Genomic DNA, 144,179 nt, shown 5'->3' with positions numbered 1-144,179 from the left:
CAAGTTTTATATTTAATTCAAAGGTCACAACATGCTGATTTGAATGCTTGAGGATTCAAGGATAACATCTCTAATTTTGAGTTCATGTTGCTTGGACTAATTCTAGAAAATCATGTGGCCAATCTCTAGAACACATAAAGTTTGTCATGGTAGTTAGTTATGTAGATTAGAGGTAGTTTCACTTTCCTGAATTCATGGCACTTCAATGGTCATCTTTAGTATGATTGCTATGATTGGATCATACGAGTTCTAGATGAATTTTTGGTTCAGAATAGGGGTAACATATTGATAAATTAAGCCTAGAAGTATTATAAACTTTGAGAGTTCAAACCTCTATTCCATAAAATGGTAAATGTGAAATGTGCATATCATTGAATGGTTGATATTCACTGAGCATCTCTAATTGAAAACAAGAGATTTATTGGCTAATATGTGGAAGTCCTAAATCAAGACTCAAATGACTATCTGCATCCCTCCCCCCTCCCATGAGGATTCTAGGGCATTAAAAAAAAAAGATGAGTCAGCTCATTCTCATTGCTAAGGTTTATTCATATGGAAGTAGGTGGCTGTGAATACAGATCACTAATGAATGCTATCTACAGAGATGGAGATTTCTACATTTGAAAGAAGATATCATGTGAGGCTAACAATGATAGTAGCTCCATGAATCTTTGTTGGATCCAAACCATGTTTAGTTACTTGGGGATGTGGAAGTCCATATGTATATTATTTGATGGATTGACTAATGCTTTGGAGGTGGAAGTCATTCATTTGAAAATATTGTTGGAAGAAACTGCTATAATTTCTATGACCATGAATTTGTAGGAATCTAGAAAATTAGTCTCAGTGTGGGGGGTATAAATCCCAATCTAACCATTGGATAAATCCCATTTTAGGTATGCTTGAAGAAAGCTAGTTATCTAAATCTCCTCCAAGCATTTTGAAAATATTCCTAACGGATAGAAAGTTACAGAATGTTTTAATGCAGCACTATCAAAATGATCCATGACACCCAGAAAATAATGCTAGAAAAAATAGATCCTATTTCGGGGGCCATAACTCCCAACTCCACTATTGGATCTTTCCAAAATTGAAATATGTTGGGGATATCCTAGTTACCTAAATTTTCACTAGAGCGATCTTCCAAATTATTTATAGTTTTTGAGATATGGATGACTATGTCAGGTCTATCAAAATTACCCAAAACAATCACAAAATGTAGAGCACATTAAAATAGTCATGTTGCAGGGGTTGTATCTCACAATCCAACCATTGGATTGATCTAAAATTTGGATATATTTCTAAAAAATTTATTCAAATATATTTTCCACATTCATAATGGATCAAAAGTTATGGGTTTCTGAGTGCAACATTGACAAAAATATCAATGACAGTAACAAATGTTGTCAACACTTTATCTCCAGCAAAGTGCCACCTATCCCAATTTAATTAGATTTTTTGGGACTTTGGAGAGTTGTATTTCCAAGTTGTTCATTTTAAAAAGTTATAAAGTATGTGGAGATTAAGTAAGAGATAAATTCATTGGAGCAAAGGAAGAGATATAAGATAATTTAAATGGGTAATATTTTCAAGAATTGGTTACATAACAAAAAATTCAGCAAGAATGTTATTTATTGTAATAAAAGAGACATATAAGGGGTTCCACTTTTATTTCTCAAGGAGAGACTATGTGCTATAGTAGGAGGGAAGATTTTTCCATTTTTTCAATTCTTTTCTTTTTTGAGAAAGTAGACTTTGGGGCTGTAGAAGACCAAAGCTTTCATTTTTCTGAACTATGTGTTGGAAAAAGAAGGACAATTTTGAGTTTTAAATGTAATGTAGGGGAGGGATTTATGTTTCTTTTAGATTATTATTTTGATGCAATGTGTAGTAAGATCTTTTTTATCTTTTATGCTCTACTGCAGGGAGATCTGGAAGATAACTGTACATCAAAACTCGGCATTTGGATAGTTTTCTTCCCACTGATTGTGATCTTTGTATGGCTTTCAATTTTCTCTAAATGAATTTAAATATGGAAGTTTCCTAAATACATTTGATTTCAAGATATCTTTGAAGATCTAATCTTTGATTTCCTCAGGAGGATGGAAGATACATTTTTTGTTGTCATTCTCTTAATAATGTAGCATTTAGGCAAATGAACTTTGGGTCATTTTCTATTCATTTTCTTTCAGTTACTTAGTCTTTCCACATCTATTTCATGTTTACATATAGATGTTTGTAAACCATTCTTTCTTTTAGGTTAAAATCATTATCAATTGTAGCATAGTTGACTCATTGTATATCCTACACAGGGAGCTATACCCGATATAATTTAGAGGAAGGTTATCAATTCAATGATAACCTATCCAACTATTAATTTTGATTTAGTCTTTTTATCTAGGCATTTAGATTTAATTTGTACATATTTTCTTGGAAGACAATCTGTTCATTAATAGATTTTTGGCGAATCTACAGGGGATTTGGAAATTAAGATTTAGTGTTTATAATTGTTTCCTTAGTTTTATGATTATCTCTGTGTGTAGGAGATTGTTGACTCTATTGCAAATATCATGCCAACTATAAAGGTTATGAGAAGATCAAGGCCAAACCCTTCTCTCCCAGAACTTTATCAAATGGATGATAAAGTATTGCATGATTTTGTGGATAACTTCAATGAAAGTATTTTTCAAGTTGTCTAGAATAATACAAGTCTTGAAGATGATGCCTCATCTTGGTTACTATGGAAAAGCCTATGTATGAGATTTCACTAGTTGAAAGACTTGCAAGATCTTGAGGAGAAAGCATTTTGATTGAAGAAACATTTGGAGGTGGATGATGATGAGGCCTCAGTTATGTCTTCACATTTCATCTCATGTAGTTATTTAGTGTTGGGTGAGAAAGGAATCCAAACAGCCATAATTCATCCACAAGAAAGCCAGACATGGGAAAACAAGAACACTCAGGCTAAGAGAAAGTATTGTAGCAACTAGGACAACCAAGAGAAGGAAAGAATTAACACTAACTTTTAGCATGTAGATAATCTATTGGAAAAATTTAATGTTGCCCTTCTTAATAAAGAAGAAGAAAGGTTTTGTGATCAAAATAATCTCTATGTGCATGTTTCAACTATTGATCCTAATCCGGCTGAAAGTAGAGAACTAAAATCTTTTCTACCATGCATAGAAGATAAGAAAGGAGAAGACTCTTCCACTATTTTTGAGAAGATAAATTTACTGGTTGAATTTAGAAATGATATGTTTCAGCATGAGACTTTCTTTCAGAATGATAAGAATGCTGAAACAAAGATAGATCTACAAACCTTTGAGTTGGGCACCTTTCAAGAAGATGATCATGTTGCAATTCAAGTGGAGGAAATTTGGCTTCAACCAAATTTAGCAAAAATGAGAAAAAGTGAAGAAAAGTATGAAAATTTGGGAGATAAAGTCACCTAGAGTGAACTCAATCCACTTTTCTTCCCAATGGGGTTTTATGAGAATGCTACTATCAGAGAAAATCCTCTATTTCAGCCTCAAGATTCATCATTAAATGATGAATTTTTTTTTTTTCACTTCTTCCATATTAGCAAATTATGATATTCTAATGGAAGGAGGAAAGGTTGGAGTTAGTCCCCAGCTAGTTGGCAACTCCGCTAAAACACTGAGTGAAATTCTCATCTATGAGGAAGAAGAAGACATCATATGCAGATTTTTATCATCTCTTGGGCATGAAAATCTCTCTTTGGATAGCCAAGGTATGAATACAAAACAAATAGGCTAGAAAGGTTTTTTGTGTGAATCATTTCATTCTTTTGGATGTGATTCTATTGAAGATAATATTGTAAAATCCAAAGATGCATTGGGAGAGACAAAAGATCAAATTTATTACATATTTGATGATGCCCCATTTCAAGGATTGGAGAAATTTTTTATGATAAATTTGATCCCATGTTAGATGAATTCTCTCTGTTTGGCAATGTGAAACATGATTCTCATGGTTATGATAATAAGTCGAGCATTATAGACAATAGTCAGGAAGCTAATGAAAAATTTCCTAAATACTGTTCTCCTCAATTTGAGATCTTTCTTGATTTGATAAATGATGTAGAAAAGCCACTTGAAGATGAAGAATATTACAATGTGCTTTGTCTATTCAGGATAGAATGTTGGGTTGGTAAAATTTTGCATGCTATGAGCTTGAGTTTCAGCATAGAAGAGGTTGCCATTAATAAATGGTATGGAGCTACTTTATTAAGAAATGGTCTGTTGATGCAGAAAGGCTCCTACTTCTCCCAGCCAATAAATGGATTCACATGATTCTTTCCTTATTGCTAGTTTTGTGCTAGGTTTTGCTTCCTACCTATATATATATTTTAAATACATTTTTGGTGTTCATAGTGTTAGTTTGAATAATATGCAAACTTCATGCTTGCTAGTAATTTAGGTATTTTGGTTGGTTGGCGTTGCCTTGCTCCCATCCACCCTCTTTGCGAGCAACTCCCAGTTTCCTCTTCTCAGTGACTCTATTGGCTTAATAGATAAGACACTTTTATTTTTGCTAAATATTGTTGGAGTTCTTTGTTTTTGTAGTGAAAATCAGTCCCATAGTTAGAGCCCCTATTGGTACCCAATATGGACCCAGTTTTCAAAATTTTTATTTTATGGTTTTGAACCTCTTTGAACTAAGGTTCAAATTAGTTCAAAGTGGTTTGATGGTTCAAAGTAGTTTGAAATGTAGATTTGTTGATTCAAAAAAGTTTAGAATCCATGTTTAGTTTAATACCCAAATTCAATCTTAGTTCATAATTTAGGTTCAGATTCTATCAGTTCAACAATTTGAAGAAAGTGCACAAGTGCAGATCAAGATTGTGGAGATTTTCTCCAGTTCAAGTCCAATATTGTGAGAGCTCTAGTGACTTCATTCCACATTCAAGTTTGAGATTCAATTCAAAGGTCACAACGTACTGATTTAGATGCTTGAGGATTGAAGGATAGCATCTCTAATTTTGAGTTCATATTGCTTGGAATAATTGTAGGAAAACATGTGGCCAACCTCTATAACACATAAAGCTTGTAATGGTGGTCAGTCATATAGATCAGAGGCACTTTCACTTTCTTGAATTCATGGCACTTCAATGGTCATCTTTAGTATGATTTCTATGATTGGCTCATATGAGTTCTAGATGACTTTTTGGTTTAGAATAGGGGTCACATATTGATAAATTAAGCCCAATAGTATTAGAAACTTTGAGAGTTCAAACCTTTGATCCATAGAATGGTAAATGTGAAATGTGCATATCATCAAATGGTTTATACGTGCTAAGCATCTCCAATTGAAAACAAGAGATTTATCAGGTGATATGTGGAAGTCTTAAATCAAGATTTAAATGACTATCGACGCCCCCCCCAATAGGATTCCAAGGCATAAAAAAGAAAGGATGAGTTAGCTCATTCTCATTTATGAGGTTTATTCATATGGAAGCACATGGCTATGAATACATATCACTAACAAATGTTATCTATAGAGATGGAGATTTCAACATTTGAAAGAAGATATCATGTGAGGTTGACAATGATAGCAGCTCCATGAATCCTCATTGGATTCAAACCATGCTCAGTTACTTGGAGATGTGGAAGTCCATATGCATGTTGTTCTATGGATTGACTAAGGCTTTGGTGGTGGAAGTCATGCATTTGAAAATATTGTTGGAAGAAACTGCTGTAATTTCTATGACCAAAAATTTGTAGGAATCCATAAAATTAGTCTAGTGCAGGGGTATAAATCCAAATCCAATAGTTGGATCAATCCCATTTTTAAATATGTTTGAAGAAAACTAGTTATCTAAACCTCCTCCAAGTAGTTTGAAAATATTCCTTATAGATAGAAAGTTACACATGTTTTAATGTAGTACTGCCAAAATGATCCATGACACCCAAAAAATCATGCCAGAAAAAATAGATCCTATTTTGGGGGCCATAACTCCCAACTCCATTGTTGGACCTTTCCAAAATTGAAATATGTTTGGAATATCCTAGTTACCTAAATTCACACTAGAGTGATCTTTCAAATTATGTTTAGTTTGTGAGATATGGATGACTGTGTGTGGGTCTATCACAATTACCCATAACAATCACAAAATGTAGAGCACAGTAAAATAATCATGTTGTAGGGGTTGTTTCTCACAATCTAATTATTGGATTAACATAAATTTTGGATATATTTTTTAAACAATAGTTCTAAAAATTCTATTCAAATGGATTTTCTATATTCATAATGGATCAAAAGTTATGGGTTTTTGAGTGCAACATTGTCAAAAATGTCAATGATAGTTACAAATGCTGTCAACACTTCATCTCCAACAAAGTGCCACCTATCCCAATTTAATTAGATTTTTTGGTGTTAGGATTAAACCACGAAAAAAAAATAACAATTACATGCAAATATAATTGATAATAGAAAATAATAAATCACACAGAAAAGAACACAAGACACCAAGATTTAACATGGTTCACCCAATCCTTGGGCTATGTCTACCAAACAACAAGTCTTATATTATTATGATACAGTGATTATAACCTAATTACAATCTGTAATCCCTTATAGCTCAATACTGCTACAAGAACCAATTTTGCATCACAACTATGAAACAATCCCTAACCCTAAGCTCTTTTATACAAGTATTTTTACCACTTTAGGGTTATAATTAATAATTACATGTCGGCATAAAATCTTGATAAAATAGGGTCCAATTTTTTTTTTATGTATAGTACTTTCCTGATTAGTCACCACAATCTAACAATCTCCCACTTGGGGACTAATTAGGCTCCACACTAAATAGTAATCTCCCACTTGGAGACTGATCCTATATCTATGCCACTACACCATGAGGCTCCAATTGGATCAAATCACCTTAGACTATGCTATTCTTTTATTCATGTTCAGTCTAGAAGACCAACCGAAGCTAAAGAGGAGTTCAGATTCTCCCTTGTTACTACCTTTTTAACATATCTGCTAGATTGTCATTTGTATGTATCTTCTCTGGCTTTAATTGTCCATCCTCCAAAACTGACCAAATGAAATGGTACTGCAACTGTATGTGTTTGGTCTTTAAATGCAGAGCTGAATTCTTTGCAAGATGAATGTCACATTGACTATCTATGAACAAATAATTATCCTTCTAAGGATGTCCCAATTCTTCTAAGAAGAACTGAAACCATATCATCTCCTTGGCTACATTTTTAGTAGCTACATACTCTACCTCTATAGTGGATAAAGAATTAACCTTTTGCAACCTAGAAATCTAGCTCATGACTACCCCACCAATAGTAAAGACATAACTTGTAGTACTCTGCCTGGTATCAATATTCCCTACCAAATCTGAGTCAACATAGACCTATAAATTAGTATTAGAGCCCCCAAAGTGTAAACACTTATTAGATGTTCCTCTCAAATATTTGAGAATCCATTTGACTGCATTCTAATGCTCAATTCTTGGATGACTCATATAGCCGCTAACAACTCCCACTGATGTGCAATATCTTGCCTAGTACATACCATAGCATACATCAAACTTCCTACAGCTAAAGTATAGGTTACATTGGACATTTTATCCTCTTCTTCTTTTGTCTTGGGACACATCTCCTTAGTCAACTTCAAATGACTAGGTAAAGGTGTGCTGACAGCTTTAGCATTCTCCATAGAGAAATGTTGCAACACCTTCTCCACATAATCAGCTTAAGATAGCATAAATGTTTTGTTCTTCCTATCTCTACAAATCTTCATACCAAGGATTTGTCTTGCTGCCCCCAAATCCTTCATAGCAAATGCATGTGCAAACTTATGTTTCAAACCCTTAATGTGATCCATGTTAGACCTAGCTACAAGCATATCATCAACATATAAACACAAAATAATGTAGCTTTCATCTTCCAACCTCTTAAAATAAACACAATGATTTGAATGACACCTATTGTATCCATGCTCATGCATAAAACTATCAAATTTCAAATACCATATCCTAGGTGCTTTCTTCAAGTCACATAAATTTTTCTTCAATTTGCACACTAAGTTCTCTTTACCTTTGACCTCAAAACCCTATGGCTGAGCCATATATATCTCTTCATCCAAATCACCATGAAGGAAGGCCATTTTAACATCAAGCTACTCTAAATGCAAATCTTTAGTAGCCGCAAGGTTAGTTGTTAGAGTGACAAGGAGAAGACAAAAAAAGGCAAGAGTCCAGTGGGACAAGGCTTGACAGGTTAGCCAAGTGAGCATTTGTGAAGGTTGGAAACATGGTATGGGATGTGTAGATTCATGCTTGTTCACATGGATTTCTCGGTTGTGGCTATGGCTTTGAAGGCTTCCATAATTGTGTGGAAATGATTATATTCTTTGTTGCCAAGTTTTCTTACAAGTGCTTTGATACCACTTGTAAGAAAACTTAGCAACAAATAATATAATTGTTTCCACACAACTACGGAAGCTTTCAAAGCCATAGCCACAATCGAGCAATCCATCTGAACAAGCATGAATCCACACATCCCATGCCATACTTCCAACCTTCACAAATGCTCCCTAAGTTTTATTTTTCAAAAAAGAGTCCATTTCATCTTTTATTACAGACTCCCACTGAATCTTAGTATCCACCTATATAGCCTCATCATAACTTTAAGGTTCACCAGCATCAGTAAGTTAAATAGAATACAAAGAGGGAGAAAATATTTGTCGAGTTCTAATTTGCCTTGTTGATAATCTAACATTCACTGGTGTGTGGGTATTTTTTGTTGTGGTTGTTGCACATCATGAGGAATGGCTGGAACATTAGCTTTTGGATTATCATCTAGCACTACATAATCATCTTCTTTCTTCTCATGTTGCTGCAACATATCTTTGTACAACACTTTCTCATTGAATATGACATCCATGCTTCTTAAAATTTTATTATTTTCAAAATCCAAAAGCCTATAACCAAATTCATTAATGCCATACCCAAAAAAACACATTTCTTTGACTTAGCTTCAAGCTTGGTTCTATTTTCAGAATCTATGTAAGCAAATGCTTCAAAACCAAAGGTTCTGAGAAAAGAATAACTCAACTTCTTTCTAGTCCATGCTTCCTCTAGACTACCACAACCAAAAGGAGTAGAGAGACCTTTGCTAATCAAATATATAGCAGTATTGATAGCCTCTGCCCACATGTGTAAGGGCAATCCAACATGCAACCTCATCCTCCTTACACACTCCATTATAGTCCTGTTCATGTGTTCAACCACTCCATTTTCTTGTGGAGTCCTTGGAATAGTTTTTTGTCTATGAATACCATTAGTGGAGAAATAGTCTTCAAATTCATGATTGCAATACTCACCAAAACTATAAAATCTGAGACATTTTAATTTCTTACTAGTCTCATTTTCAACCAAGCATTTCCATTTCTTATAAGTTTGAAATACATCAGATTTTTGCCTAAGGAAATAAACCTATACTTTTCTAGTTGTGTCATCAATAAATGTAACATAATAATGAAAGCCACCAAGGGAAGATACCTGAGCTGGTCCTCATACATCAGTATGCACAAGCTCTAATTCTCCTTTTTGTTTTCCTTCCTAGTCTTTACAAAACTCACTCTCTTTTGTTTTCCATACACGCAACTTTCACAAAAATTCATATTAACACTTTTTAGACCTGGTAGAACTTTCTTTGAATGAAGTAATTTCATACCTTTCTCACTCATATGCCCAAGTTTGTGGTGCAACAATGCTATATTAGAATCTATAACAGCTATTTGTTCTCCCTACTCAACTGCAACAATTGTTCTTGAATATTCATTTTTCTATGAAACAATTAAAGTAGAAGGAGTAATATGACTTGTACAAAGTTATAAGGTGCCTACTTTCACACCTTTTGCTACTAAAGGAAACCTTTTGAAATCTTCTAATTTTTATCATTAAAAGTAACTACACAACCCTCATCACCGAGTTTCCCTGTTAAAATTAAATTCCTATCCAGCCTTGGAACATGTCTTACCTCATGTAGTAGCCAATGATTCCCATTTTGCAACTTAATCTTAACTTTTCCCTTTCCAAAAATTTGACAGGGTTCATTATCCCCCAAATAAACAACTCCAAAATCCTCTTGGACATAATCAATGAAACAACCTCTATGAGGTGTAGCATGAAATGAAGCACCAGAATCTAAAACCCAGGAATCATCAACACTTTCTAAAGATAGAAGCAAAGCATCCTCTTTAGATTTGTTACTTACCACATTTTTCTCCTTGTCTCCATTTGGTTTATCTCCATTTTTCTTTCGATTCTGGCAATCTTCATTTTTATGACCTAGTTTCCCATAGTACCAACATTCATTCGGTTCTCTTGATTGAGACCTCCTCCCTTTTGACTTTCCTCTTGATTTCTCATGATTTCTAGAGTTACTTCCTCTCTTAGTCATTCTGCCCCTGCTTTGTACATTCAAAGCACTTCCTGATGTAGATCCACTTGAGGTTTTCCTACAAGTTTTCTCACTAAAAACAACATTGATCACATCTTCACATTTTAGTGTACTAGATCCTTGAATAGAATTACTTGGAGCCATTACCAAGCCATTCCAACTTTCAGGCAAAGAACACAAATTCAAGAGATCCCTAATTTCTTCATCAAAATTGATACCCACAGAGGATAATTGACTATTAATAGTATTAAACTCATTTAAATGATCTGTAAAATATCCACCTTCTGCCATTTTCATATCAAATAAATGCTTCATAAGAAATACCTTGTTTGAAGTAGAGAGCTTTTCATATAGTTTCACTAGGGTTTGCATCAATTCTTCTGTTGTCTTCACTTTTGTAATATTAAATGCCACTAATGGTGTCAAGCATAATCAAATGCTTCCAAGTGCCTTTCTATCTACAAGATCACATTCATCATTTGACATAGATACCTAATTCTTGGCTTTGCGTTCTAACAACTTCCATAAATCCTTCTAATAAAGATAGTCTTCCATTTGCATCTTCCATAACTAGAAGTTCTGCCCATTAAACCTATCAACTCTCAGCTTATCCTTATCTACCATCACTCCCACTCAACCATGAGAGTCCCACTCAACCATGAGACTTTTTTGTAGAGGATAACTAAAAAGAACAACTTTGATCTGATACCACTTGTTAGGATTAAACCATGGACAAAAATAACAATTACATACAAATATAACCAATAAAAGAAAATAATAGATTACACATAAAAGAGCACAAGACACCAAGATTTAACATGGTTTACCCAATCCTTAGACTACATGCACCAAATAGAAAGTAAGATATTATTACGATCCAGTGATTATAACTTGATTATAATTTGTAATCCCTTACAACTCAATACTGCTGTAAGAACCAATTTCGCATCACAACTATGAAACAATCCCTAAACCTAAGCTCTTTTATAGAAGTATTTTGACTACTTTAGGTTATAATTAATAATTACATGTCGGCCCAAAATCTTGATAAAATAGGGCCTAATTTTTTTCATGGCAATGCCCCCAACCCTAAAGAATTTATGAAGTATGTACAGTACTTTCCTGATCAGTCACCACAATCTAACATTTGGGACTTCGAAGAGTTATATTTCCAAGTCATTCATTTTAAAAAGTTATAAAGTATGTGGAGATTAAGTAAGAGATAAAGTCATTAGAGGAAAGGAAGAGATATAAGATAATTTAAATGGGTAATATTTTCAAGAATCAGTTACATAACAAAAAAAATCAGCAAGAATGCTATTTACTGTAATCAAAGAGACATAGAAGGGGTTCCACTTTTCTTTCTCAAGGAAAGACAATGTGCTATAGTAGGAGGGAAGAGTTCTCCAATTTTTTAGTTCTTCTTTTCTGAGAAGGAAGACTTTGGGGCTATAGAAGACCAAAACTTTCATTTTTTTGAACTATGTGTTGGAAAAAGAAGGGAAATTTTGAGTTTTAAATGTAATGTAGGGGAGGGATTTATGTTTCTTTTAGATTGTGATTTTGATGTAATGAGTAGTAAGATTTTTGTTATCTTTTATGCTCTAGAGAAGGGAGATTCGGAAGATAATTTTACATCAAAACTTGGGGTTTGGACAATTTTCTTCCCATTGATTGTGATCTTTGTATAACTTTTAGTTTTCTCTAAATGCATTTAAATGTTGTTGTTTCTTGAATACATTTGATTTCAAGATATCTTTGAATCTCTAATCCTTCATTTTCTCAAGAGGATGGAAGATACATACTTTTTTGTTATTATTTTCATAACGTAGTATTTGGGCAAATGAACTTTGTGTCATTTTCTATTTATTTTCTTTCAGTTACTTAGCCTTTCCACATCTATTTCATGTTTACATATAGATGTTTGTAAATCTTTCTTGCTTTTAGGTTAAAAGCAATATCTGTTGTAGTGTAGTTGATTCATTGTATATCCTGCATGAGGAGCTGTACTCGATAGAATTTAGAGGAATCTTATCAATAAAATGATAACCTATCCAACTATTAGTGCTGATTTATTCTTCTTATTTGGGCATTTAGAGTTAATTTGTACATATTTTCTTGGAAGACAATCTGTTCACTAACACACCTAAAGGAAAACTAAAACTAGCTAAATATGTAATGAAACACCACTCAACCTATTGGTCTTAGATGGTTTTGATATTAGATGGTACTAGGGATTTTTTTAGTGGCGATTATTCATTAATTGGTGAATATGCCCCGATCGAGTTATAGAAATTGGCAAAAAAAAACATTGTATACTAGTCGACCGGTTCACCCAGATTTTATAAAATACTCATATAGTGGTCAAAACATTTGCCACTATTATTATGTAATTTTAGTTTGGTAGTCAAGCTCTTTGCCCATATTTCTCTTTAATGTTTACTCTTATTCGCCACGAAATGAATTAAGTGTCTCTTTCGACGATCATCATTCGCCAAATTCTCATTTTCCTATGTGAAATTTTTATTTTTCCTAGGACCCAATTCACCATGCATCACACACAATGGGGTCTCAAATTTCTGCCCTATTCGCCCACTTGATTACTTGAAATTATGCAGGGTTCACCAAATATTAGTTCTTATCATATATAATGGTCGACCCATTCACCAAAATAAAAATGGTTTATTTGTAGTTGTCTATTTAAGATATATGAGTTTCATTATTGAAACATGCTGAAAGAAGGAGCCTTCTTCATAGTATTGCGATCAATACGTGCTAGAAAGGCCAATTGTATTTAAACACTAACACCATCCATTGTCATGTAATGCGTGTGAAGCCGCTTAACCAATGGAAAAGGCCAATTGTAATTAAGACTAATAGTACTACTACTAGTGGACTATGGCATGTCCTGTAATGTGTGCGAAGCCACTTAACCGATGGAAAAGGCCAATTATAAATTGTAATTAACAGTGACAAGACATCAATATACTATCTCTTGCAACTTAAGTGATACATGCTACATAGAAAGGTGTCACCATTCCGGACACCTAAACAAGGTCAAGGCTTCATTCCAGATGTTTGGTCCCGAAATAAACCTTCAACCATTGATATATTATCATTGAACGGTAGTTTGAATCATGTAATTAATAATCTATATGTAATTAATGTTTATCATTTAAATAATTTGAGCTTTATTCATTTTTATTTTTTATTTTTTGTCTATAGTCTACATGTAATTAATGTTTATCATTTTAATCATCTGAGCTTTCTTCATTTTGTATTGGTAATAATAATAAGATATATTTTGGCTTATTATATATAGTTATAGATGAACTAAATTGCAACGGTATTGGTAACTGTCGATAAAAAATTGTCAAAAATTGGTTGTACAATTTGGGAAGTGGTGTGTGGTTAGTGGTAGTGTACTAGTGACAGAATGTCGCTATCATTGACATGGCATTTAATTCTTTCTGGGTACACTGTACTCCATAGATAACTTACCTTGATACGTGTCAACATTCTAGTGACTACTTTGAAAATTCTTCTTCCTTCAAGAAATGTTGTCTGAAATTAAACCTCAGCCATTGATCTTGGATCATCAGATAGTCCGAGTTCTCAAATAATACCTTTAACATAATTATAGTGGTAGTGGCAAAGATTATGTTTCCATAATGTATGGTCAAACAACCATGTCTTTAAACCATCACTTGCAACTTGCCACTTGCCAATAATTTATGTAAGTTGGTATGTTAGGTTAGGCTACTTATTTCCCATCTTTTGAAAATAGCCATACCAACTATAACTTTCTAAGAACCATTCACCATAACAAATAAATTAATTCAATTATTTGGAAAATAATTTTGCCATTTTTTTATAAAAAAGGTATTGGTTATTAAAATAGTCACCAACCAATATCCATATTTCAAAACATAATTCACCATCAATATTAATAATTTTATTAAAAAAAAAAATTATAATGGCCATTATTTTATAAAAATTGTTTAAACTATTAAAAAATTTGCCACCAAATATCCATCCATTGATGCATAATTCACCAACACTATTAAATTTTTTTCACCCAAATGACATGTGATTCACCGCAATTTTATAAATTTTGGGAGGGGGGTTCCTTAAAGTTATCCCTACAATACACAACCAATTTCTACATTGAAGCTGAGTACACTATGTATGCTGAGCCACAGCGTGTGCCGAGTTAGATTTTCAATAGGTGTCGAATGACTTCAGGTGCCAAGCATTATATAAGTGCCAAGTGATATGTAAGTGCTGAGTCATAGTTGATGCCAAGAAAGTCAAAATGCTTCATATGCCCAATGAGTTAGAACTATACATATGTCGAACAAGATAGAATGTAATAGGTGCGAAGCAAACCAAGATAGTGTATGTGACAAGCATTAGTAGTCCAGTATGTGTCGAGTAACATAGAATCAATATATGGGTTTGTACCCTCACAAACTCAGATGTAAACCATTTATGGAGTTGACATAGAAGGACTTTGAAGGATAAAAAGGATAAGAATGAATCTTTTACATTTCTTATGTGATCAGCATGCATCCAATCAGAAACAATGAAGAAGGCATGCAACCAATGAGAAAAATGCAAGGAATGAGCGAGAACTTAAGATTCAATATGGATCATAGATCCATAGCTAACCCTAAATCTTCACAATCTTTAAAAGAAGGTCAAAAAACCCCATTGCATGTATGGAAGAAATAGTGTATGGGGAAACTAGAGCAAAATTCAATGTGAAGTGTGAAAGACTTAGAGGAATAGAGTAGTAATTACATATCTAGTTGATCAGAATAGTACAAGGGACATGATTAGATATCAAATCTCAGAGGATCAAGACTAGAAGGAGCAGATCAAGTGCCTAAAATCAACAATTTAAGATTGTAAGAAATTAGGTCAAAGGTTTATAATACTTTCTTTCCATTGTAGTGGATATTGAAAACCCTATGTTGATAGGTTAGCTTAACAACTATTTTGTAAATCCTTTGAAGAGATGACTAAATGCTTTAATAGGGTGACACTTCATGTAAAGTGTTTGTAAATCCTCTAACCAGGTCACTATTGACATAGTGTAAAGCCTTTAACAGGGAAGAAAATTAGAAGTGGTTAGACAATTATTCTTGCAATAATTTTTGTGGGTATCATCCCCATCCCAGATTTACCTTTTTATTCCTAGAGGGTTTTTGGTTACCAAATTTGGTGTTATGTGTGTTATGTGTATGTATTTGCTTTATGTTTACTTAATATGTTTGCATGCATGCATCTTATTTTCACTTATTTGATTTAAAGGATTAGAAAAGGTTAAAGGTGAGGTACTTTTGATTCACCCCCCCCCCCCCCCTCTTAGAAGTACTCTTCCCATTTTGGACATTCCAACAATTGGTATCAGAGCCCTGGTTCTCACAAGGAGAAGCATAACAAATTAGAGAAAAAGTCTGAAGATGGAAGTCTTCAAACTTGGGAAGATCATAAACAATAAGGTCATTGATGTACACCTCACTTTACACAAATTGGAAGAAGCTAGACAAGAATTGACAAAGTCCTTAAAAAGAAGGAATGATATAGCCATAGCTAAAAATGGCATACACTACAAGGAGATTGATACCACACAAGTATTTTTAAATGGAGCTTCCAAGAAATTTGATGTAGCAATAGCAAAATTGATTGAGAAAAATAGAGTACAAGTTGAAGAAATCAGAATACTCAAGCTTGAACAAGAGTCACAAGCCATAATGCTTTGTGCAGTGACTAAACAAAAGAAGAGAGCCCTTGAAGACAAGGCCATGATAGAAGATGACAAGAGAAATCTCACCAATAGATTAGAGGATAGGACAATTGAGTTTGAAAGAATCTCAAACATGTAGCTAGACACCTTAAGCCAGACGATGAATGCTCGTCATGAGATAAACATGAAGGGCATTGAGATTTCTACCTTGAGAATGCAAAATGAGCTATTGAAGAATGAATTAAAAAGAGAGAAGGAGATAGTAGAAAGATTTGACAAACCCAATAAGGCTATCAAGTACTTTGAACAACTACTAAAATCACCAAGGGCTAGTAATCATACTTCAGAACTTGGTTACACCATCAATGAACAAGGAGAATCATCCAAGATTGTAGAAGAAAGGAGTAACAAAGATAAGAACACTAAACCTACTTGTCATTTCTATGGTGAAAAGGGACATACCTCTATTTTATACAAGAGCAATAATAGTCATCAACATGATAAGCCTACCAATGCAAGCTTTTGTCACAAGTGCAAAAAGCAAGGACATCAAACACATGAATGCAAAACCAAGACCATGAGGACACCAAGATTTGAAGGTTGCTGCTACAAATACAAAAAAATGGACATAGAGAATTTGAATGAAGTTCAAAGCCTATGTGGACACCTAATCAATCTACAAGAGGAAACAACCATGGTCATCACTACAATTGGGATTACAACACCAAGTATAGCTGTCACTATTATTAGGAGTATGGAAACATTCCTAAAAATTGCATAAGGACACATTTTAGAGGGAATTAGAGTAGATGGTTAAGTCAAACTACATGTTTCTATTGCTTGAAGACTAGAAATATCATCAAGAACTACCCAAAAAGTTCAAAAGCACCCAAAATAAAAGTCAACAAAGGAAAAGAGAAGTTTGATGTTGAACAGATACGATGGCAAATGAACAAGACTTGGAAGAAGAAAGATGAGTGCAACACATCAAGTGGAGAGATCACTTCATCCAAAAGGTCAAGTGATCACACTTCATCCAACTAAGCAAAAGAAAGATGTATGGGACTGGTCTGCAAATCTGTATCCTACATCAATCCTAAAGAACAAAGGAGTATTGCAAAGAAGAAATCAACGTGAGAAAAGATTCCAAGTCAAAATTTCATAGAAATTTCCAAGTTACCCTTGGATGCTAAGTAAAGCTCCAATGGATGTCGAGTTTCCAAAAATGATCGAGTTAATGGTTGACCCTGAGTTGAGATATTTCAATTGAAGCCAAGTGAAGTAGAAATCTAGTTGAAGCCAAGTAAATGAAATACAATGGGAGCTAAGTCATGGTGAAACCTTCAAGTGCTAAGTTTACAACTGTATGCACTAAGAATTTAATGCTAGGTTTTGACAAGTATAAGGCTGAATTTTGACCATTTTCACACCATCCAAATGAAGAGAAAAGACCAGAAAAGAGTAGGAGCGATCATACAGCAACCTTGAATCCATTTGCATCAATCTCAATAGCAATTCAACATACATTTCAGCCATCTATGGTATTTATCAAGTGCCAAGTTATGCAGAGTTAAACTTTTTAATACATTTAAACCCTAGTTTGGTATAATGGATTCTACTTCAAGAAATTCCAAAGGAAAGGAGGGTCATGAGGTTCAATTAGTTAGCAATGAGGTTAAACAACCCAAGTTCAAACCCATTCCTGAGGTTGTGTATAAAAATGATCTAGATGGTGCTTTATCTATTATCCCATCCAAAGTAGTCATGGTGCAAGATGTGAGAAAGTGTTATAACTACAAAATTGGCACCATAGGTAATCTTGAAATATTCTAAGCTTATGAAAAACTATGCAAGAACAAGATTCTGAAGGACAAATCAAAAATAGTTGAGAAAAAGGGTTTGACCAATACCCTAGTTTACCCTACAAAATTCAAAATTGAATGGATACATTTTTTTTCAGTAGAATTCACAATGGATGTTTATGGCTGGAAATAGGACCAATAAAGATCACAAAAAGGATAGTGCATAGGGTTACATGTTTCCCAACCCTAGATCAGCCTAAGACCTTGCGTAGTGATTCCAAAGAAATTATTGAAAGGAATACTGGACCCAAATGGAATAAGAGGGAAATGACTATTGACATTGTAACTGATCCTCTTCTAGATTTTGCTGTGAGAATAATATTCCACAAAATCTATCAATCTAGTAAATTGAACAGTGTGCCACGTATAGTAGTTGATGTAGCCTACAAATTGGTAAAGAAATACCACAAATATAATTTGTCAGAACTTATGTTGCAGCAAATTAATGAAAACCTAAGAGCAATAAGTAGATCAAAAGGTGCTTAATGCAAATTTTGGTCACTTCTTATGTGTATATCCTTTTATGTTATGGAAGAGTTTTCTTCTATAGGAAAGGTGAATTGGAACCCTAAAAAATCTACAATTACACAAATCAATGAGTTTATTGATCAAATGGGTGATAATTTTGAGGCACAAATAACAAGTTACATTGAATATTTTAATAAATCCATAATGAAAAGGTTTAGAATACCAATTTCCCTAGTGGAAAAGCACATAAATGACATATTCTTCTTGGTTGACATTGACAAAACCTACATCTAGGTAGTCATACCAAGAGTAAGATGGCTATGGTTGTTTGGATATGAGCTTGATATAGATGAAGCCTCAGCAAAAATCACAACGTTTCTTGCAAAAGAGATAGAAAATAAGGCTCCTCACTTTGGAACATATGATGTTGTCAAATCAAAGGTTGAAACTAAATTAAAGACAACTTCTATTATCAAGAAGAAAGATAAATTATTAAAGAAGATAAAGAATAAATTTGGAGCAAGTATTTAAGGAGAAGCAAGTGGTAAAGAAGAAGAAGAAGAAGTAGAAGGAGAAAGTGAAGAAGAAGAAGAGAAAGGGCAAGGCCTAATAGAGTTGACCTAGGGTTTAGGAGAAGACAAGGAGGAAAGTGCCAAGGAAGAAGAAGTTGACGAAGCACCTACACCTACTGAGAAAAAGAAGAGAAAGGCTAAAACTCAACCTCTAGCTTAGCCCAAACCCAAGAAGGTCACTAAGCCTGCATAAGCCAAGCCAACTCCAACAACAAAGGCACCCACACAAAAGGCCAAGTAAAAATCAAAAGACAAGAAGAAGTCTAGTGAATAGCTTGCTAAAGATCCAAAGAGGAGAAGAAAGTATGTGACACAACTGGATACAAATGATGAAGAAAGAATAGAATCAAAGGATATCAACCAATTCATAGTGGTAAGTCATCCTCCTAAGTCTAAAATTGACAAACTTTGTGAAAAGATAAGGGATGCAGATTTAAATGATTTAAAGACTCTTGATTTTAATAAGCTCATTAGAGAAGAGAAAAATAAAGTATAGGAATCTATGTATGCCATGATGGCATAATTCAAAAACACACCTCTAGAACTTGACAATACCATGCCCAAGGAACTGTATGAGATAGTTGAAAATAAATGGCATTATTGTCTAAAAATGGAAAAGGAGATTAGCAAATCTACCTTAGATCAAGTAAAGAGTAACATAACAAAGGGTCAAATAACAAAGGCAAATAAGAAACATGGTGGAAAATTTGCACCTAAGTATAAAGCCTTCAACATCCTACAAAAAAAAATTGAGGATGTAGTGAATAAATCCACACAATTGTGGAGAACAATTTACAAAACAACTGATAACAAAGAAGAGGAAGTAAATAAGGTAGAAACTAGTACCAAGGAAAAGAAAGTAGAAGAAAAGAAAGTAGAGGAACAGAAGCAAGAGGAAAAGAAGGAGAAGGAAGCCACAACAAGAGCAGATAAAGAAAAAGGTGAGGAGGAAGAAACACAAAAGGAAGAAACTATGGCAATAGCTGAACAGTAGCAAGAAGAGGAACAAAGTGTGCAAGAAACAAAAATGCCACCTCCTAGCCCTCCTCATACAACCATCACACCTGTAGACACAAAAATTATTAAGGATGTTCTTAACAATTCAACTTAGAACATTAATCCCCTAACTGCAAAAGATCTCTCCAAGATCCTTCACCAATCCACTCTACAGGTTCAATTATGCACAAGCCCTGTATTGGTGAGTGTAGATGAACTACAAAAGGCAATAGCACAACCAAAAAGAGAAAAGGTGAAACCAAAGGAACCACCTTTCACCTACATAGCTACTAGGACTAGAATTTTGATGCTTCCACCACCTATAATACTAGGTGACATCATATATAAGCCAAGTATAGTGGAAGGAAAGTCAGATGAGAAGGAGTATACCTCAAAAGAAAAGGAGTAGGCCACCATTCAAAAATTGGTAGAACTACCAAAAATTGGCACTCCCACAAAGACCCTTCAAAAGCTGAGCCCTAAAGCCATACCCTTGCAAATCTCAAATCCAGGCTCAAGCTCAACTAGAGTAGCCAGGGTACTTCACTATGGTGACCTTGAATTAGATGAAGACATAGTAATTCCTTCCTATGACTCCAAGATCATCACCATGGATCAGATCATAGAAATGGAAAATTCTCTAGATGGAAGGAAGAGGCAAGAAATACTCAAAAAAGAGTACAAACACAAGAAAGTATTACATGAGATTAAGGACATCTTTATGGATGCCTTCAGCTTGTAGTCACCAGATGAAGCAAAACCCATAATAGAGAGACTATATGACATAGTTGACTAGGTGACTAATGAAGACCAAGACACCAATGTTAAACTTATGGAATGGTCTGAAAGAAAATTTTAGGGGAAAGTAAATGAGAAGATATCAAGTGGTATAGCACTTGAATAGGTAGAGTTGGTCAAGAAATTTGTTAAGGTCAAAGCTGTACTTGAGAAGATTTTCTCATTGTACAAGAAGTTGTGTGATTTTTCCAACTTCACGCATGAAAGGAGTTAGAGAATAATGAGCTTGGAAATAAATTTGAAAATTTCTAGCATGCAACTACCAAAGGATCCAGCTCAAAGTGAGAAGCATTTTGTACAATTGCTTCACACTCAAAGGGAGTTAGCTGTACTCATAGTAGGAAAAGCCAATATAAAGGCTAAATTAATGCAAATTCAATCCTCTATCACCCCACATTTGGAAGTCCTTCACAAGGGGGAAATATATACACAAATAGTTTTAAAGAAAGATCCTAATCTTTCTAAACTTGATGGACTTTTACACCTTGTTGCAAAGACTGCCATCTAGCACAAGTCACTTGACATTGCTTTGGAGAATTGGGATATAACTCTAAAAATAATAATGGAGGAAAATAGTAATTTTTTTTGGCTAAGTATGGTATTAATCCTTAGACATAAGTTTCAAAAAAGGGGTAGATAATAAGGAAGATAGGGGGAGAAATAATGAGAAATAATGGGATATAAATACTAAATTTTGATTACATTCTTTCATGGGGAGAAATAATGTTTTGGGGGAGATATGAATAAAATAGCACATAGGTATAGATTACATATACAGGGCAAAGGAAAAAGAGTATTAGGCACATTCAACATATAATTTTGGTTGCAATAATGTCAAGGCACAACTCAGGGAGAGTTATAAGGTATTTTGAACAAATTTTGAAATTTTGTGGATAAGGTACTCATAAGGACAAATTAGTAATGTTTAGTTAAGTGTTTTTGACACTCATGTCAAAGGGGGAGATTGTTGGTTTTAGATGGTTTTGACATTTGAGTATCAACACACTTAACCACTTTATACATTGAAGCCAAGTACACTATGTATGCCAAGCCATAGTGTGTGCTAAGTCAAATTTCCAACAGGTGTTGAGCATTATATAAGTGCTGAGTGATATGTAAGTACTGAGTCATAGTTGGTGCCAAGAAGGATAGAATGCTTCATATGCCAAGTGAATTAGAACTATACATATGCTGAGCAAGACAAAATGTAATAGGTGTCGAGAAAACTAGGATAGTGTATGTGCCAAGCACCAATATTCCAGTATGTGTCGAGTAACACAAAATCAACATATGAGTTTGTGCCCTCACAAACTCAGATGTAAACCATTTTTTGAGCTGACATAGAAGGATTTCAAAGGAGAAAAAGGACAAGAATGAATCTTTTACATTTCCTATGTGATCAACATGCAACCAATCTAAAAAAATGGAGAAGGCATGCAACCAATGAGAAAAATTCAAGGAATGAGTGGGAACTTAAGATTCAATATGGATCATAGATCCACACCTAACCCTAAATCTTCACAATCTAAGGAGGTCAAAAAACCCCATTGCATGTGTGGAAGAAATAATGTATGGGGAAACTATAGTGAAATTCAGTGTGAAGTGTGAAAGACTTAGAGGAATAGAGCAACAATTACATATCTAGTTGATCAGAACAATATAAGGGACATGATCATATATCAGATCTTAGAGGATCAAGACTAGAAGGAGTAGATGAAGTGTTTAAAATCAACAATTTAAGATTGTAAGCAATTAGGTCAGAGGTTTCTAATACTTTCTTTCCATTGTATTGGATAGTGAAAACCCTATGTTGATAGGTTAGCTTAACAACTATTTTGTAGATCCTTTGAAGAGCTGACTAAATCATTTAATAGGGTGACACTTCATGTAAAGTGTTTGTAAATACTCTAACTAGGTCACTATTGACATAGTGTAAAGCCATTAACAGGGTAGACCATCATAAGTGGTCAAAAAATTGTTGTTGTAGTAATTTTTGTGGGTATCATCCCCACCCCAATTTTACCTTCTTATTCCTAGAGGGTTTATGGGTTACCAAATCTCGTGTTATGTGTATGCATTTTTTTTATGTTTACTTAATATGTTTACATGCATGCATCTTATTTTTAGTTATTTTATTTAAAGGATTAGAAAAGGTTAAAGGTGAGGTACTTCTGATTCAACCCCCCCCCCCCCCCCCCCCCCCCCCCTCAGAAGTACTCTTCCCATTTTGAATATTCCAACACAACTGACCAAATAATTGCATAAAAATATGTTGGAGTGATGAAGTAGAGAAAGGTGACAGAGTTAGCATATCTACTCTCAAACATGGAACCCAAAGATACAAGGAAAATACTCAAAGATGAAGAATAGAGAAAGGCCATGAAAGAAAAGAATGATCAAATAACTAAGAATGACACATGGACTTGCTGACATGACTAAAACATAAGAATATTATTGCCATCAAGTTGTTGTTATGATTAAACCACATATAGAAATAACAATTACATGCAAATATAAATAATAAAAAATAATAATAGATCACACAAAAAAGAACACAAGATACCAAGATTTAACTTAGTTCACCCAATCCCTAGGCTACGTCCACCAAACAACAAGTCTGATTATTATGATCCAATGAATACAACCTAATTACAATCCACAATCCATTACAACTCAATACCACTGCAAGAATCAATTTTCACATCACAACAATAAAACAATTCCTAACCCTAAGCCATTTTATACAATTATTTTTATTGCTTTAGGTTATAATTAATAATTACATGCTGCAATAGATCTTTGCACAACACTTTTTCATTGAATATGACATCCTCGGTTCTCGCAATTTTATGATTTTCAAAATCCCAAAGCCCATAACTAAATTCATTAATGACATATCCAAATAATACACATTTTTTTGACTTAGCTTCTAGCTTGGTTCTATTTTTAGATTCTATATGAGAAAATGCTTCACAACCGAAGGTTTTGAGAAAAGAATAACCTTTCTATGGAATACCACAACCCAAAGGAGTAGAGGGACATCTATTAATCAAATATATAGTAGTATTTATAACCTCCAACACATGTGTAAGGGAAACCCAACTTGCAACCTCATGTTCCTTCTATGCTCCATTACAATCCTATTCATGTGTTTAGCCACTCCATTTTCTTGTGCAATCCTTGGAACAATTTTCAGTTTACAAATGCCATTAGTGGAGAAATAATCTTCAAATTCATGACGAAAATACACATGACTATTATCAGTTCAGAGACATTTTAATTTCTTACCAGTCCCATTTTCAACCAAGCATTTATGTTTCTTAAAAGTTTGAAATACAGTAGATTTTTGTCTAAGGAAATGAATCCATGATTTTCTAGCTACATCATTAATAAAGGTAACATAATAATGAGAACCACCAAGGGAAGATACCCAAGTCAGTCCCCATACATCGGTATGCACAAGCTCTAATTTTTCTTTTTTATTTTCCTTCCTTGTCTTCACAAAACTCACTCTCTTTTATTTTCCATACATACAACTTTCATAGAAATCAATATTAACACATTTCTGACCTGGTAAAAATTTCTCTAAATGAAGTACTTTCATACCTTTCTCACTCATATGCCCAAGTCTCTTGTGCCACAATGTTGTATCATAATTTATAGCAACTATTTGTTCTCCCTACTCAACTCTAGCAACTGTTCCTGAACATCCATTTTTCTTTGAAACAATTAAAGTAGAAGGAACAATATGACCTGTACAAAGATATAAGGTGCCTACTTTCACACATTTTGCTACAATAAGGGAACCTTTTGAAACCTTCCAATTTTTATCATTAAAAGTAACTACACAACCCTCATCACTGAGTTGCCTTGCTGAAATTAAATTCCTACTCAGCCTTGGAACATGTCTTACCTCATGCAGTAGCCAATGATTCTGATTCTGCAACTTAATCTTAAATTTTTCCTTTCCAACAATCTAACAGGGTTCATTAGCACCCAAATAAACAATTCCAAAATCCCCTTGGACATAATCAATAAAATAACCTCTATGAGGTGTAGCATGAAATGAAGAACTAGAATCTAAAACCCATGAATCATCAACACTTTCTAAAGAAAGAAGCAAAGCATCCTCTTCAAATTTGTTACTTACCACATTTTCCTCCATGTTTCCATCTAGTTTATCTCTTTTGTTTTTCTTATGAGTCCAACAATCTTTTATTTTATACCTTGGTTTCCCATAGAACCAACAGTCATTCGGTCCTCTCAATTGAGACCTCTCCCTTTTGATTTTCCTCTTGATTTCCCATGATTTATAGAATTACTCCTTCTCTCAATCATTCTACCTCTGCTTTGTGTATTCAAAGTACTTCTTGATGTAGATCCACCTAAGGATTTCCTACAAGTTTCCTCACTCAAAATAACATCAATCACATCATCATATTTTATGGTACTAGATCCAAGAATAGTATTACTCACAACCATTACTAAGCCATTCTAACTTTTAGGCAAAGAACATAAAATCAAGACAGCCCTAATTTATTCATCAAAATTAATACTCGTAGAAGATAACTGACTAGTAATAGTGTTAAACTCATTTAAATGATCCACAATGGATCCACCTTCTATCATTTTAATATTAAATAAATGCTTCATGAGAAATAACTTCTTTGAAGTGGAGGGTTTTTCATACAATTTCACTAGGGTTTGCATCAACTCTTCTATTGTCTTCACTTTTGTAGTATTAAATTCCACTGATGGTGCCAGGCATAACTAAATGCTTCCAAGTGCCTTTCTATAAAAAGATCCCAAACATCATTTGACATATATCCCTAATTCTTGGTTTTGGCTTCCAATGGCTTTCATAAATCCTTCTCATAAAAAATAGTCTTCCATTTGTATCTTCCATAATTGAAAGTTCTACCCATTAAACTTCTCAACCTTCATCTTTCCCTCATCTACCATCATTCCCACTCAACTGTGAGACCTCCACTCAACTATGAGACTCCCACTGAACTGTGAGACATTCCTACAGAGGATAACTGAAAGAAAAACCTTGCTTTGATACCACTTGTTAGGATTAAACCATAGAAAAAAATAAGAATTACATACAAATATAAACAATATTAGAAAATAAAATAACACAAAAAATAACAAGACACCAAGATTTAATGCGGTTCACCTAATCCCTAGGCTATGTCCACCAAATAGCATGTCTGATATTATTACGATCTAGAGATTACAACCCGATTACAATCGTAATCCCTTATAGCTCAATAACACCACAAGGACCAATTTTCACATCACAACACTGAGACAATCCCTAACACTGGGCCCTTTTATAAAAGTATTTTTACTGCTTTAGGGTTATCATTAATAATTACATGTCAGCCTAAAATTATGATAAAATAGGGGCCAAATTTATTTTTGGGGCAATGCCCTGAGCCCCAAAGAATTTATGAAGTATGTATAGTACTTTCCTAATCAGTCACCACAAACTAATAGTTGCTTATTAGAAACAAGATGAATGAACATGATGAAGTGTTCAAAAATAAGGATAGACTTATTTTTAAAGGATGTGTGCAGGAAGAAGGCGTATAGCATGGAGAAAATTCTACACTAATGGCCAGACTAGAAGGAGTTGGGATTCTCCTAAGGGTAAGTGCACCAAGTTGTGGTGCTAAAAGTGGGATATAAGTAGACACCTTTTTCTTGCTATCAGCAATTTCTAAACTTCAACAATAATTTGAAGATAGTTACGCTCAAAGTTTTAAGATATGACAAAAACAAAAGTTGTAGTCCTTTGAATCTAGTTTCTAAACTACTAAATTTTTTTCAAAATGGTTTAGATTTAGGTCCTCAAAAAAAGGGGCCACAAAAAGTGCTACTGTTTATTCCAAAAAAACATAACATAGTACACAGTGTGGCCCCCCAAAAATTTTAACTTTTTTTTTGAAATTCTTTAATTGCTCTAGTCAAAAGTTACTTGACACTATGTAGTTTATTCTAGATTTTTTGGGTAATTTTATAATGTGTATTTTTTTTTAATGAATTTTATAACTAGACACATCCAAAAAACATGAAATATCTATGTGCTCCCCCTAGAAATAATTGAAAATTAATCTAAAATCAATTTTTTTTTTTTTCAAAGTGTGTAGAATGGAGTCTAGTTTCTAAAAAACTAAGTTGTTGCAAAATTTGATGAACAAGCTAAAATCTATAACCCAATTAGTACATGGTGGTTTTTGACAAAAAATGAAGATACATTGAAAAGAAATTATAGATGAAAGGCTTGAAATAGTTCAAATTAAAAATAAATTATATGGTTAGATAGCTAACACAGAGACCTATAATGCCATGTAACTTGATCTTATCGATACCCAACCACAAGGAATCTTGAAGGAGAACACACAAGAAAAATTAATCACTTATTGTATGTTTGGTGGAAAACACGTCTCAAAACCTATTTATAAACTCCAAACCTTTGGGTTGGATCTCCAAGGCATAACCAAGCCTTAGGCTTGGTTTTAATGCATAGCTTTCAATAGCATGTGCACCCTATAGCATGCACACGCTATTAGAACCCTTTGAATTCTTAGTAGCGCATGCATGCTATAGGGAAGATGCCCTATTGAGGCCTAAATTGTAACACAAGAGCAAGAGAGAATTGGGGGGGTAGGGGAATGGCTATGTGTGTGTGTGTGTGTGTGTGTGTGTGTGTGTGTGTGTGAGAGAGAGAGAGAGAGAGAGAGGGAGAGAGAGAGAGAGAGAGAGAGAGAGAGAGAGAGAGAGAGAGAGTAGGGGATGCAAAAGGGGAGAGAGTACGAGATGGGAGAGAGGGATTGAGAAAGAGTAGGGATGACAGAGAGAGTACGGGATGGGAGAGAGAGGAAGTGTGAGAGAGTAGGGGTGGTAGAGAGAGTACAGGATGGGAGAGAGAGGAAGTGTGAGAGAGAGTAGGGGTGGCAAAGAGAGAGTATAGGATGGGGGAGAGATATTGAAAGTAGGGGATGGGAGAGAGAGGAAGTGTGAGAGAGAGTACATGTTGGGAGAGAGAGATTGAGAGTATGGGATGGGGGAGAGAGAGAGTAGGTGATGGGAGACAGAGTGGGAGAGGTAGAGCGAGAGAGAGGAGGATGCGAGTGCATGTGTGTGAAAGAGAGAAATTAGGGAATGGGAGAGGGGGGAGATAGAGTAGCTCAAGAGAGAGTAGGGGATGGGAGAGAGAGAGAGAGTAGGTGATGGGAGAGGGAATGGGAGAGGGAGAGAGAGGGGGGAAGGAAATGTTGTAAGAGAGAAAGAGAGATAGAGTAGGGGGTAGTAGAGAGAGAGTAGAGAGGGAGAGAGTGAGAGTGAGAGAGAGTGTGAGAGTGAGAGTGAGAGAGAGAGAGAGAGTAGATAGTTGAGAGGGAGTGGGAGAGGGAGAGTGAGTGAGAGAAAAAATAGGGGATGGGAGAGGAGAGAGGGGGGACAGGTGTGTGTGTTAAAGAGAGAGTAGGAAATGAGAGAGGGGAGAGATAGATAGAGAGAGAGTAGGGGATGGGAGAGAGTAGGCAATGAGAGAGGGAGTGAGAGAGAGAGAGGGAATGGGAATGTGTATAAGAGAGATAGAGTAGGGGATGGGAGAGAGTATGAGAGAGAGTAGGGGGTGGTAGAGAGAGCTTGTACAGGATGGGGGTGAGAGAGAGAGAGTAGGGGTTGGGAGAGAGTGTGAGAGAGTAGGGGATGGAAGAGAGAGAGAGAGTGAGAGTAGGGGATGGGAGAGAGAGGGAAAGAGTGAGAGAGAGATAGTGGGTGGTGGGAGAGGGAGTGGGAGGGAGAGAGAGGGGGAATGTAAGTGTGTAAGAGAGATAGAATCAGGGATGGGAGAGAGTAGGCAGTGAGAGAGGGAGTGAGAGAGAGAGAGGGAATGGGAATGTGTATAAGAGAGATAGAGTAGGGGATGGGAGAGAGTATGAGAGTTTAAGAGAGAGTAGGGGGTGGTAGAGAGAGCTTGTACAGGATGGGGGTGAGAGAGAGAGAGAGTAGGGGTTGGGAGAGAGTGTGAGAGAGTAGGGGATGGAAGAGAGAGAGTGAGAGTAGAATATGGGAGAGAGAGTACTTGAGAGAGAGATAGTAGGTGGTGCAAGAGGGAGTGGGAGAGGGAGAGAGAGGGGGGATGGGAGAATCAGGGATGGGAGAGAGTAGGCAGTGAGAGAGGGAGTGAGAGAGAGAGAGGGAATGGGAATGTGTATAAGAGAGATAGAGTAGGGGATGAGAGAGAGTATGTGAGTTTGAGAGAGAGTAGGGGGTGGTAGAGAGAGCTTGTACAGGATGGGGGTGAGAGAGAGAGAGAGTAGGGGTTGGGCGAGAGTGTGAGAGAGTAGGGGATGGAAGAGAGAGTGAGAGTAGAATATGGGAGAGAGAAAATAGAGAGGGAGAGAGAGTACTTGAGAGAGAGATAGTAGGTGGTGCAAGAGGGAGTGGGAGAGGGAGAGAGAGGGGGGATGGGAGTGTGTGTGACAAATCTAGATAGCAGGGAATGGGAGAGGAGAGAGAGGGGGGATGAGAGAGTGTGAGTGTGTGTCTATGAAAGAGAGAGAGTAGGGGATGGGAGAGGGGAGAAAGAGAGTAGGGGATAGGGGAGAAAGAGTAGGTAGTGGGAGAGGGAGTGGGAGAGGGAGAGAGAGAGAGTGGGAATGAGAATGTGTGTAAGAGAGATAGAGTAGGAGATGAGAGAGAGTGTGAAAGTGTGAGAGAGAGTAGGTGGTGGCAGAGAGAGCTCATACAAGATGGGAGAGAGAGAGTAAGATTAGGGGATGGGAGAGTGAGAGAGAGAGTAGGGGATGGGAGAGAGATAGAGTGAGAGTAAGGGATGGGGGAGAGAGAGAGAGAGAGAGAGAGAGAGAGAGAGAGAGAGAGAGAACTTGAGAGAGAGATAGTAGGTGGTAGGAGAGGGAGTGGGAGAGGGATAGGGAGAGAGATAGGGGGATGGGAGTGTGTGTGATAGATCTAGAGAGTAGGGGATTGGAGAGAAGAGAGTTGGGGGATAAGAGTGTGTGTGTCTGTGAAAGAGAGAGAAGGTCATGTGAGAGGGGAGAGAGAGAGTAGGGGATGGAGGATAGAGAGTAGGCAGTGGGAGAGGGACAAAGTGAGTAAAGGATGGGAGAGAGTGTGTCAGAGAGAGTAGGGGTGGGAGAGAGTGAGAGAGAGAGTAGGGAGAGGGAGAGAGAAAGAGGGGGATGTGAGTGTGTGTGATAGATCTAGAGAGTAGGGGATGAGAGTGTGTGTGTGTCTGTGAAAGAGAGAGTAGGCGATGGGAGAGAGTGTGAGAGAGAGTAGGGGGTGGCAGAGAGAGAGAGAGAGTATGGGATGGGAGAGATAGAGTGAAATTATGGGAGAGAGTGAGAGAGAGAGTAGGGGGTGGTAGAGAGAGAGAGTACGAGATGAGAGAGATAGAGTGAAAGGATGGGAGAGAGTGAGAGAGAGTAGGGGGTCATTGAGAGAGAGTACAAGATGGGAGAGACAGAGTGAAAGGATGGGAGAGAGTGTGAGAGAGAGTAGGGGATGGGAGAGAGTGTGAGAGAGAGTAGGGAGAGGGAGATAAAGAGAGGGGGATGGGAGTGTGTGTGAAAAATCTTGACAGTAGGGGATGGGAGAGAAGAGAGAGGGGGATGGGAGTGTGGGTGTGTGTCTATGAAAGAGAGAGAGTAGGGCATGGGAGAGAGTATGAGAGTGAGAGAGAGAGAGTAGGGGGTGGTAGAGAGAGAGTACGGGATGGGAGAGATAGAGTGAAAGGATGGGAAAGAGTGTGAGAGAGAGTAGGAGGTAGTAGAGAGAGAGTACAGGATGAGAGAGATAGAGTGAAAGGATGGGATAGAGTGTGAGAGAGAGTTGGGGATTGGAGAGAGAGAGTAAGAGTAGGGGATGGGGGAGAGAGAGAGAGAGAGAGAGAGAGAGAGAGAGAGAGAGTAGAGAGGGAGAGAGAACTTGAGAGAGAGATAGTAGGTGATGGGAGAGGGAGTGGGAGAGGGGGAGAGAGAGGGGGATGGGAGTGTGTGAGAGATCTAGAGAGTAGGGGATGGGAGAGGAGAGAGAGAGGGGGATGGGACTGTGTATCTATAAAAGAGAGAGTTTAGGGGATGGGAGAGGGGAGAGAGAGAGTAGCAGATGTGAGAGAGTGTGAGAGAGAGTAGGGGATGGGAGAGAGTAGGGGGATGGGGGAGAGAGAGATAGTAGGAAGTGGGAGAGGGAGGATGAGAGTTTGTGTGATAGATCTAAAGAGTAGGGGATGGGAGAGGAGAGAGGGTGAGAGAGGGAGAGAGAGTAGGTGGTGGGAGAGGGAGAGCAAGAGAGAGAGAGAGTAGGGGATGGGAGAGGAGAGAGAGTGCAGGGGATGGGAGAGAGAGTAGGAAGAGAGAGAGTAGGGGATGGGAGAGGGGAGGGAAAGTAGGGAGGATGGAGAGTCATGTGTTTTCACATAGATAGTGTGTATGTGCTTTATAGTGCATACTCACTATGTGAAATCACCTAAAAATGGTCAAAAGGCAACTTTGGGGCCCATTTCATCCATTCTCTACTTTTAGTCTATTGTGCACTCTTCTATTCTGACAGAAATCATGGGTTTCAACATAGCAAACACTATTTCAACAGTTTTGAAGCTAGCAAACACAAATTCAATCATTGGATATGTGATTTGAAGACTTTTTGAATATTCCTTGTATAGAAAATGTTAGTGCAATCCATTTTAAATATTTTTTGTTGATATATAGATACAAATTTGATTATAATTTGACATGTTGTTTAATATATAGTGAATTCATTGAAAATTGTATGTTTGAATGAAATGTTATTTTGAAATGGTTAGAAATTTGACAAGTAATTTGATATATATTGTGTATTCATTCAAACAATTATAATTTTTATATGTATTTGAATAATTTGTAATTTACACATTTTAAGTAATTTAGATGTTTGAATAATTTGACATGTAGAAATCATCATCATGCCAAGGAAGAAACCAAAAACTCAAACAAATGAAGATAGGGAGAGAGATTTGGCAATTAAAAGAGATAAAATGAAATTACTATATGAACAAATAAAATTGAAAAGCAATAATGACGGATTGACTTTCAAAAAGGATCAAGAACTACCACTACAAAGAAACAAAGAGGAGGAATTGGAAAGACAAAGTGAATGAATGAGACTGTTATGCTCAAGAAGACAATTGAATTATGAAGCTACACCATTTTCCAATGTTGGAGTCATATCATCTGCTACACCATCTTCTAATGTTGAAGTCATATTGTCCTCTCATGTTGAAGAGACACTAATTTTTAGATCTGACAATATACACACTCCATCATGTCATGCTAAAGGCACAACATCAACACATCAAGTAGGTGATACTCCATCTTTTGCATCTTATTGCCAAGGCACATCATCTTCGGTTCAAGGTATGCAATACACTCAACCTTATGTTGATGTTCAAAATGTTGAGGGAATTGAAGAGATTACAACACTTTCTATAATTCATTTTAGAAGACCAAAATATTTGATTGATATTGATACTAACATTTTGAAATCAATGCCTGACAAGATTAGCAAGCATACTTGTCAAAGAAAAGTTAATCATATGTGGAAATTTTTTTTTGAAGAATTAAATATTACAGTTCAATTCCAATTATTTTTTTAAATGATGAGGAATTTGGAATTTAGGCCTATCATGAAGATTCTTGGGCTAAGAACGATGGACGATTCAAATGAAAAAAACATTGTAAAGAATCTAATGAGTGCTTATGACAAAGTGGGTTCTAAATCATGCACCAAAGATAGTAATATCACAAGACAAGTACTTAAATCAACAATAGTAAGTAGCCAAATGAAGAAAGCTTGACTCATGAGAAAGACAAGCAAAACATTAAAAATTGGTAGAGGTACTCTAAGGAGAGCCATGCTAAGGCGTGAGAGATTGGAAGATCCAACAAAAAATGAGTTATGGACATTTAGCAGTAGACTACCACGAAAGGATAAAGAACTAAGTGAAGTTTTGAAATCATTGATCAAAAACTTTTGGAAAAATAACACACGTGTTTCCCCTAATCAAAGAGATGTTATAAGAAGGATGATTGGTAGCCAAAATTGCAACCCACATGTGAAACATTTTTTGGACTCAACTCAGACACAATTTTTTGCAAAATTTATTGGTATGTATCCTCAAATTTGAATAAGTCAAAGATTATTTGAGATGAGTAAACTTTTTTATGTGAAGATAAATCACACACGCACAACTTGTTCTTGTAGGATACATATTGAATTTTCTAACCATTTTGATGTTTTTAGGCATATATGCATATTTTTGCATTTTTAGTTTGTTTTGCAGGATTGTGACATGAATGAGCCACAAAGATCTTTAGGGGAAGTCATATACAACATTTTATGTGAAATAGGGGATGGTCAAAATTTTTACAAGACATAATGCTTCGATGGTACATGCTTATTTTCTGGTTCTTTACAACTTTTATCAACTTGTCAACATATAGATAGTACACATGCAATTAGAAATGAAATAATAGATTACAAAAAATTTAAGATAGTGACATATTCTCTAAAAGATGGGAAACATGGTAAAAGATGTGATTTAGTCATTGAAAAGATTCCAGTATATGAATTCATGAAGATTTTTTATGAAAAAATTATTTACGAGTATGCAATGCATAACCATAGAGCTCGATGGCTAGATTTGCAATTCAAGTTGTTGAAGAATACGTTTCCAATGGATATCATTATTTTGGTTGTAGATTTTGTAGAGAACTACACACTACAACCACAAAATGAGGTGCAAACAAAGTATTATACTTCTCAATAGGTTTTCATATTTGTTCACATAACATTCATGAATTCACCTACAAGTACTGAGGATGACAGGAAGATTTTGAAAAAGTACCATTTTTACATCAGCAATGTTTGATCACATTCTATGGAGTTTGTACATGGTTATTTTCAACTATTTTTTGGAGATTTGGCTAACAGGGCCATAACATATCATTAGCACATTATTTGGTTAGACAATTGTGCATCTCAATTCAAGAATGCACGGATGTTCTATTGGTTGAGCAGGATGCATATGTTGTGTAGAATTCAATATATGTGGAATTTCACAGAGGCTAGTCATGGAAAGGGAGAGCATGATGGTGCAGACACATGCATCAAAAGAGCCCTGGCTCATGAAGAACTAAAGTACAAAGATGGAGCAATATTGATAGATGCAAAATTCATCATCCAATGATGTAATGCTACAATGGGTCTAGGTAAGGAAGGTGAGTCTATGGTTCGTAGATTTTTTTGGTTGATAGATAATACTAACATTGGACAATATTAGGATTGTTGCACACTAACAAGATCTAGTGAGATACACTCTTTTAGAAGCTCTGGTGCAGGTTCATGGAGTATCCACACAAAAAGAATGGAATGCTATTGTCCATCATGTGTAGAGAAAAATTGGGATGACTATGAGTCAACTGAATGGGTGGACAAATGGGATATATGGGTTTTGGACCCAACTGACACCTATTGTCCCCCACAAGCACTAGAAATGGTAGAGATGGATTTGTCTATTGACTTTGACTGCTTGTTAGATCTAGTGCAACCTGGTAATATATATATTTATATATCTTTGTAATTTCAATATGTAACTTTATAACTTTTACCTAAATATTTTCTGAATTAATGACCACATTTTGTACATTTGTCACTGGAGGCCATGTTTTTTCTGTTATTGCACCTAAAGACAATGAAGAAGGGATAGATTATTATTTGTGTAGTTGTGTCCAAGCCAAACAAAAATTTGATCACTCGGTTATAGATGGTGAAGGTTTAGAGTACCATATTGGTGCAGTGGTTGTAATCAGCACATGGCTTAGACAATATTCTATGAAGAATCTTAACTTGTGGTTGTTCAAGGATTGGGAAATAGAGAGGAAGATTCTTCATTATTCAAACCTTGTTGTCGCATCAAATGTCCACTTGATAAAATATGGTGGAAAATCACATAATAAGATTCTGTGCAAAGTTCATGAGTCAGACCATGAGATAATACTTGAGACATTGAAATGTCAAGCAGATCCAATTGTCTCATTAGATTGAATAGGGAGAGAGGGAGAGCGAGAAAGAGTGATCAATTGGATCGAAATACAATGTTGCAACCTCTTCCCCAAGACTATCCACATGACTAAGGTGGACCGTATTGTTATGATGTGTAAGTGATGAGATTTAGTTTAAATCATATATTTTATATTTTGATTTGTTTAGAATCTAGATACATTATTTGAATTTATATTATATTCTTTAATAGGACCCATTTTTAGATTAGTTGTTTGAATAAGTGAAAGTTTAGAATTTTTTGTTTAGATCAAAATGTAATGAAAGAACATGAAATTTTTTAAAATGTAAATTCTTTGTGATGTAAAGTCATGATTATGTGCATGTAACTAGAAACTTCAAACTGGCAAAAGCAAGGATACAATGGGAGAAGTTTTCAATACTCATCAAGCAAGGGTTATCATACAACTTAGAAAAAAAGGATTTGTACAAATGGATAATTATTAATCACAAGCCAAATTTAATTTTTGTAATTCTCTAATTTTAGTGGATTAATCTTATCTTAGATTTTTTACTGTGCTAATTCTTCATTTGTAGGTCACGAAAGAAGAGGGCTAATCAAGTCGAAGCACTAGTGATAAAGGGTGAGACGCCAAAATCATCTACAAAATGGTATTATCAATTCACATCCTCAATATTTATTAGTGCTTTTTGTTCAATTACCATTGTGTGTTAATTATCTTATGCCTAGAATTGTAGAGGATCATAATCATCATAAAGTAAGAAGGAAAATAGGTCTCAATTTGATGATAGGTTTGTAACATTTTAAGATTTAATTTTGTTTTGAAGGGAAATTTAACAAAGGAGGACTCCAAGGACTAAGGAGGATAAAATACAATCAAAAGAAGTCAAGTGGAATGTCTTGAAGCCTATAATGGCCTTATGTAATGATGAATACACAAATTTATGTAAAGGTCCTGATAAATGTCTAAGGACCAAAATACAATGTAATGGGTGATAAATGCAATGTAATGGGTGGGGTAGTTTTCATAGTTAAATGCATTCATTAAATCCATTTGACCCTTCATAGGTCGATGGAATAGGCTAGGATATTAGAACATTCATAAAATGCATAGTTTGAAATTTAAATTTTGATTTCAAATGGTTATATGGGCATTTTGGAGGGAATTAGCATTTAAATTGTTTTTAGGCTTAGCTAAGCCTCCAGCTATTTAAAGTTGGTTGGGACAGGTAGAGAGAGTCTATTAAATGACCAAGACATCCTTGGTATGGGTAGAAAGGAAGAAACTAATGTCTAGCAATATGAATTATCTCAAAAATTTGCATGTAAAAGCTTGGTTTTTGATAGCAATTTGAAGGATTCTTGGGTTTCTTTCCATATATTTGGATTTGGAATGCATTGTGCAATATTTTAAAACATTTCTTGATGTTCTAAACTAGGTTTTGAATCCAAATTAGTAAGTTTATTGTTCAATTTCATAGATTGTTGGCTATAGCAAACAATTTATTAGCAATTTTGAAGTTCTTCTCAAATAATCATGTTCATTCCATGAAATGTTCCACTATTTCTTCATGGAATGACATTATTATAACTTTTACCATGTTTTCTAACACTAATATGCTCATCTAACCTGAGGATTTTGGTGGCCACCAAGCAAAAGTTCATGAAAATAAGGGGTAATTATAGGGTATAGACCTACAAAAAAGGATTTTCCTTAAGGAGGGCATAGTTTGAGTTTTGATTCATGTTATTGATGTTGAAAAAATAGTGTTTTCACCTTTAATTGATTAGATAAGTGTTGGCATGTGTGAGATTGGTAAAACCCTAGGTACAAGTGTTTTGAGAGGTAAAATTAGGGATTTTGGGGTTAAGGAACCCTTAGGTTGAAATTGAGTGTGGAATATTCTAATTAGAGGAATTTTAAGAGCCTATGAAAAATTTGAAAAGTAGATCTTAAGTCCTCCTATCAGTTGCTTTGTAAATGCATCATTCTTGCATTGTTAAAAACATGGGCATTGTGAAGGGTCAGTGATATTTTCCAAAAGAAGCGTATCTCAGTTTTACATATGTTTTGTGAAAGGATAAAGGGTATCTAAAAAATCTATTTGTTTAAGGATTCTTTTGAAAAAAACCAAAGTTATCTACCTATTTGTCTTGTTGTTGTCACATAATTGAAAATTTGCATTGACAACATTTTGGCATGTTGTACATTTTGGCTTGAAAGGTATTGAAAATCAAGGGAATTTATTAGAACATGCTAGATATGTCAAGACAAAATCATTGAAGCCTTAAAACCTCCTAGAGTTGACCGTTTGTAGGATTTGACCATCAAGACCTAGAATGACCACTTGGTACATTGTTACAAGTTTGCTCATTTTGGGTTAAAGTTCATCATCCTTTCCTTTGCATAAATTTCCCTCTATTTTGTAGTCCTTTTTCACAACACTATTTCTAACATGGTGTTAGTTGTTCAAGTTCATGAATGATCACAATATTCATGACAAGTTTTTAGTTGTGAATTGACAAGTTTTTTATCTTCCTTGCTACATGACTATCCCATTACATTAATATGGTCATTTGAGACCTTGTTAAACACAAAACATTAAAAAAAACTCATATCTACCCTTTGAACCCCTTACATGACTCCATTAAGCCCATTTTGGCTTTACAAAATATTGCACTTTTAGTGTCTTTTACATCTTTTAGAGGTTTTGATAGCCTCATTACATTATTCAAGACCTTTATAGGTCTTTTCTATCCAACCTAACCTAGGATCAATCCAAATCCATTCCTAGTGACCCCTAGGTACCTTGTAGGCTCAATAATGCCATTAAGGCTTACATTAAAACTTTCATTACAATATGATCAATCTATGATCAAAACAAGATCACTTGTCTATGATTAAACTCATTACAAGTTTTAATGACCTTAGAAGGCCATTCGTCTTCCAATCCACCTAAGGATCCATCAATGTCCCAACTGCTCATCTTGCCTCCTCCTTGTGGCCTTGGTGCTCTTGCACCAGTGTTGGCCAACAATTGGAAAATTTGTGTTATCGATTGAGCTACTAGATCTTGTCATTTTCATTTTTTGCCTTGAGAAAATTCTTACACTTAGCATAGCTACTATCTTTTAAAAGTTCTTCCTTATCCTCATAAATATTGGATTTGAGTGTAGTTTCAATATTTGGTAGCTTATTACCAAGAGTAGTCATCTCATAGAAAATAAATCTTCTAGCCTAAGCTTCTCTTGAAACTTGTTTTATAGTTCTTAATTTCAAAATAGATATGAATTTTTCAATGTAACATGTAGGCAAAGATCTCATAATTTTAGTCATGTTCATCATCATTGCTTAATGGTGTAGGGGCACTAAGGTCATTCTATGAAGATACATTCATTGAAGACACCAAGGACTAAGAAGGAGATCTTGAAAACAAAGCCAATAAATTGGAATATTTTGAAGCCTATTATTGCCTTTTGTAATGAAAAATGTAATGTAATGAATACATGTCCAAAAGGTCCTAATAGAGACCTTAGATCTAAAATACAATGTAAATGGGCTAATAATGCCTTAGGAGTCTAGAAAGAATTATCAATAAGTTTAATCAAGTCATAGGATTAGTTGAAAGGTATTAGTATTCATTAGGAGTCAGTCAGAGTCTTTTTGCTAAAAAGTTTCAAATTTGAAATAAGCCTAACAACTAGTTATGATTATGGGCTTTTTAGGATTGTTTTAATGTTTTATTAGTTGTACAGGCCCACAACCGAATAGAGGAGGTTAGAATAGGAATTTATAAAGCTTGGAGAGGCCTAGGATTTGAACAAGAAGAAGAATAAGAGGGTACTATATGGAAATTCCAAATTTGAGTGAATAAAGTTCAGTTTTTCTTGTCATTTGCACTATTTCTTTGAATCATTTCATTGTATCTTCATTGAATACAGCATTCAACTCTTGTATGGATGAATTAAGACTTTCATACAGTCATTTCATGGTTTTTTAAAGTGATCTTGAAGCATTAAAAGTCTCATTGTCTTGTTATTTACACTAACAATGCTGTAACAATCCCAAAAAATTAACTATTTTGAGGGGTTTTATGATGATCTAATCCATTCTTTGGGTATTTTCTTGTTGTTTCCTGGGTTATGGATCTATTATAACATGTTTCAAATTCTACTAACCGATTTGAGTGCAAGAAGAAACATTTAAGGGGTGATCACCATGACTAATAGTGGGAAAAAGAGATGAACATGCTGCTACAAGTACACCAGTAGAACATTTACCTTAATGAGGGTATGATTTTATGTTTGGATGAGTTAGGGAATGTCCTAAATATTATGTTTAGTCTTTGAATGAGTCTTAGAAGTGATTGGAAGTGGCAAAGCCATAAAACCCTTGTTTTGCACCATTTAATGAGAGGGTTTGTTGGAAAGCATGCCTAGAAGAGTCAACTTGGCTAAAGGACTATGGAATCCTTAGTTTGGCATAAACATACCATATTGTAGAAATTTTTGAGGTCTGGAGCTAAGTTGAAAGCACACTTGCTTTGTAAAAGTGGCTTAATTAAGCCTAATTTTGAGACAAACTGCCATGTTTTGTACAATCTTTACAAAGGAGTGATATCTTGTTTTTAGATATGTTATACAACTTTGAAAAGGGTATCTAAAACAAGTTTTTATTTTCTTGGTGTTGTGGAAAGTTTGTGAGATAAATCCAAAAAATAGTGTTTGCTGACCTAAGAGAGAGAGGAGCCTAGTCAAGGGGGGTAACTTGGTTTGTGCATGAACTTGAGTTTTGGGGTTATAAAACCTATTGAAACATGTCTATTTAAGTCTGTTAAAACACTTTGTAAGGTTGAAATAGATAGTTGAAGGTATATTCCAAATTTGTGCATTTGAGTGCCTTTAAGAAACCTAGTGAACCTGGTGCACCATTCAACTTTGTGAATTTATTATTGAAGTTTTGTTGTTACCTCCTTGGGTCTACATTAGTTAGTCTTGTGGATCCAAAGGTGTGGAGTTTAGTGGGTTAAGCCTTTTGAAAGATTATTCTCTGCTAAAAGATTGAGTGGGTTGGGTCATTGTTTTAGTTACACTTAAGGAAGATATAAGGGTATTGTTTCAAAGCAAAGGGATAGTTAGTTGTTTCTACATCAAATTATTGGTTGACCGCTAACCTCTACATCACTTAACGTGCCATCTCTACTTATAATTGAAAAAACTATATCATTCACTCTCTACATAAATGGTGAAATAGTTCACTTTCACTCACCCTTATATCTTCATACTTCCCTTAAAGACCCTACAAGTCAGATTGCTTAACATACTTGTCACCTTTACAAATAACTTCTAGCTTTTTCCATGCCTCATGGGTTATCATTTATCCATAGATGTGAGAATACTCTATATCAGATAAGACACTAATCAAATATTAACTTTCTATCATGCATATAAAATTGGCTAGTTGGTCTCTACTATTTCATACTCTTCCTAGGATCTCCCATAATTTCTTGAGTATCCCTACACCTTTTTTTAACCTCATGGTTCCTATTTCCAACTACAGAGGATGGAATATCAACCTCTATATCTTCTTCATGCATTTCATGTTGCATCGGCTTTTCCATATTTTGTGAATCCTCACCACATGATCCTACTTTGTACTAGTAACTATACTTAAGATTTGATGCCTTTGACTTGGTCAATTTATCCTTGTAGCTTTTATCAACTACTCAATTTGATCATCTAGTAGAAAATATTTATACCTTCTAAATGCCTTTTCCTCCATGAGCTAAACATCATATTTGAGTATAACTCTTCTAATGTTTGGAAGAAAATTCCTATATTCCTTTGAGGTTTTACAATACCAAACAAAGTACCCCATATCTATACTCAGATCTTACTTAGTACATGTGTATCACTTGAAATATGAAAATATATCAAACTTCAAAATATATTGAAGCAACTAACATCTAGCTTCTTCCCTATGAAAGATTCCTCTGGTGTCATCTTCCCTAGCATCTTGTGTGGAGATTTTTGTATGTGTATACTATTGTACTACATGTGTCTTCCCATAGGTAACAAGGCATGTCCTGTTCATGTCACATATAACACTTTCTACCTTATATATAGAATGATTCTTTCTCTCAACAACTCCATTCTACTATATATTATAAGGAATATTTCAATCTCTTTTGATTCCTTCCCTGGTATTCCCTTTTTACTAGATCAAGAACAACCTCAAATCTAGTGTCACTCATTAGAAAAGATGCTTTTGTAAACTTCCCCAAAAGATATCCTTTACATGCATCATAATGATTTGTGCTTATCTCTAGAATACATGTCACTATCTCTTGAAGAAATTTAAGTTATCCATGACGAATAAGGCCCATTCTCCTATTCCATATCTCTCTAAGACAATGCTAATGGATCAGCATTAATTCATACAACTAGACACTTAGCAAAGGGCCAGACTATCTTTTCACCTCTTTAGACACCCTTTAACAACTTCTTAGAGATTCCAAAAGATCAAACTCCGACTTTGTTCCAGCACCAACTAACACCCACTTTGAGTCACAGACCTAATTGGCCAGACTAGGCTAGGTTACAAAGGAAGTATGAGTACTACCAATCCATACATACCAACCATACCAAATCTGTATAAGCCATACAAAATTGAAACAATAGAGAAAAAGGCAAAAATTATAAGTTTTATTCAATATTTGCTGCTCATTGGTCAAGTTGATCACATATAAGTATGGATATCTAGTATGGTTGGATATGTTTGTGAATCTTCCTTTTGTTGCAATTGGAATGAGGTTCTAGTTCACTTTACAACTCAAGATATTCCCATTCTACTAACTGTTGTTCCCATTTTGTGCCATTACCTAGGGTTTCATCTATTTTCCCTCCTATCTTGAGATTCCACCATGGAAAATTAATGACCCTTAGTGGAATCCAAGTTAGGAAAATTTTTTTTATGTTCCTTTTGGTTTTAGGTCAAAAGAATGAGGCTGGAGAGAAAAACTTGATGCCCTAGGCATGCAAGATCCATGTGCATGCTAGAAATTCGTAGCAACATCTTCCATAACTCTCTATAGAGAAGGTTTTAAGGCTTGAAAATTAGTATGTAATCATATTACATGATCCCCCTCATGTTCCAATTTTTGGTTTGAATTTTTTCTCAAGGGTAGGGTACTTCCTTTGTTAATGGATGCCTAATTGCCTACATTCCTAAGTGAGCCTTAAAATACTTAACTACTGCATACTTCTCTTGAGAGCCCAATTCTTTAGTATGTTTTATAAAACCCAAAAGGGTATCCAAATCTGTGATTCTTTTCTTTGGGTTGTGAGGATATGTTTGTGATTTTCCATGTTCAAGGCTACAAGCCTAGTCTTGAGTTTGTGAAGCAACTAGCCAATGAAAGTTACATAGTTTGAATCTAATAGTGGATTCATGTTAGTTTGGACCTAAATAGACCCTTTCCATGCTTGGAAGTCACCCCTGGTCATAATTTTATTTGTGGAGTTTTGAGTCAAATATGCCTATGAGCCACTTTTTAGGCATAAAAATGAGAAATATAGGTGATTTTTCAAGGCAAAAAAGAATTTTATGTTTCTTATAAGGTTATAGATTTCCTTAGGGTCATTAGGTTAATTTTTAGGCATCAAGGAGTTAAGATGTCAAAAATTGCAAAAAATTGCAAAAGTTGTCAAAGCAAAATTGCAAAAATGCTAACTTTGTAGGAGTTTGAGAATTGGTAAAGGGATGAGCATTTAGAAATAAGTTATTTTACTATTTCCAAACCTTTTCTAAGTCATATAATTGGAATCAAGGGAAAAATGTAAAAAATGCACTTTTTGTGCAAAGTTGCATTGTTGAAAGTTGTAAAAGTTACTCAAATTTGCAACTTAGTGGAAAAAGGGTCATGGGATCGAGCTATCTAGTTTGTTAGATCTAGGTGTCTGGTAAACCCTATCCCCAATCTTGTTCTATCCCCTTTAGCGCTCAAACATTCTCAGACATGCCAAACTGAAATGTCCCTAAGGGTCACTAAATGCCATAGGGATGCAATCTTTGATGGGGCATATCTTAGAGCTCATGTGAGGTATGTATACAATTCTAGTTTCTATAGGACCGTGTTGTGGAGACCTACAATAAACTCTCTCACTTTTTGGAGATCAAACTCTATTTTCATTTTACGATGCCATCTTGGGTGATGTTGAAACTTGTAGTTTTGGCCAGTACAAAGTTGCCAATTGCCAAATCTCTCTCACCTTTCATCATGGGATTGAACTGTCTGCTCTATTAGCTTTGGGTGGTCAGGTAAACCCTATCCCCAACCATGTCCTATCCCCTTCAGCTCTTGAACATTCTTGGGCATGCCAAACCATAATATCCCTAAGGGTCACTAAATGCCATAGGGCTGTGAGCTTTGACGGGGCATATCTCGAAGCTCGTGCAAGGTATGGATGCAATTCTAGTTCCTACAAGACCATGTTGTAGAGATGTAGAATAAACTCTCTCACTTTTTGGAGATCACACTCCATTTGCATTTTACGATGCCATCTTAGATAATGCTAAAACTTACAGTGTTGGCCAGTACAAAGTTGCCAATTGCCAAATCTCTCTCACCTTTCATCGTGGGATCGAACTATCTACTCTGTTAGCTCCAAGTGGCTGGGTAAACCCTATCCCCAACCTCATCCTATCCCCTTCAGTGCTCAAATATTCTCGAGCATGCCGGACTGAAACGTCCCTAAGGTTCACTAAATGCCATAGGGTTACGATCTTTAATGGGGCATATCTTAGAGCTCATGTGAGGTATGGATGTGATTTTAGTTCCTACAGGACCATGTTGTAGATATTTACAATAACCTCTCTCACCTTTTGGAGATCACACTCCATTTTCATTTTATGATGCCATCTCAGGTGATGCTGAAACTTGTAGTGTTGGCTAGTACGAAGTTGCCAACTACCAAATCTCTCTCACCTTTCATCATGGGACCAAAATATCTACTTTGTTAGCTCTAGGTGGCTAGGTAAAACCTATCCCCAACCTCATCTTGTCCCCTTCAGTGCTTGAACATTCTCGGGCACACCAAACTAGAACGTCCCTAAGGGTAACTAAATGCCATAAGGCTGCAATCTTTGATGGGACATATCTCAGAGCTCATGTGAGGTATGGATGTGATTCCCATTCCTACAAGACCATGTTGTAGAGACCTACAATAACATCTCTTTCTTTTTGGAGATCACACTCTATTTTCATTTTACGATGCCATTTTGGGTGATGCTAAAACTTGTAGTGTTGGCCAGTACAAAGTTGCCAACTGCCAAATCTCTCTCACCTTTTGTTGTTGGATTGAACTATCTACTTTGTTTGCTACAAATGGTCAAGTAAACTCTATCCCCAACCTCTTCCTATCCCCTTCAGTGCTTGAATGTTCTTGGGCACACCAAACTAGAACATCCCTAAGGGTCACTAAATACCATAGGGCTGTGATCTTTGATGGGGCATATCTCAAAGCTCATGTGAGGTATGGATGCAATTCTAGTTCTTACAAGACCATGTTGTAGAGACTTACAATAACCTCTCTCACTTTTTGGAGATCACACTCCATTTTCATTTTACAACACCATCTCAGGTGATGCTAAAACTTGTAGTGTTGGCTAGTACAAAGTTGCCAATTGCCAAATCTCTCTCACCTTTCATTGTGGGATCAAACTGTCTACTCTATTAGCTTTGAGTGATTGGGTAAATCCTATCCCAACCTCATCTTGTCCCCTTCAACACTTGAATGTTCTCGGGCATCTTGAATCAAAATGTCCCTAAGGGTCACTAAATGCCATAGGGCTGCGAGCTTTGGTGGGGCATATCTCAGAGCTCATGCAAGGTATGGATGCAATTCCTATTCCTACAGGATTGTGTTGCAGAGAACTATAATAAACTCTCTCACTTTTTGGAGATCACACTCCATTTTCATTTTATGATGCCATCTTGGGTCATGCTGAAACTTGCAGTATTGGCCAGTACAAAGTTGCCAACTACCAAATCTCTCTCGCCTTTCGTTATCGGATAGAACTATCTACTTTTTTAGCTTTGGGTGGCCAAGTAAACATGCCAAATCTCTCTCACCTTTTGTATGTCTTTCTTGATGTGTTCCTAGATTCTAAATATTAATTTGAACTTAGTTGACATGGTTGTATTGATATGTAGGCACTACTTTACAAAGTGTTTAATGGTTATCTAATTTCAACTTATTATATGATATAGCTGACCTATATGCATATAAAGATCCTATTACTGGTATCAACATTGTAGGTAATGAAGATCTACCATACGACAAGGAGCTACAAGACCTCCCTCAACCACTAGTACAAGAAATTGAATGCATTCTAGAAAAGAGGATAGCCAAACAAACCAAGAGGTATACTTACTATGAATACCTAGTAAAATTGAAATACCATTTATTGGAGCATGCTACTTGGTTGATATTTAAAAACATTAAGAAGACTGCTTTCAATTTAGAAGAACTCCTAACTAAAGGGACTTAAGTTATTTGGTCTTAGGGAGTATTGTTTTACTTGTGCAATCGTATCTATGGTGATTCTTACAAACTAAGTTGATTTTTTGAAGATCCTTTCTGCTATTATGATATTTTAAATTGGTTTGAGATAGTTTAGTTTTGATTCAAAGTCTTTAAGGTAGGTTTTCTAGAAACAATATAGGAAAAGGCTTGTTAAGAGCTCATTTCACAAATGAAGCCCTAACTTGTATTTGAACCAGTGCAATTCTCTAAGATTCTAGAAAATTCAAGGAGAGTATAATTATAGATTCTTAGAGCTCAGGAAGTGTCTTGATGGAAAAACCATGTTTGCATTAGTCCCTAAGTTGAATAGCTTAGTGTATTCAAGTAGGATTGAGACCAAAAAGATTTAAAAATGTTGAATTGAATTGATGGGTGTAGTTTAGTGGTGGATTTGAGTTATTTTTGGTTAGTAGAGGAGGTCTAAGGCCATGCACCAATTCATGCACCAATTATCTAGTAATTACTTTGAAAACCAAACTTAGTGTGACCTTATTAGGTCTATGTACTTTACATGGGTTAGGTGCTACAGGAATGGAATTGAGAATCTAGGCTATGGAGTCTTAAATAAATTCTGAAAGGGTGTCTAAATCTACCCATAGAATAGTTAGATTTCAACCTAAGAGGAATTTAAGTCCATAAAATTAGAGTAGGAGACCTACAAAGAATTCTATGATAGTCAACATTTTGTACTGTATGATAATTGGAGGGTTAAACCAAGAGTTGATTCTCAACCAATTCAAGATAAGGAAGGTGTCCCAATAGAAACTTGGGGTTGGTGAAGCCATTAGTGAAGAGTTATATTTATTGGCTTGGAATAGGGCTAGTGTCCCTAAAACAAAAAGGTTCAAGATCTTGATTGGAGTACTCACCTTGGAGGAGTTCACAAATGACCCTATCACTTTGGATAGGCCACAAAAGTGATATCCTAAAGGAGTAAGATATTAGGAAGGCCACAAGTTTAGTTTGGTAGATTAGGTAGAAGAAAGTGCTTAAACCTCACTTCTTGCTCAACATCTCTACATTAGTGAGGAGGAGATAAAGAGGATAGATGGCTACATAGATATGGAAAAAGTAGGAATATAAAGAGGTGGGGAATAAGAGAGAGTGAGATACAAGGATAGAGAGATATGAAAAAAAATTATATACATAGGTAGAGATAGAGAAGTAGGGAAATATAATTATAAAGGGAGAAGGAGAGAGGGAGAGAAGGAAAGATGCATAGAGATAGAGGGAAACAAAAGAAGGTGTAGGTAGACATGAAGATTAAAGGAAATAAAAAGATAGTGATAAATGAATAGAGATATAAGAAGAGGATGAATGTGAGATAAAATAGAGAGAGTTAGGGAGACGCAGAGAGACATCTAGATGGTGATATAGATTCATAGAGATCATCACATTAATACTTAGTTTTCTCTAATTCAAAAAATATTGAAGATATCATGCTAGAACTCTCTTATTGACTTTGTATTGACTTCATACTTAATTTGTCTTCTTTAGGTCATCCTTTTTAGGTTTAAGTGTATGTGTATACATTAATGATTATTAGCAATTGTAAAACTTGATCTTCTTCTTATGTAACAATATTTCTATGCTTAGATGAATACACTATTTATTTGATTATATATCTATAAAATTGGTTTGTACAATGAAGGCCAACCATCTACAATCTTTAATTTAGTTAACAAATGTACAGCCTCTCAAGCTACTGATTTCTTTCATGGATATCCTAATAAATCTCAAGGTTCTCATTTAGGTGACCAACTACAAGGAGGTCCACAAATAGACTCGCTGATTTTCCACTTTTGGTGTTGGGAGGTCTTGGAACATCAAAACCCACTTTGTTACCTTGTGGGAAGAAGGTCATTGCTGATCCAATAAGGGGAAGTTAGATTCTTGTCTCCCTTGGATGAGTGGAGTTTGTAACCTGTTGAAAAGTTGTATTATCTGTGTTGTATTCATTTGGAAGTGAGTCATAACCCTTGTTTAGTCATTGTGGAGTTAGGAGAATTTGGCTAGTAGGTTGATTTGTTTGGTGCTTCCTTATGCATACTTTTCATCATCCCCCATCTTGAGTCCTTTCTATGACATGTAAGGGAAATCTTACATAGTCCAATTCTAACTTTTTTAAATATTTAAATTGTTGATTAACACTCTTCTCTCATAGCAATTTCAGAGTTGACTCAATGCATGTTTGTGTAGTAATTTGTTATATGTTGGTAATACAATATATTAATTTGATAATATTTAAGATTAACCTAAATAATGAAATTTACATATTTTTTACATAGAAGGAATCATTTATAACCCTTGCATTTTACTAAAATGAATCTAATCTACACATTAATCTAGGACACGTGCATGGCTAATTATTGTTTGTATGAATATAAAGTTGGTGTAGTTGAAGAATTTGACCTTGGATGCGACAAGATCACACAACTCTTGTGATCTAGTGATCCCTCCCAAGGTATTTTCCATACCACTAATCTCGACAGAAAACTTAAGACATAAAATATATGGGTGAAATAAAGGGTAGGAGCATAGTTATAATATCGCTTTGTGCATTGGGTTAATATTATAAAGGGGTAGGATTGGTGCAATGTTGATTTGTAGGTAATATCATTATAGATCTTGCATTGTTACTATGCTTATTGGGGCATGTATTATATTATTAGCTGTTTTATCTAATGCTCAGTGTATTTTGAATTTGATTGCTTTGATTTGGAATAAACTGGTAGTAGATATTATTTTTGTTAAGGGAAGTGTTAGGTATATTACAGTAATGGATTTCTTTCCAGGGTATTTGATCCTTTTGTGACTACCTTAGAAACAAGTCAAGCTATCAAGCAATGCCTCTTAAACTTTGTTAGATCGATCTTGACTGATAAAGTTTATAATTGCCAATCAATATTGTATAAAAAATTCAAACTAATTAGGTATTGAATTAAACTTGATAAACAAATGATAGAGAAGGAAAACTTTAAACATGAACAAGATCATAAATCATATGATGATGACATATTGGAAACGATTAACTTATGCTTAAACAGTGATAACGTTTATCGTTAATCAATATTCTATCAAAGTTTTGAATAGATTAGGTATTGAATTTAATGTCATACATGAATAAACATATAATATAAAATGATAAACAATAATGTCACATGTACATTAACAAACACATAATATATTATGATAACCAATAATGTCGTATATGAACAAACATATTGTATATTAACCAATAATGTCATAAGTCAAATAATGTCATACATCAAATATAAAATGTCATATATACATCAAATATGTATCGAATATGTCCACTAATTCCTATATATATACATGTCTATCAACTATGTATTTTCCTTCCCACGAGGGGAAGGAAACAAATCTCTTGAGGTCTTTTGTCGTCATGTGGAGGGAGATGGTGGAGATGATGGGGTCCTCCTGACATGCTTGCTCATCCTCTTGTTGAGGCTCTTCTCTAACTCGAGCTGATACAAATAAAATAGATACGAATCATTATTTATTATACGTTGAAATCAAATATATGTACACACAAAATTAATTATTTTCTTACTGCCATCAAATAGTCACTCTGTAAGTCCACCTTGAAGGCTTGTGGATGATCAGGTGTGATGAGACCCTACAACAATTCAATCAATATAATCACTCATAAATAAAATTAAAAAATTTGATACTAACTATTATAAAAAACAACTAAAACCAAGAAAATTCTTTCATATCTCAGTTAATGGCTATGAGCTAGCCATAGTTATGGCCACTCCATGATCGATGGACTATCAAAGATGAGGAGGAGTGTCTGATGTCATGAGTTGCATGTCATACAATACACATCACATGTAACATGAAACAAATATAATCAAATGAATTAAATTAACATGAAACAACTGTACCTGTATGTAGCTCGTATGATGTCTATGCTCCGAGTCCATAGTAAATGTTGACGATCCTATAGAGAATTGATGCACATGCATAATTTTTTTTGTAAATTGTTAATATGATTTCTTAATAAATATAAGTATTAATTTAAATGATTAAATTGATACATACCTTTGGACTTGTGGACATGACGAAAAATGGGGCCAGAGGATCACTACTAGGCTTGCTAACACTCTGACCTTGAATTTTGAACAATGTCAATAGATGCTAATTAATTAATAATTCACTATACATATGAAATGTGATCAAATTAGTAAATTATAATTGTAATTTACCTATGTGTCAATGCCAAATGTGTCACTTAGGAACTGATCAGTGATGAGCCCATCATCATCACCATCTCTAGCATGAGTGCCAAATGTGCATAAGGATCCACATGAAGTGCACATGTGACCGCAATGCACAGAAGGCTCCCCCTCAACTAATGGGTTTGTGGAATGGATGAGAATCTGCATCAAAGCATTCCTAGAGCACTAGCCTCTACATGTTCCTTCACAACTAAAGGAATAGTCGTATGCTCATGTTGTGGCTTGACCACAGGTGCCCTAACTACATTAGGGTCACGATGTGCTCCCGGCCTCTCAAATGATGACCCCCCACCTCTACCTTGGGAGTCTACTATATCAAAATAATTGGGGATCTCCCCAAGGACAAACTCACAATACAATTTCTTCAAAAAATACATGGGGACCTCATGATTGTTGCAAGGAGGGGCATCAAAAACCATCCACCATATATCCCAAAAATTATTTCTAATAGCATCGTATATGCACCAATGGATGGGGAACCATTTAGTACCCTCTCTAACAATATTTTTCTCACCAAGTTTTCTAAATAATGCACATATTCTACCTTTTGGTATTTCTTTTTTTTTAACATCTTCATAAGATAATTTATTTGCATAAAATCTTTTTTGTTCATCCCTCTTAACCTGCCAAATATCTAACTGACCACTAACTGAGGCTATCTAGGTCTTAATGGATTTGAGGGATGATGCCAATTGAGCCCTCATTGGATTGGTTTGTCTAGATTCTTTCAATCGACCAATGAGTCCTTCTAATTTAGTTTTGCCTCTTTTTATTTCATTTATTATATTTTCTTGTGTGCTAGGCGGAGGTCTTGCAATTGGTTTAGGTTGTGGAATTTTTTGTTCTTCTTGGGGAGGGTTTTGATTTTTAGGTTCTTGAGGGTTTTGAAGTTCTTGTGGATTTTTCGGTTGATTATTGACATTTCTTGATAAAAAATCAATTGAAATCTAAATAAATAAATAAATTTAAATAAAAATTGTAAAAACCCTACAAAGCAATATAAAAAACCTACAAAACAATATGAAAAATGTATCAAACAATGCAAAATGAAGTTTAGATCACATATGGCATGGGCGTGGGCATGCTTGAGATCTTGAATTTCATTGGCGAGGAGGCATATCGGCAGGGCGGGTGGTGAAAAGTGTTGTTTTATGCAACTTGCGTATGCACTACTATTGGAAGAAGCTAAAAAATTGAGATAAAATAAATGGGCTGCAAGTATGCAAGCCATTTATAAAATTTTACTTTTTTCAAAGCAGCACATACGCGCTATTCAAAAATGGAAAAAAAAAAAAAAAAGTTGTCAGCTTTTTGGCACCACAACTTAGTGCATATACTTGTAGCCTTCACAATATACAAAAGCTTCCAATTATACTAGATGGATGTGAAATCCACATTTGTAAATGTAGTTCTAGAAGAGGAAGTATACATAGAACAACTAGAAAGATTTGGAAAAAAGAAGGCAAAAAAGTGTGTAAGTTGGAGAAATCCCTGTATAGATTAAAATAGGCACCTAGATAATGGTATAAGAGATTACAATCATACTTGATAAAATTGATTTTGTAAGAGAAAGAGATAATAAAAAAATCTATTTGAAGAAGAAACCATAAGGTAGTTTGTTGATTGTTGAGATATTGGTAGATGACATGAGTCAAATGCTTACATTTCAAGACTTGAATGTCTTGTTTCTCAATAACAACATGAAGCTAACCCTAAAAGATGTTCCATTTGAGGGAGGCTTATGTCTTTTGGAATTGTTAAATGATCCAACATATCCATACTCATGTTGAAGGAATCAGACTATTCATCATTCTGGTACATTTCTATTTTTGGAAGATCAACTAGAAATGGCAAGTCTTCATCCATATCTACAATTGCACAACTTAGATTTGCCTCTAGGATTTCCATTTGAGGAAAGCTTATATCTTTGGGAATTGCTAGATGATCCAACATATTCATATTCATATTGAAGGAATCAAAAGATTCATTATTGTGGCTCATTTCCATTTCAAGAAGATCAATGAAATATGATAGTTCTCCATCAATTTCCATGTCTGTAGTTATGTTGCTTGGATTTCCCTCCAAGATGATGATCTCTTCACTGTTGCTTGGATTTGCATGCAGCATTTGCATTTGCATTTGATCTTGAATTGGGCCATCTCATGACTCTTGAGATTACCAGAGGGAATTTCCCTTTGATCTTGAGAGCCACATTGTAGCATCTGCATTTGATCTTCAACTAGATCAATTATGCCCATCAGATTGTTGAAATTAGTACCCACTGTAGAGGAGATTTACCATGGATAATCTTCCATTTGTATTTGGTCTTCAAGTACTATATTGATCATGCCCATCTCACTATTTTTTGGTAAATAGATTTGTCACTATAGAATTTTCCCAATGGAGTGTGTGGCAAATCGATGTCTCCAACAATTGGATAGGCCCTTGATATCCAACCTTCCTTTGCGTATAGAGGGGCAACTCCATCATAAGATAAAATTTGTGATTTTTCAATAAAAATGAGTAGAACTTAGAAAATAAAAAGGAAAACCATTGATAGCGAATGATGTAAACTGTTAATAAAAATGATGTAAACTATTAATGAGAGCAATCAAGGACTACGCTTGAGGACTATCATTGACACAATGTTAATTAAACCATTCAAAAATACTCACACCATACCATGAAAATACTCATAAATGAATCAACACCTCAACAATTCAGATTCTTTAGAAAGAGAACACCAAATGCACTTCCTTTATTTCTTTGCACCAAGAAAGTAAGAAATAATTGATTACAAAAAATAACAATTGTACACACTTTCCAAAAATTACTTTGTTATCAGAGCATAAGTGTTCCCTGTCACAAAATTGAACTGTCTTCTCCCCTATTGCAGTTGTAGAACTTCTCAACTGGAAAAGAAGAACCCCCTTGCAATCGTTTTCTTCCATCAAATAATTTTTTTCAAGAAGTTTGGCAACTGTCCTAACTTCTTCTTGCCGAACCCATTTTCCCATTACAATAATAATTAATTCTCTTCAAGAATTAATTATTTTGAACTTTTCAAATTTACCCTACCCACAGTTACTATTTTGTTTTCGTGATCATATTAATAATTAATTCTTGGTAGAATTAATTATGAGGAAATACATGTTACTTTAAAAGTTTAATGTTTAATTATTTTGGATTTATGAATATTTAATTATATAAATAAATAAATATTATGCAAAATAATTTATAATATTTTAACCTTTAAAGCATTTTATTTATTTTTTAATAGGGGAGGGGGAAATATTTAGGGTTCCAAAACCTTAGATAACATTGGCTCTTTCTAGGGACTGCACTCTGTACCATGATGCAGAGAACTCCAGGATCTTTTTTTGCTACTGTCCAATGCCTTGATTCATTGGGCTATGGAGTCATTATCATTGTACTCTCATATTTGTAAATTGTAGATTCCTTCCTTGTAGTACTCTATAACCTCCTCTTGTGCTTTCTCGAGTGAATTAGGGTTCTCACTCATTCTCATTTTCTTCTCCATCTAGTTTCTCCCCTCAGGCTCAAGTACATTACCATCCATGACAAGTGGAAAAGATTTTAAGCCAATTTTCCCATTCAAGCCCAATCTCAAAATTATCCTTCAATCAACTCTGGAATATTGTCAGCTGACCCACTTGAATCACCATATGAATCCAACATATAAAGGAAATTTTCTGCATATGAAAGACTATTAGAAGGGAAAAAAACTAATTATCTCCCATTACTTCTTGATTTTGTAGATGCTACTATAGTTGTCACCTTTCATATGGGCATCACATGATGCTTTTCCCTAGGTCTTTTAGGGTTACTTGTTTGTAACTGCACATTTTGAAACCCAAGTGGTACATTGTAAGCCATTCCATGCTTCACAATTTCATCATTTCTTGAATTCAAACTTAAACTAGGTTCCCAAAATTCAATTCCTATTCTCGTCTCTAGAAAATTTTTCAAATGAGGCAAAAGTTTGGGGCCATCTCTTTGAACAACCTCCATAGCTGCTTTATAGGCATCACTCAGAGGGTTTCCTATCTTGAGTGCACTTATGGTAGCTTTATGTGCCTTCAAAATGACCTTGTAGGCCTTGCCCTAAACATCTTCAACATTAATCAAATAAGTTCTTGCCACATTTGAGCAATAACTATTATATTTGGATCCAATCACATGGATAATAATATTGGTAGCATTATAGCACAAATGCTCATCATTGCTCACTGCACCAGGCCTCAAATCAAACTCTCCACCACTCTAGAAAATAGGAGAGTAACAAATATCAACATTTTTTGCCTCCAACTTCACTTTAGCCCTCTGCGGAGTGTAAATAGCTTTATTTGTGTCATCCATCAAATCTTGGCACAAAAAATTTTTTTAGAATGGAAGCACTAAAAACATGTAGCCTTCTTAATGTTAGTGACCTCTATATCATCCTTGAGAGCAAAGATCTCTAAGAATCCAACACTAGCATCAATGAGCTAAAAACATGATTCCTTCAATTTGTTAACCCAACCTTCTAAGAGTTGTCCTTCTAGAGCCTCCTTTGCAATCCATCCCACAATTGGGACCTTAGACCTGTAGTGCACCCTTATAGCCTCATACATGCTCTCCATCTAAGAACTTCCTGTGTCATTCAAACTCAGTTCCTCTCTATCCTTCCATTCCCATTATTTTGATGAATAAGCTTTGATATATTTAAAAACAATGTGTCCTAAGATTGTGTAGCATTCCATACCAATGCAAATGAGAAAGATATTTGGAATAGTCATTGAATCCTGCTTTATATCTGTTGATTACATTTGTGTGAGTCATCAAAATTTTATTCAATGAATCTTTGCATTACCTTCAAATCTCATTATTGATAGCACCAAGGGTAGTATGCCACCATTTTCAATGATAACCGCTGCACTTGTTTATCTCTCTTGCCCTCCCTTTTATTAGTCTTTAGTTGCTGCTTGGCATCATGGAATCATTTTTAGTGTCAATAACTCTGATTCAAACTTGAGCCACATACACTAGAGTTACTCTCATTCCATCTCTTGCTAAATTTCTAGGTGTACACTCTAATTCACCAATTTGTGGCTTAATCCTTTTTCATTTATCAATCTAGGTTTTACTTAAGACCCCACCAGTTGAGGCATAAACAATTTTCCTCCAAGATCAACTTAAACAACATACCAGTAGTAGTTTGGAACTCTAGATTTGCATCTATTGCCAACATGCTATAGAGATACCATGACACCATTTACCCACATGTAGTTCTGCTTGGGTGTTTCTATCCACAAGCATTTCAATATTGTACCTCTGGGTAAAACTAGATCTCGTAGTTTACGATTAGCTAATGTGATTGTATAACAAGAAATATTGGATTTATTGAAAATACAATAGCCCTTCACAAGACTTACATATCCCCCCAAGCCCGTATTCTACCAACTGCTTGAGCTATTTAAATAGTGGATTCTCTTGTCTATTTTAAACAAAACACCATTTCATGCACTCCGCTAACAATCTCAAAATCATTGAAAAATTCCCTTGTGAGAAAGTGCTTGCATGGCTGTACCATTCACCAATTCAATGAATTTCATTTTGGCAGTTTACCACATGCTCTATTTTGAAACATGAACATTGTAAAATAAGATGAACTACAATAAGCAAACAGTTCATGAGATGAAAAAGAGAAATTCAGCATCAATGCCTATGCATGTCACATTACCACCCTAATTAGGGTTAGTGCATTTTAAGTGTGAGACTCAAAAATCCTTCACCACTCATCCATCGCATCCCTATCTTGGATTTATGGACATCCAAAGATAGTAGAGTCTTTCCACTTAAAGTGACCGTGTGGGGAGTAGTCCTCACTTTTTATTGTGTTTGAGCACCAAGCTATTTTTCTTTGCATCAGAATCTTCCTTGATATTGTACAACATTAGTGATGAAAGAAGACAAGTGATTATGTCAAGATGTAGAAATAAATCTGATTTTATAATCAATTCCATCAACTTGATAGTAACAGACTCATTTGTACCATGCTTTGATCCACTATTATATACTGTCAAGTGAAAAGGCTCGATAATAACCAACTATAGGTAAAATGTAACCATGGTGCAATACACAATGCTTCCAAGTCTCCAACTAATGGACACATTCCTTTTTCAAAGATATATATATATATATATATATATATATATATATAAAACTATAGTCTGGCATCAAATATTTTCCCACACATTTAGCCTTTAAAGTATTGCTGAGTGAAGCCCTTACTATCCACATATTGCATTGATGATAAAGAAGAATATTATTCCATTATGCCAACTAATCATAAGTTATTTTTCAATGAACCCTAATTTCTTGAAGTGAAATGTCTGGAGTCTGTGTAGTTAAAAAAATATATTTGCTCCATTAATGCAAAGAGCCATTAGGGAAATAGAATTGTATGGAAAAGAATAAAGAGAGTTTCTTGTAGAGAGGAAAAGAGTAGGAGAACACCAAAAAAAACACTAAAACTACCAGCACCACAAAAATGAACAAAGCAAACCACACCAAAAACTTTATGTACAAAGAGTAGGGCAAGCAACCCATACTCAAAAGAATGTACTTGGCTACTCATGGAAAACCATTAACTAGTTGAGAGAAGTATGTGTTGGTGTGAAACAATGGTTGATATGCAAGTGATTCCATTCTTGAAAATTGGAGAGAAACCATTGAAAAGAAAAACTCCACAGCTATAAGCTTTTCGAACAGCGGGTTAAAACCAAGAAGCTAGCCAACACTATAGCTCACCAATTGTGGCACCTCAATGCCTCCTTGCACATATTGTTTCTTGTCAGCACTCTTGACATCCTCCATGAGATTCTTGGCAAATAAAATGGAGTCTTTATGGTGATATTCTTTCCTAAAATTATTGAAGTGATCACCCACATAGTTCTCATTTAAATTTGGAACTTCCTCCTTCAAAGATTTAGGTTCCAAGGATCTTTCTATGAAGTCTAACTCAAAAAAAAGGATTCTAGCACACGACCAAAATCCATCAACCCGTGCTCATAGTCAAACCTAAATACTTCTAATTCAAGTTGTGTGCATGGAATTAGCTTGGGGGTAAAAGAATTTCCTTTGACTTCAATCTCATCTTTTTCAATATCTTTGAATGCCTTGGGCTGAAAAGGCTCTTCATCCATTTCAATATGATGATCAAACAAAAATAATTGATGATCAGTTTCAATATTTTCTTGTGTATGTTGATCTTTTATACCCTTCTGAATAACATCATTTGATGAAATATCTATAGTAGTCCCAAATATGAAAGAATCAAATTCTACATTTGAAACATCCTTTGATAGGTTTTCATTTGATCTTCCACCTTGCAGCCTTTGTTCATTAGGAGTTACATCAAGGCCAATCATTGAGTCAAATGATTGCGAGATGTATTCATCTTCAGACTCAATATGTAAATGGTAGGCTCCAACAATACTACATGAAGTACTTTCAGCCACAGGAGGGATTAGGAAATCTTCATCATTAAAGACTATTAGATTTTGACAAAATGAAATAGTGGGCACTGATTTTACTACCTTGAGAACAAGCCTTTTTTGTTTATGCTTTACCTTTGGATACTGTTGCTACTCCTAGAGAAAAATGTTTTCTTGTGAAATTTCTTTACACTTCATTCCACTCAAGATCATGTCATCATATAATCCAATAGCTTCCCTTTGTGCATCTTGCAATGTTTGCACTTTTAAATGAAGAAGCAAGAATTTAATCTCTATTTGCATGGCAGCAATGAAAACACACAATTGATTGTTTTTAGTTGGTTGGCTAGTTAGGGGTGTCTTACCAACACTTGTATTGATCCTATCCTAGGCTAGGTGGCAAAGCTAAATGGTAAGCAACTGGTCCTATCCTCTCTAGGATCTCAAATGGTCCAACAAATTGGGGTGCCAACTTAGAGCCCTTTTTGAATTGAATCAAACTCTTGTGCTGTCGGACCCTCAAGAACACTCTATCACCAATGTGATACTCTCGATCTAACCTCTTTGCATCAGCATACTTCTTCCCTTTTTTTTGAAGAGATGTGATAGGGTGTGCGAATCTAGAGAATCCTGTAATGAAATGTTGGTAATATCTTGCTAGACCCATAAAGCTCCTCACTTCAGTGACACTGGAGGGTGCTAGCCAATCCATGATGACCCTAATCTTTGATGGGTCTATTGAGAAACCATCGCCTAATATGACATGACCCAAATAATGTATCTTAAGTTTGTAGAACACACACTTCGACAAGCTGCCAAACAACTAATTCTCACTTAGCCTCTGCAATACCCACCTCAGGTGTTCTTCATGCTCTTTCTCATCATGAGAATAGATCATAATGTCATCAAGGAAAAAAACCACAAACTACTCAAAAATGTCTCTAAATAAGATCCAAACTCAACCACCTAACAAGGGCAATAAATTCCCCCACTTGCCTAAAAATCTTGAGGTTTCTAAGTCAACCAAACCTAAGGCTAACCTAAGACTTTATGGCATTCCCCATAAGATCATCTCTGATAGAGATTCTTTGTTCACTTCATCATTCTAGAGAGAGTTGCAGGTAGCTTTGGGTACTAGGTTCAACTTTAGTACAACGTACCATCCTCAAATCAATGGTCAAACTGAGCGAGTAAATCAAGTTTTGGAGGACATGCTATGTATTTACTTGATGGACCATCAGGTCAAATGGGAGGAATACCTACATCTTATCAAGTTTTCCTATAACAATGGGCACCATTCCTCCATAGGTATGCTGCCTTATGAGGCCTTGTATGGAAGTCCACGCAGAACACCCTTGAGTTGGGATAGGATCAAGGATCGAGTATCTATTGGTCCCTTGTTAGTCAAGGAGATGGAGCAGTAAGTGACCCTTATTAGACAACACCTAAGAGAGGCACATGATAGGCAGAAGAAGTATGCCAATGCGAAGAGGTCAAATTGAGAGTATCAGGTTGGTGATAGAGTGTTCTTGAGGGTGCGACTGCACAAGAGTCTAATTCGATTCAAAAAGGGCTCTAAGTTGACACCCTAGTTTGTTGGACCGTTTGAGATCCTAGAGAGGAGAGGACCTATTTCTTACCTTTTAGGTTTTCCACCTAGTCTCTCACGCATCCATGATGTGTTTAACATTTCAATACTTAGAGGATACATTTATGATGAGTCTCATATTATAGATTGGGATACTTTTCAGGTGGAGTCAGATGGATAGCTAGCACTGGAACCTATTTGTATTATTGCTCGATGGGCCCTAGCACTTCAAGGTCAAGAGCTAGATGTCATGCCCAAACTAGGGGCAAAAACACACACACAAAATTTTCTTTTTAAAAAATAAAATAAAATAAAATTAATAATTATTATAATGCTCAAGTTGATGAGATTATGATCACATTTCAAGAAAAATATTCTCTATATAACATCATAAGTTTATAAACTCTTTGTGGAGGAATACATCGTTAAGATTTTGAAGCTCTCGCTATTAAACTAATATCAACATTTGTTTCGTTAATTTCTTCAATATTAAAAGAAACTTTACATTAATAAAACATGTTAAACTTAATAGATACAAACATCTAAATTTACTACATATTAATGCTAAAAGATTTCCCACTATTGAAAAATTCTACTTAAACCTCTTATGAGTTCCTGGTTAATAATTTTCATGAACCCCAAATGCTATGCATTTCAATGATACCCACATTACAAGGAACAATAATCTACATATTCATTTAACCATCTATTATAACTGATGGAGCACAAATTGAATAACATAGTGGCTAAACTAATCTTGAGGCAATTGAGAAAATAAGGAGATCAGAATGATGATGTTCTATTCATTTGAAGGGAGTATCTAACACACAAAGTTCTTGCAAATTTACTTCCAACACAAACAATCATGAACTAAATCATATCAAACTCAAAGGAGATACCATACATTTTCAAATTGAAAACTTTCATAATTGAACATCCTCATTTCATCTTATCTTTGATATACATTCATATGACAAAATAAAATACGAAAACTCCAAGAGAAGCAAAAATTACTCAATCACTTATTTTATTAACAACCTGATTCAAGGGCTCAGTCGGGAAAGAATCAGGAAGAAAACCCGGCTTCGTTGCCAATCCAACAAAGTTTGAAATACAACTTACATAGGATTTCAATCCTAAATTACAACAATTTTAATTGGATTTTCTTCATGACCCTCATCAAGGGATTCATAACAATTTCTGCATCATATTTCTAGTACCTTGGAGGGAACAAAATCTGATCGGGTGACAACCAAGCATACCCAAGAGATAATCAAACATACATATTCATGCATGGTTTACACACAGGGATTCACAATGAATCAACACTAGGGAAAGGTGGATTCTTCCAACCAGGAGAAGTCAAGCACAACACCAACAGATGCCCAATCGGGGCTATATACCAAGAACTTTCGTTCTTCCATTTCAACATACCATAATCATACAAGGTTTGTGCTGATAGGTAGGGGCCCATAACACCCTACCCTTTCTCCCTCTTCTCATCCTGAGAAGAGACTCTACACTGGTTGGAGTTCAACTAAATAGACCTTTCCCGAAATTGGTCACTTCTACCCTCTCCAAGGGTGAGTAATACCAAAACACCCATGCATAAAAAAAATCTCAAAAATTTCAAACATAAACATGAAAAGAAATCATCCAAAAATAACAGGTTTTTCAAGCTTCCCAACATACCCACAAACATACAAACATTGAAACAACAACAAGGTAGCATGAGCATGAAACAAACATAAAAACTAAGGAGGATGAGAATTTCCTACCTTCACAAAGAGGTATTGGCAAAGAACCAATTTGAGTAGAGTTTCCACTTCCTTCCTTCAATCTTCAAGAACTCTTCTCTAAATGTAGAGATTGGGTAACAACCTCCACAAGTCCAAGAAGGGCCTCTAAATAGGCCTCAAACTCCACCACCCAAAAGGAGCAATAACTATTTTCACCCACTAGCAAATCTTGAAACTCCTAACTCAACCTACACTATGGTTAAACCCTAAGTGGAGATGAGGTGAAGTAACTCAAGATAACCATGGTCAATTTTCGCACAAAGGCAAAAAGAGACTTTTTGAGTGACCTCAAAAGTCAATAAAAGGGGCTTAGGGGTTGGAAAAGACCCCTAACCCATACCCATACCCTTTGGGTATAATAATTTCATGTTTTAAAGCCTTAGGAATAGGTTTAGAGCCACACAAAGGCTAGGAAATAATTAGGACCAACTAACAACTCTAAAATGCAAATTAAGCACTGATCCGGATTAAGGGTGACAAAACTTGATTAAGAACCAGTTAACAAACTGACACTAACTTAAATCAACTTGGGTCCAAAGGTTACACAACTAACCCTAACTAGCATGCTCAAGAGCACAAACAATTCACGAGTGTCAAGCGACACTAAAAGAACACAGTTATGAACATTGACATTAACTGATCACAAAAAGGATACATACATACATCTCACAATACAATACGTGAATTACGAACAATAAGGCTTCCAAAATTAGCACAAAGAGACCAGTTCTGTTCCTCCGTAGGGTTTCTCAGCTAAATATCTGCACACTCATTGCACACATCAGTACTCTCATAAAATCACATGTACATAAATGTATACGTATTCAAAAATTCACATAAATTAAAACATACATCAATAAGGGTTTCTTCATCCTACTTAATCCTTAATCATTTAAAATCTCTTAAATCAAAGTCTCAATCCTACATTTACTGATTTCATCAACATACATATACATGAAACATTAAATGAAAATCATCAAATATATCTGAAAATAACATCACACAACATGAAATAATAAAGTATGTTCTAAGCATCAGATAATGTCTTGACATCTCGAGTCGTGAGTGTCAAAACGATAAAATAACAACCAAGGCTACAAAGGGTCGGGGCGAGGCCTCACACTAGACTAGGTTAGGGTTTAGTGGAATTGTTATGATGAGGTCATGGCTTCATGGGAGGATCATCACGGATGTGATCTCAGTACCCTTATCTTTTTGATGAACTCTAGGAGGAAGTTCATGCCTAGTGGGTGAGGATGTGAGGCCTCACCCCGACCCATCATAGCATAGTGATACATTATTATTTTGATACTCATGACTCAATATGTTGAGACATTATCAGATACTTTGAACATATTTTATTATTGCATGTTGTGTGGAGTTTTACTTTCAGATATTTGGTTTCGTCATTTAATGCTTTATGAACATGTGAATTGAAGTAAGTGAATGCAAAATTAACACTTTGATTATGAAATTTTAATGATTGAGAATACGAGTAGAACAAGATAAAACAATTGAATTATCTGAAAGATGTATGTTTTAATTTATGTTTTTGCCCTTGTATTTTGGGCATGACATTTTGTTATTTTTGCAAGTCATAGCATGGGTATACTGCAAGGCGGATACATGGTCACCTATCAAAACTATAAGACTACAACTCAATTTAAAAACATCTTGAAGGATTAGATTGTCAAATTTAAATGTTCATAGTTAAATCAATTAATTAAATTAAATGAACTAAGTTCAATTAATTAAAAGACCTAACACTTTATTATTTTTAATTACTCTTAAGATATTATGTTCTTAGAACAACAGTACTAAGATTGCTAGTTAACATATTTAGTCATTAATTTAAATCCTATTAACAATAATAATAAAAATATCTATTTTTATTTAAACATTTTAATTAAAGCAAAACTATATCTTGAAACTAATTAATATTCAAAAACTAATACCAACTACAATTTACTTAAAAACTAAATTCTAGCTTAACAAGACTAACTACAATTAATGTAACACTTTAAAAAAATTAATAATATTAACGTTTACTAAAAAAAATATAATAAATTTATTACGTTTGTTTTTTGCCTCGTATTTTTGGGCATGACAAGCATCCACAGAGTATTGCAAGCTGTCACCCATTGTTTAGAAGCCCTTTCTTCCTCTTCACAAATGTCATATGTTGTTGCAATTTGTGCTCCCTTAATCGCTCCTCCAACTTCCTTCTGCCCCTCCTCTTCTTCATCTCCATTGATTCTTTTCTTGCATATTTAGGAACAACAACCATTACAATTTCATGATTTGCATTATGTAGGTGATGCTGTTCACCATTGAAAACCTCCACAATGTTTTCATTGAACTCTTTGGAGTGAACTCTGATGTAGATTGAGCAGCTACAGAGTATTGCAAGCGCTTGCCCCATCTTTATCACTCCCTTCTGCTACTTTACAAATGTCTACCATCTTTGGACTTTCACTTCCCTCAAATGCACCTCCACCTTCTTTCTCCCCATGCTTCTTGATTTTCTACTCTGTTAAAAAACACAACAATTATGATATCAAAACAGACTATGCAAAAATGGTATCCATAATTCCCACAAATATATACTTATCACTCATATAGCTTCTCCACAAAGTAAGAAATGTATTTAAATAATTATTAAACAAATGTCTCATAGATAAGTGGAAGTAAAATAAATCACATTTGTATGTAAAGTCAATTTAAAATAGTTATATTTTTTATACTGCTCATTAAATATGGAAGATACCTTGATGAACTGTATATAAACTTGCGAAAGTTAGATGATTAGAATATATTAACAAATAGTATTTTTATAATTTGTAATAATTTATTTATGTCAATAAAAATAAATTCATTTGGTAGAAAAAGAAAAATGAAGATTTTCAAATTAAAGATATGAGATTTTAAAATTAAATAATTTTTTGATTAATTCTTTATGAAAACTGAATGATATGTGATATTTTTTAATTATATAAATTATTTAAGAGATTATTTTTAAAAATATGTAAATTATTTTATATAACTAAAATTTTCTCCTCAATTTTGATTTCAATATATTATTATATATAAAATTATATTATTAAAAAAAATAAAAATTTAAAACTATTTTTAAATTATTTATAAGGAAATATTGATTTCTATCATTTTGGAGACCAAGAGTCCCAACATATAAAGATGTCCACAAAAAGTACTAATTGCTTCAAAAACTAAACATATGATATATTAATTTTTTTTTAAAATTAAATATTAAAAATTTATATTTATTCTAGTTTACTCTTGTAAAAATTACTTCAATTATTTAACCACATATCTTAGATACTTTTTTCAAAAAAATAGGAATTGAAATGTCTCACACACAAGTGGAAGTTAAAAAGCGTAAAGATAATTAAAAGTAGCTAAAAAATAAATAAAACACAAATAAATTAAAGTAAATGGGTGCTTAAGTGCTCAATTGTAGTAAAGTTGTCTTTGTTTTCCACCATTCCAAACTTCCACGGTTTGAGCATGACAAGGGAATTGTGCCAATATTCCAACCTTCATTTTTATTTCTAACTACAACTGGTTCAAAAATGAAACTATATAAATCAGTTAAGATGATTGATTAGACTATATTAAAAAATTGGTAATTCTAATACTATTTTCATAATTTGCAATAATATAGTGTAAATAAAAATATGATATACGGAATTTTAAAATTGTACTATCAAAATAAGATAATTCATTCAAATACATTTCAAAATGTTTTGTTGTTCATAGGAAGTAATTTTGCAAAAAAATCTTTTATAACATAATTACACTAGTAGTCACATGCTTTTGTACATGCAATGAGTTTGCCGATAGGAGATGAGATTTAAGAGAAAAATGTAGAATGAATATTAAATAATGTAAATATAAGTTTTTAAAAATTTAAAAAGAAAAAAAAAAGTTGATATAAAACATAGATGTAAAATTTATAATATTTAGGAAATTTGCAGATTGCTTAAGAAATGTGTTCAATAATTTCAAGATTTTACAATTAAATTCAATTTATCAAATATGAGAAAAAAATATTTTAAAAAAAAAAACCATCAAAAAATTTATTACGAAAAATTAATAAGAGAAATACAAAAAAAGAAAAGAAAGATAAGGACATCTCTAACAAATATTCTATTGACTAAATAAATTATAGAAACTGAAAAATTACACTTAAAGAAAAACTAAACAAATATTAAAAAAAAAAATTTAAGTAATTTAAAAAATAAAACCTAAATCAATTTATAAAGTCAAAAGTTTAATAAATAGAGATCACAACATAATCTAATGTGGACATCACAAGTATTTATTTTTTAAATAAATTAGAAAAAAAAAAAACAATAGTTAAAAGTGTATATTTAAAATATAACCTTATGTGAACAAATTAGATTATTAATAATTTTTAATTTAAATAACATAATATTTACTAAAATATTTTAAATAGATTAATAAATATTATTTATTTAAATTAAATTTATCAAATATGAAAAAAAAATCATTTAAAAAACCCATCAAAAAATCTATTATGAAAAATTAATAAGAGAAATACAAAAGAATAATATGTCTAACAAATATTCTATTGACTAAATAAATTATAGAAACTAAAAATAATATTTATAAGAAAAATTAAACAAAAAAAGAAATTAAAAATAAAATTTTTAAAACTAAAATCTGAATTGATTTTTAAAATCAAAGGCTCACTGAATAGATCACAACATGAACTAATGTGAAGATCACAACTAATAAATAGAAAAAGAAAAAGAATAGTTAAAAGTGGAGATAACAACTAATAAATATCAAAACAAGAGTTAAAAGTGGAGGGAGATAAAAATTGGCTGGTAAACAATTAACTGAAAGAATTTTCAATTTTCCAACCAAACTGACAACTTTCTCAGCCAACTTGCAAATTTTCCATCCAAAATTGAATTTTTGGGAACAAAGTTCCCACAAATAGCCTATTGGCTAAATTATTAATGGGAGAAAAGATAAATGATACATTCTTTGAGGGTGGTCTTATTTATTTATTTTTTAAATATCAAGTACATCATATAATTAAGTTTCTTTATACAATCAAATGGTGTCAAGTTTTTACATCAACATTTAGTTGAAAACTTTGTTTTTTTCATACAAAATTTACACTAACTCCTAAAAACTATGAATATTAGTCAATACAAAATCCTTACCTTTTCACTATTTTCAGAAAAAACTTCTAACCTACCAATATATATTTTATATTAAATACTAGCAGTTGCATGCTTTTGTACATGCAATGAATGCATCAATAGGAGATGGAATTTAGAAAAATGTAGAATGAAAATATAAGTGTATAAGTTTTTTGAAAATGAAAATACAAAAAAATGGGTTGAAGATTAAAACATAGATATAAAATTTAGAATATATAGGAAATTTGAATATTGCTTAAGAAAGATGTTCAATAATTTCAAGATTTTACAATTAAATTCAATTGATCAAATATGAAAAAAATGATCATTTAAACAAAACCCTATCAAAAATAATATTACGAAAAATTAATAAGAAAAAACCATAAAATAATAATATGGGAAAATAATGACATCTATTTAAAAAATTAAAACTTAAATAAATAGAGATGCTAATGTTAATGTGGAGATCACTACTAATTATTTTTTAAATAAATAAGAAAAGAAAAAAATAGTTAAAAGTGGATATTAAAAATATAATCTTATGTGAACAAATTAGATTATTAATAATTTTTAATTTAAATAACATAATATTTACTAAAATCTTTTAAATAGATTAATAAATGTTATTTATTTAAAATTAAATTTATCAAATATGAACAAAATAATCATTTAAAAAACCCATCAAAATATCTATTATGAAAAATTAATAAGAGAAATACAAACAAATAATATGTCTAACAAATATTCTATTGACTAAATAAATTATAGAAACTAAAATAACAATATTTAAAGAAAAAATTAAACTACTATAAAAAATAAATTGAACTAATATAAAAACTAAAACCTAAATCAATTTCAAAAATTAAAAGTTAAATGAATAGAGATCACAACATGAGCTAATGTGGAGATCACAACTGATAAATAGAAAAAGAAAACAAATAGTTAAAAGTGGAGATAACAAATAATAACTATCAAAACAAGAGTTAAAAGTGGAGCAAAATAAAAATTGGCTAGTAAATAATTAACAGGAAGGATTTGTAATTTTCTGGCCAAATTGACAACTTTTCCAACCAACTGACAACTTTTTCATCAAAAATTCATTTTTTGGGAACAAAGTTTCCACAAATAGCCTATCAACTAAATTAGTAAATAAGCAAGATACACTTCTCATACAATATCACATCATGTTATAACATCACTACCATACACTACTACTAGAATAATGTCTTGTGGCTCCAAACTGAATATATGTTACATACATAACTATATGTCCGGCTATAAAAAAAATACAAAAGGGATGTAACATTTAATTTTGAATAAGGTAGTTAATGGTAGTAGGCCTTCAACCCATTTGAGCCTTAGTCCATCCTAAGTAATCTCATTGTATGGATTGATCCATGCTTCCCAAGGTAGTGCAAGTGGTGTTGGAGGGGCACCTCTAGCAATGTGAGCAGGGCTATTGTTTATAAGAGGAACTATTGATATTGTTTGGGGAGTACCTAAGGTAGAAAGTGCATTGGAAGGGGCCTCAAACAACCTTTTCTTCTTAATTTGATCTATAAATCTCATCAGGGTGTAGTCAAAATCAACCTCCACTTTTTTGTTGGCCTTGAATTCATAGGGCATTCCTTCCCTTTTGATTATAGAGGCACAATCATTAATGACCTTAAGCAACATTTTCTCCTCAACCTCCAATATCATGGTACATTATGAGAGCCATTTACAACTCATTTAATACCATATTTTAATCCATTTTATGCATTTACCTACTCATTTCCATATTCCATTTACATTCCATTACCACCCATTTTACCATTTTACGTTGCATATAGTTTAATATAATTAAGTAGTATTTAATATTGTTTTGGGATTAAAACATGGAAAATTCATTGTTGATTATGTTTTACTAATCTTTAATATTACAACATGCTGATTTGTAGATCAGATCTTCCTGTCACCTATAGATCTTCCTATAGCTATTTCATAAATACAAAGTTCCATCCACTTTGAAATGTATTTCTTGCTATATCTTATTGGCATTCATTATTTCTTTAACAATTTAAAGCATTATTCCTTTCAAGAGTATTATGTTGAGAAAGAGCCTAACAGGAATAATTACTGACTAAAAATAAGGATAGCTAGTTTTGCATCTCCTTTTGCGAACAGATACGAATGAATCTCAAAAATCCAAGATATGGGTATTGTCCAGAACATGCCCAATTACAATCCTAGGTGGCAAAATCTTCAAAATGTGGATGATGGAAAAGTTAGAGGCCTATTTCAAAACGTGATTATTCTATTACGGGTTTTGATTTCAAATTTCAAAGTTTGTTTTTGCTACTGTCACCAGCTCCTAATAGAACTCCTCCAGCTTAGCTGAATTCATACGTGGAGAGATTATTGAAGACTAAATTGAAGGGATTATGGATCATTCTATTTTTTAAGATAGATGGTTGTATATGCAGACAATGAATGTGGTTGAGATATCATATATTACGGCTAAGATTTATTCCCAAGAATTACGTGGCTGTTAAAAAAAACTCATGCAAAAAATAACTACATTATTATTGCTGCTAAGGAGATAAGATGCTATTGTCAAGAGGGATATCCATGCCTCATGTGGAAAGCCCAATAATCAGACTTTTGCAAACTGTTACAAAACTATGGTTCAACAAATGTGAATGAAGGAAATAGTATTTTGTTTGAATGATGACAACAAATTGGCTATTCTCTGCAAGCCATATATTTTTGTTATAACTTTGTTATGTAATAGCCACTCTTTTTATAGAGTGCATAACAAATTAGTTATTAAATTTGTAAAGCTGCATCTATATAAGCAGAAACAATAGTGAGGATGGACACACACGTATAGTTCTAAAAACACACAACAGTGTACAGGTTTTATAGATTGCACAGCATTGTAATAGATCATTCTCATTTGGAGATATAAAATTTATATTTTCATGATTACAAAGACTTAAGACTAATACTTGGCTTCATCACCAGGTGGCTGAGGAGGAAGGGCCCACTCCAAAGTTATCTGGTGATCTCATTTTTATTTATGTTTGGAGTATATTTAAATTAGTTTTCATTTATATGTTAATTAGCTTAGCAGTACATAGTATAGATATAATTGTAGTAAATTAGTTTATGTGTTTAATATCAATATTTGATTATATAATAATATTTCATATGAAATAGATTATGATTTGATAATTTATTAAGATTTGTAATCATTTTTATTACATATTAGTGTTTATTGAGTTATTTATGTTTCTGATGTTCCTGTCGCAGGGATTTACTTGGATTTTCATAGATTCAATTTCGTGTGTTGTAGATGCATTCACAATTTCTCATATCACAAGTTGCACCCCTTGATAGCATACTGCTCGAACACCTTTCACAAGCTTACGCTGTCGGATTGACACGTATAGACCAGCCGAACTTTATTATAAACCATCAATTCTTTATTATTATTTGTCCCAGTGTTGGCCTATCATTTTGGCGCCGTTGCCAAGGAAAGGTATCAAAGGCATGTTAGTTTGCTGATTTGAGTTAGGAACAATGCATTGGGATGAACACTTTTGCAACTGCTAGCCTTGCTTAAGTAACTAATCTTAATTTGCGTTGCGTAAATCATATAGATGCATTTCTTTAGATTTTTGTTTTAGAGTTTGCAAGTAGGCCTTAGAAATTAGATTCATTAGTTGTTAATTAAATTTTACATTATCATAAGTTTTTGTGAGCTATTGCTGAAGATAAGAAAATTTTGAAGAAAAATGTTTAAAATGATGCCTTTTCAATGTTGTTCAAGTATATCAATTTTGGTTGAAAATTGTTTCAAAAATGTAAAATCTAAAGAGAATGCAAGAGGCAAAATGTGCGAGTGCACCTTGGGTGCTACCCTAGGACCTCACAAGGGGCATTGCCCCTTGACCCCACTGGTGCCTACCATCCCCAAGCCCCTACCTTCAAATTTAAAAACAAATGAAGAACTTGGTAGGGAAATGACGTTGACCAAAGGTGATGTTCTTTTACCCTCTCTATCTAATGAATGCATCTTAAAAGAGATTGATCTTCCACCATCACAGGTATGCAAGAATTCTTTCTCTATGTTTGAACATGAGAAAATCATTGATGAATTCTTAGAGCAATGTAATTTTGATGATGGTAATTTAACCACTTGTTGTTCTCTTTGCTATAGGAAAGATGACCAGTACATATGCCTGAACAATCAAGAGCAAGTGGTGAATGAGGTACAATCTTTTTGTGATCCCTATCAAGATAAGGGAGGAAGTGACCAAGTATTCCTTATAATGGATGAACAATCTCAAGTACCAACCGAAGAAGATCAAGGTATGCATTATGTTGGTAACATGTATTGTCACTTTAATTCATTACAAATCCAACATATTTCTTCAAAATGTACTTCTCCACTTAGCATGCACAATGAATTTAATCATGCGTGCTCACAACAACCTGTATATCCCTCTTATATTCCACCATATCCATCCTTACCATCTTTATTCCACCAGTCATACTTATTACCATCTACTTTATCTCGTTCACATTTCTTACCACATTCGTTATGTCATTCATATCATATTCTACCCACTCCACCATATTCACCAAAGACAACTATATTGTCTCATATACCACTTCATAATAAGGTGGCTAATGATACATATAATATTGAGCTTTCAAGGATCCCTCCACCATCTAATGATGTGCTTGAAATCGATAAATCAACATTGGAATATATTGATGTATATAAGGCATGTGATTTTGGTTTACTTAAACTAGAAGAACAATATTATTTATTGAAATATAATCAACTTTGTTCTTCTTTTCTACTTAGTGAATTCAACATAGGTCGACAAATGAGCCTATGCATCAAATTGCATCAATTTTAATTAATGGACTCATGAGTATGCATGTTTATGTTAATCATTCACTAAGTAGTACTAAGCCATATGTGTTCCATATTTCACAAATATGCTGCCAAATCCTCCCATATTTATATTTTATCACTTTTGTACTTACACATATTGATATTTGGAGGCCTATGGTTAAAATGTGCATCCCTCACACACTTGTTGATTTAGGACCAATAATTGATTAAGCACAACCATATGGGATTCTATGCATTAATGACCAAACAACAACTATTATAATTGGATGAGTATTATTTGTCATTGTTAAATCTTTCCAATGTTCCGAGATGACCAAATACACTATGGATGATTCATTTATTCAGCAAGGACCAAGGTATTACTATCCATATATTTTTCATTCTTGGTTCTTGATCATTCATTAATTACACGCGTTGATTTCTTGATTCCTTGGATGATTCAAATTTCCTATGTTTTTATAACCTATAGTTAATTTGGGAATTCATCCATTGAATTATTGAAATATTTGATTCAATAAGACTCACAAAACTCTAAAGATGTGTTACTCTCTTCAGGTTACCTAATTTCTTTGGTTATCCTAATGATTTCATGACCTTGTAGCATGAAGTTAAGTTGGGGGGAATCTCTCCAATCTTGTGGTTCTTGGATGATTTCAAATCTAGCTTAATTGATTATCTCATTGGTCCTTTTTAGCAAATCTTCACAGGTGACGTCTCCACAATTCAAGGTATGCGTTGTAGTGTTAATTCACATTGCTATTATATGAATGCAAGAGTTTATTTGTATTTATCCATTCTATCAAGTATATGTTCATAGTAATAACTCTATCTATCATTTGTAATACTAAATAACCAACTTAATGATAGAGTTATTGAATGGATGATATTCATTTACTATGCTTGATATGCTTGGTTTTGAGAATATGGTTACAGGTCCCTTGTTGTGGTGCAATAATCTTAGAACCAATACCAGTTGATGATGCTTCTCTACACAAGCATTGCTTAACACACTATGTTGGCTTTGTTCACATTGTGTGGGCTTGCTAGCTATATGGTGCATATCCATTTCACTGGTGCTTCACTATTCAAGATCACATGTAGATTTTGGCATAAGGGTGTTCAACACCTTGAGATGAGATTTCTTGTCTTTGGTGATTTATCACTTGGAGGAAAATATGCAGCATGGTCTATGAGATTCATGAATATTCAAGAACACTTTTGAAAATACTTTGAATACCGTGCCAATTACCACACTCCTTCCTTGAGTTGTGTCTCTCTAGAGTTCTATGGACACATTGGTGACTACTATCGGTTTGCACTCCATACTCATGTTTTTGGGAGTGAAGTTCTGATTACTTTATTCTTGGTGATCATTTCCAGTTCCTTATGCAATCAAGTCTCAACATTGCCTTCTACATGGTCATGGTAAAAAATCAAGCTTTGAATGGTATCATTTTTCATCATCCATGTCCGGGTTTCATTTCTTTGATCATTCTATGTAGTTATTGAAAAATTGATAATAAAAAAAAAGAAAAAAAGAAAGAAAAAGAAAAAAAGAAAAAAAGAAAAAAAAAGATATCCAACAATGAAAACCTTTGAGCGTTGTTGGCTAGTTAATATCTGAAAACCAGTTTCTGGCAGATGTTAACTGCAAAATAAATTCTTAGTGGTGAAAACTGTTCTTATAGCGCCATTAAGCAGTGAGTGATTGAAAACTAGCTTGCTAGCGGTCACTTGTCGTTATCAAAATTTATTCAAAAAAAAAGAAAAAGAAGAAAAAGAAGAAAAGAAAAGACAAAATGCAATCATTGGTGTTCCTAGTTTTTTTTGCTAATCATTCTTTTTAGGAACACTTATTGGTTTAAGTGGTTCTTTCCTTTTTGGCACCTCCTGCCACTCATTCCTGCAGCTCTACTCCTCTTCAGTGTGGTCCTCAAATCTTTGATCACCCATAATCTGAGTTGCTTGTTCAGTTGAGGTGTTTTCAGTGGAATGTGCTACTTTCTATATGATCTATACTAGTTCAGTTGGGCCTCTCCAATTACAATCACTCTCCTAGTTTTTATGGTTCCTTCTAGTGGTCTTCTCTTCAATGCTTTCACTCAAATGGTGGTCTTTTGTGGTGTTGCAGTGCAGTTTTGGAAGCCTCTCTTTGTTCCTTATTGATGATTCATCACTCTTGGTGGCACAAGTTGCTGAGTTACTCTTTATTCCAACCTTGGTCTCTCTGCACATGCATGTTGGTAAAACAATCAATTTTGTTTTTTCTTATTTTATCTCTTTACTTTATTTGTATTGCTTATTATATTTGATCATTATGCAACACCCTATCCTCTCGTTGTTTCCCGTGGACAATCAACCCTTAAGTTGGGGGGAGGATTGTCATCCTTTTATCTTCCATCCATCACCCTTAATAATCCCATCCTACTATCTATTATATCCATCATACAAACGTCTTTGTTTACTCTCTCATCTCTCCTATTTTACCCATTTAAACTCCTCTTATGCAAATTGAGATAAATTTCTCCTACATGTAACCCTTTGAACCATGATGCTATTAAAAAAAAGAAAAAAAAACATTATGAGAAGTCGAAAGTGATATCCCTATTGATGAAGAAACATAACAAAGCTTGTTATGTAAAGAAAAAATAAACGGATTTGTGTTTATATATGAGTTATCATGGTTCAAGGTGGAGACAAAGCCAAAATCCATAAACCTAAAGTGCTTTCAGTTAAAATTAAAGACCTCACGATCATAATCATTGCATGAGGACATGCAATAAGCTAAGTTGGGGGGAATGATGAGAGCCATTTACGACCCATTTAATACCATATTTTAATCCATTTTATGCATTTACCTACTCATTTCCATATTCCATTTCCATTCCATTACCACCCATTTTACCATTTTACGTTGCATATAGTTTAATATAATTAAGTAGTATTTAATATTGTTTTGGGATTAAAACATGGAAAATTCATTGTTGATTATGTTTTACTAATCTTTAATATTACAGCATGCTGATTTGTAGCACAGATCTTCCTGTCGCCTATAGATCTTCTTGTAGCTATTTTAGAAATACAAAGTTCCATCCACTTTGAAATGTATTTCTTGCTATATCTTATTGGCATTCATTATTTCTTCAACAATTTAAAGCATTATTCCTTTCAAGATTATTATGTTGAGAAAGAGCCTAACATGAATAATTACCGACTAAAAATAAGGACAGCTAGTTTTGCATCTCCTTTTGCGATCAGATACGGATGAATCTCAAAAATCCAAGATATGGGTATTGTCCAGAACGTGCCCAATTACAATCCTAGGTGGAAAAATCTTCAAAAAGTGGATGATGGAAAAGTTAGAGGCCTATTTCAAAATGTGATTATTCTATTATAGGTTTTGATTTCAAATTTCAAAGTTTGTTTTTGCTGCTGTCACCAGCTCATAATAGAACTCCTCCAACTTAGTTGAATTCATACATGGAGAGATTATTGAAGACTAAATTGAAGGGATTATGGATCATTCTATTTTTTAAGATAGATGGTTGTATAAGCAGATGATGAATGTGGTTGAGATATCATATATTACAGCTAAGATTTATTCCCAAGAATTACGTGGCTGTTAAGAAAAACCCATGCAGCAAAAAACTAAATTATTATTGCTACTAAGGAGATGAGATGCTATTGTTAAGAGGGATATCCATGCCTCACGTGGAAAGCCCAATAATCAGACTTTTGCAAACTGTTACAAAACTATGGTTTAGCAAATGTGAATGAAGGAAATAGTATTTTGTTTGAATGATGACAACAAATTGGCTATTCTTTGCAAGCCATATATTTTTGTTATAACTTTGTTATGTAATAGCCACTCTTTTTATAGAGTGCATAAAAAATTAGTTATTAAATTTGTAAAGCTGCATCTATATAAGCAGCAACAATAGTGAGGATGGACACACACGTACAATTCTGAAAACACACAACAGTGTACAGGTTTTATGGATTGCACAACATTGTAATAGATCATTCTCATTTGGAAATATAAAATTTATATTTTCATGATTACAAAGACTTAAGACTACTACTTGGCTTCATCACCAGGCAGCTGAGGAGGAAGGGCCCACTCCAAAGTTATCTCGTGATCTCATTTTTATTTCTATTTGGAGTATATTTAAATTAGTTTTCATTTATATGTTAATTAGCTTAGTAGTACATAGTATAGATATAATTATAGTAAATTAGTTTATGTGTTTAATATCAATATTTGATTATATAATAATATTTCATATGAAATAGATTATGATTTGATAATTTATTAAGATTTGTAATCATTTTTATTACAGATTAGTTTTATTGAGTTATTTATGTTTCTAATGTTCCTATCGCCAGGAAGTGACAGTTCCTGTCGCTGGGATTTACTTGGCTTTTCATAGATTCAATTTTGTGTGTTGTAGATGCATTCATAATTTCTCATATCACAAGCTACACCCCTTGAAAGCATACTACTCGGACACCTTTCACATGCTTATGCTCTCGGATTGACACGTATAGACCAGCCAAACTTTATTATAAATCATCAATTCTTTATTATTATTTGTCCCGGTGTTGGCCTATCAGTACACTACATATAAATGTCATAAAATATGAGTCTCCATAGAGTTTCAATGACAATTCTAACTCTACCCTTGAATATATCCTCATTCCTAAACTTCAAGATGTGCCGAAGTATGAGAGGAGAAATAATAGAAAAGAATAAATTTTAATTTTTTATCAATTCTTTTTATATTTTATAGATATATTTTGAAAAATAGAAACATTGCAATCTAAAGATGAACAAAAAAAATTCAAATCTCCTTGGAAAATGAGCATTCAAAAATGACACGTGATACAAATTTAGGGAAAAGATAATAAGAAAAGATATTAGACTCACCATTGGGTTTACTAAAAGGTAATCTAGATGTAGAAGAAGACAACATATGAAGCACTATATCTTGGGCTCAATAGGTGTATGCAAAGCCTACTTAATATTTTACTCTAGCTTTGGGGGTCATGATAAGTATTCCATTTGTTACTGAATGATAGAAAATGGAAAAGGTACTAAATAAAAGGTTTTGCACAAGTTCAAATTTGGTAGAATGTAGGGGTTCTATCTGGCCACCTTAGTAATGTAAGCATGTCAAAGACCACACTACAAAGCCTAGGAAGCTTAAGAATAGTGCAGGAATCCTTCAGAATGGACTAGGTCCTCCACTAGGTAGGTGGAATATCAAACTTCATAGATATCTCTTGGGAACCAATGAGACTTCCCTCAAAAATGAAATCACTAAATTTTCCTATGCAACACATATTCCATTTCCTTACAGAGCACCCTTGGAGTAAAGTCAAAGGCTTGTTGTCATTATAGAGATTCCATCATATTGATTTATCCTCATAGATTCTATGATTTTGATCTATGATATTATTTACTACTAATAACTATCTAACTTCATCTTAACTCTTCTAGATAGATTGGAAAATAGGGGATCCAACCACCTTAACTTTGATTTTACCTAAATGTAGGTTATTAATGTGTAACCCTTTCCAAGCCCTTGCAAATTTTGGTATACCCCTACAAATTTTATTCTTGATCAACACCTTCTAAGCTCGTTAACTTGGGTCACCTTCGAGATCTACTTAACTGCTAATGCTATATGTTTCCATCTTTGATCTTTTAGCCCCAACCCACCCTACTCCTTACTTTTGATACACCGGTCCCATTTTACTACATGCCTCTTTTTATTTCAATACTATTTGACCACAAGAAATCCCTAATCACATTCTTCACATAGCTGATATTATCTTGGTTGAATATCCATGTAGAAGAGTAATAGATTGTATTTTCAGATAGTATCTTCTAACAAACTTGCACCCTCCTAGCCAAAGAAAGATATTGGTTGTTCCACATGTTGAGTTTACCTTCAACTATTCTCCTAACCCACTCTCACATTGATTTCAAGTTATGGTTTACAAAAAATGGAATACCCAAGTACCTTACTTGGTGGTTTAGTCCTCCCTAGGAGACCTTAAACCTTTTACACCAAATTGGGGGGTTTTCCTCTCATCCCAATAGAATAGAATTTTTCATTGTGATTTTATCACCAAAAGAAAAATAAAAGATATCCAATTGGGCTAAAATGTTTTCAAAATTTTCCTCCAATAGTTCCACTAGTATAGTAGTATTATTCACTAATTAAATAAGGTTGGAATTGTATAGTGGTATTATTTTCTAGCCTACCTCTAAGAATGTAGTAAAGGGAGTTTGTTGATATGACGAGTAGGGCTAGAGAAAGGGCGTATCCTTATTTGATATGTGTGGACATATGAAAAGAGTAAATGATCCCACCCGATTTATTTCCACATTTGTAGAGGAACCTATCATAAGGGTAACAAAAATTTAATTAAGGAACCTATTAGGATTAACCTTAGACATAAATAATAGTTACATGCAAATATAGCCAATATCAAAAAATAATAGATTGCATAGAAGAGAACACAAGACAAAGATTTAACGTGGTTCACCCAAACCTTGGACTACATCCACCAACAACAAGTCCAATATTATTATTATCTGGTGATTACTATCTGCAATCCCTTACAGCTCAATACCACTGTAAGAAGTTACAATATCACTATACATATGAAAACCCTAACCCTAAGACATTTAATACAAGATTTTTTCAATTTTAAAATTAGGCCTAGAATAAGTCATCCGATAAAAAAATAACATTTGATGCCCTTTACAATAGTAGCATCATTTTTCGCTTTGGAGGCAATACCCCCAAAAATGCTTGCAGGGGTGTTGCCCCTCAACCCCACCCTATACTGCAACAAGGAGCGCACCTAGGGCATTGCCTAAGGACCCTGCAAGGGGCACTGCCCTCAAAAACCCATAGAAATAATCTAGGGAGAAACCATGCCAAATAAACCTCTAACTCCGATTAGGCTCCACATCACAACAATATCCCACCTGGAGATTGATTAGACTCCACAATAATAACCTCCCACTTGGAGACTAAGCATAGCATTGTTAAACCTATAGCTCCCACTAGAATACCAAACCACCTTGGACTCTATTGTTCTTTTATTCTGGTCAGTCTAGAAGTCCAAGCGAAGCTGAAGAGGAGTTCATCTTCTCCCTTGTTACTGCCTGTAAGCATGTTTTCAGTACCTGCATTTTTAACTTCTAAATCAATCCCATAAGTGATTGATTGGTTGGTTTTTTTATACTAATGAGGATTTTGTAGACCAACTTATGAGAAGACAATGTTTTGAGGATATACTGAACCTAAACTTTGAGGCTCAAAGTTCAGAGGTTCAAGTTCAAAGTTCAGATACTCACGGTTCAAGTTCAAGACTTTGAGTTCAGTTCATAATTCAGTCCAAGGCCTAGTTCAAAGCTTAGTTCAGTATTCAGTTCAAAGTCTTCAGTGCCTTGGTTTGAGTTCAATATTCAAAATGCAGATTCCAATTTTGCAGATGCAGTTTTAGGGTTCAAGACTAGATTCAATTCAGTGTTCTATAGTCACCTTTGGTATATCATAAAGCTTGAGGTTTGTCCGCATGATAGAAGGAGTAATAAATACCCAAAGGTTATAGATACATAAACATTTTCAGGTTTCTCCCAGATGTAGGGATGATTAACTTTAGATCTAAGGAGCTCAACACCTCATTACATGAAGTATTCATACTTCATTAGAGTCTTGATGATGATGAAAAGCGAAGAGGTTGATTATTAAATATTCCCAACAATATTGTTAAGATTTGATAACCAACTATAATGTCATGAGCACCAAAACTTGGGAGCCCTACCGAAGCCTTGTGATCTAACTAATAGAATTCCAGTGAATATGTCATGGTAAGGAATGATTATTTAATTCGGCCCTCTATGTTCCATCGAGAAATATGAAGGGACTATACTTTCCATAAGACCAATAAGTCAAAGGAAAACTAATTGACAAGATTAAGAGCATATATGATGATCGTTGGTGGTGATGACTCGAAGATAGTCAGGGAATCTTATAATTCCATATGACACTGGGTGCTCTAGACTACCTATTTCATTTAATACTACAGTGCTATCACACAGTTGTGCAAACATCCTTGTAAATCCATGCATCAAGTTTTGACAGATCAGCAAAAATGTGTGTTTCATGTTCACCATTGCCCTTTCAAAACATTTCTATCGTTCATGAGTCAGTGGAGTTTGATATTTCACGGGATCTCAGATCATATCGGGTTTTAGAGGAGTTTTGTGATGAGAAAATTAAGACTTTGCGAGCTTGATAACTGTAGTAAAGAGCTTTCATGGTGATCCAAATCAGACTAAATTCAACAAATTCATGGGGCACCCAAACAATTCATATGAATTGCTTGAAATAATGTCATCTCTGAGCCAATCATCGTATTCGTAGCCGCACGTATGGGGTAAAGGTGAAGCAGCCGAGTCGTCCTTGCGAGTATCATTCTCAATCCATTTCTTCGTTGATGCTAAGTCAAGATTCAGAATTGACGTCGCGGTAATAGTTACAACAGTTATCATTGCGTTTGCAAATGAAGACATGAATGGAATGAAATCGGGCCTCGGGTACACCGGATATGCCCAAAACTATTTTACAGAGCATCTGGTTTTAGGATAGACCGAGTGCCTTAGTAATAGAGCAATATTAAATAGAGCATCTAGTTTTAATAATCTCAGAAAGTCGACTCTCACATGTCAGCTATTGAAGCACCATGGCAACCCAATCAATTATATAGTTGAAGATTATGGGTTTTTGTATACCAACTATTTAACAGAATGCTTGTGACAGTCGAGGGTAAAGACAGTTCAGAGATAATGATTCTTGAATAGCCATTTTTGCTAATAGCATATATACATCATCATGGTGGGTATCCAAAGCATGTATCGTGCCATCTTTGGCAATTGGAAGGTTCTCATATGTTCACCGTGTCCTTCGAATGAGTTGTTCACCTTGGTATTCTTACCATTACAATTCAATAATAGACAGTCTGAATGCCTCTATATTGTTCATCAATGCTAATGCTTCAGTAGATGAAGCTAGAGGTAGAACCAAAGACATCTATTCTATATATTATCCCAAGCCTAGATGTTGACATTCCTAGACACCATTGATTGACTTAGCATAACCCGTGCTTAATCTAAATGGCAGATGCCACCTATCAAAGAATGTACATGTGTACTTTTGTAATCAGAAACTTGATGTTATAAAGAATTGGTCTCGATAAAGTGATTAAGGAGGTATCTTATGGAGTTTTGAAAGAAGATTAATACAAAAAACCACTGGAGGAGTTATTTCAAGAAACAATTACCGGAAGCCCAAGAAATGGGAAATATCTATATATCAAAAGAAGTCTGATAATTTAAGAGCTTCTTTTTCTGCATGTCGTGTAGCTACCAGGAGGGGCATATGTTCTGTTTTGAAACACGGGAAATGGGAAGATTATTTATTTTTCTGCAAGTTGATTGTAATCGCAGGGACAATAAAATCATGTGGTTTCATTTGTTTTGTGTATAAAGTGAAGATAAGTTTATATTTATCAGATCTTGTGGTTTAAATATATCTTTCTTGGATTGATACTGATCACGTGGTCATATCTTTTGTGTTTTCAATGTAGTTCTATGGTCTCTTATAGTTTGTAGGATAAACAATGTTTTCTTTCATTTTTCTTGCATGTAAAGAAGGAGTGAATAAATGGTCCTATGACTATTTTTTGATCCTTCTCTCTTTATTTTAATCTAAATGTGGCAATCACATTCATTTCATGTTTATGAATGAATGTCAGGAACCCTTGGTATCTTTAGGTTAAAGATACATCCTATTATTCAATTTATTGTAAATATTTCAACAAGGGAGTTGTACCTCTCAATTCAGAGGAAGGTTATCAATCTATGATAACTCATCCAACTATTAGTTCTATTTGTTCTTCTTTCTAGGCATTTAAAAGTCAGTTAATTTTGTTATTTCTTTGAAAGACAAATCTATTTACTAACACTTCCTTGGTAAACATATCTGTTGGATTATCATTTGTATGTATCTTCTCCATCTTTAACTATTTATCATTCAAAACTGACGAAATAAAATGATACCGCAACTATATGTGTTTTGTTTTTGAATGTAGAGAAGAATTGTTCGCAAGTTGAATGGCACTCTAGCTATCTGTAAATGAATAAGCATCCCTCTATGGGTCTCCCAATTCTTCCATGAAGAATTGAAGCCATATCATTTCCTTGGCTTCCTCTATAGTAGCAACATACTCTACCTCTATAATGGATAAATAATTTACCTTTTGCAACCAAGAAATCCAACTCATTGTTGTCCCACCATTAGTAAATACATAACTTGTAGTAATCTACCTAGTATCAATATCTCTTGCCAAATCTGAGTCAAAATAGCCCTGTATATTAGTAGTAGAGCCACCCAAATGTAAACACTTACTTGATGTTCCTCCCAAATATTTGAGAATCCATTTCACTACATTCCAATGCTCAATTCCTAGATAACTCATATACCTGCTAAAAACTCACATTGCATGTGCAATATCTAGCCTAGTACATACCATAGCATACATTAAACTTCTTACTATTGAATCATAAGGTACCTTGGACATCTTATCATCCTCTTCTAGTGTCTTTGGACAAATCACTTTAGTTAATTTTAAATGACCAGGTAAATATGTGTTGACAATTTTAGCATTCTCCATAGAGAAACATTGCAACACCTTCTCCATATAATCAACCTAAGATAGTGTCATTTTTTTGTCCTTCCTATCTCTACATATTTTCATACCAAGGATTTATTTTTTTGCCTACAAGTCCTTCATAGAAAATGAATGTGCTAACTATTCTTTTAAACCCTTAATGTGATCCATGTTAGACCCCACTACAAGTATATCATCAACATATAAATATAAAATAATGTTGTTGTCATCATCTAACCTCTTAAAGTTAACACAATAGTCAGAATGAAATCAAGTATAACCATGATCATTCATAAAATTGTCAAAATTAATTTACCATTGTTGAGGTGCTTGCTTCAAGCCATATAATCTTTTCTTCAATTTGCATACTAAATTCTCCTTGCCTTTGATCTCAAATCCCCATGCTTGTGTCATATATATCTCTTCATTGAAATCACCATGAAGAAATGTTTTTTAAACATCAAGCTACTCCAAATACAAATCTTTAGTAGCCACAATACTTAAAACAATATGAATAGAAGTCATTTTAGCAACATGAGAAAATATCTTATCAAAATCAATGCCCGTTTTCTATGAAAATTCTTTTACCACTAACCAGCTTTAAATATTTTCTTACTTCCATCCTCTTCTTTCAACCTATAAACCATTTATTCTATAAATCCCTTTTAACTGCTGGCAACTTGCATAAATTTCATGTCTTGTTTTTTAACAAAGATTCCATTTCTTCTTTCATTGTAGACTCCCACTAAATCTTTGTATCCACCTACACAACTTCATCATAACATTCAAGTTCACCAACATCAGTAAGTAAAATAGAATACAAAGAAGGAGAAAATCTTAGTGGAGGTCTACTTAGCCTTGTTAACCATCTAACATTCAGTGGGTTGTGTGATATTTTCTTTTGTGGTTGTTGAAGATCATGAGGAACTACTGGAACATCATCTTTTGGAGTATCATCCATCACCACATAATCATTTTCTTTCTTCTCATACTATTGCAATAGATCTTTGTACAACACTTCCTCATTGAATATTACATTCTTACTTTTTTACAATTTTATGATTTTAAAAATCTCAAAGCCTATAACCAAATTCATCAATGCCATATCCAAAAAATACACATTTCTTTGACTTAGCTTCTAGCTTGGTTCTAGTTTGAGAATTTATATATGCAAATGCTTCACAACTGAAGGTTTTGAAAAAAGAATAACTCACCTTTTTACCTGTCCATGCTTCCTCTAGAATACCACAATCCAAAAGAGTCGAGGGACCTTGATTAATCATATATACTATAGTATTGACAACCTCCACCCACATGTTTAAGGGCATCCCAACATGTAACCTAATTATCCTTGCATGCTCCATTATTGTCTTTTTCATGCATTTAGCCACTCCATTTTCATATGGAGTCCTTGGAATAGTTTTATGTATATGAATACCGTTAGTGAAGCAATAATATTCAAATACATGACTACAATACTCACCAACATTATAAGATCTAAGATATTTTAACCTCTTACCAGTCTCATTTTTCAACCAAGCATTTCCATTTCTTAAAAGTTTGAAATACAATATATTTCTATCTAAGGAAATAAACTCATACTTTTCTAGTTGCATCATTAATAAATATAACATAATAATAAGAGACACCAAGCAAAGATACCTGGGTTGGTCCCCATACATCTGTATGCACAAACTCTAATTTGTCATTTTTTTTTTCCTTCTCTCTTTACAAATCTCACTCTCTTTTGTTTTCCATACACACAACTTTCATAGAAGTCCATATTGACACATTTTAGACCTAGTAAATTTTTTTTTGAATGAAATAATTTCATACCTTTCCCACTCATGTGCCCAAGTTTTTTATGCCATATTGCTATATCAAAATCTACAACAAATATTTTCTCTCCCTACTCAACTGCAACAATTATCCCTAAACATTAATTTTTCTTTGAAATAATTAAAGTAGAAGGAACAATATGACCTGTACAAAGATATAAAGGTCCTACTTTCACACATTTTTCTACTACAAGGGAACCTTTTGAAACCTTTTGATTTTAATAATTAAAAGCAACTACACAACCCTCATCGCCGAGTTGCCCTATTGAAATTAAATCCCTACTTAGCCTTAAAACATGTCTTACCTCATGTAGAAGCCAATGATTCCCATTTGATAAATTAATCTGATCTTTTCCCTTTCCAACAACATGAAAGGGTTTATTGTCTCCCAAATAAACAAGCCCAAAATCCCCTTGGACATAATCAATAAAATATCCTCTATGGGGTGTAGCATGAAATGAAGCCCCATAATCTAAAACCAAGAATCATCAACACTTTCGAAAGAAGAAGCAAAGAATCCTCTTCAGATTTATTACTTACCACATTTTTGTTAGAATTCTTTAGAATAACTAAGAGGGGGGGAGAGGGGGGGTGTGAATCAGTTATTCAAGGTCCAAATGCCCTATTAATACTTTTTCACTACTTTTGATGAATCCATACACTTTTCATCCATCCAAACTTAAATCAACCATATTAGCAAGTTACAGTAAATCAACATGCAAAGATAAAACATGCAAGATCAACACATGACACAATGATTTACGTGAAAACCCAATTTGGAAAAAACTACCAGTAACATGCTACTTGATTCTCACTCTTCTGAAGTGATGCCCTGTTAAAAGCCTACCCTATTAAAGGCTTACAGCACACTGTTAAATGTGACCTTGTTAGAAGATTTCAACAAATTGTTAGGAATGGGCCTGGTTAAAGGACTTTAGAACATTCACTTGGAATGTCACCCTGTTAAAATATTTATCTCATGGCTATCAAACCAACCTAAGTTCATAGGATTTAAACTAACTGTTACAATTGCTAGAAAGTAACAATAATGACCTTTTGATCTGATATAACTTACAACATACTTTGCAGAATTCATATCACACTTTCAGTTCAATCCTAATGCTTGGCTTCAATCGCTTCAGCTCTGACTGCTTGACTTCTTCTCAAGCTTCATCTCCTTGAGTCTTCTTACTCATCATACCAATGCATCTATATCAAGGGTCTTCTTACTGAAACAAAGTAACTATGTTCTATAACCTCCTTAGCACCTCCTTCAGCATTTTATGCTTTCATGTTTGACCACCTCTCTCTACTTTTTTTATTAACTTATAACTCCTTAAATAAAAATTTGATTTTCCTTTGCCGCTCAATTCTCCTTCTCCAATTTTAGGATATCAAATGGATTAGGTAGGATACAATGTATCTACCTCATATCTTGTTCTTATCTACAAACTTCGTCAGTTGTAACCTTAAAAAAAATTTACATGGTGTTCTGTGCCACCAGCTCATCATTCTTATCTTCCATTTAATTCACAAACTTTTAATTAACAACCTTGTCGGCTTAAATCTGGCGAATCTTCAATTTTCAAAATAATGCAGCAACTCGGCATTGTTGATTTTACTGGTGCTCGGCATCTCTGTGTTACTTGGCACTATTGGTTTTACTGGTGCTTGGAATTTCTGTGTTACTTGGCACTATTGGTTTTACTAGCGCTTCACATTCTGTGTTACTCGGCACTATTGGTTTTACTGGTGCTCAGCATTTTTGCGTTACTCGACACTATTGGTTTTATTGGTGCTCGGCATTTTTGTGTTACTCAGCACTTGAAGTTTACTCGGCACTTGAAATTTACTCGGCTTCAACTAAGAATTTTCTCGGCACCTACTGGCTTGCTTGGCTCCTTCTTTCTTATGAACTTAGTTGGGATTTACAAAAGACTTAGCTAAAGCCTTACATCTTTGATATATTTCAGTGTGCCCATTCTCTGTATCTTATAGTATGTCATCAAATACACTTTTTCATCAATGGCTTAGCTTATCCTTGTACTTCATTACAACATCATAACTTCAACCTTTCTCTTGGTTTTCTAGTTACATCTTATTGATTGCCTCCTCCTTGACAATCAACTAATTGATAGTATTTGGATCACTAAAGCAATTGTCAATCCTGAAAATAGCAAGTTTGACATAAATAACAAAAAAATGATTGAGAACATTCTTTACCAGTTCTATATATCATTCCAACAACTTTCCTTATGATCATTTCAATCATTTCCAACAATCTCCCTCGTTGGCATTGATGGCAAACCAAACTAATCAATTTATCAACTTAGTTACCACTAGGATTGTATTCATTGTCTACTACTTTTTTTTGCTATTGCATCTTATATATCTCCCTCTTTCATATATATCTCCCTCTTGCTTTGTATTGATCAGGTTTCACATTTCTCCCTCTTTAACATAAGTGCCAAAGATGTAGCATCTTTATCATGCAAAATATGAGCTTTGACTTCTTTTTGTTTTCTCCCTCTATCACCATACTTGTGAGTGATTTGGAGTTTGTGCTCTTGCTGTTATCCTCTGCATCAATCTGTTGATATTTCAATGATTTATTCCTGTTGATGCAAGGCAGCTTCCTTGTTGCTTTAAACTACTTGAGTTAGGGGTATTTCCCCCAACTTGCCTCTAAGATATTCATAGGCATCCTTGGGCAATGGTTTGGTGAAGATATCTGCAGTTTGTTCCTTTGTGTGAATGTATTCCAACTTCACTTGTTTATCTTCTACCAATTCTCTAACATAATGATACTTGATTGCGATATGCTTGGTTTTTGCATGCATTACTAGATTTTTGGATATGTTTATAGCACTAGTGTTATCACAATACAGTATCATAGATTTTTTTACCTCTTTTTTCATTCCATTCAATAAATGTGTGAGCCATACAATGTTTGTGCAATTGACTACAACTACCACATATTCTGACTCTGCAGTGGACTAGGATGTGCATGTTTGTTTCTTGCTAGTCTAGGTAACTAGCCTTTTGCCTAGAAATAATGCGCCTGCACTTGTGCTTTTTTTATCATCAATGTTGCCTCCCCAATCCGTATCTGTATATGCATTGAGCTCAAATTTTTCATTCTTTTTGTAGTATAGACCAAAGTTATTAGTTACTTTAAGATATCTCATTATTCTTTTTACTGCTATGAGATGATTTTCTTTGGGATTAGCAGAGAATCTAGCCACTATTCCAATTTCTAATGCTATGTCTGGTCTACTATGTACAACATATTGTAGTTTTCCAATCATGAATCTGTACATTGTTTGATTGAATTCAGCTGATTCATCATTTTTGGACAGCTTATTTCCTGTTGCCATTGGTGTGCTGACTGGTTTGGATTCCTCCAATCCAAATTTTTTAAGAATCTGTTTGATGTACTTTGATTGTGTAACAAATATACCATGTTTGAGTTGATGTACTTGCAATCCAACAAAAAATTTGATTTCTCCAAACATAGACATCTCAAATTCATGTTTCATTTTTTCAGAAAAGCCTTTGCAAAGTACTTCTTTTCCACCAAACACTATGTCATCCACAAAGATTTCAGATACAATAATATCTTTACCTTCTTCTGCTTTGATGTACATGTTTCTATTATCATCAGTTCTTTCAAATCCTATTTGCACTAGATACTTGTGAAGTCTCTCATACCATGCTCTAAGTGCTTGTTTCAAACCATAGAGTTCTTTATGTAGCTTACACACAATATCCCTGTTGTTTTCATCAACAAATTCTTCTGGTTGTTCAATGTAGACTTCTTCTCCTAGTATGCCATTTAAGAAAGCAGATTTTACATCCATCTAATAGACTTTAAAATCTTTGTAGGTAGAATATGCAAGTAAAGTTCTTACTCCTTCCATTCTAGCAACAGAGGCAAATGTTTCCCCATAGTCTATTCCTTCTTCTTGAGCATAACCCTTGCATACTAATCTAGCTTTATTTCTGGTAATCTCACCATTCTCATCTAGCTTGTTTCTGAATACCCACTTGGTGCCAATCACATTCTTGTCAACTGGTCTGAGAACCAAACTCTAGGTTTTGTTTTTCTTTATTTGATCAATTTCTTCTTCCATAGCTTTATACCAGTCATCATCTTGTAATGCACCATACACTATCTTGGGTTCAGATTTGCTGATCAGACATGATTCATGTCTTAGTCTGTTCTTTGTCATTGATCTTGCATCTTTGTCACCAATTATCTATTCAGTAGGGTGATGTCTTTTTACATATTTGGATAATCTTGGCTCTATCCTTGTTTCCATGTTTGATCTTTCAGATTCAGGATTACTATGTACTTTTTTGTTAGGTTGTTCTTCATCATGTTTGCTGTCTTCAGAATCAAATTGTCCATTTCTTTCATTATGCACCTCGACTTCTAAATGCAACTTGGAATTCACTGGTTGAGACTTGGCTGAGTTTGATACTTGTTGTTGAGTTACAATTTGATTGACATCATCCTCATCAATAATCATTCCTTCATAAGAACACACAAAGGTTTTGTACTCTTCCATTTTCTTTGGTACTTCAGCTTGGACTTCTGTGTGCTCATCAAAATTCACATTTGCACCTTTCACAATTTTGTTATTGTTAGTATTCAAATACTTATATGCCTTACTTCTAGTGGAGTAACCAAGAAATGTGCCTTCATCACTTTTTGCATCAAATTTTCTATTTCTAACATCTTTAAGGATAAATCATTTGCAACCAAACACTTTGAAATGTTTTACATTGGGTGAGTGACCATACCATAATTCAAAAGGTGTTGTATTTGTACCTTTCTTGACTTGTACTCAGTTCAGTGTATGAATAGCTACACTTACAACTTCTCTCCAATATTTTAGGGCAACAGTCTTTTCCATCATTAATGTTCTAGCACAATCAATCACTAATCTGTTTCTTCTTTCAACAATTCCATTATGTGGGGGAGTTCTAGGAGCTGACTTTTGTCTTTTGATTCCTTTATCATTACAAAATATCTTGAATTCATTTGATGTGAATTCACCACCTCTATCTAATCTTAGGCATTTCAAGCTTTTTCTTGTTTCCTTTTCAAGTCTAGCCACATACCACTTAAACATTTGAAAAGCATCAAATTTTTGTTTTAAAAACATAACAATCATCATCCTAGAATAGTCATCAACAAATAACATGATGTATTTATCTCCTTTATAGCTTTGTACTTCCATTGGACCACATAAGTTAGTGTGAACTAACTCAAGTACTTCTTTAGATGTATAGTTTTTGCTTTTGAAGCTTGACTTTGTCATCTTTCTTGGCTGACATTGTTTGCACATGATATTATCAGGCTTCTTCAATTTTGGTAAACCTCTGACTTTCTTCATTTTACTGATGTTGACCAGATTGTCAAAGTTGACATGACATAATCTTCTATGCCACAACCATTCATTATCAAATTTTGCAATAAAACAAGAAACATCATCCATATCAAGGTAAAATAGATTACTCCTTGTTTGATCTCCTTTTCCTATCAGTTTACCATCAGTATCATAGATTTTTGCAATTTTATTTCCAAATTCTACTTTGCATCCTATATTGCCTAACTGTGAGACACTTAGCAAATTGTAGTTTAATCCTTCAACATAATATGCATTATCACATGAAATTTTTTCTGTGAGCTTAATTGAACCTTTTCCTTTGATTTGACATGGAGCATCATTACCAAATCTAACACTGTTTCCATCATACTGAGTAAAATTAACAAACTTACTTTTGTCTCCTGTCATATGATGTGAGCATCCACTATCTATGATCCACCTATTATTCTTGTTCATGCATGTTACCAGTGTTGTGGGCTCTTCTTCATCAGATTGATCCTTCATGGCTACATAAACAACTTCATCATCATTGTCATCAAAATTTTCTTCAACAATGTAACACTTCTTACCTTTTTCTTTGTAATCTCTCTTATCATCATCTCTTCTAAATTTGTTTTTGTTGCTTTCCTTGTAATCCTTTTTCTGTGTACACCTGGAAGCAATATGACCTACTTCATTGCAATTGAAACAAATGATAGGCATCTTACCTTTGAATTTTCTTTTACCTCTGTGAAATCTTCTAGCAAGAAATGCTTCCAATTGTTTCACATCTTCCTCATCAGTGCTACTGTCATTGAATATATACTTCATTTTTCTTTCTTTCTTTGATTTCACCTGTTCAACATCTTTCAATGATAACTTGGCCTTAAAGGTAGATTCAACATTCTTTGGTTTGTAGTTGTCAAAATTAGATAACTCAAATGCAGTGAGTCTACCTATTATACCTTCAAAACTTAGATTGTTTCCTAGTATACATCTTAGCTCTTGTATTACTGATACTCTAATAGCATAGATAGAAAGAAAGGTTCTTAAGATCTTACTATTAATAATATCTTCATCCAATTGACCACTCAATCATCTTGTTGCACTTACCACTTCCTTTATTCTTGCGCCATATTGAGCAACATTCTCATTTTTCTCCATTTTCATGTCATCAAACTTTCCTCTGAGACTTTCTCTTTTTTCTCTTTGTACATTCTGATCTCCTCCATAGATGTCTGATAGGGCTTTCCACATTTTGAATACAGTATCACATCTTTTGATATCATCAAATTCAACATAGTTGAGTGGTGAGGCAATTTTCAACATTGTCTGATTGTGTTCCTGCTTGTTTTTCATGTCTTCTACAGTGAGAGTGCCTGTAGGATCAACATGTTCAGTAACAATTGAATTTTGGGCATAATCTCCTATGGATCCAAGATGTAGCTTCATCACACTTTTCCATGCAACAAAGTTTTCTTTGTTGAGCTTGAGAACTTCTCTCTTAGGCATTTCGATCTTTTCTGCTTATAGTCCCTTTAAAATGAGTTAGCAGTCAAGCTCTGATACCAATTGTTAGAATTCTTTAGAATAACTGAGGGGGGGAGGGGGGGGATGGGGGGGTGAATCAGTTATTCAAGGTCCAAATGCCCTATTAATACTTTTTCACTACGTTTAATGAATCCATACACTTTTCATCCATCCAAACTTAAATCAACCATATTAGCAAGTTACAGCAAATCAACATGCAAAGATAAAACATGCAAGATCAACACATGACACAATGATTTACGTGGAAACTCAATTTGGAAAAAACCACCAGTAACATGCTACTTGATTCTCACTCTTCTGAAGTGATGCCCTGTTAAAAGCCTGCCCTATTAAAGGCTTACAACACACTGTTAAATGTGACCTTGTTAGAGGATTTCACCAAACTGTTAGGAATGGGCCTGGTTAAAGGAATTTAGAACATTCACTTGGAATGTCATCCTGTTAAAATATTTATCTCATGGCTATCAAACCAACCTACGTCCATAGGATTTAAACTAACTATTACAATTGCTAAAAAGTAACAATAATGGCCTTTTGATCTGATATAACTTACAACATACTTTGCAAATTTCAGATCACACTTTCAGTTCAATCTTAATGCTTGGCTTCAATCACTTCAGCTCTGACTACTTGACTTCTTCTCAAGCTTTGTCTCCTTGAGTATTCTTACTCATCATACCAATGCATCTATATTGAGGGTCTTCTTACTGAAATAGAGTAACTATGTTTTGTAACCTCCTTAGCACCTCCTTCAGCATTTTATGCTTTCATGCTTGATCGCCTCTCTCTACTTTTTTTTATTAACTTATAACTCCTTAAATAGAAATCTGATTTGCCTTTGCTACTCAATTCTCCTTCTCCAATTTTAGGGTTTCAAATGGATTAGGTAGGATACAATGTATCTACCTCATATCTTGTTCTTATCTACAAACTTCATCAGTTGTAACCTTAAAAATGTTTTACATGGTGTTCTGTGCCACCAGCTCATCATTCTTATCTTCCATTTAATTCACAAACTTCTAATTAACAACTTTGTCGTCTTAGATCTTGCGAATCTTCAATTTTCAAAATAATGCAATAACTCAGCATTGTTGATTTTACTGGTGCTCGGCATCTCTGTGTTACTCGACACTATTGGTTTTACTGGTGCTTGACATTTTTGTGTTACTCGGCATTATTGGTTTTACTGGTGCTCAGCATTTCTGTGTTACTTGGCACTATTGGTTTTACTGGTGCTCGGCATTTATGTGTTACTCGGCACTATTGGTTTTATTGGTGCTCAACATTTCTGTGTTACTTGGCACTTGAAGTTTACTCGACACTTGAAATTTACTCGGCTTCATCTAGGAATCTACTCGGCACCTACTGGCTTGCTCGGCTCCTTCTTTCTTATGAACTTAGTTGGGCTTTACAAAAGACTTAGCTAAAGCCTTACATCTTTGATATATTTCAATGTTCGCATTCTCTGTATCTTATAGTATGTCATCAAATACACTTTTTCATCAATGGCTTAGCTGATCCTTGTACTTCATTACAACATCATAACTTCAACCTTTCTCTAGGTGTTCTAGTTACATCTTATTGATTGCCTCCTTGACAATCAACTAATTGATAGTATTTGGATCACTAAAGCAATTGTCAATCCTGCAAATAGAAAGTTTGACATCAATGACAAAACAATGATTGAGAACATTCTTTACCAATTCCATATATCATTCCAACAACTTTCCTTATAATCATTTCAATCATTTCCAACAATTTTTTCTCTTTGTTCCCTTATGGTTTATCTTCTTCATAGTTCTTTCAAGCCCAACAATATTTCTTCTAATGCCCTAATTTCCTATGATACCAAAAATCTCTTGGTCTTTTTGATTGAGACCTCTTCCCATTTTATTTTTCTCTTGATTTCTCACGATTTCTAGAATTGTTTCCTATCTAGGTCATTCTACCTTTGCTTTGTGTATTCAAAGCACTTCCTAATGTAGATCCACCTGAGGTTTTTGTAAAGTCCCCAATTAGAACTTTACCTATTTTCACTCTATACTATTCCAAATCTTTCTCATCCCTAATCTATATCCTATTATATATATATATATATATATATATCTGTTAATCTCAAGAGTAATGTCTCTTGGAACCATTATGTTAATAATATAATATGATATAATAATTTTATTAAACATAATTAATATAGTTTACCGATTAGGTATTATTGCTAGATTATATAGTTGATTAAATTGTATTTTTTAGTTATATGGTTATTATTGTATCATTACTTTATTATTTATTTATTTGATTTAATAATATACTATTAATTGTATATTATTTATTAATTTATATTTTTAATTATATTAGTAGTATTATATATAATATGAATAATGGATCTTATATATAATATAAATTTAAATTCTTCCTCTATATATATTACTAGTATCAAATGGTAAATTATTATAATATTATATATTAAGATATAATACTAAATATAATATTAGTATTATACTAGTTCATTGATATATAATATTATATCATTTTAGTATGCTATATTAATAATATAATTAAGTTAATAATAAATTAAATTATAAATTACTCATTATTTAATTATTATTTATTGTTTCAATGTAGGCATATCATAGCTCTCCTATGAGTTTCCTCGCTTAGAATAACACCAATCACATCATCAAGTTTTAGGGTATTAGATCCAGAAAAAATTACTCACAACCATTACTAATCCATTCCAACATTGAGGTAAATAACACAAAATCAAGAGAACCCTAATTTCTTCATCAAAATTGACATTCACAAAAGATAATTGACTAGTAACAATATTAAACACATTTATATGATCTACAAAAGATCCACCTTCTGCCATCTTCATATTAAATAAACTCTTCATGAGAAATACCTTATTTGAAGTGGAAGGCTTTTCATATAGATTTTCTAGGGTTTTCATCAACTCTTTTGTCATCTTCACTTTTGTAATCTTAAATGTCATTGATGGTGCTAAGCATAATCAAATACTTCCAAGTGCCTTTTTGTATAAAATCTCCTAGTCCTCATCCGTTATAGTTCCTTGTTTCTTGGTTTTTCCTTCCATTGCCTTCTATAAATCCTTCTGATAGAGATAGTCCTCCATTTTCATTTCCATAACTAAAAGTTCTGTTGATTAAAATTCTTCTCCTTCACCTTACCCTTGTCTACCATCACTTCTACTGAACTGTGAGACCTTCATACAAAGGATACCTATAAAAAAATTGATGATGGTCTATAGATTAAAATAAAATAAAAATGATGTCAGTCTATCTTTGGTACCACTTGTTAGGATTAATATCAAACAAAAATAATAGCTACATGCAAATATAGCCAATATCATAAAATAATAGATGACACAGAAGAGAACACAAGACAACAAAGTTCAATGTGGTTCACCTAAACCCTGGGTTATGTCCACTAACAACAAGTCCAATAGTATTATTATCTAGTGATTATAATCGACAATCCGTTATAGCTCGATACTTTTTCAAGAAGCTACAATATCACCATACATATGAAAACCCTAACCCTAAGAAATTTTATACAAGCCTTTGATGCTTACAAGATTAGGGTTAGAATAAGTTATCCAATAGAAAAATAAGAGTCAACACCCTTTATAATAGTAGGGTCATTTTTAGCTTTAAGGGTGCTACCCCTGAAAACCCTCATAGGGGCATTGCCCCTTAACCCCACCCAATACTACAATAGGGAGTGCACCTAGGGCATTGCCCCTTGACCCTCTCTTGGGGGTGCTACCCCAAAAACCCCCTATAAATAATTAGGGGGGAAACTACACTGAATAAACCTATGAGTCTAATTAGGCTCCAAATTACAACAGAAACTTGCAAAACCAAGCCCTTCCAACATCATTATGATGAATTACCATTATATTATATCATAGGCTTTTCCATAATCTATTAAAAACATGCATATATGTTTTCTTGAACATTTCTCCCAATCCGTCATTTCCCAACAAGTGATTAGATTCTTTATAATGAATCCACCCTTGACAAACCCCAGTCTGCATGGAGCTAATAACCATGGGAATGACATTTTCTAATCTCAAAGCCATCAACTTAGCCAAGATATTGTAAGACATCAATCAAGGTTATTGGTCTTTAATTTTTAATCAATGTTTTATCTCCATCCTTGGGGATGAGATTGATGAGGACTAAGTTGATATCAAAACCTACCAATCCCTCATTAATAGTTTTCTCATATAACATCAATAAATCCTACCAAATCAAATCAATATTACTCTTATAGAACTTTATTTTACTATCAAAATTATCACAACTATTGAAAAATATCATTATTAGTGAATACAAAATCCTTAGCTTCACCTTTTTCAAAAAGGACTTGTTACCTATCAATTTAATTTGATCAAACATATGACTCTTTTATATGTCATTTTTGAATGATAGGATGGGAGAAATCTAATCCACTAGATTTTTCCTTGAGTTGTCTATGATATTCCACCAATCCCCATCCTAATCCACATGTAAATTTTAGAATTTGAAAATCATGACAAATTTATGAGTATCCTCACATAGGTCACCCACATATTATAATTATATATGGATTAAATTGAATCAATTAATTTGTTAATGTAAACTAGATGAGATGAGTTTATTAGTTAATCATCTTAGCTATGGAAGAGAAAAGTAGCAGTTTTCTCTTCTACCTCAATATTTTTGAGAATAAATGCTTGGTATTTAAGAATGATAATAGTTGGATTTGGCATAGGATATTATGTCATGTAAAATTTGAAATCATTGCTAAGGAAGGGAAGAAAAAATATTTAAGAGGTTTACATCCTATTACTAAACCTGACAAAGTGATGTGTAAAGACTATCAACTAAGAACGTTGGCCAGCACTAGTTTCTCAAGTAAGCCATTTACCTCTGAATAAGTTTTAGAGTTGTTTCATACTAACTTGTGTGATCACATGACGACTAAGAGAGTATTTGGTGACAAATACTTCATGATTTTTATTGATAATTTTTCTAGAATGATGTAGCTTGTTTATGTGAAGGAAAAGTCAAATGCCTTCCACATGTTCAAGACCTACAAGTAAAAGCTAGAAAGGGAGACTGATAGAGCATTGAAGTTCTTGAGATCAAACTAGGGAGGTGAATCCACCTCATAAGAGTTTAAGGGTTATTGTCAGGAGAACATAATCAAAATAAAGATGTCAACTCACCTAGAACACCAAAATAGAATGGTGTTACTGAAAGAAGAAACAAAACAATAATAGATTGTACTAAAATACTGATGATTCAGAAAAATATTTCTTAGATCTATTGGAGAGAATTTATGAGGATAGTTGTCTACACCTTGAATAATGTATTGATGAAGAAGGGAGTGAAGAAAAATCCCTATGAACTTTGGTTTAGTAACTCACCTTCAATGACTTACTTTAAGGTATTTGGAAGTAAGTGTTCCATCAAGAAAGATGAATGCCAAGGGAAGATTAAGCCAAAGAATGATAAGGGTATCTTTCTAGGATACTCTACCAAGAGAAAAGTGTGTCGGTGGTTGAACCTTTAGAGGAACAATATTGTGGAATCTTCTAATGTGGAGGTAGATGAGTTCTCTAAGAAGAATGAACAAGAAAGTAAGAAGGAACTAGAATACTACAAGAAATTTGAATATATTATAATTAATAAACTAGTAGAAGTAGTATCATTGGAAGTAGATGAAGTTAAAGAAGTTGTATCATCACAAGTAGAAGTAGCCTAGCCAAAGGAACAAAGAGTAGAAGCACCTAAAGGAGAACTGATACTAGCTAAATATGTAAAGAAATGCCACTTAGCCAACCAAATCATTGAAGAAAAAGATGTCAAAGTGATGATAAGGAGAAAGGTGAGAGAGTTGGTATATCTACTCTCACACATGGAACCCAAAGATACAAGCAAAACACTCAAAGATGACGACTAGAGAAAGGTGATGGAAGAAAAGAATGATCAAATAACTAAGAATGACACATGGACCTAGTGATACAACTAAAAGATAAGAATACTATTGCCACCAAGTGGGTGCTTAGAAACAAGATGAATGAAAATGATGAAGTGGTCAGAAATAAGAATAGACTTATTTTTAAAAGATGTGCATAGGAAGAAGGCGTAGGCTATGGTGAAAATTATGCACCAATGGCCAAATTAGAAAGAGTCAGGATACTTCTAGCCTTCACAATATACAAGAACTTCCAAGTATACTAGATGGATGTAAAATCTACATTTGTAAATGGAGTTCTAGAAGAGGAAGTATACATATAACAACCAAAAGGATTTGAAAAAAAAGGCAAAAATGTGTGCAAGTTGAAGAAAGCCCTATATAGATTAAAATAAGCACCTAGAGAATGGTATGAGAGATTATAGTCATACTTGATAAAATTGGTTTTGTAAGAGAAAGGGACAATGAAAAAATATATTTTAAGAAAGAACCAAAATATAGTTTGTTGATTGCTAAGATATTGGTAGATGACATCATCTTTAGAGGACATTAGAGGAGGTGCATAGAGTTCATTGAAGCAATGAAGAGAGAATTTGTCCATGATTAGTGAGATCAAATTCTTCATTAGACTTCAAGTGTTCCTATTGGAAGGAGGAATCTTCATAAGTCAAACAAAGTATGTGAAGGAGACTCTGAAGGCATTCAATATGGTGGAATCCAAATTAGTAGTCACCCCAATGGTGATCTATTGTAAATTCTCAAATGAAGATGAGAGCCCAAAAGTCAATGAAACACTTTATCAATCTATTATTGGTAAATTGCAGTATGTTGTTAATAGTAGATTGGATATTGTACAAGTGGTTGGTATAGTAGCTAGATTATTGACCAATCTAGAAGAATCATACATAGTAGTTGTGAAAAGGATCTTCAAATATCTTAAGGGTACTGAAGAGTGTACCCTATGGTATCCTTCCAAAGGAAATTTTGAGCTTGGTATCTTTACTTGTGTTGATTGGGTAGGGAACCCAAATGTTAGAAATAACATGATCAGTGGTGCATTCTTTCTCAGAGGAAGATTTATTTCATGGGCCAACAAGAAGCACAACTATGTATCACATTCAACAGTAGAAGAAAAATAATTTCACATAGGTTATTATGGTTATACAACAACTTGAAGGAATTCAAGAGAAAATGGAGCAACTGTTGCTTATCAACTATGATAATACAAGTGTAATCAACATAACAAAGAATCTAGTTATGCACTCAAAGAAAAAACATATATGAATAAATTACAATTTTCTAAAGAAGCAAGTGCAAGAAAAAGAGGTAAGGATGGAATATTTACTAACTGACAAGAAACTAGAAGATATATTCACAAAACCTCTTTAGAAAGATACATTTGAGTATCTAAGAGAGAAGTTATGGGTACTACCCCTATCAATCATGAATTGAAACAAGAAGGGATTTTCTAATCCATGTTCCACAAATGCTCAAATAAAAATAATGGATTGATGAGAAATGGGGACTACTCAATAGGGGGAGAAAACAAAAAGTTAAGTTATGAACCTTTGGCATTGTTTTTAGTGGGGAAGAAGATGACAAGAAGAAGAAGAGAAAAAAAGGGGGATCAAGAAGAGAAAAAAAGTAAAGAATCAAAGAAAAGGAGAAGTTAAGAAGAAGAAGAATAATAACAAAGGTGGAGCTAGATGAGATCAAAATAATATAAGTTCATGGGGAGAAGCTTCATAATTGTTGTATCATCTTAAAATGGAAGCACTTCCATGTTAAGAGCATTTAGTCCTTCGAGTAAGTGGTTTGGAGTCATGTCAAGCATGTTAAATGGGTTCTCATCTTAGATCTTGATTTTTCATTTATTATACCCCCTTTTCCACTTTCTTTCTATATTTTTCTATCATTTTGGACTGAGATCCTGAGATTTCTAACCTTAGGGTCAAGGTCAACCTCAACCTTGACCTAGGTCAAGTATGACCTCAACACTGACCTAGGTTAGAGTCGACCTCAACCCTAACCCAAGGCCCAAATTTCAAGGTTCCATGATTTTCAAATGTTGGGTTTTGGAAAGAATTGTTTTCCCACTTTTGGGTCAGTTGTTTTGGTCTTTGAAATAGTAAACTCTTAAATTGTATTTAATCTAGGTCCATTTCTATGGGTAAGGGCCCACTGGGAATTTATATATCATATGTCAACATCTCTAGGAGTTTGTGCCTAGGATATCTATACAAGGAAGCCTTTTTCTCTCATTTGATCCATCTATTATCTATTATCTATGATCAAGGATCCACTTTCATGATTGAGCTCTCAAGTACAAGAAAGCATTCAAGCCTTCAAGAGTTTGAGCATTCAATTCATCAAGGAGATCCATTAGTAGCCATTGAAGGATTCAAGCTCTATGGAGCCCTCTTGTTGAAGATTCATCCATTTCCATTCAAGCCTCTTCCTAATCCAAGATCCATTCAAGATCAATGTTAAAGATCTAAGCCAATTGATTTGAGATATCCTACATCCTACACTACATTCATTTGGAGTATCCATACTTGTAGATTCAAGGATTTGAATCCTCCATAAGGGTTACAACATAAGCAAGCTGAATAGTTCCATTTACTTTGTTTATCTATATTAAAATTTCAAATTCAAAGTTATTTCCAAACTGGGGTCTGACCAAGGAAATCCCCCCCATCTAACAAATAAAACCATTTTTGTTGTAGGTACAAGTATTGAACAACACATATCAATGTAGTTTTGAGTACTCTTTTTGGCAAACTTTTAGGATCTGTGAACATAATTTCTATTAGAGTAGTACAGGCCAAGGTGAGCTTTCAGGTCAAGGTTGACTTTGTCTACCTATGTCAAGGTCGAACTACCCTCAAAAAAGAAAAATATTTTTGGGTTTTTTAGATCTCATGATTTTGGTTAGTTTAACATGGTTTTTTTGTCGATTCTTTTTTGAAGCTAAGTACCTTATATTTCTTCATTTCAATATTAGTGATCTAGATTTAATTTCCATATCATAAGAATCTATATGTATGTTTAAAATATGTGTTTAGGGTCTCTTTCAGGTTCTTTTTTCTAAATCCTATTCATTCATATTTTATCCTATTCATTTTGGTGAACCCGACAAGCTTACATCCTATCTTTTTGAGGAATTAGATGCCCTATTCTATTTTTGGTGTTAGATTTCCCTTCCAATTATTTTGTGTGCTCACCTTCATCTTACACATTGGTGAACCCATGATAGACAACTCTTTCTTTTTAGTGTTAGATTTGCATTTTATGTTAGATCTTCCATGCATATAAAAGTAGATTTCTTTTATGATCTTGCATTTTTCAAAAATACAAAAAAAATTACAAAATTTCTTCAAAAATACAAAAATATTTACTTTTTTCTTGTTTTGTGGAATTATATACCCTATCATGTTTATGGTGTTTAATTTCCTTTTGAATGCAATTGAATGCATCTAGATCTATTTTCTATGCATTGCTTTATTCATTTTCATGTTGCACAAGTTGTTTCAAATGTTTTCAAAACATTCTTCTATAACTTTTGGGATTACACAACATTCTCCTCTTACCTTACCATTGCATGATGTTAGTTTAGTTTGCGTGATGTTTATTTTTCCTCTTTTGAATTACCTTGTAAAGATATCTTAGATCAATAAGATGACCTTAATATATCTCTCCATTATATTTCTCTTTATGTACATGAGTTGAGGATTGATGTTAATTATTCTCCTAATATATGTCCTTTCTATGAGCCTAATTTAGAATATAATTTACCTTCTTCCCCCTCTAGAGATCACGCTTTAGTGATTTATGGTGCTCCTACAATGTGATTTATTGACAGGGATGATAATCCTCCTATTTGGGATGAACCTTTAGATTTGGATGTTGATTACTTTCTTCCTCATGAAACCATTGTGGATGATCCCTTGGATAAAGAAATTGATTTATCCCCTCCTCATGAAGACACTTTGATACAAGAGGGTGATTTATTAATGGATGACATATTCATACATGATGATAACTCTTTTTTTGAAATAAAATCCCCTTATGTAGACATTATAAATGCTTTACCTTCATTTGGGATTTCTTCTAGTGACAAGGCATTAGTGGAGAATTATATGAATTCCCTTAATGCTCTTAGTGATGATCGTATGGAGAATCAAGATCCTACCTCATCTCTTCCTAGGATATTTTAGTGATGAATGCTGATGATATTCCTATGGGGAGTATTGTACATATGTTACTATGATGATAGGTTACATTCATGATTGATTCTGTTATTGATGTCAACATAGTAGTCTTCTGTGGTATTTAATAGAAGAGCAGTGGAAAGATCAAGTTGGTATGGATGACTAGTTAAGTATTCTAACTATCTGAGGTTATGAGAAATATGTCTAAGTATCTAGTATGTGTAGTTAATGTTAGATGAAGAAATGATAAGTCTGGAAGAGGTTATGTAAGTTTTGGTGATGTTTTCTCTGAGATAGAGTTTATAGAGGCATGTTCTAGTGAACTTGTTATATCTCTTAGCAAAGTTGTTATTTTGAGAATCAAGGTTGAGGATATGAAGAAGAAATGTTGGTGATGAGGTTGCTAAGTTTACTTTTCATAATATTGCATGTACAAAAAGTTATTAAAGTTACAAGAAAGAAGATTGATGTTATCCCTAAGTGTAATGTGTTCTAATTGAGAAGGTCTAATAGCTGACTTAGGGAATTTTTTTATGGAATCAATATAAAGGAAAGACATTTTCCTTTATTGTGTAGTATGGAATTGTATTGATGTGAAGTGATTGTAAGAAATACAAGAGCAGAATGTGAAGTTGAGTAGAGTAGTGCAGAAGTGAAGGAAACTTCATTACTGAGGTTTTGCTGAGTGATCTGAGGTTTGATATTTGGATCCAAGGTTTGAGACCTAGTCTATAAAGTTTGACAATAATTGGTGTGGTTGATAGAGAAAAGGAAAGAAGAACATAATAGTAAATTACTTTTTTGAGCAGTGAGCCCTTCTTGTAATCAAAATTACATATTTGGGCAGTGGGCTCTTCTTGCATACATTGTACTACAACTCCTAACAGGGTTGGAATCTACTAACAAGGATTCAAAGTCTCCTAACAAGGACTCCTAATAGGGTCCATCCTCTAATAAGGAATATTTATATTAGTACATCATCATGTGGGCATCATTCCCACCAGGGTTTTGCCTCTGACCAAGGGTTTCCCTAGTTAACATATCTGGTGTAATTGTCTATGTGCATCTTATTATGGTTTTTGTTTACTTTGGTTGAATGGTTAAGTTTATTTAAGGAAGATAAATTTTTTAATTGTTGGATAATTGATTCAACCCCTCCCCCCCTAGTTATCTCAGTGGACTATTGTTTCTAACAATTGGTATCAGAGCATCAAGTCCTTGAAGATAAAGTTTAACAACTTTGGGAGATCTATGGCAAGCATGTTTAGAAAAGATAGTCTAAAGTTCAATGGAACAAATTATGATAGCTGGAAAGAAAAGATGAAGGCACATCTACTATGTATGGGTCTAGGATATTGGATCTTGACAAAAATATACTCCTAATAGGGTCCATCCTCTAATAAGGAATATTTATATTAGCACATCATCTTGTGGGCATCATTCCCACCAAGGTTTTCCCTTTGATCAAGGGTTTCCATAGTTAACATATCTGGTGTAATTGTCTATGTGCATCTTATTATGGTTTGTGTTTACTTTGGTTGAATGGTTAAGTTTATTTAAGGAAGATAAATGTTTTAATTGTTGGATAACTGATTCAACCCCTCCCCCCCCAATTATCTTAGTGGACAATTGGTATCAAAGCATCAAGTCCTTGAAGATAAAGTTTAACAACTTTGGGAGATCTATGGCAAGCATGTTTAGAAAATATAGTCTAAAGTTCAATGGAGCAAATTATGATAGCTGGAAAGAAAAGATGAAGGCACATCTACTGTGTATGGGTCTAGGATATTGGATCTTGACAAAAACAACAAAGAAAATCATTGCTAAAAATGATTTGGAAACTTGTATCAAGGCATAAAGAGATCTTTTTATGTGTGACATGAGAGCTAGAGAAGCATTATTGATTGCATTTCCTAAAATTGAATATAAATAGGTAAAGTCACTTGATATTTCTCATTTTATTTGGAAAGCTTTGGAAAATAGTTTTGAAGATGATGAAAATTCTAGGAAATTGAGGTTGCAAAGTTGGATTTGTACATTTCAAGATGCTAAGATGATGGAAGATGAATCTATAAGAACATATGTAGGTAGGATATCAGAAATCACTATAGGTATTAGCTCTCAAGGAGGAACCAAAGAAGATGATGAGGTTATATGGAAGATATTGAAGAGATTAACACCACCATTTAGGCCAACAATTCAAATGATATAGTTATTGATATCTTGTACTAAAAATTTCACAAAGGAGACATTGCTTGGAAGACTTGAAGAAGTTGAGAATGAGCTTAGTCACTCTAGAGAATTAAATAGAACTAAAATAGCTTTTAGTGCCTTGAATATTCAACCTAGTTTATCAAGGAGCACAAGTGCTAGAGGAGATTTTTTTAGCAGTAGTAGATTTAATGAGGATAGAAAGACTGAAGAAGGAGTAGCCCTTTTGGTAAGAAGAGAAAAAGGTGGTAAGAAAATCTTTAAATGTTGGACTTGTGATGAATATGGTAATTATGCATCTAAGTGTACTAAATGAGAGAAAAAGTATAAAGGAAATTACAAATATAGAAGAGATAGAGAGTGTTTGCATGCAAATGAAGAAAATGATTCTGATGAACAAGCAGTAAGTGCTAGTGATGATACAATCAAATTTGTTGAAATTAAAGAAGAAAGTCTAGAGAAAGTGGCTTTGGTGTCACAGGTTGAAAAGAAATACAATTGGATAATTGATAGTAGTTTTTCACATCATATGATTGGTGATATGAACAAGTTTGTTAACTTCAAAACTCAAGATGGAGGCATTGTCAGAGTTGGAAATAGTACAACATGTCATGTTAAAGGTATTGGATCTATAACTCTTGACGGTAAAACTAATACTGAGGATATATATTTTGTTTATGGTTTAAATCACAATGTTTTGAGTGTTGGACAACTAGTGGACAAAGGTTATCAACTACAGTTCATAGAGAAGACATGCATGATCAGAGACAAAGATGGTAAGGTAATTGGAATAAGAACCATATCTAGAGGTAATGTATTTTAGTTGAACCCTATTAAAATGGCATGTTTGGTTGCAAAGGTAGATGAAAATTGGTTATGGCATAAGATATTTTTTCATATAAACCTTGACAGTATTGTGAAGACTAGTAGTATGTTTGTAGTAAGAGATTTGTCTAAGTTTGTAAAGCCTACTAACACAATTTGCATGGAGTGTATTTTGGCAAAGCATAACATAACTTCATTTCCCAGCAAGAAGTTTACTACTACAACAAATTGTATATTGTACACATAGATCTCATCGATCCTACAGACACTAAAGGATTCTATGGTGAAAGGTATTTTATGATTCTAGTTGATGATTTTTCTAGAATGATGTGGGATGCATTTCTTAAAGAGAAATCTAAGGCATTTGATAAATTCAAGATATTCAATAATAGAGTTGATAAGATCAGATAGAAGAGAAGAATTTACTTCAAATGAGTTTAACATGTTTTGTGAAGAAAATAGAATCAAAAGACAATTATTAGCTCCAAGAACCCTTGAACAGAATGAAATTGTAGAGAGAAGGAACAGGTTAGTTACAAAAGCAACAAGACCTATATTAGCCAAGAATGATATATAAGATGTTTTGGAGAGAAACTATGAGTACAAAAATCTACACTATGAATAGAGTGAAAGTCAGAAAAGATACAAACAAGACCCCTTATGAATTATGGTTTGGTCAGTCACCTATAGTTAAGTATTTTAGAATTCTTGGTAGTAAATGTTATATCAAAAGAGATGATGATATTGGTAAGTTTGATGCTAGAAGTGATGAAGGTATGTTTCTTGGTTATTCATTGAAAAATAAGGCTTATAGATGTTATAGTCTTAGAACTAAGACTATTATGGAAAGTACAAATGTGAGAATTGATGATAGATTTAGGATACAAGAAAGAATGATTGATTACAATTCAGATGATAATGTTGTTACTAAGTCAAGGAATGATGAAGTGTTTCTTAAGACTAACAATGATTTGTAGAATTAAGGAGAGCCAAGGCAGGAACAAAGCTCAGAACCTTCAATAGAGCCAAGAGTTGAGATTGCAACTCCTACTTTGGGAAAGAATATGATAAAGAATCACCCATCTAAGAAGTTCATCAGAAGCAAAGACAAAGGTGTGATGACAAGAAGAAAAGTCAATGAAGAACTATGTTTGATATCTCAAGTTGAACCAAAGAATGCAGATGAAGCATGTAAAGATGACTATTGGAAATAAGCTATGAAAGAGGAATCAAATTAGATAGTAAAGAATGAGACATGGGAGTTGGTCCCTAGAACAAAAAACAAGAATGTGATAGGAACTAAATGGGTATTCAGGAAAAAGATGAATGAGAAAGGAGAAGTTGTAAGCAATAAGGCAAGATTGGTATGTATAGGCTACAAATAGCAATAAGGAATAGACTATGATGAGACCTATGCTCCTGTGGCTAGAATAGAAGTAGTAAGATTATTCTTAGCCTATGTAGCACAAAAGAAATTCAAAGTGTATCAGATGGATGTCAAGTCAACATTTTTGAATGGATAACTTAAAGAAGTGTACATTGAGTAGCCTGAAGGTTATCCTTTGAGAAATGATAAGGACATAGTATGAAAACTAAAGAAAGCATTGTATGGCTTTAAAAAAGCACCCAAAACCTAGTATGAAAGGTTGGATAAGCAGTTGACAAAGATTGGATATAGCAAAGGTATAGAAGATAGTAATCTCTATTGGCAAGAAATTGATGATGGTTTGATGATTTTGCTAATATTTTTTGATGATATCATATTTGGAAGAAATGATGATAGAAGTGACAAGTTTTCTAAAGAGATGAAAGAGGAATTTGAAATGAGCATGATAGGAGAAATGAAATATTTTCTAGGATTACAAATTGTGTTAGATAAACAAGGAATCCTTATTTCTCAGACTAAGTATTTGAACAATTTATTGAAAAGGTTTGGTTTGGAAACATGAAAACCCATTGGAACACCTATGGTAACTGGACATAAGTTATCTACAAAATATGAGACACCTACTATTGAGAAAAAGAAGTACCTATCTATGATCAAAAGATTGCAATATCTGAATCAAACAAGGTAAGATATAGCAAATGCAATTGGAATTGTTGCAAGATTTCAAGCTGATCCAAAGAAGCACATTATGCAATAGTCAAAAAGATATTTAGATATCTAAAAGGAATGTTAGCAATTGGATTTTTGTATGATAAATCTAATAATTTCACTTTATGTGCCTATACTAATGCTGATTGGGCAGGTAGTATGGATGATAGAAAGAGCACCAGTGGTAGAGCCTTCTTTCTTGGAGAAAGATTGGTTTCTTGGCTAAGTAAGAAGTAGGATTGTACATCACAATGTACAACAAAAGAAAAATATGTTGTAGTAGAAAACAATTGTAATCAAGTTGTTTGGATGAAGTAGATGCTTAAGGATATAAGGATAGAAATCAGTGAACCTTTTGTCATACATTGTGACAACAAAATTAAATATGTCTAAGAATCCCATTTTGCATTCAAAGGCCAAGCACATTTCTATTAAGTATCACATGTTGAGAGAGAAATTTTTAGAAAAGAAAATTAGATTGGAGTATGTGAGCACTAAAGAGAAAATTGCAGATATATTCAATAAGCCTCTTCCCAAAGAGACTTTTGAGTATTTGTGAGGTATGCTAGGGTTATGCCCCTTCCTACGTTAGAGTAGAAGATGCAAGAGTGCATCAATCTAGTATAATAGAGCACCATTTTTTATCTGGATTGAATGCTAATGCTTCATGTATTATGATGGATAGAGTTATCTAGAACTCTTGTTGGATATTGTTTTGAATAGTGTATTTGGACACTTGAGCTAATAAGAATTAGTTGTTGCAGAGTTTGATGGTTGCTGAAACCTTTGACATTGATGTCAATGGGGGAGAAGTTCAGCATGAAAAATATCATGAGAAGATCATGAGGAAGAAAATGTGCGAAAGAAGTACAACATGAAATGATAGTTTGATAGGAAGCACATTAAGGTATATCAATGGGGAGAATGATTGATGAAGAGGATTTGAAAAGATGAACAATCTTTTGTTGGTATTCTTAGAACTAGATGTTTTTCATCTATGTTGCCATCAATGCCAAAGGGGGAGATTGTTGGAAGCATGAATGTTGATGATATTGCTATGGGGTAGTATTATAGATATGTTACTATGATGATATGTTACATTCATGACCGAGTTTGTCATTGATGTCAACATAGCAATCTTCTGTGGTATTTGAGAGAAGAACAATAGAAAGATCAAGTTGGTATGAATGGCTAGTTAAGTATTCTAAATATCTAAGGTTATGATAGATACATTTGAGTGTCTAGTATATGTAGTTAATGTCAGATGAAGAAATGATAAGTCTGGAAAAAGTTATGTAAATTTTTGTGATGTCTATTCTAAGATAGAGTTTACAGAGGCATGTTCTAGTAAACTTGTTATATCTCTTAGCATAGTTGTTATTCTGAGAATTGAGGTTGAGGATATGAAGAAGATATGTTGGTGATGATGTGGCTAAGTTTTCTTGTCATAATATTGTGTGTACAGAAAGTTATCCAAGTTGCAAAATAGAAGATTAATGTTATTGCTAAGTGTAACATGTTCTTAATGTGGTTCTATAATAGTTAATTGAGAAGGTCTAACAATTGACTCAAGGAATTTTTTTATGGACTTAGTATAAAGGAAGGACATTGTCCTTTATCATGTAGTATGGAATTGTATTGATGCAAAGTGATTGTAAGAAGCACAAGAGCAGAATGCAAAGTTGAGCAGAGTAGTGCAAAAGTGAAGGAAACTTCATTACCAAGGTTTGCCAAGGGATTTGAGGTTTATTATTTGGATCTGAGGTTTGTGACTTGGTCTAAAAGGTTTGATAGTGATTGGTTTAGTTCATAGAACAAAGGAAAGAAGAACATAATAGTAAATTACTTGTTTGACAAGTGAGCTCTTCTTGTAATTAAAATTGCATGTTTGGGCAGTGGGCTCTACTTCCATACATTGTACTACAACTCCTAACAGGGTTGGAATATCCTAATAGGGACTCAAAGTCTCCTAATAGAGACTTATATGTACTAAATGTTGTAATAGACTCTTAACAAGGTCCATCCTCTAACAAGGAATAAATTTATATTAGTACATCATCTTGTGGGTATCATTCCCATTGGGGTTTTCCCTCTGATCAAGGGTTTCCCTAGTTAAAATATCTAGTGTAATTATCTATGTGCATCTTATTATGGTTTCTATGGTGGACTATCATTTCTAACATTATTCATACATGATGATAACTGTTTTTCTAAAATAAACTCCCCTTATGCAGACATTATAAATTCTTTACCTTCATTTGGGATTTCTTCTAGTGATAAGGAATTACTAGTGAATGATGTGAATTCCCTTAATGCTCTTAGTGATGATCTTATGGGGAATCAAGATCCTACCTCATCTCCTCCTATGATGTCTTCTTCACTTCCTTCTTGTGAAATTTTTTGTAGTGTTGAGAAAACTAACATGGTTTATCTAGAACCTTTGTTGACTACCAAAGGTTCTCCTCACATTACTATCAAAGGTAAATCTATTGATTCTTTTAGTGACTAAAGTTCTATAGCCCACACATGGAGTAACCTTCAACCTATACTGGTGATTTTTACTTCATTTCCACCTTCTCACCCCATTCTTCCTCCTCCACCCTATCTTCCTAGAAAGGAGTATGATTTGATTAACCAATTGCAAAATACCCCTGCCAATATTTCTTCATGGGAGATTCTTCAAAACTTAACCTACCTACTATGAAGCCTTACAAAAAGCTCTAAAAACTCTTCCCACTCCACCTCCTAATCAATAGTACATCAATAACCTCTTACAATGCATGCATACTACCCTCAGTGCTCCTAACATTGTATTTACTCAATTGGATTTACCTTCTAAAGAAGTTCAAAATCAATATGATGCTCTTATGATGGTTGTTACTATCTATAAAAGTATCATTATTAGGACCTTGATTGATAATGAAAATGTTTGTAGCATGGACATGCTCAAAACAATTAACTCTGATCTTTCAACTATTCAACCTAATAATGTTCCTATACATGGCTTTGATAATATTTCTAAGAGCACTTTGGGAATCATTACCTTACCTTATAAAGTAGGTATGTTCATCATGAATACACCTATCCATGTTATTCCTAGATATCTCAATTATAACCTTCTTTTTGGTAGACCTTGGTTGCATGAGATGCATGCTATCCCTTTCACCCTTCATTGTAAAGTCAATTTTATACATAACAACATGATGTATACACTTCATGCAAATGATGCACAAAATTCTTGTCTGAATATTCAAAACCATACTACTCCTATTTCTAATAGTAATCCTTCTTCCTTTAATGCTCTTCTTGGTGATGATTGGGGAACCTTGAATTTTAATCCTACCTTTATTGGAGAGTATAAGGTTTCTGATCTTGATTTTATGAATCCATAAAGAGAGTTTGAACAATGAGTTTTTACTTCTAAATCTCTTTGTAACAACATTGTTGTTACTTCTATCCACAATGAAACTATCAACCTACTAACGATGACATAGTGACTACTGAAGTTCCATTGATTCCTTTTGATATGGCTTCTCACTATGGTCCTAGTTATCATTTCCTAGTTAAACAAGGATTCGATGGTCAAGAATGTGGTAAGCACAAACATGGAATTCAAATCCCCTTACAAAATGGGGGGCATGAGAGTTCTTATGGATTGGGATTTAATCCTCAACAACAAATCAATGTTAATAACATCTCAAATAACACTTCAAAACATGATGAAACTATGAAGGATTTTGATCAAGAAGTTCTTTTGCCTAAACTCCTTTGTTCTAAGATGATTACTAGACCTAAACACAAAAAGAAACATAGTCCACACTTGAAGACTCTTCCTTTTTTATTATATCATAGATTTCACAATCACTCTACTAATGAATGTCAAGCTTTACATTATAAGATTAGGTAGCTCATTGATAGTAAGGTTATTTATATATCATGTAGCAATGAGTCGTATTTCAATCCTATTTTCTCTAAATAACATTTATGTTCCTATTATGAAGCTCCACCATATATAAACAATGTTAGCCTAATATTTCAAAGCTTGTTGTCATGTATGGTATTGTGAGAAAAATAATAGGCCCCTTCCATCTTTGTTGCTATGCTTGGGGGGTAAGAATGTTATCTCCTTCTTTTCTATCTTTCTGGGATCCACTTTTCCTTGGTTAAGTAGTATCTATCTATTATGTGATATCTAATCATAAATGAAAATTTTGGTTTGTATTGAGGATCTATGTCCTTAATCATAACTTATTTCATTATTGGACATTGGGTTTCCATGGTTGATAAAACTCTCACCTTGGAAGCTGAATAGTGTGTTATTCCTCAAAAAGGTTACTTTTTCTCTTCTTGCATGATATCTCTTTGCACTTGCCCCTTCCATGGCCTCATAGGAGCTGTGACCTTCTTGGCTTGGACTAGGTGTTGTCTATGGCTATTGTCTTGATGTTGAAGAAGGCTTTATCCTTGTTCTTTTCTTTCCTTAACATGTCAAAATAGTATGTATTTTTTCCATCTTAAGGAGGGTGGCATAAATAGAACCTCCCTTGTTCTATATTATGCATTTTTTTTCTAACCTTTTATTTTGCAACATGCTAAATCTCAGAAGGTAATGCACATAAATTGCTAAATCTAAAGAGAAACACATTTTCAATTTTCAATATGCTAAATCCTCAGAAGGTAAAACACATATGTTTATAAATCCTAAAGTGATACACATTTTTAAAATGTATTCTATGATGATATGACAACATGGATGCATGGGTACTCTATAAAAATTGTTAGAAGATGCACTACATACATGCAAAAAGTTGCCAGAAGGCACACAATATATGGGGTTACTATCAAGTTCTTTCTTGGTGGGCCATCCTACTCATTTTATGGTTCATAGTGAGATACACACATCTTATTGGGTGAGCTAGCCACTCCTCTCTCCTTTTTCTCTATTTTCTAGTGATGTCTCTCTTATTGTAATCTTGGAGTTGACAAAGACTTGAGTCCTTAGGGGCTTGAGGATGTATTTGTTTGAGTAAGTTGTTTAGGGTCATGTCAAGCATCTTGAATGGGTCTCTCAACTTAGATTTTCCTTTTTCCTCGATTCTGCCCCCTTTTCCACTTTCATTCTACATTTTTCTAGTATTCTAGACTAAGATCTTAAGATTTCTTACCTCAGGGTCAAGGTCAACCTTGACTTTGACACCTCAACCTTGACCCAAGGTCCAAATTTTAAGGTTCCATGATTTCTGGATGTTGGGGTTTGGAAAAAATTGTTTTCCCACTTCTGGGTCAGCTATTTTGGTCTCTAAAACGGTAAACTCTTAAATTGCATTTAATATATGTCTATTTCTAGGGGTAAGGACCCAATGGGAATTTATTTCTTATATTTCAACCTCTCTAGGAGTTTCTTCCCTAGATCTCTATATAAGGAAGCCTTTCTCTCTCATTTGAACCATCTACTATCTATTATCGATGATAAAAAAATCCACTTTCTTGATCGAGCTCTTAGGTACACGTAAGCATTCAAGCATTTAAGCCTTCAAGAGTTAAAGCATTCAATTCATCATGGAGATCCATTAGTACCTATGAAGGATTCAAGCTCTATGGAGCCCTCTTGTTGAAGATTCATCCATTTCCATTTAAGCCTCTTCCTAATCCAAGATCCTTTCATGATTGATGTTGAAGATCTAAGACAATTTATTTGAGACATAGTACATCCTATTCTCTATTCATTTTGAGGATCCTGCACAAGGGTTACAACATAAGCAAGGTGAATGGTTCCATTTACTTTGTTTATCTATATTACAATTTCAATTTCAAGGTTAATTCCAAACTAGGGTTTGACCAAGGCAAAGCCACCATCCAAAAAATAAAACCATTTTTCTTGTAGGTATATGTGTGAAACAATGAATATCAATGCATATTTGAGTACCCTTTTTTGTGAACTTTTGGGATCCACAAACATAATTTCTATTGAAGCAGTGCAAGTCAAGGTCGACTTTTGGGTCAAGGTTGACTTTTTGGCAGTCAATGTTGACTTTGTCTACCTAGGTCAAGGTTGCTCAGAAAAGAAACATATTTTTGGGTTTTGAAGACCTCTCAGTTTGGATTTTAGTGATACAAAAATAACAATTTAAGATTGTTTGATAGGGTTTTCAACCAATTCTTTTTTGGAGGTAAGTACCTTTTATTTCTTCATTTCAATATTAGTCATTTAGATTTACTTTCCATATCATAAGAATCTATATGTATGTGTAAAATATGGTTTTAGGGTCTCTTTCATGTGCATTATTCCAAATCCTATTTTTACATAGATTATCCTATTTACTTGCATAGTTAACTAGTGCAACCAAGAACCAAGTGAACCCACAAAGAAAGACTCTGAGTGGTCAAAGAATGTGGATACACCATCTCTATGGGAAATGTTGAGAAAAGAAACATAGAAAAAGTTAAAGTAAGATGTCAGTAATGCCTAAAGTGATAAAAGTGTTGTGGTGTTATCATCAATATCAAAGGGGAAGATTGTTGGCATAATTGACTAAATGAGTACGAAAAAACTAGTGGAATGTCTAGTGCACTCAATTATGAATATGCCATCATTAATGTCAAGGAAAATAAGGAATAGTGACTGGTGTGGAGCTATGAATGAAAAATTACATTAAATTATATGTGTGACTATAGTTCATAATGAGATTAGAGAAAGGAAAGACCAAGCCCACTAGAGGTAATGACAAAAGAAAATCACTTAGATGGAGTCATGCTAAGTGAAGTAAGAGTGTGAATAAGGAAAGGATGAGATGTATGCAAGGAAGAAATATGATTGATAATTATGAAACAAGGATTGGTCGAGTTAGCAAGAGAAATCATGTAGTGGGATACCCTTTCTTCCATGTCATGAAGTAGGTAGATTGCACTCATCATTCCATCTAATGTTGATAGCATTGCATATCGAGGAATGGTCTAAATTCTTTCCAATGATGCCAACCATTGAGGTCACAAAAAATCCATGACTATTGTACAAAACACACTACATTTTACAAAGTGACACATGACAACATCATGAGGAAAATCTAGAAGTAGGCTTAAGAACTCAAATTTTGAGTTCACATTTTAGGGTTTTAAATAAAAGTACATAGAGATTACAAAGAGAATAATGCTACATATGAAAAGGTTAGATTAAAAAGTGATAAGCAAGAGATCCAAGAGATTCAAGCTAAGTGTAATCTCAAAGAGAGAAAGAGTGATAGTAAGAAGTCATGAACAATGTGAAGAAGCTAGTGTGTTGAGAAGAATCTAGTGAGCCCAAATAACAAAACTAAGAAAGTGTGCAAGAGCAAGCAATACAAAGCACACACTATTACATTTGGTGCTAATTTTTGACATCCATTTTTGATGGTGGGGTATATATTGGTTTTTTTTTTCAATCACCCCCCCAATATCGTCAGAATACCAACTAATTATAACATTTTTGTCAAAATTCTGATGGTTACATGCTAACATTAAAAAATAGCAAACACCAATTCATTTTGTAAGTTGTCTATGCAGGAAAGGCACATTTTGGCCAGTGTGAGGTTTTGAGATAAAGTTTGCATGTGAGTCATTCAACATTGTCAGCTCACATATCATTGACACTATCGGGGTAAGGATGTGTACTGCTTCAAGTTTTCACTACAACATTTGGGGTTAAATTGAGACGATGGTGTAATTTATGTTGATTTTCATGTTGTTTTGCAATTGTCCTCGACGTTGTCACAATACTAACATTTGCATCATAATTGTGATGCCCACGTGAGTATAAAAAATAAAAAATAAAACATGACATAAATCATTCCCCATTTGTTTTGATTGTGGACAGCGGAACGCAAAAGAGGCTGGAGAGCTCTGAATGAGGGTGGAGAGCTTTGAATTTTTTTGAGCCATTGTGATTGGTACATTTCATTGTTTTGATCTCTATATTTCATTTTCATGCCCTTTCTCTATGATTTCATTGTTGTGATCTTTGCATTAAATTGTCATGTTCTTGCTCTATAAAAAAAATTCATGACCTTGTGATCTTTGCATTTTGTTGTGGTGCTCTTGCTCTATGATTTTGTTGTTGTGTCATGCCCTTGCTTTGTGATTTTGTTACTGTGCCATTGCTTTGTAATTTTCTTCAAGGGCTATGTAAATGTTCTTTTCTTTTCCTTCTAAATAGGCATCTCTTTATATTTCCTTCTAAACATGTATATCTTAAAAATCTTTTCTAAGGTGCTTATTACATCTTAGCACAACAAAAAAATTGATCTAGCTACATACATATTCTAGAATCCAAATGATAAAACAATTAAGCTCACTTAGCTTGTGCTAAGTGACTTACCTCAAGATCCTGCAAAAAAATAATGCAGACTAGCGAAAATGGACAGGGTTCGCAAGAAATTTTACAAAAACATATCATAGTAGATATTTTTTGAAATAAACTAGCCATAACCTAGTTAAATGGATCTAGCTATTGATTAGCTAGGTTGATTACAAATTAAGATAGAACTTTCATTAGATTAGGTACAATAAACCAAACAATCAGTTGTTCCCAGCTAGTAGGATCAAATACAATTTTCCAAGGTGATAAAATTACATATGTAGATGCATCACTTGATATCAGGCATGAAGTGCATTCCCCAACATAAATCCAAGGCTAGTATGCTCTATGTCTCTACCTTTAATTGATCAACAGTAAGTGTCCAATTCTTTCTATATTGGTTCTCAATGCATGTTTAATATTGTAATCTAATTCCTCTTATGTAAATCTCCATCCTATCACACTATATGTAGAAGTTTTCCTTACAAAAATTTGGACCTCCTTTCTTCATCACCCAAATATTTTACCTCAAGTTGTTGGGATTTCCACCAATAGGACCTATGCTATGATAGCAATAAGTAATAGAATTAAGGTTTAAGATTACTAATAGAAGGGGGGTTGAAAGTAATCTTTAAAAACATTCAACCACTTATCAAATAAATTTTAACCAAAAGAAATCTTAATCATTAAATGATTCACCACATGCATGCAATATAGTTCCAAAAATATAAATAAGACAACAAGTAAAAGATCAACACAAGCATTACATAAACACCAACAATCTTCATCTGAAAACCTTTAGTTAGAGGGAAAAACTAAAATGGGAATTAGTACCCAAAGGTATTTCAAAGAACCATTCTAAAATATGCTCAGTTGAGTTCTTAGCCATGTTAGGAGCTTACAATAATTCCATATTAGGATCATACCTTGTTGGGAGTCAGCTAATTAAAGGATTTACCTCTAGCCCTATTAGGAGCTTTACCCTATTAGGAGTAACCTCATTGAAGGATTTATAACTCAAGATAATGAGAGACCCAGCTAAGGGAAGTGTACTTTGGACTTATTATGATCCCACTCACCTTACTAAGAGTGACCTAGTTAAGGGATTTATAATTGAGAATTTGTTAGGATTCAACAAGGTAAGTGATTTGGCAATAAAACTTCTGAACTACTTGTACAAATCCAATTCAACACATCATCCAAATTTGATTGCATGGATTTATTTATGGCTTGATCCTATGCACCATTCACAATCATCACAGTTGCAACTACAACATTATGACTTATAAATAGACATTTTAACTTTCATGGTAGTCACTTCCTTAATCTAGATGTGTGCCACTTTAAATTAAAGTTATGACCACTAGAACATATTAATAAACCTTTTAGCACATCATAATAGATTAGTGCCACATAAATGTCAGATCATCACATATCTTTACATCCTAAAAGATCTATTAGAGTTGACCTAGATCCTTCTGGTTTACATTTAAACTTAAACTGTTTTAAATATTCTTACATTTTTGTTAATCTCATTGTGGTTTTGACATTATAATGACAAAACACTTTGTCATTATCAAGCAAACATTAGTGTGAGTCAAGAAAATAGAGAATGTTGAGCATAAGTCTCCAAACAATACATGTCAAGTAATATGACACTTAGTGTGGAGCACTAGTAGGTGTCGAGAAATTAGTGTTTTTTGAGTTAATCAAGTGTCGAGAAAATAGAAGATGCCAAGAAAACAATATGTGTTGAGTGATTCTAGTATTGAGCAATAGTATGTGTCGAGCCATTCAGAAGCTAAGTATCAATAGAAAGAGTAGAATAAAGACTAAACATTATAGCCTGTTGATACCAAGTGAATAGTCCATGTTATAGATATTTGTAATAGTAGAAATTTCTATGTAAACCATTTTTGGCCAACATAAACATGAATTTTTAATTATGAGAAATAAGGAGGGAATTATATTATGCATCCCTATGTTATGCATGAAACCAATCAGATTGAGGGAAGAATTAGGCAGAAATATTGATCAACCACAACCATTGATTCCAACCTAATTTCATCTCCATGATGTTTATAAAAGGAGTAAACCCTAAGGGTAAAACATGTTGCAAAGGAGGACACTAAGGAGAGTATCTAGTGTAAGAGAGACATGGAGAAGATGGCTAAGACATAGTTATGCAATGAAGAATCAGTCTGAGAAGAACAAAGACAAGAAGTGAAAGGTTAAAGAAGATAGATCTGATCAAGAGGATCAAGAGATAACTAGTAATAAGGAGATTTGACATCAAGCAGTAAGGTGCTAACTGAAGGATTAGAAGCTAAATCATTCTAACAGGTGATACCGAGTAAATCTCTTAATAGAGTAGTCTTAGCAGGCGTTTGTAAATCTCTTAACTAAGTACTTACTTCATTGTGAGTTTAAATCCTCTAGTAATGTGAGACTCAATAGTCTTTGTAAGCCTTTAACAAAGCATACCTTTAATAGGGTAGATCATAGTTTATGGTCAAAACTATGTAGCCATAATTGGCCACAATTTATTACTATAGTAGGGAAGATTTATGGGTGTCATCCCCACCCTAGTTTTACCTTCTCATTGGAGGTTTCCTGGGTAACAAATACTTGTGTTATGTGTTGATTTACTTTATGCTATGGATGTGATGCATGCTTACATATATTTTAGTTTACATGTTAAGTTATGAGATGGATTAAGGTGAAATGTTTTAAGTGTCGATTCAACAAACCCCACCCCCACCCCCCCCCCCCCCCCCCCACCCCAAAGAACTTACTTTGCCATTGTTATTTCAAATATAATTTTGTCCTGAATAAAAACTTACTTACCCATTCTTATTTCCAATAATTTTTCCTTGAATAAACTTTTGTAGATCTAAAACATGTCTTTATGTAGAAAAAGTCATGCACAACTACGAAATTGATCCTATAACTAAGTATGAATCATAAATAATGATTATAACATATGGATAATCACATTATTTTCCAATCAAATCATTCATTATCTTTCATAAATTGTTCAATCCATTCAAATTGTCACTTTTCAATCAATCATAATTTTCTTCATACCCGTGTGTAGTACATGAAAATATTCATGTACATGAACTAGAAACATCTTTGAGTCTACAAAACTAACCACTCACTCTAACTCATCACACAAATCAACCACACACTTGATTTGTATCCTTCACGACTTAGAAAAATACTCCCTAGTAAACAGTTAATAATCAAGCTTCAAGTTGACATCAATGAAAATAGAATAGTTGATCAATTGATCATCAAATATGTAGTATAATATCTCTACAATACAGTTTGCATCAATTATGCCAACAATAGGGTAAACTATCCATCTTATGTACTTGTGATGTGTATGGGCTAGTCCTTTCTATACATGTGGTGTATGCTCAAGATAACCAATGTGTGATTTGTGATATATTGCTTATGAAAATGCATGTTATTTCAACTAATGATTGGTAACTATGATGGAACTAGGTTTAAAGATTACACTTAATTAATAGTCATTATTAAAGAGAGATTTGAGATCTTTTCAAGAGGAGAGAGTGAGCTCACTCTAACCATGAACTATGAAGCCTCTAACTTCCCATAAGAGGATACATAGGTAGGATCATTAAGAATGAACCTTGAGGCTTAGGTTCGGGTCTACTAATGACCTTAGTTATGAAAATTGTCTACTTGATCATGAGTAAGCATGAAATGTGTGAGTTCTTGTCACCATACTAAATGAAGGAGATTTAAAATAACACTTCTTAAATTCAATAAAAGATGATTTTTTCAAAAAAATTATGATTGGTGTTCTGAAAAATAATAATAGTGAGGGTGGTTTTTACATTTATTGACTTCATATTGAACTTAGCAAAAAATCATTTACTAGATAAGCTTGTACATGTGACACTACATTTTACTATTGTAGACAAACTTGTTATTTCAAGAAATTACAAACTATAAATTTTAGACAACTTATACACTAAACACTATGTTTTATTTACTATCTATATCATTGTTCTATTCTCTCTAAATTGATTTTTTCTTCTTCTTCTATACATCTAACTTTTACTTCTTCTTTTTTAAATCATTTTATTTTTGGAAGGCATAATTGTGCAACTTAGTTATGTATAAATCTTAAATGTTGATTCTATTAATCTTATTGAAGCAAAAATCAAAGATAAAAAATAATATTAAAAAAAGGGTAATTTTTATTTATTTATAAATTGTAAAAAAAATTTACTTTGTTTTTTTATGAGTAGTCCTTTCTCAATTACTTAAATATTAAAGCTATATATTCATTAAAAAAATATATTAAGCAACCTCAGGCTGTAAGAGCGGTGGGAACGGAGGGGGAGGATCATGTGATCATCAGTAACATCTTTTACATATGAGGGAAAGCCCATGTGGAAGCAGTGACCATTGATATGGTGAATGGAAGATCTACAAGTTATAATTAATTTTCAAACATTATTATAATGAGATAATTACAATGTTACCTTTATTTTAACATTTTATTTCATTCATTGAGAAGTAAATATTAACTTTTTTTAATTTACGTTTTTAGTACTTGTTGTAGGCATAATACTATTTTAATCACCATTTCTTATCTAGTAATTAAAAATACTTTCTTCAACCAATTGAAATTGATTATTTTAAAAAATTGTCATATAATCACTATTTTATATAGTATAGATGCATATTTTTTAATTTATAAATTCAAAAAAAAATCTTCACCTATCTTATTCACCAAAAAACTTTGGGTCTAGTACACAAATTTATCAGAAAGCACTATGCACGTACAATTTTGTAGGCAATTTTCATGCAATGTTAATTGTCCTAATCAAAATTACATTATAGTAATGGTTACCTCCATGGTTAGCTATGTTTATTAAAAATAGACACACAAGTAAAATATCAGTCACATTCCATCTTGATAAATTCAAAAAATATCATAATAAAAAAATATTAACACTTTAAAACTTATCTTACAATGATTGTTCAAAAAATAATAAAAATCGTTAAATACAATTTCAAAATATTTGAAATGAGAGTTTTGTCATAATCAACTTGTAGTGGGCTAGCAATAATAGACTACTTAGTTTGTTGAGTGGATTATGTACAACTACAAAAACTTAACTATGTTAGATTCGTACTCTAGAAAATGTGTTATTTTTCTAATGAATATAAAATTCTAGTATATATGAATCTACAATTTCTATAATTGGATTTTTCCCAAGGGTTTTTTAATAATATTTAATCCTTAAAAGTCTCATACAAATAGTACAAATAGAAAATCCACTCATATAATCTTCATCAAACTTATAGAAAAACACAAATACTATTGAAATTTTCATTATTATTTTCCTATATTTACTTATATTGTAGAAAGTGCATTCAAGAAGATGAGCAATATTTCTTATGATCAATACATCTTTAATATTTTCTCAGTAATAAGAAATTATAAAATATAGTATACTTCTTCTTTGAGTTTTATAATACTTTAATCTAATCAAATAGAATATATATCAATTGATATAAATAGACAATTTTATAATATTATGACCAAAGAACAATATATCTTGCACTCGATAGTTAGATTTTCTTTTAAAGAGTTTTTGAATAATATCCACCCTTAAAAGTCATATAAAAATAACACAAATAGAAAGTTCACTTATATAATCTTCACCAAACCTTGAATATACAACTCCTCTAATAACACACTATTAATATTAAAAATTCTATTAGTCGTTTCTTATATATACTTATATCATACAAAATATACTAGAATTCCTTTAATGGAAGCATTTTTAAATTCTTCATATTCTATATTGAACTATTGCATTACGATTGAAAACCTTTTTAAATGTTCAACCCTTTTTCTCCTATTACTATCAAGATGAATAACATGTTTTTCTCAACAATAAGAAATTATTATATATATTAATCACTTGTCCAAATAGTTTGGTGAATTTTACAATATAATTGAACACAAATCATAATTACAATATTAATATATTTTAAACCTAAAATAAATATAATTCATTAATAATTACATTTACATATAAAATTAAAATTATTATTAACTATATTTGACTATAGGCAAGTACATTTTTTATCAGTAAATGACCAAAGCCTAGATTAATTATTATTATTTTAAAATATAAAAAATTGGGGTGACCGCCATATATATATATATATATATATATATATATATATATATATATATATATATATATATATATATATATATATATATATATATATATATATATAATTACTCTGATTCAAAGGCTTGTCTGGGAAAGAATTAGGTAAGAAAACTTGGAATCTTTGTCATTACAAATTACTAGAGGAGAACCTCAATTTACAATTGCCCAGCTAGAAAGATAAATCATGTAATTCCAAGTTGGAAACCAACAAAACATAAAATGTTGTCCAAAAATCCAAGGTAAGTAGCTCCATTTCAAACTGTCATTTTGCCACAACACCAAATTCCATCAGCAACTAATTATTTCTTTGACTCTACAATTGTGACATCAAATCCATACAGCTAGAAAAATCAACATCCCAACAAAGAGTTCACACTAGATATCATTCGAAGTAAATAGATGATTCGTGGGAAGTGAAAGGACAGACTATCGAGACCAAGATGTAGAAATATATCCTAATATCATGGAAATATGTGTGTCTTAAATTAATGATCAACCACCCTATCATAAATTAGTGGCATTACAACCTAGATCACTCTTGATGACTGCAAGCTTTCTTATCATCAACATTCAGTTTTTGCAAATTTTCACTGTTATTAGTAGCATGTGCTAGATAAATTTCATCATATGAACAATTGTCACAACCTAGGGTTGTAAGATAATCACCAAGGAAATTCCCTTCATGAAGGGTGTGTGAAATAAGAACTTCTTCAAAGGTGTCTAGGAGATGCTAGATTTGTTGGAGGATGTAGGTCAGCTTCCAGTTGTGTGACTCTATTTTTATGCAGGCATTGATGATAAACATGGAATTTCCTTCAACATGTATTAGTCCAAAAACACCTCATTTTTCAAAAACTAGACCAAGGAAGAGAGCATATGCTTCTACTTTATTGTTTGATCCCAAAAGTAGGGATCCAATTTAATAGCAAGCGCCTGCACCTGATTTACCTAGATTGCCCCTTGATGCACCATCAAAGTTAAGTTTAACATATCTACAATCATTTTGTTTCTAGCTATTTAAGGGGAAGAATATGTTTTTTGACACCATCTAATAGGAACATGTATGCTTTTCCAATCACAAAGAATAGTTATGTCCTAGTTAGACAAAATTGGGTTGCATTTGTGTTTAGTGTGATTAATGTTAACAACTTCAGATATAGACTTTTCAATGGTGATGAGAAAAATGTCAATAGTGGAGGGACACTAATGGAAAATCCTCTTACTAAACTCCCACCAAAGAGCCCAAATAGCTATAGTCGAGATGCAAGTCCTGAGTTTGGTGAAAAAGGAATTGGAATACAGCTCTGGCCAAGATTGGAAGAGATCTCACAATTTATTTGAGAGGAGGATGGAGTAGTGTATTTTATCTACGATAAAAAGCTACCATTGTTGTGCAAAATGGAAATTAAAAAAGAGATGGTCTCCATGCTCAAGTTCTTGATCACAAAGATGACAGTTAAAGGGTTGCAAGATATGGAATTTAGAAAGTCTATCACTAGTAAGGGCTCTTTTCCTCAAAGAAATCCAAGCAAAGCACCTAGCCTTCGGGAGAGTAATTGATTCTAGCAAAATAAGAATGCATGGGAAGGGGTTTTATTAGCTTCCCATTTTTGGATAACCTTGTAACCCTCTTTGATTGAATATGAGCTATTTTCCTCCATGACATAATTAGTCAGTCTTCCTATCCAAAAAGATAAACAACTAAACTTGAGAATAGTTTATGAAATCCGTCTTGATTAAAGGGTGAAATAGGTGGCTCCCTCGGGCCCTTCCAAATCACTTTTTTGGGGAATATGTAGTGCCTACCCTCGTTCACATTTTTCTTGGTACATTGTTTCTATCATGGTCAAACTCTATTAGACTAGTTTATGTTGATGGTTAGTAGCATTGTTTTAAGACTATTAGATATTGTGCTATGGATTCAGTTGATATGTGATGAGATTACTTAGACTCTACATTTCATGTATGCATGATGATTATTACATTGCTTTCAGTTATTGATGATGATTAGTTAGATGGTTATTATCACATGTGTTTTCTTATAGATACTTACCCCATACTTACATGTGTATGGTGTATATGTTTGTTTTCTTATTGTATGGCATTTCTGATGTGGTTAAGGAAGGGACTCATAGTCACCTGCTAGTTGGGATCTACACGATGCACCACTTCCTACCATTTCCTACTTAGTTTAGCATATATATATATTGTATGTACATGGATGGATTTTATGCAAGTTGTAGGTACTGGGTATCGACTTCCCTGAATTGCCAAGATGAGCGTACCCTATCACACTATCTCAATGGTAAGAGTGGAGATAAATTCTCAAGTCCAAATCCTAAACCCTTAAACCATTTGTATTAGAAAGGTAGGACAAGTATCTGAGATATTTTACCTTCTGAATGTGTTGGATGACATAATTCATGATTTTGACCCTTTAAACTAATTTTGTATGGATTGTTCTATGATGGGGTTTCATATTTTATCTTGGAGGTCTATGGTGAATTTTCTATTAATTAAGTCTTAAATTAAAAGATTTAATTAATAATTTAATTATTTTGGAAAAATTAATATAATATCATGATCTTTAGATATTTTGATTTTAATTAATTAAATGGAAATTAATTGAGAAAAAGAATTAAATAAAAGAAATTAAAATTTATAATAATAATAAAATAATAAATAAATAATAATAATAGAAATAATAAAAGACTTAAAATAAAAGTTATAAGTCTACCTAGGAGTAAACGCACCTCTTGATTGCACATATGTCAACAACATAGGAGTTAGCGCACAAATTAAGCACATGGTGTCTACAACCTTGTGACTCATCTAGAAGGTTGGAAAAGACTCATGCTTAGTTGTCAACACTTTATGGTTGTTTCTATGGACATTCTAGGTGCTTCCTAAGAATTCTTTACATTCAGGCACTCCTAGAAGCTTAGGGAGTGTGTTTGGAGAACCCGAGAATGTGGGAGAAGGAAGGAGCTTGCTCTGCAGTTTCTGAGGAGAAGCGAATTAGCATCAGTGTCCAGGTAGACACTTGTGATTTTGCCTATGTTATTTTCGCTTCTTGCACTTCCTGTCTTCTTCGTGTCTTCTGAATGCTTTCTGAGGATTTTCATATCTTGGTTGTATGCATTTTGTCATGGGTAGTTAAATTCTATATAAGAAATTTCCATATGCGTAGATCTGAGGAAACTATGGGGCTAGGGTTTTTAGATGTGTATGGACAAACTTATTTGAAATAAAAATAAAAATTTAATGGGTAAATTGAGAGAACAAATATTTTATAGGAAATTATTAAAATTGGAAGCCCTTTAAATTATATATATGTTTCATTTTTAAAATATATACATATATGTTACAAATCTATGTACACACACACACACATATATATATACACATGTATATATACACGTGTGTATATATATATATATATATGTATATGTGTATATATATGTATATATATATATACGTATATATATACATATATATATATATGATATATGTATATATATGTTATTAAAAAAAATACTGTAACACTCTGCATTTATATATGTATGTATATACATATATACATATACATATAGACATATATATATACATATATACATATATACATGTATATGTATGTATATATATATATACATATATATATATATATATATATTAAAACACTGATCATTTATCATAGTGGAAATTGAATATAATGAAATTTGAATGGCACAAGATTTAACGTTTTTGAAAAATGTTATATATTAAAAATATATATATAATATAAAATATATTTTTAGGGGCAGATATTCTAATCCCTACCCCTGCATGCCTTACAATTGGCAATACCCTGCCTATAGCCGCAGGTACTATGACTGACATTGCAGGGCTGTGATGTCAAACAAGGGGTCGCACGACAATCTATAATGGTTGCAAAGGCACTGCCATGGTTGTTGAAAACAACATCCATCATGTAACGCACAGGTACAGTCTGCGATCTCGTGGGCAACGGTACGATAAATGGGCGTAGTTTTAATAGTTGGAATTTAATGTTAGGTTTTATATATATGTTGTTTGCATTATGTTTATTTAAAAATATATATATGTCATTATTATATAAGATTTAAATAATAATTTTTTTAATAATATATAATTAATATTATATATATATAAACAAAATTTTATTTAAATAATAGAATTTTAAATATGAGATATAGTTTTATATTAAGAATTAATAAATTTATTTAATTAGAATGAGTTTAAATAAAGTTATAGGGATATTCAAGTTATCAAATAATTTGGTTTCTCTCAAATCATAAATTGAGTTATTTGAAAATGATAACTCATTATAAAAAAATAATGTATATTGTGTATGCCTAGAATATTTAGAAAATTGAATTCTAAGAGTTATAGGGAGAAACTTTTCCACTCAATATCTAAATTTGAAAATGAAAATTGAGACCTCCACATTTAATTCAACTATGTAATTTTTGCAAACCAAGACATGTGCTTGCATATTGTGTTTTCTCTATGCTTCTTGTTTTGGGTTTTTGGGTTGACTAGATTGTTGACCAGTTATAGGACATCTACCAAAGGCTCGGGGGTTATGATTGTGATGTCATGATGTTGTCTTTGATCTCAATCTTTATGACTCAACCATGGTTATGTGATGACATGCTAATTGATATTGTCTTCAGTCTTCTTCTGTAAGTTGTGATCTATGTAACCTTTTATGAGATGTCGATCAGTTGTATTTGGATTACCTTCCAGTCACCATGATGGGACTGAAGTGTTGATTTATTCTTGATGTTTTCATGTTGTGATATGTTTTGACTCAACCAATTTGGAGTCTTCGATCAGTATTACTTTGAGATACTTTTTGGTTGCTTGTTAAGAACCAATGATCATTGTGATTATTAGTGATACCTTCAGTTGCCAATAGAGAACTATTGCGGTCATGATTATCTATGGATGCTTTTCAGTTGCTCATGGAGATTTGATGCTCTTATTGTGTATTATCTTTTGGTATTTTTCCAATCGCTTGTATAGGACTGTGGTGATTTTTTGATTTATGATTCCATGAGCTTAGGGTAGGTTATCTACGTGTAGTGTTGGGAAGTGGCTTGCAATGTGGACTAGGGCCCTAAGAGGCTGTTAGGGTAACACATTGTAAGTTGTTTTAATTAGTGAAAAAATTACACCTAATACTGACTTAAATGAACCTAATAAGATAATTGTTTGTTCTCGCCCATGCCTTGAGTGCTAGTACAAACTAGGATAGGAGTAGAGAGAATGCTTGGTTGCGACCTTGCATTCCGTAGTATGCCTCATATGTATGAGAGGATACTAGTGGGTGCATAGGGATCACTAGGGGGCCAGAGTCTATTGGAAGACTTCCAAGGTAACTCTAGCATGATCTGTGTGATGACACTTTCCTGCTTGCATAGTAGGTTTCCTACATGTCTTTGTGTACCTCTAGGATTAGATGTCAGTTTGTGATTGGAACCTTTGAGTTAGTATACTTTTAGGATTTTTGGACTTAGAGAGTATTTTTGCTATGTGATTTGATTTCTTGTTGGGACTTGAGATTATCTCCTCAGTGCGGTGGGAGTGGACCATTTAGGTTCCACACGGTCGAGTGGTAGTGCTTTTTCACTCTTACCGTTTGAGACACCATGGCTGATGCATTCTTTGTGGCATCTATCTTCATTCTGTTCATGCATTATGATGGTGGAGATGTATCCTTATTTTTTTAGATGATGTTATCTTATGCTTTATTTTGCATGTTAAATTTTCTTCTGCATATGATGTAGTATTTTTTTAGGAGTGACATTCCTACTATGATAATACTGATGATCTCTTCAGTGATTTGGAATGTTACACACTGAGGGATGGCTATGGCCCACGATGGTCTAATGATTCTATTTATGGTTGGGAGGAACCGTGCACTTAGTTAGTTATGTTTGTGTTATATGGATATCTTTTATGATAGATGTTTTTATCTTCAATGAAGATGTATCATGTATGACATGTGGTTTAATTTACTTATAGCATTTGCATCATGGATTAGAATAGGATGATATATTTTATTTCACATATGTATATTCTTTTAAGCCTTTCATACCCTCTGGCATGTACAATGGATGATTGAGCATTCAAAAATGTAATGTGTGAACATTGGACTTTTCATTATTATTTAATGTGGATGTAGTAATAGATGGAATCATTAATATTAATTGATTTAAATGTAATTCAATATTAAGGGATCCATGAAGAATGAAACATGTTATGTATGTTTATGTTCACTTTTGGTTGAGTGTTTTTATTGCTTCCGTTACTATGTGTATGACTTAACTTTCATGTTTTAAAAGAAAAAAATGCTACCAAGCTTAGTGAAACTTTAGGTTATTTCTTTGGATCCCTTGGCGGGGCGTTACAGAATAAACAAACTGCAAAGACAAAATCAATCATATATTTTCCCTATAAGTTTTTCGAAGAGACGATCAAGATATCCCTTGGGCTTGGTTTGAGAAGAGGAGGGGATCCTTTCCAAGAATCTCTCCAAAATTTGACTTGGCGGTCATTGTTTACCTTCCATGAGAGATAGTTAGTTATAATGTCTCTGGAAGTCATCAAAAAGTCCCATAGTGTTGAGCCTTTTGGGGGGTCTTGCAATGAGAATATTCTTGAGGAGAAATTCTTATCTAAGTACTTATATTGCATTATTTGGCACCATTTATTTTCGGGTTTAGAATATATTTACCAAACTAATTTGGCACCGAAGGCTTTATTTCTTTATACCAAGTCATGAATTCTAGCCCCACCCAAAGATTTCACTTGAGCCATATCTTGCAAAGAGATGAGAGGTATTTTCTTCCCTCCATTAATGTTTCTAGACAATAGAAACTCTTGAATCAGTTTTTGGATAGCTTGAACCACTAAAGGAGAAGATTTTAGCACTAAAAGTAGTAGTTTGGGATAGCAGACAACACTATTTTGATGAGAAGAATTTTTCTAGCTAGTGAGAGCCATATGGCTTTCTAAGCCACAACTCAAGATTTAATTGTATCAATTATAGGAGACCAATAGCTTGCTTTGTTAGCCTCCATGAAGAAAGGAATTCCCAAGTACACAGATGGGAGATGATCTTGTGAGAACCCCAAATATTAATAATCCTTGTCAAATCATTTGATTTGTATTAAAAATATATATCTTTGATTTATGCTCACTAATTTTTGACCTAATACAATTGTATATGAGCTTAAGACATGTTCGATCTGCTTGGCTTCCTTCACATTGGATGACCCAAAAAGAAATGTATCCTTAGTGAATAATGAATGTGTCACTGAAATATCTAAATTCCCAAGCTTTGTACCTTGCCAATGGCCAAGAGCATGATGTTATTGAATAAATCTGGTAAGTGCTTCTACCATTAGAATGAATAGTACCAGGGATAGAGGATCTCCTTGCCTGACCCCTTGCATCAAAGAGAAGAAACCCACAGAGACTCCATTTGTAATAACTGAGAACCATGCTCCCAAAATACAAACTCTAATCCATTTACACCAATTTTTTAAAAATCTAAATCTATGGAGAACTTTGAAAAGGAATTCCCAATAGACTCGATCATAGGCCTTCAACATATCAAGTTCAATGTTGAAATTTGAAGAGTTGGAGGAGTTAATTGAGTGTAAAGCCTCATGGGAAACTAATGCACCATCCATGGTTTCTCGTCTAGGGACAAAACCACCTTGCTCAAGTGAGACTAGTTTAGGTATTAGATGTTGCATTCTTAGATATATGGCCTTAGTAACAATTTTGTAGATATTATTAAACAATGAAATTGGCCTAAATATATACGAAGGTTTTGGAAGACATAACCTTGGGGATAATAGCTATATTAGTGGTATTAAAGTATTTTAACATAGCTTTACTTTTTTTGGATTGTTCAACAACCCCAAATAAATCCCAACCTAAGAAGTCCGAACATGCTTGAAAAAATAATGCTAAAAATCAAGCTTGCCTAGGGGCTTTATCTAAAGGCAAGGAGAAAACTACCTTCCTAAGCTCATGTAATATGAAGGGAGCCATTAATATTTCATTATTAGATTTTGAAACTACATAGGGTATAGCATTGAGAAGATCTCGTGATTGTGCTTCATGGAAAACATGCAAAATAGGAGGAGCTAATAAGTTTTTAAAATATCTAACCCCTTCATCTTTAATCCCCTGAAAGTCTAAAATTGGAAGCCCATTTTCTTCATTGTTCATATTGAAGATGTGATTGGTAGCTCTCTTTTGTTTAGCAGAAGCATGGAAATATTTAGTGTTCTTATCACCCTCTTTCAACCACAACTCTCGAGACTTTTTTCACCAATATATTTCTTCTCTGGTACAAAGTTCTTCCCACTCTAACTAGAGCTTGTTTTTTTTTTGCCAATTTATCCTGATTCATACCCTATTTGATAGTGGTTTCAAGAATTTCCTTCAACTGCTCCTTAACTATCTCTTTTTCTTCTTAGATATTTTTAAAGACCATCTCATTCCACTTTTTAATGTGTCTTTTAATACACTTTATTTTTGTAGCAAACTAATACATTTTTGAACCAACATAGAGTGGACCATTATCCCAGCAATGTTTAAGTAATGGAAAAAACTCAAGGTGAAAAAGCCACATCGTTTCAAATTTAAAAGAAGGTTGATGCTAAAATCCCAAGTTTGCCAATGGTAAGAATAATTGTATGGCAATGGGAAAATGATCTAAAAGCCTAGATGGGCCATAATTTTAGATTGAAATGTGATGTTTGAAAAATTCCAATCTTGAGTTACAAGGAATCTTTCTAGTGTGACTGCAATTTGAGAAAACTTAGCCCTCTTGTTGGTCCATGCGAAGGAACCATTTTTAGGCTCAATGTCCAACAAGCTATTATCCCCTAGAAAGTTGGTAAAATCTTGAACAGTTTTCATAGGAGGACATATTTTGCCAAGTTTTTTCTAATAGTTTCTAAATAGCATTAATGTCTCCACCCAAAATAATAAGATGATTGTTTTGTAATTGAATGACATGAGTCAAATGTTTCCACAATCTTAGTTTGTCTAGTGTTGTTGTGGTACCATAAACATTCAGTAAAATGAAAGAGAGATCAAACCTTGTAATATTCAATAATTTCCAGTTGTCTTCTTGATCTATGAGTTGACTTTGAATTACTTTTGGATCCCATAATACAACAAGGCCACCTGAAGCACCATTTCCCTACCTATGAATTGAATTCCGCTGGGGCCATTTGCTAATTTTTTTATCATAATTCTCTTGAGACATTTTTGTTTCCTATAATAAAATGATGTCTTCTCTCATAGAACCAAGCTCAAGCTTGATTATATTTCTTTTTTTAGAGGCATTTAAGCCTCTAACATTCCAAGAAGAGATTGTTGTTGCTAACAAGGAGAACCCTTAGTTCTCCTTGTCAATTTTTTGGTAGGTGTAAATTTGTCATACAATGTGGATTGAATAGCTACTACTATTTTTGCCTTCATTTTGTCTCCCTTAGGTTTTCTCCCTCTCTTTTTGGGGAATTAGATTGCATTGAGCCTTTTGATCAAGAGATTGTTCAAATGATAATATAAAATTGTGGTGAAATCCTCCCAAAGGGATGGTTTGAACAACCTCTATTGGGTCTATTTCCACTTGACCATCAATTTCACTGTCCCTAATAGATTCTATCATCATAGTACCCTAGATGGTATTTTGAGGAAGCTTGTTCTAATCTAAAATCAAAGGATCCTCAAAGAGCTCATTTAGAAAAGCCTCAAAATCATGTGGGACTATTTGTTCTTGATCCCTTGTGAAGAAATCCTTGAGTAGAAATGATTCATTGAGATAGTCACTATCATTGAACGTGCATAGCTAGAGCTCAAGCTTATCTTCCTCTACGGTCTCTATATCAATTGATGCTTGAGAAGGAACAATATCTGAGCAAAAATAATGAGTTGATGAATTTTTGTTACTAGAGAGCCAATAACTTTCCTCTAATATAGTTTCATGAATTATTATCGTGGCAACCTTTGTAATCATACTATCATTGAAGTCCTGAGGCTTAAGTTTGACAATAGCATTACTATAGAATATTGAAGTGATATTTGAAATATTAAATGGGTAGACTTGGAACATTAGGTGATGAAAAATTGTGTTAAGATCTAAGTTGGATTGATCTAAATGAACACAATAAAGGGTGTTGACAGCTAGAGGACAAAGTTGGAGTTGAATAGGAGGGTATTGATTGATCATAATCAAACATCAACTGTGTATCAAAAGAAGGTAAAAAACTTGAAAAAATTAAGAATGATCTCAAAATGAGAGAATGGTGAGTGAATGCTTGAAAGTGAAAGTTCTTTACCAAGTGTCTCCTATGTAACCTACTTAGAACCCCAATTCGAACAATCTGTAGAATCAGTACAATGGTCTACACATACAATCATCCCAAAATGAGATTGCAGTTTGCATTGAGAAGTAAAATAGCCCATTTTGTATTCTAATATATGAATTGCATACTCACTTTGAACAATAATATGCTGAGACCAAACTCCCCATTTTGAGTTAATCTTGATTTGTTCAAGTGGTTCTTTTGAGGCATCTATAAGGATGAAAAATTTGGGATCATTTTGAGGAAGCTCGAAAGGAAAAAGATCATGTTTAATGAAGATGCCTATTTTTATTAGCAATAATTTTCACAATGTCAAAATCCTAGTACTCCAAAGGTAATAAATGTAAGGTGACCTAGTAAGGAAAGAAACAGATAAACATTTATATCTAGATTAAAATTAGGGGTCCAACCCATGGTGTATAATCCCAAACCTTGACAGAATCAACCCTTATTTTTGTGAACAAAACCCCTACACAAGGTAGACTCAAAAGAGAAACATAGAAACCCGAGTTTGAATCTAAATAGAAAATATCCTTCAACCCTACCCAAGCTTGAGAGGCCCGACACTTAATATTAGAGAACAATAGGAAATTATTTGAAAGCTTACCAATGAGGGTTGTTTGTTGAAGGAGATCAATTTGATCTTGCAACATATGCTTTGGTAGAGTAATAGTGACTGAATTTGGGGAAGAGTGACATGTTGTGATGGATTAATTGCTTGGTTATTAAGTAGCAAGGATGGAAATGTTTTCTTTACTTGCCAAATCTACTTTGATTGGTATGGAATTATAGGTGCTCTAATTTTTATGCTATGGAGCATTTCCTTAGGTAGTGCTCCATCATGAAAAAGATGGCCTTTGCCAGAATTCTGGGAACCCATAAGAACATCTAATGGGGGTCCAGTACTCACTGGAGAGCCAAGAGGGGTGTCATCACAAATGTCAAATATAGGTTATTTCTGGATGTTCATGCACCACTCAATCCATGTTTCTTGGTTTGATGGCATAATCTTTTGAAATAGGATTGGGAAATTTTTTATTTTCCCCACCCATTCAAATTTTTGAAAGAACCCTAAACTGTAAAGGGTAGATGGGCATATGCACCGAGTTGTGGTGCCAAAAAGGTGACAAGGAAATTTTGTTTTCCTATTTTAAAAAGTGTGTACGCACTATAGCGTGCACGCGCTATGGCTTGGGCAACCCAAGCCATAGCGCGTGCGTGCTATAGGGCGTACGCACTTTAAAAAAATAAAAAGTATATATGATGGGCTGCAAACCCGCAGCCCATCATTTTCATCAGCATTTTCTTCTACTCCTACAGCAAGCAGCGCGTACGCAAGTTGAAGACTCAACATTTGCACCACCATTTGCCAAAATGCATCCTCGTCGACGAAATCCAAGACCACAAGCGCACCCACGATGACGCCGTAAGTGATATAAACCTAACTTTGCATTGTTTGATATATTTTTCATATTGTTTTGTAGGTTTTTTATATTCTTTTGTAGGGTTTTTACAAATTTCATTTAGATTTGTTTATTTATTTGAATTTCAATTGATTTTTTATCAGGAAATGTTCATAATCAACCAAAAAATCCATAAGAACATGAAAACCCTCAAGAACCCCAAAACCAAAACCCTCCTCAAGAAGAAGAACAAATTCCACAACCTGAAGCAATTGCAAGACCTCCACCAGGCACACAAGAAAATATAAAAAATAAAACAGAGAGAGGCAAAACTGAATTAGAAGGAATCATTGCTCGGTTGAAAGAATCCGGACAAACCAATCCAATGAGGGCTCAATTGGCATCATCCCTCAAGCCCATTAACACTTAGATAGCCTTAGTTAGTGGTTAGTTAGATATTTGGTGGGCTAAGAGGGATGAACAAAAAAGATTTTATGCAAATAAATTGTCATATGAAGATGTTAGAAAAAAGGAAATACCAAAAGGTAGTATATGTGCATTATTTAGAAAACCCAATGAGTAAAATACTGTTAGAGAGGGTACTAAACTATTCCCCATCCATTGGTGCATACATGATGCTATTAGAAATAATTTTTGGGATAGATGGTGGATGGTTTTTGATGCCCCTCCTTGCAACAATCACAAGGTCCCCATGTATTTTTTGAAGAAATTATATTGTGAGTTTGTCCTTGGGGAGATCTCCAATTATTTTAATATGTTAGACTCCTAGGGTAGAGGTGGGGGGTCATCATTTGAGAGGCCAGGAGCACGTCATGACCCTAATGTAGTTAGGGCAGCCGTGGTCCATCTACAACGCGAGCATGTGATTATTCCTTCAGTTGTGAAGGAACATGTAGAGGCCAGCACTCTAGGGACCATTAATGATTTGACACAGACCCTAATCCATTCCACGAGCCCTTTATTTGAGGGGGAGCCTTCTATATGTCATGGTCACATGTGCACTTCATGCAGATCCCTATGCACATTTGGCACTCATGTCAGAGATGGTGCAGATGATGGGCTTGCCACCGATTAGTTCCTGAATGAGACATTTGGCATTGACACATAGGTAAATTACTAATTTTATCACATTTCATACGTATAGTGAATGATTAATTAATTAGGATTTATTGACATTGTTCAAAATTTAGGGTCAAAGTGTTCCTGGACCTAGCAGCGATCCTCCGGGCCCATTTTTTGTCCCTTCGACGAGTCCTAAGGTATGTATGAATTTAATCATTTTAATTAATAAGTATATTTATTACGTAATCATATTAAGGATTGACCAAAAAAAAAATGCATGTGCATTAGTTCTCCATAGGACCCTCAACCTTTGCCATAGATGCAGAGCAAAGACATCATACGAGCTTCACATAGGTACAGTTGTTTCATGTTAATTTAATTCATTTGATTATATTTATTCCATGTTTCATGTTAGATATAACATGTATTTTATGACATGTAGCTCATGATTTTGGACATACCTCCTCATCTACGACAGTCTGTTGATAGTGGAGTGGCCGCAGCTGTGGCTAGCTCACAGCCACTGATGGAGGTATGAAAGAATTTTCTTCATTTTAGTTGTTGTTTATAATAGTTAATGTCAAAATTTCTAATTTTATTTATAAGTGATTATATATATTGAATTTTTGTAGGGTCTTGTCACGCTTGATCATCCACGAGCATTTGAGGTGGACTTACAGAGTGACTATTTGTTGGTGGTAAGAAAATAATTGATTTTGTGAGTACATGTATTTGATTTCAACTTATAATAAATATTGATTCATATCTACTTTCTTTGTATCAGTTCGACCTGGAGAAGAGCCTCAACAAGAGGTCAAGTGAGCATGTCAGGAGGGCCCTGTCATCTCCACTGTCTCCCTCCACATGATGGCAGAGGACGTCCAGAGACTTGTTTCCTTCCCCTTGTGGGAAGGAAAATATGTAGTTGAGATATTTGATACATATATATAGAGACTTGTTTCCTTCCCCATGTATATATATAGGCATCTGAGAGACATATTCGATACACATTTGATGCACATATGACATTCTATATTTGATGTATGACATATTTGATGTATGACATTATTGGTTAATATATGATATGTTTGTTCATATACGACATTATTGGTTATCATAATATATTATGTGTTTGTTCATGTATATGACATTATTGGTTATCATTTTATATTATATGTTTGTTCATGTATGACATTAAATTAGATATGTTTGTGTATGACATTAAATTAGATATGTGCATGTATGAAATTAAATTCAATTGCTAGAGAGTTGCCATTATGTCTACCAACTAGTAGATGTTCTTTTTTTCTTTATTAGTATTTCTCAAAAACTGCAAAGAAGCTTTTTCTGGTGAATAGTTGTAAACAATTGCGATCATCAACTTCATGTACTCATGGCTTTGGCTGTGAACACTTGTAACTTTGGCTATAAGAATCCATGGCTTTGGCTATGTGCACTAGTGGCTTTGGCTGTGAGCATTTATGGCTTTGGTTGTAGGCACAATATAGCCTTGGTTGTAGGTTGTCTTTCTTGTTGCATTTCAAAGTTACCTTCAATAATATCATTAGTCTAAGATCATTACAATTAAAATACTCTGACATAATACCTTGGAAATAATAGTCTTTAACCCATTACTTTATTTGTTAAAACATCATGTAGTATCTACTGTAGTCCTTCTACTCAAATATGTTTTCAAAAATATTTAGTATGGCAAAGAAATGTCTATGGAAAGCTTGTCAAATAGGATATTGAAGAACTAAATGTGGATAGTCATTAGTACCCATCAATAAGAACACATACATCTTTCTCAAGCAAGCCATATGACATTAGCAAGTAATTTATAAATTTCCTTTGCAAATAACTAGAAGATGCTATGAATTTTAATACAGAGTTAATCACGAACTCATTATTCCATCCAAGAAGCATATATCACCCTAAGCCAATTAACCGACAGGAAAAAAATTAATTCAATTTCAACAAAATTTTGAGTATAACAAGCATCTTAGGGATTCTTACAAGAATTAACACGATGTTCGCAAGAGCATTACAAGTTCTTGTAATGCTATTTCACATATTATAATCATATTCAGTTTTGAATGGCCATTTGTGTTATCAACATAAATGTTCTTTAAGGTCTTTTAATTCTAGACATGAATTTTATTATGAAGCTTTTTTATGATAACCCACTCAATGCATATATTGTTGTTCCACATTATGCTAATTTGACTTTCATTGGTTGATTTGGGTCTAGACATGACGTTATTCACTACCTTTTTTATATATTATTTTTTTGTAGTGAGGTTCTGGCCTGAATGAATGTATTAATCATCGAAGTTGTGAACCTTGGTTGAGATCCTTACAAATATATTTTCAAATTGGACCTCAAATAGTTTTCTCAGTCACCCCCTGTACACAGATACTGAAATTGTAGTTAATTACAAAATTAATACTGAATTAACACAAGTTTAATTGAGAAGTATTATGTACCTCAATAGGCTAGATTATTATTGACCGGGAGGCTTTATCTTAGAGCAGTTGGTTTCCTAAATCTTTAGTGCAATGACAGTCTTATGGAATGTGGAATTAGGTTTGCTAGCTAAGGAACATTCTTTAAAAGGTAGAGGAAACTCAAGACTCACGTGTTTCCAATCAATATAAATGTTTAAATCGCTTCTCTAATTTTTTCTATTTATGATCTTCTTAAAACTTAACTTTCTAAATGCATTGATGGGGAAATAAAGATCTTCTAGGAACTAAAGGCTAATCATGTTTAATACTTACAATTCTCTATTTTTATCTAATAATTTAAAAAAGATTGTACAAGTGTTTTCAAAGAGCAACACTTGTCACTAACATCATAAGAAGGAATATCCAAGGAGACTTACCACTGATCCCCCACCACCAAATTCAAGAGAAAACAAAATTCCACTACTAAAGAGATAGTAACAATGATCATCCCTAGTCTCTCCCTTATCACAAAAGGATTACCATCAAAATTTGCATTTCCAATTGCGTCATGTGCGTTGAAGAGCTAGTAACATTTTCACTCTCTTACCTAATGTCTCCCATTTCTGAAACTCTTGGGGAAGGGCAAGGCCATCTTCTCAGTACTTCAAAATACAACGAGTTCCATTTTTTCACATATTGATAATCATTGACTTAAAGTATACTCGAAGTATTGACAGCCCATAGATATGCCCCATCAAAGATCGCAGCCCTGTGGCATTTAGTGACCCTTAGGGACATTCTGGTTCAGCGTGCCTAAGAACGTTTGAGCACTAAAGGGGATAGGAAGAGGTTGGGGATAGGGTTTACCTGGCCACCCGGAGCTAATGGAGTAGACATTTTGATCCCACGACGAAAGATGAGAGAGATTTGGTAGTTGGCAACTTTGTACTGGCCAACACTACAAGTTTCAGGATCACCCGAGATGGCATTGTAGAATGAAAACAGAATGTGATCTCCAAAAAGTGAGAGAGGTTATTGTAGGTCTCTGCAACATAGTCCTGTAGGAATTGAAATCTCATCCATATCTCGCACGAGCTCTGAGATATGTCCTGTCAAAGATCACAGCCTTGTGGCATTTAGTGACCCTTAGGGACATTCTGGTTCGGCGTGCCTGAGAAAGTTTGAGCACTGAAGGGGACAAGAAAAGGTTGGGGATAGGGTTTACCCAGCCACCCGGAGCTAATGGAGTAGACAGTTTGATCCCACGACGAAAGATGAGAGAGATTTGGCAGTTGGCAACTTTGTACTGGCCAACACTACAAGTTTCAGCATCACCCGAGATGGCATTGTAAAATGAAAATGAAATGTGATCTCCAAAAAGAGAGAGAGGTTATTTTAGGTCTCTGCAACACGGTCCTGTAGGAACTAGAATCACATCCATACCTTGCACAAGCTCCGAGATATGCCCCATCAAAGATTGCAGCCCTATGGCATTTAGTGACCCTTAGGGACATTCTGGTTCAGCGTTCCTGAGAACGTTCGAGCATTGAAGGGGACAGGAAGAGGTTGGGGATAGGGTTTACCCGGCCACTTGGAGCTAATGGAGCAGACAATTTGATCCCACGATGAAAGATGAGAGAGATTTGGCAGTTGGCAACTTTGTACTGGCCAACACTACAAGTTTCAGCATCACCCGAGATGGCATTGTAGAATGAAAATGAAATGTGATCTCCAAAAAGTGAGAGAGGTTATTGTAGGTCTCTGCAAAATAGTCCTGTAGGAATTTGAATCTCATCCATATCTCGCACGAGCTCCGAGATATTCTCCGTCAAAGATCACAACCCTGTGGCATTTAGTGACCCTTAGGGACATTCGGGTTCGATGTGCCTGAGAACGTTCAAGCATTGAAGGGGACAAGAAAAGGTTGGGGATAGGGTTTACCCAGCCACTTGGAGCTAATGGATCAGACAGTTTGATCCCACAACGAAAGATGAGAGAAATTTGGCAGTTGGCAACTTTGTACTGGCCAACACTACAAGTTTTAGCATCACCCGAGATGGCGTTGTAAAACAAAAATAGAGTGTGATCTCCAAAAAGTGAGAGAGGTTATTGTAGGTCTCCGCAACACAGTCCTGTAGGAACTAGAATCGCATCCATACCTTGTACGAGCTCCGAGATATGCCCTGTCAAAGATCGCAACCCTATGGCATTTAGTGACCCTTGGGGACATTCTGGATTGGCGTGCCTGAGAATGTTCGAACACTAAAGGGGATAGGAAGAGGTTGGGGATAGGGTTTACCCAGCCATGCGGAGCTAACAGAGTAGATGGTTTGATCCCACAAGGAAAGGTGAGAGAGATTTGGCAGTTGGCAACTTTGTACTAGCCAATATTGCAAGTTTCAGCATCACCCAAGATGGCGTCGTAAAATGAAAACGGAGTGTGATCTCCAAAAAGTGAGAGATTTTATTGTAGGTCTCCAAAAAGAGTGTTTAAAAATGCAAAAAAAATGGGGGGGTCCTTTGTATGGTTTGGGAGTTTGATTGTTAAAACTAGAAATTGTCCTAGTAGTAGGTGTTGGTAACAATTTTTAAATTTGATTGTTGAGTGTTGAGAAACCTCAAGTTTGGGATTTTTCTTGTTGATTTGAGTCTATAATAACCATTTCCATCTGAAAAGTCGAGTGTTGAAACCATTTAAGAAGTATTTGCATAGTTTTCCCTAAAATTTGAGTGCATAAAAAGGGGTATGTGATTGCTCCCAAGGTGGATTTAGTGTTTTCTCCAAACAAGAGTTGCATTTTATGTTTGAAGTCATCTAATATAACCAAAGTGAAGGTTTTTGAACCATTTTGGGGTTCTAGAGATGTTGCAAAGTAAGAGTTCTAGAAAGCCCTAGGGTAAAGGGGCTAGAAAGGAGGGTTTTGTAAAAACCATTGTAAAGTTGATCATGAGACCAAAAAAATAGAAGAATCCTTGCATTTGAGTCGTGTCTTAAGACTTTTTTGGGTCATGGGAGTTCCAAAAGTCAAGGGATTATGAGTTGCTTTGTAAATGGCCTCAAACTAGGCCTAGTTGGCAAACTGAAATAGCCAGTTTTGAGTGATATTTTAAAAAACAAGTGTAGTTGGTTTTAGAGTATATTTTAGAGTGAGGAAAAGGGTATTTTAATCACCCAATAGTTTAGGAAGTTATGTGGAAAATTTTGGAGAAAACAACAAATTAGTGACTGGCAAGGGCTAGTTGGAACAAGCCTAGAAGAGGCAAAATTGAGAAAGTGTAAGAGATGAGTTACTGAGAGTGTGCAAGGAGTTGGAACATGTTAGATGAGATGTTTTGAGATGATCCAAGGTGTTGAGTCCATGATATGATGCCAAGGACGAGTTTTGGTACTTGCATAGGGTGTTCCAACCAAGCTACAAATGCATAGGATAGGACCTTGTAAGGTACTTGCAAATCATGGTTCTAATGCCGACAAAATAGAACTCCCGCCAAACTTGGAAATTTACCTTATCTTTAATGTCAAGGACTAAGTTCAATATAAAGGGCCTACATTCATAGAAGGAAAAACAAAATCAAAGGTTGAAGAAGTCACTATCCCATTATAATCTTAGCCAAAAGCTGAAAAGGTTATGGATTCAAGAATCAAGAAGAAGACTTGTCATGGCACCTATATGGAGCATCTTATCAAATGGAAGGATTAACCAGTATCTGAAGTAACATGGATAGATGAGAGTGATTTTGGAAAGAAAGGTATTCCTATGAAATTCCTTCAGATTTATCCACCATGAGTTCTTTGTCACATGGGGAGAATGGTGCAAGAGCACCTAGTGAGTTTGAAATTTTTGGCCTAATTGGGGCTCTAGACCTAGTAGGTCAAGTAAGAAAGAAAAGGACATCTATGATTTGGGTTGGTGAGTGGAGTCTTGTGATGATTAGGAGAGTTTGGAAATATCAAGTTGAGGACCATATAATAACCCTAGATATTGCATTGGGGTTTGTGCCCAATTTTTCCTAGTAGAGAGAAAATGCCTTCATTTGAATATTGGGGTGATTGAAGTTGACATAGTCAATTGGTGTGCATAGATCCTAGGGAAGGGGATAGTTGGGAGATATCCTCTTGGGAATAGGGTTAGGAAGAAACCCTATAGGATCAGAAGAAGTCATTGGTTAGTTTGGGTTTAGTGGCCTAAACTAGCAGGGTGGGTCTCCTTACATTACTGTTGGTTCGAGAATTCCAATTTTTATTTGTTCAAGGCTAAGAGACATATAAAAAACTACATTTTCAATTATGATCTCAAGGCCTGCATGGCAGTCCAAGTACATGGATGGATGATGAAATAATTATTCTTGAATTGGCTAGACCACTTTGTAAGAACAATTCCATGTGGGGTGTTTCTCTCAAAAAGGTGTCTTCTAGTATTTGATGATTGTGGAATCCATATGACATGGAAAATAATTGATAAAGCAAATAATTTGGGCATAGATTGTGTGTCACTTGTAGTGTATACCATCTATAGGTGTCAATCATTGGATGTTAGTTTTTTCTCACCATTAAAATCTTACCTAAAACATATTTGGAATGTGTGGTTGGCTAGGAACCCTCAAATCAATATTGGTCTCGAGGAGTTAGGAATATTATCTAGCAAAGCATCCAATTTGGCACTTACACCCGATAATATAATGAGTGGTTTCCATAGGATAGGGATATGGTCTTTGAATAGGGAGGTTTTAGTGAATGATATAGGCCCAAGAAAGTGTTTTATTGTTGATGAGGATGGAAAATAGGGATCTAAACCACAACCCACAAGTAGTGGATCAGAAGAAACAACTATTGTAGATGATGCAAATATTGATGAGTTGTAAAGCAATGGGGAGGAAATCACTATTTAATCCTTCCTAAAAATCAATGGCTTATTAGATGAACCAATTAACACTTTGTTGAGGAGTTATGGACAAAATATGAAGGGACTAGGTACAATTGCACCTAAAAATACCCAACCAGAAAACCTAAACCAGCCAGTGGACTATTATAGGAGATAAAACCTTGAGCATACAAAAAACATTGATATTAGATTAAGCTTGCTAATGCAAGATTCACAACCAGATTGGTTGTAGGTGGTTGTCACAAACCTTGGGTAACCAAATACTTGTGGGGATGAAAATGTTTCCCTTTTAATTCCATCCCCACCACATGTTGACCCCAAGGACATCATCTAATGCTTTACAAATGGTGGCAACCATGATGAAATAAATAGTTAACAATTTTTTGATACCCACGCCCGAAATGACTATGATGGAGATGTTGATTTTATACGTTACATGCCACTAGATAGAAAACAACATAGTGGTTTACCCAGTAGATTCCTATAGCTACCAAAGAAAAGGATACAAAATTCTAAGGAACAAGAGAGACTAAGAAGTTATTTGAGGCTAATGCACTTTACATGAAGGAGAAGATCAGGGATAGGAAAGATGGGAGAGAGGAAAAGATTGCAAGAAATGAGATCTTAGATGCTATAGAGAGGGGAAAATGAGTTGCTGAGAAGGTTGCACTAAAGGAATAGAAGAGGAAAGAAAGAGAGGATAATCTAAATGTTTGAAAGAGATATAGAACAAATATTGGAGGTGCACCTTCAATAACTATAGAAATTATATTTACAACACTAGTGGAAGGAGATGTAATTGCACTAGCCCTAGAATCAATTAGTATGCCCAACATACCTCTTCTCCCATAGCATAAATCACATTCTGATATGTTCAATGCTCTAATCCCTAGATTAGGAAATATTCTTACTTAATAAGTGTAATGCCAAGCATTTTCACCATAGTTGGCAACAAATGGTGAGAGTCCCAATCAACTAGTGAAAAAAATGACTAAGTTGATGGAGCTGAATCCTACATTACACACATCTCCTAGTAGTGGACAGGAGGATGTTGGGATTGGGAGCATAGCACCTATTCCCTTTCCCAGTTTTATGGACAATTGATGGGAACTCAAGTAGATGGGAGAAATTCCAATTTTTTTGAAGCGATAAAGTTTTGTGATGTATTTAGAATATCTAAGATAGACTTATTTTTTATGTGAACTAAACCATTCTTACATTACTATTTAAATGTATTTGTATTGTTATAATAGTTTGATTGTTGGTCATGGTGTACTACTAGCATACCTAAAATTTTAATTAATTTGATTGTTGGTCATGGTCATCCTGTCATCCAAGAGAACATGCAATGAAAGAAAAATATCATCACAATAAGAAAATATGAAAAATATTGTTCTAGCTTTAAAAAAATTGGACACATCAAAACATAAAATCTAGATTCTAAACAAATCAAAACATAAAATATATGATTTAAACTAAATCTCATCACTTATGCATCATAACAATACGATCCACCTTAGTCATGTGGACAGTCTTGGGGAAGAGGTTGCAACAATGTATTTGGATCCAGTTGATCACTCTTTCTCTCTCTCCCTCTCTCTGTATTCAATCTAATGAGCCAACTAGATCTGCTCGACATTTTAATGTCTCAAGTATTGCCTCATGGTCTGACTCATGAATTTTCCAAAGATTCTTATTATGTGGTTTTCCACCATATTTTATCAAGTGGACATTTGATGCGACAACAAGATTTGAATAATGAAGAATCTTCCTCTCTGTTTGCCAATCCTCGAATAACCACAAGTTAGGGTTCTTCATAGAATATTGTCTAAGCCATGTGCCAGTTACAACCACCGCACCGACATGGTACTCTAAACCTTCACCATCTATAACCGAGTGATCCAATTTTTGTTTGGCTTGAACACAATGACACAAATAATAATCTATCCCTTCTTCATTGTCTTTAGGTGCAATAACAGCAAAAACATGGCCTGCAGTGACAAATGTACAAAATGCGGTCATTAATTCAAAAAATACTTGCGTAAAAGTTATAAAGTTACATATTGAAATTTCAAAGATATATAAATAAATATATATATATATATTACCAAGTTGCACTAGATTAGACAAGTGATCAAAATCAATAGACGATTTCATCTATACCATTTCCAGTGCTTGTGGGGGACAATAGGTGTCAATTGGGTCCAAAACTCGTATATCCCATTTGTCCACCCATTCAGTCGACTCACAGTCATCCCAATTTTCCTCTGCACATGATGGAGAATAGCATGCCATTTTTCATGTGTGGATACTCCATGAACCTGCATCAGAGCTTCTAAAAGAGTGCAACTCACTGGATCCTATTAGTGTGCAACAATCCTGATATGGTGCAATGTTAGTATTATCTATCAACCGAAAAAATCTATGAACCGTAGACTCACCTTCCTTACCTGGACCCATTGTAGTGTTACACCACTGGACGATGGATTTTGCATCTGTCAATAGTGCTCCATCTTTGTACTTTAGTTCTTTATGAGCTAAGGCTCTTTTGATGCATGCACCTACACCATCGTGCTCTCCCTTTCCATGACCAGCCTCTATGAAATTCCACATGTATTGAATTCTACACAATTTGTGCATCCTGCTCAACCAATAGAACATCCGTGCATTCTTGAATTGAGATGCACAATTGTCTGAAAAAATAATGTGCTGACGATATGTGATGCCCCTATTAGCCAAATCTCTATAAAATAGTTGAAAACAACCATGTACGAACTCCGTAGAATATGATCGATCATCGATGATGTAAAAATGGTACTCCCTCAAAATCTTCCTGTCATCCTCTGTACTTGTAGGTGAATGCATGAATGTTATGTGAACAAATATGGAAACCTGTTGAGAAGTATAATACTTTTCTTGCACCTCATTTTGTGGTTGTAGTGTGTAGTTCTTTGTGAAATCTACAACCAAAACAATGGTATCTAGTGGAAATGCATCCTTGCACAACTTGAATTGCAAATCCAGCCATCGAGCTCTATGGGTATGCCTTGCATACTCATAAATAATGTTTTCACAAAAAAATTTCATGAACTCATACACTGGAATCTTTTCAATGACTAAATCACATCTTTTACCATGTTTCCCATCTTTTAGAGCATATGTCACTATCTTAAATTTTACGTAATCTACTATTTCATTTCCAATTGCATGTGTACTATCCATATGTTGACAAGTTGATAAAAGTTGCAAAGAACCACAAAATAAGCACGTGCCATCCAAGCATGATGCCTTGTAAAATTGTTGGCCGTCCCTTATTTCACATAAAATGTTGGATATGAATTCACTTGAAGATCTTGGTGGCTCATTTATGTCACAATCCTGCAAAACAAACTGAGAATGCAAAATTATGCATATATGCCTAAAAACATCAAAAATGGTTAGAAAATTCAATATGTATCCTACAACAACAAGTTGTGCATGTGTGATTTATCTTCACATAAAAAATTTTACCCATCTCAAAAAAGCTTTGACTTATTCAAATTTGAGGATACATACCAATAAATTTTGCAAAAAATTGTGTCTAAGTTGTGTCCAAAAAATGTTTCGCATGTGGCTCATGATTTTGGCTACCAATCCTCCTTCTTACAACATCTCTTTGATTAGGGGAAACACGTGTGTTATTTTTCCAAAAATCTTCGATCAA

This window comes from Cupressus sempervirens, chromosome 11 (genome assembly GCF_028749045.1).
Source record: "Cupressus sempervirens isolate cs-2001-9-10 chromosome 11, ASM2874904v1, whole genome shotgun sequence".
Taxonomy (NCBI): domain Eukaryota; kingdom Viridiplantae; phylum Streptophyta; class Pinopsida; order Cupressales; family Cupressaceae; genus Cupressus; species Cupressus sempervirens.
This window is presented reverse-complemented; position numbering follows the sequence as displayed.